The 144,179-nt window shown below is 43.9% G+C and overlaps 4 protein-coding genes across 5 annotated transcripts in view; 3 read left to right on the top strand and 1 right to left on the bottom strand.

The window, feature by feature from the left end:
• Window positions 1-3,153, bottom strand: part of rnft1 (ring finger protein, transmembrane 1) — a 3,882-nt gene extending 729 nt beyond the window's left edge. Inside the window, exons 1-9 of one of the 2 annotated variants that reach the window (XM_040180379.2) lie at window positions 2,882-3,153; window positions 1,931-2,379; window positions 1,771-1,847; window positions 1,592-1,692; window positions 1,196-1,349; window positions 952-1,110; window positions 799-864; window positions 616-717; window positions 1-230 (exon numbers count right to left, since the gene is read on the bottom strand). The exon at window positions 1-230 is cut by the window's left edge and continues 729 nt beyond it. In XM_040180379.2, the coding sequence (XP_040036313.1) occupies window positions 96-230; window positions 616-717; window positions 799-864; window positions 952-1,110; window positions 1,196-1,349; window positions 1,592-1,692; window positions 1,771-1,847; window positions 1,931-2,379; window positions 2,882-2,907 (1,269 nt within the window). In that variant the 5' untranslated portion in view covers window positions 2,908-3,153 and the 3' untranslated portion in view covers window positions 1-95. The remainder of the gene's footprint in view (window positions 231-615; window positions 718-798; window positions 865-951; window positions 1,111-1,195; window positions 1,350-1,591; window positions 1,693-1,770; window positions 1,848-1,930; window positions 2,380-2,881) is intronic. The other variant, XM_040180380.2, reaches the window with a different exon arrangement.
• Window positions 3,154-30,592: 27,439 nt separating this feature from the next.
• med13a (mediator complex subunit 13a) lies at window positions 30,593-93,713 on the top strand. The gene is made up of 30 exons (XM_040181330.2): window positions 30,593-31,257; window positions 38,016-38,250; window positions 46,956-47,124; window positions 63,131-63,276; window positions 67,520-67,720; window positions 67,824-68,018; window positions 68,142-68,304; window positions 69,500-69,610; window positions 72,007-72,762; window positions 74,148-74,364; window positions 77,193-77,223; window positions 78,235-78,356; window positions 78,666-78,756; window positions 80,136-80,344; window positions 80,698-80,894; window positions 83,278-84,200; window positions 84,518-84,685; window positions 85,156-85,379; window positions 85,640-85,829; window positions 86,105-86,531; window positions 86,675-86,906; window positions 87,034-87,225; window positions 88,043-88,266; window positions 88,928-89,070; window positions 89,184-89,342; window positions 90,495-90,683; window positions 91,139-91,266; window positions 91,485-91,649; window positions 92,257-92,357; window positions 92,630-93,713. The coding sequence occupies exons 1-30, from the start codon at window positions 31,192-31,194 to the stop codon at window positions 92,760-92,762; spliced, it is 6,507 nt and encodes a 2,168-aa protein (XP_040037264.1). The 5' UTR covers window positions 30,593-31,191; the 3' UTR covers window positions 92,763-93,713.
• A 1,259-nt stretch (window positions 93,714-94,972) lies between these two features.
• On the top strand, window positions 94,973-111,412 carry ints2 (integrator complex subunit 2). The gene is made up of 25 exons (XM_040182191.2): window positions 94,973-95,324; window positions 96,003-96,310; window positions 96,492-96,630; window positions 97,106-97,208; window positions 97,313-97,426; window positions 98,135-98,265; window positions 99,231-99,401; window positions 100,334-100,551; window positions 100,698-100,823; window positions 101,035-101,106; window positions 101,595-101,709; window positions 102,202-102,270; window positions 103,046-103,180; window positions 103,288-103,464; window positions 103,822-103,936; window positions 104,666-104,770; window positions 105,112-105,276; window positions 105,995-106,196; window positions 107,748-107,873; window positions 108,142-108,343; window positions 108,537-108,821; window positions 109,327-109,434; window positions 109,601-109,706; window positions 110,088-110,264; window positions 110,803-111,412. Exons 2-25 carry the CDS (start codon window positions 96,018-96,020, stop codon window positions 110,982-110,984), a joined length of 3,636 nt encoding a protein of 1,211 aa, XP_040038125.1. The 5' UTR covers window positions 94,973-95,324; window positions 96,003-96,017; the 3' UTR covers window positions 110,985-111,412.
• A 19,556-nt stretch (window positions 111,413-130,968) lies between these two features.
• On the top strand, window positions 130,969-132,804 carry LOC120822351 (zona pellucida sperm-binding protein 3). The gene is made up of 10 exons (XM_040181950.2): window positions 130,969-131,077; window positions 131,167-131,333; window positions 131,417-131,517; window positions 131,602-131,690; window positions 131,772-131,952; window positions 132,025-132,130; window positions 132,210-132,295; window positions 132,379-132,470; window positions 132,536-132,612; window positions 132,690-132,804. Exons 1-9 carry the CDS (start codon window positions 130,999-131,001, stop codon window positions 132,598-132,600), a joined length of 966 nt encoding a protein of 321 aa, XP_040037884.2. The 5' UTR covers window positions 130,969-130,998; the 3' UTR covers window positions 132,601-132,612; window positions 132,690-132,804.
• The last annotated feature ends 11,375 nt before the right edge of the window (window positions 132,805-144,179 follow it).

Here is a 144,179-nt window from a genome sequence, read left to right as displayed (position 1 = left end):
GCACATTACTTCAACTACTCAGTGGTTCTTGACGGCCACATGGAATCACATTAATTACCAGCTCATATGCCCTGCACCCAAAAGCCCTGTATCAATCAATAAATCTGCAGATGTGGAGATGTGGCTCCGTCCCTCCATTTGTAAACCTTCTCTGTGATCACGGTGCGGCAGAGAGGGCAGCTCTTCTCCCGGTTGAACCACAGAGCGATGCATTCGTCACAGAATATGTGCTGCACGGAAGAAAAAGAACACGTCAGCATGTCCTGCGCTGACCATACATGACTAGATCTATAAAAAGTGCTGCCCTTCAGTTCATCTGATTCAGGAAAATACGTTTTTATACTCACAGAAAAACATGGGTTATTTTTACGAAAAGTGTTTTTTTTTAAAAATTGCATTTTTGAAGAAAAAAAACAACGTATTAGATTTTCTCAAGTAAATCTGCGCCAACTCAATTAAGTTGACAAACTGCATGATTTGAGCAACTGCTGTGATAAAGTTTGATAACATAATTAAAGAGTTAAGGTCCCGGAGCATCTAAATACATTGATGCACACATGGGAGAGTAAACCTGTTGATTAGTTGATTAAAGGCGTGCAGCACGTTTGGTTTTACCTGGCAGAGCAGGGCCCGAGGCTCTTTGTACTCCCCCTGACAGATGGGACAGACGTCTCCAGCCTCGCTGCACTGGCCCCTGGTGGCTGCGGAGCCTGTATGCTGAGAGACAAAGAACACCTTTAAAACAGCCGCTTCCTGAATGGGACCAATTATCAAAACGATCTACGGTTTACCACTGACCTCGCCCTTAACCAGTATCCTCATGGTTTTCAGAAACAACGTCCACTGTCCGTAAAATCCTAACAGCTGAGAGAGAGAGAGATAAAGAGACAAAATGTTTAATTTTGCTTTTAAAAAGACAAAGATCTATTGCTCAGTTGATAGTAATGGCACCTTCAGTATGAGATAGAGCAAAGCCAGCAGGACCCCCAGTGTGAGTCCAGGGGTGCCGTCGGCCTCCTGGTATGTGACCAGGTAGCGGAACCAAAGTGGGAAAGGCGCCATGGCCTGGTGGGCCTGACCCAGCTCCTCGCTCAGCATCACCCACCGCCCCTGGGGGCATTCAAACACACAAAATAAGAGCTTCTTGCCCCGCCAACCTATACATAACATTAGTTATCAATCCTCCCACTCTCACCTGGGTCCTGTATGTCACCAGTGAGGATGGCAGCAGCAGGATAAGGCACTTGATCCCCATAGAGATAAACTTTATTATGAAGTTGGTGATGCCGACGGCCCAGAGAACCTCCCAGAAACCCAGCGGCTCAATGGTTGGGCTGAGGAAGATGAGGCTGGAAAGAGGTTGACATTCAGGTTAAATGGGACGTTTTAGCGTGGCGGGTACAGCAGGTTACTAAACTACGGTACGGGAGAACAAATGAGAGAGTGAAGTCACCCAGAGTATGTGTTCTGGCTGAACATTCAACATACTAATTGAGATTATATCCCAAGAACACCTAAGTGGTCACTGGAAACAACCAGACAGCCTTGTTGTTCCGGGGTAACTGATGTGAAGAGATGCATCAGCTCATACCAATGGTGAAGGGCCTCGTCGAGGAAGGTGTAGTAAAGCAGGAGGCTGGAAGAGACCAGGAACAGCAGCAGCCACGCACAGCGCAGCTTTGAGTGGCGGTCCTGAGGAGAAACAGGTGAATGCTTTAAGAGTCTAACTGTACATGGCCTAAGGGGTTTGTCATCCGGCTCTCATCTTACCTGAAGAAAGACCTGAGTTTGAATGTTTTTATTCACATATAGAAAAGTTGTGAAGAGGCCAACTCCGACTGCCAGACCTAGTAAGCAGGAAGAACAAAGTAAACAACGATGCCCTTTGTTTACAGTGACAGTCACGGGGTTTTGCTTCACTCTTACCCACCGAGAGCGTGTTGGAGGACGAGCTTAGCACACACGATGACCAGAAAAGGAAGACTCTTTTGAAGCCAGCGGAAGAGACAGCGCAGCTCAGACAAGGAGCCGCTGGGTTCTCCAGAGTCCAGATCGGAGTCAGGCGGGTCGAGCTCAGCCCCGGGATGCGGCCCCCGATGGTGTCCGTGTGGCTGAGAGTGGGAGTGGCTGTGGGAGGTGACTCTGGACCTCCTGGAGGATGCACATCCACTGGACTCCCCAGGCTTGCTGGTCATGGTTACCCGCACCTCGTTGCTCTCCGGCTCGTTGGCAGCAGCGGCAGCAGGGGTCGGTGTTCTGGGAAGTTGTGGTTGCAGAGTTGGGGATAAACCATTTCCTGTATGAGCGCCCCGCTCACTTGCATCGGGCTGCATAACAGCAGGAGAGTCCCTCAGTTTCAGTGCTCTGCTGGTATCACTCCTTTGACAAAAAAAGACGAGGCTTTAAAGTCTCAGTCGCAAGGTGTCCAGCATCAATCATCCGGGTTCACAAGTTGAACAATAGTTCCTAATGCAAGTTGTCGGTGAAACTACCCGATAGCATGTTTTTTTTCTTCTCAAAAGACTACGTTAAAATGTCTTTAACATGTGTCAACACCAAGGACACCTTGTGATTATAGAGATGTGTATTTTTAAAAGAGGGTTTAAAAGCTGTCATATCAAATAATGGCAACGGCATTTAGTGTAACAGTAAGAGTGACGACTATAAAGTTAACAACGTCATTCATCCAGAACATCTCGCGTGGACTATGAGCGATAGTATATTAATCTCAGCACTACTTTAAGACTGTTGAATTAGTCATTTTTGTGGAATAAACCCCAAAGTAGCGACAAGCAGACAACCGTCTCCTCGGAGGCGGACACGGCTGCCGTTAGCATTAGCAGCTAACAGACAGCCCGGCGGGGGAAACGCTCCGGCTCACCTGTCATTCTGCATCCGGAGTTTCATGGCAAGTATTCGGTCTCCATCTAACACAATCTCCACGTCGCCAAACTAAACACAAGCTAAAGTAAATCAAAAACAAAAACAAGCTGTAGCGTTTTAGGCTAAGCCATAAGCTGGTGGTTCAGACATCTTGACGTTGTTTACGACAGCGGACGTCGCAAACTTCTTCTGTAGATATTTACGACGCACCAGACGCAACGCCGCCACCTGGTGGAACATCTACACACCACAGCCTGAGTCACAACAACGCCACACGCTAGTGTGCACTACAGTTATACTGCTGCACATCCTAATCTCCTTTTTGATAATTATGATGTTGGATACAACGGTATTTTTGTAGATGTCTTGATAAGACTGTTTCATTGTGATGTATTTTCTTAATTAATAGACTGATCTATCACTGGTTCTTTTAATAATCCGTCTCTTTACCATTGAAATTATTCTAATGTTTTCCTTGTAGTGATTTGGAACAATCCTCTCTATATGCATCGCTGTCTTTATTGCAAAGATTTATTCTCAGTTTTCTTCTCTTGTGCGAGTGCATGTGCGCCTGTGTGATCATTTCCATCCAAATGCAGCACAAATTCTTTGTTTGCAGGAACGTGATGAATGAGCCGTATGAACGCAGCAAGTTGAAATATGTGTGTAAAAATATAAGTGTGTAAAGTGTGCAAAAGCCAATTTTTGGCTCAAGTTGTGAAAGAAATTAAGATCAACCCAATTGTTTACATTTATAAAACAATGAGGTGTATGAGCTTTATAAATCACACACCAACTATGTTTATGCAAATGTACTTATTACAATAATAAAACTTTGCAATAAAGAAGGCATATTGGCAATTCTTCTACAAGTGTGAGCGCAGGCACGACGGGACTTGATATGCTGGGAAAATACAAAAATACAGCCTGGCAACAAAGAAAGGACTGACAACGAAAAGCCTGACACTAATGAAGGATCAGGCTATAGGTGTGAACAGAACGAGTGTACACTGAAAACATTTGTAAAATACTGTGAACCCCGAACTGGAGGACTCACGTTTCACAACCTGACAGCGAGTTGAAACATGCTTCTAGTCTTTTTCTAATGCACCAATACAAAATGTGTAAACTTCTTTCAGTGATTCACACTTTTTGAAACATATTTTGATTGACTGAGTCAGCCGTTAGCGGCCAGGAGGCAGCGTAGACCCGTGGGGACTATTCTGTCTGTTAGTGGAATTGATAGAGCTGCACGGAAAACAATGTCTACTAAAGAAAGACAGACAATTTATGGTAAATAAATCCAAACACCATTGTTTAACATATACTCAAACATTTTACACTGGCACTGACATCAAAGCATAACATCCTTATTCTTTCCGCCATGACAAGCCTTTTCACTAGTTTCTAAAGTTTGAAAAAATGCTACGGGTTTTTTACCAAGAGAAGTTTAAGATGTTTGATACCATTGTCATTCCTGTTTAATACACACAGCTGGAGCGGAAGTCTTAAATCCAGTGAGAGGCAGCCCCGTTACTCAAGAAATAGTTCAGTACATGACCCACTGTAATACCACAAACCTCAGCTTTATTGTTGGTATGCAGATTTTTAACCTTTGATTTTTAACCTTTGTGTGTGTGGCTCTGTCAAGGGAGCCTGCCAGCGGGCTTGGTTACCATGGTAACGGACCAAGCGCTTGAGCTGCTCCTGTTTCAGGAAACCCACATTAGGTTTGACTAAGTTGTACCTTTCCCTAAACCTGCTTGGGGAAGTATAAGGGGATGTGAATTCTCTTTCTACAGTCGGGCAGAGCGAGCTAACAAAGTTGTGGAGTGAACATGTTGTCAGTCTTCCTATGGGGCCTCTCGGCCCCTGGCAGCCATCTGCTTTTTCATGCAACAGCTATGGCTGCCTGCCCACTTCTGCTCCTCTGCAGCTTAATGCAGCTGATATGATCTCCCACAATATATCAGAAGAATCAAAGCAGAGGAGGGAAACTACTATTGAATATTCCACATTCTCCTCTGTGACAGATTATTCAGTGACTGTTACCGTTGACTTACGTCCCCTCCAGTTCATCTACCAGCATGATTGAAGTAATGCACCTTTTAATAACTTAGGTGGTGTCAGGGAAAGATATCATTATGTCGTCTCACCCAAACAGTTACCGTTACCCATCCTCCCTGTGACAGTAAAAATACTCCATTACTAGTAAGAGTTCTGCATTCATGTTGTATTTGAGTTGTACAGAAGTACAGAATTAAAAGTGTTACAAACAAAATAAAAAGGAAGTATTCTGCAGAAAAGGGCATAATATTTTACAGTATAAGTTGTGATACAGCAAGTTTGCTTCTACTACAGTATATACTGGTTTAATCTTTGACGAATGCATTATATTTGATCAATCTAAATTCAAGAACGTTTCGAAATCATCGCTTTCCAATAAATGTAGTGCTGTCAAAGCGTAATATATATGAAGTAGCATTAATGGTAAAAACATTTTTTTTTACAGTAATTATAACTAGTTATTTTACGTAGCTTTCCATCTCTAGGATTGGTGCTGTATACCAATAATATATAATAATATATTGAATAATATACTGAATTACAGAACACAACCATGAATGCATTCTTTGTAATATTAGCGTAATTTATGACCGATTAAGCTTCTGACGTTTAGGAATTCAGCAACAGTAGCTGACAAATTAAACTCAATGCCACGCTTCCAAAGCTTAAGACATTTAAATTCAAATGGTCTTTCGATCTTAAAAAGGGAACATTGCATAAATTGATAAAATGTAACATTTTTCATTTATTTTAATGAGAATCTTTTTGGCTCTGGTACCATGACCTGTTCCTGTGAAGGAGGTTTATCTTTCTGTGGTGTCGGCATTGGCATTGCCCACACGTTCTATGAGCCTGAAGTCGGCAATAGTGGTGAAAGGAGGCTGATGTACTAAGACTCTGAGAGCTGTTGCCCAGCTCTAAACCCGCGCCTTGCAATTGTGTTATTGCTCTATGGAATTGTCAGCGTAGTTGTACTGGCACAGTCACGGCATCGCAGCCGAGTTCGTGGAGGGAGGTTAACTTGACACATAAATAGCTATCTGCCAAGATGAAGGGAGCTCGCCTGTGAGCAGATGAGGAGAGCAGTGACCTGACATTGCTTCTGACAGACTGCGTACTTCCCCTGTCATCTTTCTCCCTTCCTTTCTCTGTACACGGCGCCAGCTGCTGCTTCCTCTGATGTCTTAATAAGGCTGCCGAGCTTCAATGGTAGTGCTGTCCTGTCTTGAATACAATATCTTTGCACGTGTGTGTGTGCATGTATACACAGCAAAGTAATGTCTACTATAGGAAACAGGAAACGGATTAGAAATCTAATATTACGTAAAAGTTTTGTTTTTTATGCATTAATGCTTATTTTACTGTGTACATACAGTACATGATGCACAGCAGATTTCATAAGAAATGATTGAGGGTTATTAGACAGGTTATTTTTTGGCATCTACTTCATTACTGCCTCTCTAATTACTGGAGCTTGCAGAGCATAGACGCAGGTGTATTGACGTACAAATTTGACAGTTATGTTTTCATAATGCGTCTTTTGACAAACACGCAAAATGAAAAAAGTGCACCACCGTAATGAGCCTGTGGGGTGATATTATTATTTCATTGATTATTGTTTATGGGAGAATGAAACTACTTTCATAATTTTCATCCACTTTTAGGTCTGTGAAAAGGCACAAATTACTACCTTGAGCTGTTGTCTCAAAGTTCTTCCATTTTTAAAAGATAATAAACGAGTACAACTCACACATCAAAACATTTGAAGAATATTTTGAAAATAAAAAGAGTTGAAAATAGGTTTTGTTGATATCCGAACAGTGTTGCATGCCAGGGGAGAGTAATGTTAGAACTATGATTCTGATCTTTAATCTTTATCCCAGTCCACACACGTTGGTCTGTCTAGTCTACTCTGTGTCAGTTTCAATAGGTTAAAACTGGGGTTTATCAGTTCATGTTTATCTTATCTTATCTTTATCTTATCCTCTCGAAGTGTGTTTATAAAGACGGTAATATCTATGAACAGATCCTGGATTCCTTAGACCAATATAAAACCAACACAGATTTCTTAAATGCAAAAACAGAAATTGTGACCATCTGCATTGCCTTAAATACACCAAATGCAAAAAAATATATCATATCAGGTATTGTTATTAATGTTCCAATGTTTAATATTTCCATTTCCATTCCAACGTTTTCATATTTTGATGTTTCCCTTCTAACATCCCAACACAAGTCCAGCATCAAACGACCAACGTCACACATTGCAATTGCCACTGTTAATCAAAACAAACGTCACATCCTTATTCTCACGACGATTAAAGTGTTTTAAGTCTATGTCTAAATAAGTCTAAAAACCTCTAAATCAATGAAGACATTGTCATACAATTGCACTGGCCTGCGGGCCTCCGGGCCTCCGGGCTCATATTCATGTAACAACAATAACATTTGTACAGCACCATTTATACGTACAACACAGTCTGATGTGCTTCACATCAATTGTTTAACTCCGTTATACTCACAAATTGTTGAAGGCTTTTGCATTCTGTGCCTCTGTGTTGGGACTTCGTGGCGTACCTTTGGACATCATCTCAGACAATTTATCCCACAATCCTGGAAGGCTTTCTGTGAGGGCCTCTGTGAGTCAGACCTCAGGTGGAGACCTGGAGGCAGCGCTCCGTTGCTTCCCTGCTGGGAATCCCCAACGTCCTGGATTGAAAACGAGCGCCGATCGAGTCCTGCCCCTGGAATGGCCCCGTTTCATTTGTTCCTTGGGTTACGTACCACATCTAATCTGTTTCCTGCTCACGAGGAAGAAGTCGCCTCGAAGGGTTGTTAAATTAGTCAAACTTCCATTAAGTCAATGTCCCCACAGTGTTGCTTGACAGGAGATTACGGTTGGTAGTAAACGGCTTTAGAGATAGCGTGAGGGAAGCTAGGGGACGACTGGAACCAGGTTCACCCCTATTTTAAGTCCAACCTCCGACAAAAATGGTTTAACCATATTTACATCAAATTGATGTTTTGTTGCTGTAGTCTATATGAAATTCCCTTTGCAAAGATATGGTTTTCTGGCAAACGAAAAGTAGCATAAGAAGAGAAGAGTGGCTCGTACTCTTTGTGGCTGAAATTCATTTCCACACAGAGCAAAGATTTGAAATGTACTTTGGATCACAGGAGAGCCGATTCCAACAAACAGTACAAGCAGTTTTGTAAATTTTGTTTTTAGAGTTGAAAACAAAGTGCTTTCAACACAACTCAACCCATTTAAAACAGACATTCATGAAAGTGAACTGAGAAGGATTTCATTTTAATTGTACAGTGGAATCAATTCAGTCAAGACCACCCCTGAGTTACAGCCGTGAATATTTATCACCATGTGGTGGGCCTCTGTTATTACTCACCTAAAGGGATTTTTATTGCATCCCATAAGACATAAAAGCCAGTCTCCTTCTGTGCAGTGGCATCAGATATTACCTATGGCCTTCAACTTCTGAACTGTACAGCATCAAAGACACCGATGGACAGATTTTCCTTTCTCTGATTCTTGAAGCCAACTGTAATTTACTGAATATCCAGTGGGTGGTGCTGTCTGATAAGTTATGAGAGGACGATCAAAGGATCACTCTGCACTGTATCACTACACAGCTACCTTTGCTACCAAACACGTATTTTTGAGGCTGCAAACTAATACTTCAATATAGTTGAGCTGCTTAATGCTCATACTGTGATGTATTGTGCATGTGGGATATAAACACAGATGTTTCTTCTTATAATTGTCTGTCCTTAATTGGCCATCCCTAATCAACTGAATTTGCTGGTTTAGCAAGGAAATGAAGCGCATAACTCCATATTATCTCCAGATAGATGGGGGAGAGCAGATGAAATGTGGCACTGTGCGCTCTGCACATCCCGGGGGCCACCAAGGTGAAAACAATCGTTCCCCGGTGACCTCTGTGTACCTCTGCATATCTGGAGCGTGCCCTACCGCCTCTTCAGGCCCCGGAGCCACTCACACCAGCTTGTTATAACGCCACTGGTGCACACTTGTCATCCCTTTCCCTTTCATTTTATTAGATGGTTGTCGCCACAGCTGCCACACGAGACAAAAAAACTGCCTTATCGGCCACGACGCGGTCTCTCAATTGTCAACCTGATCGATGTGTGCAGCCTGCATCTAGGACACTGCATTAGCTTTGCGGGCTCTTAGCCGCTCACCATGGATACACATCGCTGCTCACATCTTGTTGCTGTTGTGGTGTTATTGTTTTGTAACGTGGCTCTGACTGGGTAAAACATGGTGCTCGTTTAAATGTGTTAGTGATGCTTGTGTCATGATATCACGACCAGAGACGCTAAGGAAGATCCACTTACAAACGATCCACCACTTGTTTCTAAAGTATATATATGTATATATGATATCGAGTTGCTAAAATATATATTTTTTGTTGTAGTCTGATTTGGGTGTCTATGTGATGTCAGAGGGATCTTTTTTCTTTTCTATTAAGGGAAACTCCCTTTCCACTATTCTTCTGACATCCACCCATTGCTGTCAGAGTTAAGAAAACTGGTTAAAAGCGTTTGCGTTCTTTTAAGAGGCACCGTGATGTGTTGTATTGATGGCATGTAATGTCTCAGCAGAGGTCCTGCTCTTCCACCACCCTCCCCTACTAGCCGGAGGCCAAAATCCTGGGCTGCCATGCCAGTCCTAATAAATCCTCAGCCGAGAGTGGCGGCGGCAGCAGCAGGACTGCATTCTTCAGGAGGCAGCACTTCCCCTAATCTGCCCCGGAGAGATGGAGCAACAGTTGGCCTGGCTTGTGGGGAGGGGAAGGGAGAGGAAAAGGGGGTCAATGCCGTCTGTTGGTCTCTGTGTCAAGCACAAGACGCCACACAGTGACCAGCAGAAAGCTTTACCCTATCGGCCACTCGCTTGGTTTTTCTCCACACTGTTGGACACAATGATCCCCTCCGGTGTACATGTGTAGGAAAAAAGAAAAGCATGAAAAGAAAGGGGGAAGCTCGTTGGCACTGAACTAGGAAATGCCTTGCAGATGTGTGCGGTAATGTTGCCACTTGCGTCAGCCAGGAGATTTTTGTTGGCCCTAAGCAGAACATAATTCTACATCGTAAACCTGTTGAAGGGTTTCATAAACAAGAAGGAATAGCTGAAACTCTTTTTTTCCCCTGCATCCCATTAGGTGAGTGAAGGTGATTAACAGACTGATTGTGTGGAAGACCCTGGTCAATAGGCACGGTTTTGTCCACTTATATAGCTGACACAGCCTGTGTGGTCTTTATAGAGGTGATCAGGCCCCAATGACCGAATTCCTCTCCGCTGGTCTCTAGTTTCAATTGATTGCTTTAATTTGGCCCATAATGAGTGTGATGCCTCTTGACTGCAATTAGTGTGTGTGTGTGTATACTTGTGGGCTGTTTAATTACTGCAGTGGATGGATGCTGTGTGGCCGAGCAGGAGCCTGCAGGATCCACAACTGTGATTTGCATCTACTGACACCTGAACCCAAAGTGTGTCACGGCCAGAACTGAACTTAATGCCTTCCTGTCTAAGGAAAGTTGTCAGATTTATTTTTACCCTACTGCCATAAATCCAAGGGTTTAACCTGGTGAGCTGAACTCCGATAAACTGCTATCTGAAGCTTTTAAAAGTACGGTAGATGGGGGAAATAGTTCCACATAGGTTCAACGCACTGTATCAAGAAATTTGACCTCGGTAGAATTCCAATGACTTGGAATATGTTTATCAAAATGAAGAGGAAGACCTGAAGGTGCGTCCTGCTGCTTCAGTTGGCTCGGCTACAAACCACACACTGTATGTCGGGGGTTCAAATTCACCACATGTTTCAGAACATGTTTCCCAAGAACTGGTCTTAACTACAAGTTTTTCTATTTGTAATGGAGTACTTTCCATGGTTGCTGTGCTACTTCCACCCCAACTTGAAAGTACTACTAAGAATACTTTTCCCAACACTTTAATGGATGTATTTTTCCTCCCCTGTCCATGCCCATGACACAACAAGTCACAATGAATACCATTATTGCATACGGATGTCCACATAAAGATACTGTTAATCTGTTAATCTGATCTGTTAATGCAACTGTGTGCTCACTCTGGAGTGCATTTGACAAAACAGAATGGAACTAATAGACACCAACAGTAATATAATCGTGAAACCTGCACGCATCATCCAGATGGTTAGCTACCAAAGGAGCTCATGTCCTCAGCATAATAAAAACAAAATTCACCCCCAGACACCCTCCCTCTGTCTCTCATTTGTCTCTCCATGGCTCTGTCTTTTTTTAATGAAAACATGCTTGCTCATCAGCAGAGGAGGCCGGGCGTCTCCTCTTGCTGGGCGATAGCAGCAGCTCCCTTGGGGCCTGGTGGTGGCGGCGGTGGTGGTGGTGGTGGGCTCGGCTCGGCGTGTCCCGACACTGTCGGTCTGTGGTGAATGCAAATGAGGCTGCGCTCTCTCTGATATAGTCTCTGCGTATAGCCAAGCACTAACTCTATCTCCTACTATCACGCTCTCTCCCTCGCTGTCTCTCGTCCTATCTATCTCAAGGTCCCGAGGGTGCACACACCCTCCTCCACCTTTGTTTAAATCATGATGATACGGTGCGCTGTGCTCTTAGCTGTCACACACGAACACAGCCAAAATGGTGGCTTTATTGGTAGGCATACAGACTATATTACAGATTTTGATCATGCAGAACACAAATTGTAGTACGCTTCCCAAAAACAGGCTTTCAAATATAGTAATATGTAAAAAAAAAAGTAATGCACAATACCTTGTTTTTATCATTGAATCCCAGGCAGCAGGGCAATTGGTCCCAGGTCCAGGGTGCAGCATAATAGCGTAAAATAGCGTAATGGAACCATTACCTGGACTGTGTGCTTGATTAGATATGAATGCTAATAAGCAGAAAGACCTCTTAAGCATGCGTCTGCCGTCTTAGCATACAGAAAATATGCTCAACTTTGCATGGTTGTTTATGTCTCATCAATAATCTCCTATCTCCAGTAGGCCTAACCTCCACCTCAAATGTAATTATGCTTCTGCTGTTTCATGCTAATTTGAAGTGTAAAGCAGACTTCTTGATGATGTTGTGTGTTTGATCGCTCTGAAGCTCATCCACCAGTTGGACAGATACCATTTGTTTTTCTCAGTCATTAAGCAGATAATCTTATATTGATTGCCAAGAGCTAATTACAATAGCCGGAGCTTTTCTGCGCAGTAGAGAATAAAACCGTCAAACAGGTGATGCTGAAGAGCTTTTAGTGGAGCCGCCCTGCTGTTCCATTATCCACGTTCTCTTTATGATCCGCAGGAATGTGACATGATTCCTGCCTTCAATTAGATTGTTTCCAGAAGAGAAGGAGACCATGCAGGTTTTTTTTTATTACTGCCTTGATTGTCCTTGTTTCCTAATGTATTTCAGTGCTAGGGGAAACTGAAATGCGAATTGTACAATAGCAGTGGTGTCAACCTTTTAAGGTCGGTATGGATTCTACATGACACAAGAAAAGCAGATTGCTGATGAAAGACCAAGTTTTCCCTCCAAGCTTCTGGTTATTGAAACTGTACATTATATGTATCAAGAAGTCGTGGTACTGTATATTTTAAATCTTCGCTGATTATGTGTCACACCAAAGTTCAACAGATAAGTGACAATAAAAAGAGATAATGAACGTCTATATGCTTTAATGCAGAGAACCTTGTGAAATAAGCCCTCAGTTTGAAGCAAAACATCCTTTACGCTTCTCAAGAAGTTGAGTCAGCTCTAAAGTCGGATCCTGACCTTTTGCAGAAGGCGTTCCTCTGCACCGTTCTCACAGGCTGGCAGAATGACAGTAGCGGTGACCTCCAGTCATACCTGCAGCTGCTCCTAATGGAATATTGTCGCTGCAAATGAAACCTGAGGAAAAGGAAGCTGTAACGACCAGCCCCGGTACATTCAACTGAGTGAAAGTCAGAACATTTGAATTACTATTGAGTCGGTTCTTTCAAGGCGTCAAAAGCGTTACAAGTTCTTATTTTAAATATTTTTACTGTTGAAGTAGGATAATGCCTTTTGATCTTGGTAAAATTATCATAACACAAATCAAATGTTATCAGCTATCCTCTTCATAAGGTTTTTGACTATTTGACATGAATCGATTATTTTTACAGTGTAAAAACAGATGCTGTCAGCAGTCATGATAAGACATTCACCTTAGGGTAAGTCTTTCCTACTGTACCCACTAAAGACAGTTGCTTCCCGCCTGTCTCCATGTCCCCCTCCTTTACATTTTCTATGTGTATGTCATCCATCTATCCCCCCGCTTCAATCCCTCTGTGTCTATACTACCATAATTGCTGTCATTGCCCTTGGCCTCAGCTCTGGTGGCAGATATCTCTGAGATAACGGCTTACTCTATCTTTCTTCCTCGCTCCTCAGGGACAAACAAAGACTGATGTTCCTGGCCCTGGAAAACACAGGCTTGCAGGATGGTAAACATTCCTGTTAGTGTGGCTTACCTCTGTAACAGATAAGGGCTACTTATGGTATATAAATAGTAAGAAGAATCACATTAACCAGAATTGGTTTGGAATGCATCCTATTATCCAAAGCTTAAGGATAAAACGTCCATGCAGGTGTATTGGTAAAGCAACGCAGCTTTATACAGCAGCGCGGCACTGCTGCACAAATCGTCAGAAGTTTAGTGTTTGCAAATGAGCCTACACAGCAAAAAATGAGCAAATTAGAGTGTGTGTGTAGGTGTGGGTTTGTATGTTTGTGCGTGCACGCGTGCTTCTGTGAACTTGCATTTATTTTTGCACCTGTGTTGTGTATGTGTGATTGACTTGTCTCGGCCCGGCTGTGTTTGTGTAAGCTGAATTCTGTTGCCTCTGAGACTTGGACCTTCCAGCGGCTCCAGCTGCAGGCTTTAACCCAAATGGACGGTGGCCTGTATGGCCCACCACATCAAACACACACATGCATGTATGCATGCATCTTTTACACATGGAAGGCTGAAATGCTCCCTCCCGTTTGAATGTGATGGATACCATTTCTAATGGCTGGAACTATATATCCTAGATTTATTTCAGCATAGTGCATGAGATTTCTAACACCACATAGCCCTATATGCTGCTATCCCTTTGCGTTCCTGCACTACCCGCTCAAGTAGATGTGACATGCATAGACCTCATTACCACATAATTGCTGGGTGCACCAGCAAGGATGTCTATTTTCTCATAAGAGCCCTTAATGCTAAACAATGGGCCCAGTGTTTCTTCCGTGGAGGTGTTTAATGGCATGAGAGTTAGTGAAAAAGAGAGTGGGCTGGAGCAAGTGATGTCTCCCTTGTTCCCCTTTTCCTATGCCTGCCTCCCTCTCTTTCAGCTGGTTAATATGCATTTCATTAGGCTGCCCGGTGTGGGGTAGGCATGGACTTTTGGGCCGTCTCCTTCACTCGCAACGTGACTTCTTTCAGAGTCGGACGTAGTGACTCTCCAAGATGGCAGCAGGTTTGCAACTTTTCACGTTGCATCCAGCCACCGGGAAAGCTGTAGATAATTCACCCTCCCCTCACTCCCCTGTCTCGAACTGAGATGGATGCAGATGAGCTTTTCCATACCTCTCCGTGTGTGTGTGTGTGTGTGTGTAACTATGTACGTGCATGAGCGTGTGTAGGAGGCGGTGTGCCTTAAGCAAGAAATGGATTGGTCTGTGTCCTCAGACTTGGCCCGGTGAGGCAGGAGGAGAGTATAATCTGATTTAAAGCATGTCAAGGATTGTGAATAATTTCCTCATTACCCCCACCCCTCCCGTCATTTTCAGGGCATATTTAATTTAACAAGGCGAGGGCTTGTGTGTGTGTATGTTTGTGGGTGTATGTGTGTGTGTTTGTGCATGTCTCTTTGTGTGTATGTTACGTTTACGCTGAAGCCTGTCTCCTATCTTCCCGCTCGAGGAGGAAAGAATTACTCCTTGGATACTCTCTCTTTCCGTCTCTCACGTAGCCCCTCTCGCTCTCTCTCTCTCTCTCTCTTCGACCCCCTGAGAGCTACAGCTGTCACAGTGTCACTTTTCCCATCCATAATTGAGGAGTGCGCACTGCACAAAGCCCATGAAACCATGTCAACCACTTCCAGTTGCTCCTGTTAAATAATCAGGCAGAACCAACAGTACCAGGGGGGAATCTGCCCGTGCAGCTGCCTGTATCACTGGCTTGTGCAATCAGTCCTCAACTTCCCCTCTCTTCTGTCTCCACCAGCCGACAACACATCTGCCCTGACAAAACTTCACTTGGCCCAGTTGCTGGAGTTATCCAGTCAGAGTTTGGACAGAGTGTCATGATGAACACCAGCTTTGTGAGGTCGTTGGGAACAGTGGGAGCAGTGGCCACGAGAGTCCAAGGTAACCCACTGACACACTCTCAATGAAGCTAGAATGTTGTACCATCTTAGTTGGGTAACATTTGCTAATTACAACTACACACAAAGTACAGCTGGTGCTTACTGACATTAGTTTTGGCAGAATAGGATGAACAATGATATTTTGAACTGCTGCTTTTGTGACATGAAAGCTTTTATAAATCATCCTCCAGGGAATGTCCATATGTTCTGTAGGGAAACCAATCAAACAGTTGTCAAGATATTGAGATGAAAAACAAATAAAGAAAGACGAACATTTGGGGAACATAAATGTGCACAGAAAAAGGTCTACAGTAGTTTACCAGAAATGTTCCTGCTAGTCTTGAAGCCATGAATCTCTCGACAAAAAGTGGTGCCAATCCATGTATTGTACAAAACTAGTCAATGGTTTGGACACACCTCATTCAATTCAATAAGAAGTTGTGGCAAACATTTTCCCTGGCACTGTAAGTGGAGATATGTTTTTGTATAAGAGAAAACTTTGACCAAATGGCTCTAGCGGAGTGTCTGATAATTACCAGGTTCATCTTCCAGGTACCTCAAATACCTGTAGCTCAATTCATCGAGATTTTTCAATCTGAACCAAAGCCACAGCCTGGAACTACATGCTGGCGCTAGAGGAGAATTCAGGACAATGACCAAAGTGTCCTTAGCCTTTGGTGACCCTGAACTTCCATACAGAATTTATTGTCGGTCCTAATATCTGTATCTCATCCAGTCTGGACCAAAGTGGCGCACCAAACGACTTACAAAAAGACCGTGGCATCCTTTAGTCCATGAAGCTAACTTGTTTGAATAAAAGCAAGGGATGCTTACTGTGCACATTAATTGTGTTCACTGTTGCAGCACCAACAACGCCAAGTGTAAGAGGAAATACATTGTTTTTTGCTTCAGACACTAAAGGTTTTTGTCATATTTCAAATAAAGTCTGGGATAATTAGATCTCTATTAGCTATGTGAATAATGAGCCACAAGGTATTCTGTGTCTGTTCTTATGTCCTTCACTCCTGCCCCTCTTCTTTGTCTCCCCCGCTCCCCACGTGGCTAAGATGTGTTGCCTTGCAGCATGACATGAAAGCAAACATCCAAGCACTTCAAAAGCCGAGAGCTTACATTTAGAAAATAAATGTTGCTGCCAAGCTAGAAATTGAATGATACATTAGCCTGTGTACAGAAATTGTCTAATGAGTGTCTATGCTGTGTGATAACCAGAGCTGTCTGGAAAGACTCTCAGAGTATAGTGAGGTGTATTAATGAAAGATGGGTAATTATTACTGTTTAGTGAACAGCAATAATGGTAACCACCCTCTCTACGAACTTTTGACAAGCACGCGGCTCTCTCTAGGGAGCATGGATTTCTTCTTCTATGGTGATTGTCTACTACAGCAGGGCTCAGTTGGACGGTTGGACAATTGAATCGCATTATATTGTAGTGTTACTTTGTCCATTGACCATGCAAACCCACCTGGAAGCCTCAGTGATTACAGTTGGTCGGTGAGCAGCTCTGCTGTGGATCAAGTGCTTTCCCTAATGCACCTGTATTCATTAAAGGGAACATGGTTATTGACCAAGCCATGTTTTTCCAATGCAGCCAGTAACCTGCCGGCTGTACAAACCTCCTGCTGCTGCTGCTGCTTCTTTTGCTCCTCTCTCCAGTGAGGAACAGCTTTAATAACTCCACTATTTCATATACTTGACATCTCTTCTTTTCCAGTGCAGCAAACACCTCCATGATCTACTCTTTGTGTAACCTGAATGATGGGCCTCTCTTCCAAATCCCTGCTTTGCTGTTATTTGCATTGACACATACAGTGACCGGCAAAGGTCAATGGCTTTCACCATGGAGGGAAAGAAGAGAAGCTCTGGGTCATAACATCTGCATATCTCTCAAGAGAGAGTGAATCGGTGAATCGCTTCCGTGGATTTATTGACTAGCACAAGTATCTAAATGGGGAGTCATAACTGTGTGTCGACCGAGGATTTCAAGCAGGCTATATTATGTTAATGTGGCGTCTGATGGAAGAAAAGAAAAGACTGTGGAGTAGTATTTGTGCTCTCCTGCCACTCAGATTCTGCATCTCATGAAAGCAGTCAGCTTCAAGGTTTTTCGCTCTGTGTGCTCTACCAGAGCTATTCATAGCTTTGATTGCCCCTGAGCAGAGCTTTGTCTGTGTGAGTGACTTACCAGACTGTCTGCGGAATTGCTGTGCTTGTGTGAATTTCTTTCATTTGTGTGTTAGAGATTTTTTAATAATTCATTCATTTTTAGTCATTCTTTTTAAGAAACGGGAGTGATGCTTGTTCAACTCTGCAATAACAAGAGTTGGTTTCCTAACAAGTGGAGTGAATCTGCACGCAAGCAAGGCCTCGCCGGAGCGGTGGAACTCTGACCTGAGAGTGCTACTCCACCTTTCCAATGCAGACCTCAGGACTGCCGGCCCTCTTTAGGAACGACTGAAAGGCAGCCGCTGTCTCCAAGCTTGCCAATTCACATTGCTGACTGAAGTGGAGTAAATTGATTGCAAAGATTACATTTTCTCTTGAGGGAAAGAGCTGACTCTCAGGGAGACAGTATTGCGTTATACAGTTTGTCTGTTAATACATGTTTGTGTGTAACATACAAACAATGTGAACAAAAGGAGCAACTTTCGGGGAGTCAAACATAGAGGAGCAGGAGTTCGCGTTGCTTCACAGCCAAGTGTGAGGCGGGCTGCTTCTGCGCGCCAGTGTGGGATAGATGCAAAATGGAGGGGGGTGTTGAGGGGATTCCTCTCACATTGTTTGTGTGCGTGTGTGTGTTTAGCTGATCAGTGTGTATATCGGGAGGCTACTGATATGTGTTATTTAGAGGTTAAGTTCTATATTCTGACAAGCACTGCAAAGGCCGTGCACAACATGATGACAATCTGTTTGTTCATTCCGTGGGGAAAATATCTGACTATAACAATTGCTCCCTCCTCTCTCCTCATGTATTGCCCTCAGGTAAACATTCCTCATCATAACAAGGTAGTTTAGAAGGATTATTTTGCCCCACGCAGTGATGCTTCCTGGCTGAAATGTTTGTAAGGATCATCCTTAATGACTTCCCAGTGTCCCTAATGGCCCACCAGTCAGCGAGTCCTTGACTCTGTCGGCTGCTTAGCTGCCTGGAGAACACAAGGACAATATGATTCTCGTGGTGTGTGTGAGAGATGTGTTTGAGAGAGAGTGAGAGATGTTCATGCTTAGTGTACGTGTGTGTCTTTTAATCCCTCTCTGCCTGTCTTTGTATGTCTGCAGGCAGTGCAGAAAAGCCCATCCTGCGGCTCAGCACAGCACAGCACCGGCCCCGAACTTTGCTCTTCAGACATCTTGTGCGTTTCTTGTGAGCAATCAGGTAATTGATCATAGAGACAGGTAATTATTTCTATGTCAAGCTCGTGGCAAATGAAAAGTTCGGCAAAAAGCAGCCATCTCATCCAACATAGCCTGGAGTAAGAGGACAAGGGAAGAGTAAAAATGGGGCTCTGGGTGGATGGACAGCAAAACAAAAAGGCCTCAAACCAGAAGTACTAGAGAGGATTGCAGATGTTTATATTCCTCAATCTCCGTGTGCACAGATGAAAGGTATATGTGTGATTTTGTGTTTAAATATGTAAATAGGAAAAGGTAGGTACATATGTACATGTAATATTAAGATGTAAAAAAAGAATATTGGTTTACCAAATATTTACAGAATGTGCATAAAGTGCAATATATATGTATATATACATACTCAGAGCAGACCGTTTAAAAATGGGCAGCAGGCCTTAGTCGGCTCATGAGCTGCACCCTCAGCTTTTGATGTTTGAACAGAAGCCTGAAACGGTGACCGCAGCAATCCAGTGATTCAAATATTTCAATGGTCATGTTCCGTGTTTCACTTGGCCCTGTCTGCACTCTGGGGGCTGTAAAAGGTGAGCTACTGTTGGCGTGACAAAGTGCTTGCAGGCAGAATTTTTCCTCCTCCTGCATACATGTGATCTGGATTGCTTGCTTCATTGGTGTCATTTAGGTTTGTTCTGGAGCAGTGAGTAAACCAATCTTCTTACGTACACCCCTGTCTGCAGTTTGCCTTGATTTATGAACAGGGAATAACCCAGGCGAACTTGAGGCTCATTCGTCACCTGTCATTAAGATGTACTGGTAAGGTGTTTTCCTGTTACAAATAGCCACCCTGAGCCCCCATAGTGGTGCTGCTGCTGCTTCTGGGGCCGTGTTGTGGAGAGCAGTGGAGGGAGAAGAAGAGAAGAAAGCAGCCTTGCTGCCTCTGCAGATGTGTGTAGCACACACAGAAAGGACGGCTGCAGTATGCATCGACGTCAACACTAGAAGATCGTACGCACAAGTTGCTCCAGGATAATGCTAGATGTGTGCTGAATTGAAATGCTAAGTTGTAGCATGAAGCTCTGAGGCCGCGGGAGACCAATAAGGGGTTGAAATGCAATTAAATAAATAAAAGCATGCTGCAAATCAAATTTTGTTGAGATGTATGCCTTTTGAGAGACTGACTGGCAAGGCCTAGTTGTAAAACACAGTGAAGAGCACAACTTCTTTCCCCCTTTTGTTTCAGTGTATAGTGAAGGAGAAATAGAATGATAAATGGGATGGGACATTAGTCCCTGAGAGTTGACATGCAGTAGGTGGGGGGGGGGTTAAACAGGCTGAATGGATGAGGTTGAGAGAGGCACAGTTGCATATTTGTCATTACATTTTTATTTACTTTCACAGAAATCCCCTCCTCCCACACACTCTGAACTAACCTTCAGAAGAGACCGAAACGCAAGGTGAAAGAGAAAGGGAGTGACTGGAGCGTCTGCTCGACAGTGATGAACAAAGTGGGAAAGGTTAAAAAAAGCGTAAGTCCCAGTTCATTTAGCTTCAATCAAAATAGATTGTGTCACATATTAAGAAAGAAAATACTAACTGACCTTAAATACGATTTGGAGCAACCAAATGCACCTTCACGTCTTCGAGAGTTTTGTTTCCAATAAAAGTGGAAGCTACTGTTCCAGAAGTGAAATAACTGGAGCATGTGTGACAGCAAAGATTACACATAGCTACCCAGCTAATTTTCATTAATATCTGAGCCTAATTATAGCATTCAGAGTTGTAGGCTTAACAGTCAGACTATTTCCACAGAGGCTGCCAGCCTATGTTCATTTACCTGTTCACAGCACGGAGGTGCTACAATGACTCGTAACAGAGGCATTTAAACTTCAAGTGGCTTTTAAAGACATAATGATGTGTTAAAGTCCAATTTTGCATTAATATTCAACAGTCATGCACAGAGGATTACATCATAGAAGATGCACAGAAATGAATTTCTCCACCAGCACTAGCCTCTGTAACCCAGACAAACTACAAATATGTGGCACTCTTGCGAGTAATAGTAACACTAAAAAACCCTGTCTCTTCTCCACTCTCCAACCTGATGAAGGAAAATTCTGGCATATGTTAAAGGAAACTGGATTTTTACCAAAAAACTATTTTAATATTAGACAAAGATAACCAGAGTAAATACAAAATGTATTTTTTAAATAATGTAATATACTATACTATGATATATGTAATAACAAACTGGGTCGGTTGTCCCGCCCAAACAAGTGCAGCAAAGCCATTGGTAGAAATGAGTCAGAAGTCAATCAATTCCAATTTGTTTGTGTTAACAGGCAACATACCTGAAACACCTGAGTGGGGGATTTCAAACAAATATTTACCGTTTATCCGACTTTCAGTATTTGCCCTCCAGCACCCGGATGTTTTCTTCTGCTCTTCGCTCTCCTGATGTAGAGCGGAGAGCATAATGTTGACACTTGCAGAGGGGAGCTCAGTGCAGATGTACGTCATCAGTGGCTCAAAAGGACAACAGCAACCAGATCAAAGTTGAAATAATATAAACTGCACTTCTGCCTAGTTGGGCGCTCCATAGGAACACAACGGTACAATCAGTGCAGAGCGGTTTCATTGCTTGTGTGTGGACTCTTTAGACCTGCGGGTCCTTTTTCTGTTAAAGGTTAGTGGGAAGCAAGGAGGCTCTACCGCTGTTTCGCTCATTACTGTTAAAGGACTTTTCACTGCTGATCTTGTCAACAGAGGTTTGATAATGCCAGTGAGCAAGGATTTAACAAATTCTGTGAAGGGTTCATCTTGAGTGCACCAAGGGCTCTACCACTCTGAGCTGGAGCACATCATGATGAGGACAGGTAGCGGGCATCCGGTCAGCCTCCTGCTGTGACCGACGGTTGGAGAAACATGGAAATGACGTTCACAGGCTCACGCTCAAGACCTGCTTCATCCAATACGTTGGTCTGGTTACTGTTAAGTGCCTAAATCAGCTGTTTTTATTGCTTTCTCCTTACCAAACGTGGTACATTACCTATATATTTACAGTACATGTTATTTTTGATAGGCCTTAAGGATTTTCACTAATGTTTTATTAAATGCCATATTATTGGTGACTATATTTGTGTTAGTGTGGCCTATTTTTTACCATCAGGATTATATTGTACACAGCACGTGTGGACTGTTTCAGGGATTGTGGTGAAATTTTCACCTATGGCGCTACAACAACTGAAGAATTGAAATGGCAGTAACTCAGACGTTTTAAGTCTGGCTAACGTCTGGTACACACAGTTCTACCTCGTACAAAAGGTTCACAGACGGGATGTAAAAATCCTTCTGCCAGACATGTAAATACAGTGTATATTTCAATTTAGTTTTTTTTGCTGTAGTCTCTAAAAGCCTTGTAATAGAGGTCTCTACTCCGACCACATGGATCAGTAAAAAACCTACAAGAAAATATTTCTTTAAAATGTCTGTCCACTTTTCATATTGTTGGAAACAAATGAGTCAGAGAAAGGCCAGAGTTAAATATGTGTGTGGGCAGTGGGTTGAGGTGCCAGGAGTACGATAAAATGTTTTAATATGTCCTAAAAACCACATCGACACAGAGCCTCTGACGGACGCACAGACTGCCGGGCAGATGTTTATCTCTAATCAATATGAACACAAAGAGCAAAGTCTTATCATCTGTAGTCCATTACAGCATGGCTATGCTATATATTGTCGACGTAACCCGTTATGTGTGTGTGTGTGTGTGTGTGTTTGGGGGGGGTTAAAACCTGCAGTGGAGGACTGACTGTGCAGCTTTGAGCTCTTTGGTGGCAGTGGTCCGATCAAAGCTGTCGTGATATGATGGTGAAGGGATCTCAGACAACTGTGCCCCTCCCAGGTAAGTGGTACCATGAAAGCACTCCAACATGTGAGGGCATACCCCATTTGCAAACCAAATGCCCCCGGCCAAAACGGTCTCTTCCAGTGGAGGATATTAAAGAACCCTTTTGACACCTAACTTAAAGAGTGTTCCTGGTTCCTGTCTGCATTTTGATTTTTGACTATTAAAGTCTTTTTGTTTTTGAAAAACTGACACTGTTAACATGCTGCAATTTCAACGGCTGGAAGTTTGCATGATCAAGAATGACCATATGATCAATTACTGATCATTTCCGTTAAAGAAGCGGAATTAAAGAATGTGGAACATTACAACAGAAGTGTGGGCTCGTGCAGGAAAAAGCTGATCACACCCATTACAGCATGCCAACCATATTGCCACTCAGAACAAGACACAGATGCAGGCATGCATAATGCATGAGTGTTGAGCAAGTGTTCGTATTGCGATGCCAGTGCGCTATGTTGAGAGTATTTATGGCATATTGCAGCACGAGTAAAGGCTCAAATACATATGTACATACACACACACATTTGCACATTTGTCAAACACAATGGCTGCAGACACACACACACACTGAGCAAACTAGTGTCAGCAGGCAGTACTGACGGATGTCTTTCTGGCAGCTTATAACCCTTATCAAAGCACCTGCTTGGCTTGCACCGAGACAGTAATGACACATGTTATTGAACGCATTAATAGAAATGTACACTGTAGTCTTCCCCATGACTGTCAGTTCTGTTTCCTGTTAATAATGGGAAGTCATTACAATGCTGTTCTTTACATCCAGAATAGATTTAGACTATTGCATCTATTGATCACTGAGCTAAGGAGGATACTGTATCTCTACTGCTATTCTCAGGCCTTGACTGCTGCGCTTGGTAAACTTATTGACCAGTCAGTAGCATGTTGAAATAATCCCCGCACAGGATTGACATCCCATAAGATGTTGACAAGTGTGCTGTGCTGGACCCTTGGTTGTGTGTTTGTTTTTGCTGCAAATGCATGGATGGATGGAACTCTTGTGCATTTTAATGAAAGTTAAATTCTGCCTTAAATAGTCAAAAAGTCCTTCACCTCAGTGAAAAATTAAAACGACAAATTTGATTAAAACAAGAATGCTTCTTTTGTTTTTGTATGTATGTACTCACATTTTTAAGTTAATTCCCAAGCTACAATCCTTGAAAACCTTAATGGTTCAATGGTGGCTGTTTACTCAAAATGTAATCTCTAGTAATGGTCATTAAGAATAGATTTACTATATGTACCAAAATCTAAGAATAGTCATGGATTAAATTCATTTTGAGTTGATATATATTTAAAGGTCCGTGATACGAGATTGGGAGCATTTCTGTTGTCTATCAACTGCTGTCAACATGGAGACGGCGGCTTGCAGCTAACAGCGCTAACATTGCAATCTACAGCAACAGTGCTGACAGAGCTATCGGTGTTTCGGTCACTGGAGGTTGGCTGATGGGCCTCCGTGATGCCGCTACAAGCTGTGACCACCGTATGAGCAGAGTGCGGAGTGGCGGCTGTAAACCACAAACAAACACTAAAAGCGAGTGTTACGACCTGGTTATATAAACAAAACACGGAGATTACAACATACACACGCACGCACACACACGAACACACGCAGAGGGAGAGTGACTTCAGTCCCTGCTCAGCGAGAGATTACTCCTCTATATCTTTACACAGAAAATGGTCCCATATAATACTCATTTAAGCACCTAACACAGTTTGTGAAATAAGCAATACAGTCACAAGACAAGAACTTAAATTTGACAATTATTAGGGCTTCTTAATTCGCATGAAATATGTACCTGATTACTAATCACACTCTTAACTTAATGCAATGCATTGAGTGGATTCAAACCCACGTGTCTCACAACCTGTGAGTTGACTTGAGTTGGGTTGTCAAACATGGAGCGCCACATTTATGAGCTGGACCTGATGAGTTGAGTGACTTAAACAAGGGCTCATTGCATCTCTCATCTGTTGTTCATTTCAAATGGAGGTCTGGTGACAGCCATCAATCACAGTGCTACTTTAATTTACACATTTGTCGCATTTTTTTCCCCCAGCACGATCATCTGACGTAATGGGCTTAAAGCAGGGAGCTAAGGGGCGAGGTTCCTGATGTGTTACTTATGAGGCAAGGAAATCCTATCGCGAGGACTGGAGGCCTACCGGGTGCTGAACGGGCCTCGTAACAATCAGCTGAGGGGGAGACGAGAACACTGGAGCCTCCTCTATCCCGCACACAGCCTCCAATTAAACAATTAGGGTCCGAGGCTGCTCTAAATGGAAACATCATCACCCCCTCGGCCACTCTACCCCGACGCCACTCAGCGTGCCCTTGAGTTGAACTCTTAACATCCCCATTGCTCGTCTCAATGCCCCCTCCTCCTCCTTCTCCTCCTCCTCCTCCTCCCTGTGTGTGCTCTTCTCTCCGTCCCTCCCTCTGCTTCTCTTTCTGGTCTAATTGCATCGGTCCATACGGATGGTGGGAAACCTGGCTGTGTTCCCCTGTGGCTGCGGTGTCCTTTATTGTGGCACGAGCTGCTGTAATCCGACTGGAAAGGATTCAGGATTGCACCACACCAATATCTTAGTATCTCTCGCATGTGTGCTTTTAGATTTAGAAAAACTAGTTACAAAGGTAGAAACAATTTACACAAATGCTCATGTTCTAGAAAATGAGAACCGAAGCGCAGTGTTAATGCCACCCCCTTGAATGGCTCCCGTTCCTTTGGTGTCACTGTGAAGAAAATGACAAAGCATCCTGTCACAGAGGAATGCCGGGCATGTTGCAGCCAGTCGCCCAGGTCAGCCTCCTGACAGCAGGCCAGTTTTATGGTTCTGCTGGCTGCTGCGTTTGATGGTGTGGTTGTGACAATGATCTCATTCTCTCCCTTTTCCCCGCCTGGTCTCCGAGAACGCTACGCTGAACCTTCCCAAGCGGCTGGTAGTAAAGAGGTGGGGGCGCACATTTCATTAGCTTTCGATTTATATTGAATGTATTAATCTCATGCTGTTTCTATAAGGTGGGAGGCAGCTCAAGACAAAGGGGGGGGGGGTATCTTCAGTATAGATACCTTCTTCCTCCATCTGCCTGCAATGTGTGCGCAAAAGTATATGAAAAAGAGATGGGTGGGGAGGGAAGCATGGAAGGGGAGGGGAGGAAAGGAACCAAGGAGGCGGGAAGGGAGAGGGAAAATAACTAACAACAAGGGCTCGTGAAAAGACCGCAGAGGAGAAAAAAAGTGTGTCAGATCATTTACCAGCGGGGATGCACGACTTTGTCTCTTTAAAGGCAGCAGCCCTGCAGGAAGGCTCTTGTCTAGTCAGCACTGCAACAAAGGCACTGCTATAGCTTTATTTACACGCCTGGAATGTTCCTGTGCGCACAGCGGCAGAAGCCAAACGACTAACCCTCAGCTCCATAAAGGGAGGGAACATGGCGCTAACCTCGGCCAAACTTCACCCCCGATTGAGAGGCAAAGAATTGTTCCAACAACTGAGCTGACAAGCAGGTCACACTATTTAATCAGAGAAGTGACTCAACAAAGACCAGCTCTCTGAATGTGACTTGTGTTGTGGCTCGGTGGTCCTGTTACAGAGCCGGCTGGAGGCATTTCAGCAGGTGTCAGCTCAGAGAGAACTGAAGTTTACACATGCCTTGCAAGGACGGTTAACAAGCGGGCGGACATTATTTGTTCAATGCCTTGTTGACTCGCAGAACTGCCAAGAGATTAGTAATTTATTTCTCTTTGTTTGAGCGCTCCAGGTTCACAATCTGCTCGGCCTGACCCCTCGCTTAGCGAGCCTTGACACACTCCACCCGGCTGCTCAGATAGAGGCTGAGGGCATGGAGCCAGCCCCTCTGCATCCCCAGCACCCCCCTGCAGCCCTCTCAGGCTAATGACGAGGGCTGCTCCCGCTCTCTCATACGGAGAACTCCCAACGCGCCACGTCTGAGATTACATTCATTCAGTTAGAAAATGGTTTCTAAACCGGGTTCCTTGATGGGTTTACAATCAAGTCAAGAGGAGCTAAGTTTGTGAGAAATAACTGCATCTTTAAAAGTGGTTGGAAACTCCAAAATAGAGATAAGTTGAATTCCGCTATTGGGGCTTCTACGAGTTCTACTGTTTCCTGTGCATTCTGAAATTTATGTGAGCTAAAATAAAAACTATTTATGCCAAACACAATGCAGTGCCAATACATATTTCTAATAGCAAAAAAGGGATTCCTTGATAACTTCACAAATATCCCATGCTCCGTTCCTGCTCACTAAAACATAAAGTATACAATTTTCAATAGCACTGGAATTGAGCCCAACTGTGTTTCCCTCACTTCACAGGTCAAGTTTTATTTCCCTGGCCCGGCCTATTAACCAACTGCGTCATTATGTTGTATGTAAAAGTACAAGCTAGATTTACTCTCCTCTGACCATGTGACCCTTCTTCAGCAGACTCGGGATTAGTGCTTTTATTTTGAATTAAAAAGGATATTTCACTGAAAAAAAACAGTATATTTGCAAAGGGGTTAATTGCCACCTAGAGAATATGATACTGGATACTGAATTTAATGTGTTTTTATATTTCATATCACCCTGGTTCCTAAAAACATCATCATTATAATTCAATCTCAACCTTGGCTCTCAAGATGTTTTTCTTCCGCACGTTCATAACTTTGCGGTCAGGGCTGAGAGACATTATTTGAGTAAATTAACGGGGTAAAAAAAGCTTGTTGTTATTATTTTTAAATGCTCTTGTCAATTTTGCATATTAGTTCGGTGTATGCTCAATAAGCAGTGTCTATCTCATATGTCTGTGTGAGAGAGAAGGAGAGGGCAAAGCAGAGAGCACATAAATCTGTGTGCTTCAATATGGGGGTTGGGAGGAGGGTTGCTTTATTTGAACATGGCACGCTTGTTGACCCTCTTCATAACTATCCCTCGTCTGCAGAGGCAGAGAATGGGATTGAACCACTTAGCCTCTGTAAACACAAGTTACACTGTTGAACTATGGACCTCGGAGTCGCGCTCTTAGCTGCTGGATGCCTGGCTGTGTCTGCCAGTGAAAGGAAAAATCTCTTGTTGGGGTGGTCAATTGTATTGATTTGCAGAAAGCTTTTAAAATGGGTCGCGTGCCTCTTGAGATCTCTCAGTAGCGGTGCTGTTTGCCTTTTGTGTAAGGTCATTGGTCTTACACAGCTATAGATGAACATAAAAACAAATGAGCTTCGAACTGCATTCTTACTTGGAGTATTTGAGCAGGTTGAAACAGCACAGTCTTGTTTTTCATAATCTTGTATCTGATCTGATCTAATCGCAGACACACATTAAAGTCTGCCCATGTTCCTCTTTTGGCTGAATCTCAGATTTTGTATTCCCTCTTTATCATGCAGGATTTACTCATGCAACTGTGGGACGGGGCTCTCTGGCAAATCTCCTATAAATCTCTCTTATAACCGAGTGGCAGGGACCACTCCAAACTATCTTAAACTTTAATTCCATCAATAATCTTGACTACATTTGGGATTGAATGTATACACAACAGAATGTATTCGTGGGACTAAGATAAGAGAGAGGCGGAGTTAAGTGAGAGAAAACCATCAGCAGATATGATAGCAATCTGGGATCCACATTAGGATATGCTCATCGGCCGTGCTATTACAGATTGTTCTGTTAAACAATCTTATACAGATGGTATCATACCACAATTGTTTTGTTTATTTTGTCTATCAAGGAGAGTGGTGATAGAGCGTGGGAAGCACCAAATGTGAGATCATCATTCATTCCTATGGGTAGATTTAAAGTTGAGAAAGCTGCTTTATCCTTTGGGATGAGATGAAAGACACGAAGCTCATGCCGAGGGCCCTCAGACACACAACACAGTACAAGCACAAAACTCCTGTCATACATTGTGTTGGTGATTAGTGCATGAGATAGCATATCTATACAGAATCATAGAATTTTGATCAGGAATGTTCACTGTGTTATTGTGTGTTAGCAACTGACTACAGCTTTGGAGGCGTGTTGGACTGTATGTTGGCATGAAATACTGTAGCTGAGGACAATGTTGAATTAAATTGTCCACAGTAAATTCTGTTTTCTGCACCCCGGAACCGTCTGTCATCATCACCTTTACGGCCCAGTTTTCCCAGCTCTCACTTTCAGTTTTACAAACAGGAAATGCCACTGATGATTTAAGGTTATTATATAATTCCGGGCATGAAAGAAAATAACTGTTACAGATTGTTGCATGTAGCTTTGATTTTTTGGAACACTGACATATATTGCTTTTGCCTCACTGAAACACATTCCAAGGCAGCGATGACTTAAACGTTTATGATAACAGAGACATTTTGGAACACTGGAATTACATAACAAAAGGTATTACTTATAGAAACTACTTCATAAAAGTTGTGCTGTAAGGCAGAGAGATTATGCACTGGCGTACTAAGGGATAACACAATGAATTAAAAAGAGACTACCTTGACTAAAGACAGCTTACCTTGTACTATAATTAGGAGGTTTTGCACAATGATGAGACATGGACTTGTTAATAACTCATTAAACCTGGAGCGCTCACACTAGGAATTGGAGGAAGTAATATTCTGGCAGAGTGTGCTCCAGGGTAAAACATTGAAGGAAAGGTCTATTGGCTGAATTTAGTTCAAATTCCTGCGTTGCTCAAATAAATAAAACAGAATATTAAAACCAAAACAAAATGGATAGTGATTGGAGAATTTTGTAGGTGCAACATAATGTAATAATATTGCATCCACAGAGATTTTTTTTTTTTGGAAAATGTATATAACTGTCAGCTCCAATAGCACTGTAACAATTATTTGCATGTAAAGTCCACAGAGAAAAACTAATCCCAGTGGTACGATAAATTCAGCGGGACACAGAGCCTCTTAAATCAGTTACCCTTAAGGTCAATGCTGATCATACGCAAATAGAATGTGTTTTCATTTGGCCTATTCTGTCTTACTGCTGCTGTAATTGAGGCAATTGTGGTTCTGCCCAAATACAGCTTGGTGGTTGTATGAGATCAGTGGTGCAGTTCTCAATTACATGGGGTTTGGTAATATTTTGGAAAAATGACGCGCATAACTCAGCTCATTTCAGAAAAAAATAAATGGTGAGTTTAATAATATGTAACTGTCAGGTTGTAGTCAGAAGTTGTTTGGAAGGAGGTGCTGGCTACAGCCAAAACCTTTGCAGAAATTTGAAGACAACCATCCATGCTGCTAAAGGGTCCATGACAGTGGGAATAAAAAATGAATAGATATTTTTGTCAGAGCTTGGATACATTTTTGCTGTGAATAACGGTTGCTTTTTTTCTTCAGGTAAATAAGGATTCATGCCAATATTTCAGACCGACGCAAGCCAGTCGGTGGGATTAGGATCCACGGAATGTATTTGATCGAAATTAAACATAACAAAAGGCGCATCGATGTCTTATGGCTGCACATTTCAATTACAAGTGCAACATCACATACGCTAGGTGGTGCACTATGTTAGTGAGGAAGTTTATGTAGTTTGATCATCGGTAACAAAATCTGTTGCTCAGTAGCGCCACTTGCGCTGGCCTCGCGGCAATACCTATCAGTCTTGTGTTATTACAGCCCTCATGACCACGACAGTGTTAAGGCCGTCGTACCAAAACACGGAACCTGCTCTTCGGACTTTCAAAACAAAACAATCACCGTTGTTTGCGCATAGCAGCGACTTTCTATCACACAAAGTGGTGAAATAAAATGAAAAATGGTATTTAGTAATTCCACATATTTAACAAATCCAGGTTTTCCACAATAATTATTACAGCATTAGTCACAATATTACATTACAAATAATGCCATACCTTTACTTTTCCGGAAATGTTGGCTATTTTGTGACGTGTGTGTGTCTGTCGTCAGTCAGCTTGACGAAGCTTTGACCACGAACGAGCCAATAGGCTGTGGAAGGCAGAGTTGTCCCTGTGGCCGCCATTAAAGAAAGGAATCCATGAATTCAAATGGAAACCAACAGGAACCGAGGCAGAAATTATGACCGAAATTATTGCCTAAATAAAGACCGATGTCACATTTCAAGAGTTTTTTCCGGGATGTATTTGTTTTTTAGACTCATTTTTGCGATGGAGGAGTAAGACAGGACGTCTTTATTTTTTTAAGCAGAGACCGTTTTAGGGCTAAGGGGGAGGGGGGCGGGGGGGAAGTTGCTTCTTTGCTCTCCTTTTCTTTTTGTTTTATGAACATTTTCCGCTGCCTTTAATTAGCTTTTACTGTGTGCTTTTGAGATGTCGCCGTGAAGCCCACACAGTCTCTTTTACGCGCTTTTAGCTCAGGCGGCGGGGGGGGAACTGCAATCGGAAAGGTTGTTGAATTAACTATCCTCCAGCCAAATGTTCCAAAAAATATTTCTCGTTGATTTCGACTGAACATCTCCGAAGACACAACATTCGCCGATTTGTTCTCTATTTCCTGGGAAGTGAAATGATGGAGAGTTGGATCTCGCACTGAAGAAGGATGAGTTCTTGTTATGTACCAAACGGGGCCAGCTTGGAGGATTGCCATTCCAATCTATTCTGTCTGGTAAGAGATTTAAAACTAAAGGAAAGCAGCCATTTTTAACTAGCTGAACGGGGGCTAAGCTAACGTTAGCCACACGGGCATCAGTTGATAGGAGCTTAGCTAGGCTTACGGCCCTGTCGATCTGACATCATTTCAGGGCAACAAGGCATCCCAGTTCGCTCCTGTTAACACTTTGTCACTTAAACTGCTCGTAACGGCCTGTCTGTCCCCGTCTTCTCTTCCTGCTTCATTTCCACTGTTTCGGTTTGTAAAAACCCAAACATCCCGGGTGAACGCCACCGGGCTTGTTGAGCTTAGTTTACTAACATTTCTCCGGATAAAAACATCAACATGTCGCGTGTCACGGAAATAAACGCTTTGCATCTCGCTGCCAAAAGCACGACTCTGTGTCTCGGCCAGTTGGTTGTTGGAGCACTTTCTCCCTCTTGCCTCGACACCGTGTTTATTGTTAACTTTCCTTCTCGTTCTCATTACGTCTCCACTGTGTTTTGAATCAGGTGGTGACCCTTACAACTTCATCTTGCAGCGGGAAGTTCTGTCGCTGACAATAAGAGAAACGCCGAGCACCAATTTAGCAGGGAAATTCTGTGTTGTTGTTGTTATTTTTGGCGCAACCCTGTCAACTCCTAGAGGGACAAATGTCCATGCCTAAGTCCGCACACCGTGTCGATGAAAGCACGCCCCGCACGCTTTGCCCAGAAACATCTGTGTTGTTGTTGTTGTTGTTGCAACCACCGTGCAACAACATCTTTTGAGGCAACGGCATTGGTTCGCAAACGTTAATGATTTATGTAATATCTCATCATATCTGCACGTCAGTTTGGGCTCAATCTCCTTGGACTTTATTTGCTGTAACACGTCCCCCCCTCCCCCCCCCAGGCCGATGATATAATCCCTGGCATGCATTCCGGGGCATTGCAAACATCTGGGTAACTATTTATTTAAGATACGCTGTGTGCGACTCTTTAGATGGCGATGGGGTCTCACTCGCTTGTCATCATATGTTGACACTAACCTTACCACTGGAGAGATAAGTAGTGCAGTGAGCATCCACTGTGTGGTCCACAGCCCCCCCCCCCCCCCCCCCCCCAGCAGCATGTGGATAGGTGTTGTTTGTGTGCACAGCTCTTGTTCTGGCTCTACAGCCGAGAACATGGCTGGAATGCGTTTGTTGTGGCAGTTAATACGCTTGTTAGGCGGCTTAACCACACGTTGACTTGTAAGTTCGCTAAGGAGAGTACAGTAAATGCATACCTGCTCCAGCTCCTGTGGACATCCTGCTTCTGAGATAGGAGATGTGTTCTGTCAAAGGCTAAAATGTCACCCACGTTCAAGATTGAATGACACAATACCACTTTAGAGGTACGGCGCAAGAAGCGAAAGACCACAAAGTACATTGATTTGATTTCACGTGTGTGCAAAGAAACAAGTTGTTAATAGTCAAGTGAGCAGGGAGAGTACAAAAGCAGTAATCAGTAATGTTGACATAGAATGGAGTACAATAACAACACAGTGGAATACTACTCCACTCATGCCATAAATTGGCCCCCCGGCCACCGAACAGGTAACATTTTATTGCAGAAAAATCCCCCCCTCTCCCAATACTACTTAGTCGGGTCTATTGTGTGTGCTGAAGTTGTAATTACAATGTTTACGACAGCACTTGAAGGCAGCGTTGGCCACAGTGGACAGCAGAGGTGGAGGCTGGTAGTTGTGGGTCTCTGCCTTCCTAGCTGACATTTTCCTGCACACTGAGACTAAGCATAACACCACTGCTGTTATGACTCACTCACTGAACAGACTCCACTCTGTGGTTTTATGGCGAAAGAATGCAAATACATTGTGGGACTTTTCTCCCTTTTCGTTTTCAGTGGATAGTCTTCTCTCGAGTGTGATCTTACTTGTTGCATTTTTATTTTATTTTTGTATTTCAAGTTATGTGAATTAACTTTCTGTGGGAATTACAGTTTAGTCTGTTACGGATTGATTGTGGATTTATGGAGCTGACATTTGTGGTTTGAGCTTCCATGTATTTTAGCCCCTTAGCTTCTCAGATTAAAAAGCACTCGGCAACAACGATCTGTTTGGCGATTGCATTGTATGTGGCATTCCTTATATTAAGAAGACCTCAGTTCACATTTAAATAGGACCCTCTTCAACCCAAACCAAACACCCACACTCGTTTAGTTTAATGTTTGCTCAGTGTCATGGTTGAAAGGGAGGAAGAGGGTACTTGGTAGGAGAGGAGCATCTGCACCATGATTTGAGGCGCTTCACCTGTTGCTTGTGTCATATAGTGAATGGCAGGAAGGCAGCTGTCTGAACACGGCGCTCCCTACTGAGAGCCAGAACCATAAGTGGCCAGAGAGAAGGTGAGCAGCTGTCAAAATCAGGGGTCGTAACCCCCCCCTGCCCCCTCCCTCCCTCTTAAGTTTGTGCAACGTCCAAGGAAGGAGCACTCCCAACCTGTATCCAGCGTTTTTAAACCCGAGATTCACTCCCAATGCAGCAGTGTTGTTTTTGGATTTTTGAATATGAAAGATACAACTTCTGAGCAGTTGCTGACATATGGAAATATTTGCTAAGATGCGGGCAAGTGGCAAAACTTAGAGTTTCCTCGATGGGAATCATGTGTTTGAGGATCACTTGTGCACAAAGCCTGGAGCTTGGACGTTATCCGCGGCACCCTCTCTTCTTGCACAAAGGCTGCCACTCATTTATGTGAAAAGGACAAACCAAACAACTGCTGGAGGCACATTTATCCTTGATGGAGGAGTCTGGCTTGTGGAGACTGTTGATGAGAAGTGGAGTACCGACAGGTCTGGTTGTTGAGAGAGAGGCTCTGCAGGCTGAGGAATATCTCAGGGTAGAATTTCTTTAATTTCTTGTCTGTTTTATCCACAATCACTGGACAGGCGGACAAAGCTGCCAGCAGTGACTTTCTCCACCATAACTCTTTATGACTTTTTGGAAGGCTATGAGAATGCAGTTTAACGGCAGTTTAATTCATTGAGAAAAAAACTTGCCATATAAGCCAGAGAGGTGGCGCGTTTATGAAGAGGTCTCTTGAAAGACATCTAAATGTGTATTTAAAGGCTTTAACAGCTTTGTTTTGTCTCAAACCCAGAAAGCGATGCAGCACAAACCTTCACAAATCATCTGTGGCTCCAGTTAATGTGCAAACACAACAATAAATGTTTAGTCGCTTAACGAGGGCCGTTTGGTTTCATTCTGTTTGTGGAATCATGGATTACATAGACACATTGTCAGTCGTCCTCCTTAGTTACATCCGCTGTGAATCAGCAGTGCAAATACTTGGCTTATTTCCTGTGTAAACCGGTAGAGAGACCTGTTTTATTGGAAGAGATTCCAGTTGAATTAATAACAGCAATTAATTATAAACTCATCAAGCTTTAGAGATGTTTCCGAGTACTCTCCGTACCCTCAGACATGCGGTCATACTGTATACTGTATACGTGGCGACACTACCAACTGACCAAAACCACACAAACGTCCGTGTTGTCACTTTTGAACTTCACAGCGTTTCAGTTTCTCACCACATCCACACAGTATTGAGCCAAGCATCTCACTGGGATTGTGAGGCAAAACTCGATGGCCTTTTTTTAGCTCTCGAGCATCCTAGCAGCGCAGAAGAGAAAAGCGCGCTCTGAAGGTCAGTGAGCACTTTTCAGCTCCACACTGCAGCTGAGCAACATCATGTATCGCATAAATTGTCCATGCATTGTAGCAAGCGTTTGCAGCGCCGCGTTTTTTTCTACACTGAAATCCAGTATTATTGCAGACATTTCAACACTGAAGCCTCTAAAAAGAAAACTTGATTGAACTGTTTCTTAGACATTTCCTTTGTGCACCCCTCAGTAATCGTTATTTCAGAGAAATTATGATAAGCAGTTGAAGTAGATGTGATGATTTTAGTAATGATAATCTCGTTATCTAATTTAGATTTCAATTCAGACACAAAGCTTTTTACAGGACGTTCAATAAGTCATTAACTTTTTAAGTTTTCCTTTTGACAGTAATGCACTTCTATAACACATTTGCTGTAGTGAAGTTTAGAATTGTGCCACATATTCTAAAGAAAATATTCATAATATATACAACTGCCTACCTGGCACATTCCGATGGTGGCAGAAACGGTCTCAAATAAGGTGATGAACAGAACTGAGTTTTAAGAAAATTGTCTCGTTTATGCTCTTCTCGGTCCCGCAGACTGTGGCATTCTACCCGCACATCAGCGGCGGCAGCATTAATCAATATTCCAGCTGCGACTTACTGAAACCGCTAAATATCAGAAAGGAGGCCGGTCAAAGTGTCCACAGGATGTGGTCAGTGGATACGGGTACACAGCGTTCCTCAACAACATGCTCGTGTTCTCTGCATGCCATTTTGAAACTACTAAACCGTCTCTAGTTCACTTGTACATAGAGTAGGTTGTGTGTCACTGTCTTTTCCCTCTATCCTTGCTTCTAAATAACACACTCAGTTGACTGCTGTTGTCATCAGTTGGGCTAATGTTGATTTGACTGACTCTAGTAATTGTTTCACACCAGATTGTAACTGCTTAATTACTGTACTGAAATTGTATTCGGTCTGAGATAAATTATGATGATACAACAGGAAAGAACAGGCAGTTGGAAGCGACTTAAAAGTTGGTGCAAATACATAGTAATGTCAAAGAGGGATCCCAAAATGATTTACATGGAGAGGCGCGTAGTAAAATCTGCAGCCATGTACATGATGCCACAGCCCTCACCTTTTGGAGGATGGTAAGATGATTGGGGGGGGGGGGGGTGTTCACATCTGCACTGTTCACGGTCTGTTCTCACAGTTAACCGCCATCCCCAGCCTCGCTTTGTGCACAGATGTTGCCTTGCAGTGCAGGTGTACTTTACTGCTTCTCACACCTCACACGCCAGCAGGAAGGAACAGCCTAACTGCTGCAGCTCCGTCTTTGCACACAGGCCGAGCCTGTCCTCGGTGTGTGAAGCAGCTCTTCCATTCCTCAGCGAGTGTTAATCAGAGTTTAGGATGGTTTTCACACGCATCTGTCCAAATGCTGCGTTTCAAAGGCAATTTGCGGTTGGCCAATTGTAACAGCTTCAGTAACTTTGCTATGTTGATCTATAAAGCAGAGTTCTTCTGCTCGCGGGAGCCGTGGCGGCAGTGCCTACAAGTACCAGGATGCTTTGCTCTGACCTTCTGACACCCAAAAGGTTCCCGCCGAGGCCCTAATGCACGGCTAATGTAGCCTCGACCTCTGCCTCTCTTGGGCCATATTCCCTTGTTTAAATAAATGTGGGCGAATATGAGGAGGCGATCGCCAATCCACGCTGGGATAGCCGCCTGTAGTTCCTCCTCGCATGGCAATACGTCACTGCCTCAAATGAAGGTGCTGCATGCCGGAAGAACTACCGCTTTTCCGGGTTAATGTAAATAGCCCTGAGGAATTGCTTTGATCAAATCCGTTTCAACATGTATTAGAAGTTATGATGACTCCTCGAGCTTTTACATGCTTGCTCTTGAATTATTCCATTGAGTTCGTAGGTAAGCTGACTTGCCTGTAGACTGCGCCGTGGTGCCACTTGGAAATGTCCAGAAGTCACAAAGTCAAAACTATTCTAGCATTACGTGTGGTTGCGTGTGCATGCATACTACATTTTGTTTGCTTACCAGCCTGTTGTTGTTGTTGTTGTGATGCAGCTGACTCCACACAGTGCTCTGTTTTGACAGTGGCCAGCCTGCCCCCCCCAAACCCACACAACCACCGTCACAACTAACACCACAAATCTCCCTGCTTATCCGTAGCCAGCCGAAACACCACCGCATTGCCACAACCACGGGTAATCACTTGTTCAGGCTCAGCGCCTCTGCACTCGAGTTAAGATATCCCCCTGAATTGTAATGGATTAATTGGTTGAATATACAGAGGGCGAGTTTGCCAACTCAGCCTGAACGGGATGGGACTTAACGGCATGAAAATGAACAGCCCATGTCCGCGCAGCTTACGTGAAAGGTCTACAGAGATAGATGGAGGACCAAGATTGCCAGCGGAAGTCGGGAAGTTTGCTCACGGCATTGTGTGCGTGTGTTTCTACACGTAGCAGTTGTCTGTCGGTGTTTGGATGATTAGCAGTGCTAGCCAGCAGTGAAGCGTAATGTTCCTGCTTTAACACTTAATAACCCCCACCAGTGATTTACCGCCAATGAGGCTTTTTTTTCAGAGTGTATTGTTCTCGCTCTAAAAGCCAGACAGCGTTTATAGAAAGGCAAAGCACCCCACCAGCACTCACCAATAATGAGGATTAAGGTGGAGAGACCACATTTACCAGCATCAGTTCTTTGCTATTTGTGTTAGTTGTATGTGGTGACATTGAAAGCACCCGAGGCACAAGTACATACAGTCTTTGCACAAACAAACATCCCAATTTGGAGGGCAATGTCTCTTCTCTTTTTTTCTTCTTTTTTTTTTACAGCAACAAACAATGGAGCAGTGTTTTTGTCATTTTACTTTATCCTTCAGTCTTTCCCTCCCGCTCTGTTCTTCTCCCCCTAGTTTTGACATCCCAGATGTCTTATTGTCAGAAGTAGTCTGTGGGCGAACTGCCCCATAAAGGAAGATTAATTCCTCCTCTTTGCGCTTGCCTCGGCGCACGTTTCCCCAGAGGTGCTGAGTGGATCCTGAAGCAGCGACTAACGGTCTTTCTCTCCCCTCTCTCTCCCCCTCCCCCGCCTTGCAGGCTGACTTAACAGGGATCAAATGGAAGAGGTTTGTGTGGCAGGGTCCCACCTCTGCGCCCATCCTCTTCCCAGTGACCGAGGAGGACCCCATCCTATGCAGCTTCAGCCGTTGCCTGAAGGCCGACGTGCTAAGCGTATGGCGGCGCAGTCAGCGGCCGGGGCGGAGGGAGCTTTGGCTGTTCTGGTGGGGGGACGACCCCAACTTCGCCGACCTCATCCACCACGAGCTTGCAGGTGGGGGACTCTTTGCGTATACACATTGAGGGCATGTCATTTGGTAAGGAAAGATGCATCTCTTAGTAAGCTGTGCAGTTACGTTGGTTCTAAGTTGCCAAGTGGGGGTCAGAGGCCGGAGGTAAGGATTCAGGGACTGACTTCAAGGGAACAGGGAGAGCTAGACACAGAGGTGGTTCTCCTGGTGAAGGAGTAGCTCATTTGGCCCGCCAAGAAAGCTTGTGCAGTTGTTTTGACAAAGCGGAGGATTAAAAGAGAGCGAGAGAGGACTGCTCTTCTCTATTTGACTTTCTGCTCTGGCAAGAAAGGAAAAATCCATCAATACAAAAATCAACTCCCCTACAGTTGCATCTTTTGTCAGATCTATTCAAGGTTATAAAGCTAAAAGAATGATGGCTGTAAAATATAAGAAAAGAAGATGGAAAGTGGAGGACTTTTGTGAGAGAAGCACTTGAACATCGATCTCCCCGTCAAGATTCCTTATTGGTCATACAATGAAAAGATACAGATTTTGCTGCTTGATTGTCAGGTAGGCACAGGGGAGGCACCTTGTACCCCAGAAGGGAAGTGTTCAAACCTGTGAAATTTGATAACCCCCTACCAATACCCACACAGTCCTCTGACTGATGAGCTACCCAGCCAGCCAGCCAGGCAGGCAGTGCAATCACCTGTAGGGTGACTCGCTCACACTGCCTCATCATTTGTGTTCCAGTTTGTTAGCATACACCCTGTGTTTTACTCTGACCATGTAGAACAGCCAGCATGCATACAGCCATCTAGAAATGTGGCAAAATGCCCCCCCCCCCCCCCCCGACACTTTCTTCTCTTCCCCTCCTCAGTAACAGTCCTGTTTAATGGTGGAAGATGGGAAAGGGCTATCTTGCCATGTAAATTGAACTTTGGAGTCTGAGCTGAGCACAGCCTGCCTCCCACAGCCTGAATGTGACCCCCCCCCACCCCAACCGCTTGAAGTGGACTCCAAATGGGAACCGAAGGCTAAGATCGCCTGCTCATTCAGCCCTAACGGGTCCGGGTGATTACCTGAAGCATCTGGCTCAGGCCCGCTAATAGAGTGTGCTACATTTCAAGCTGGAGAGGGTGGTATGGAGAATCTATATTTGGACATTGCGGGGAGTCCCTGCTGTGTTCTTAGGCTGGCTTTGGGGAGATTAAACATGATATTGTTTGCATGTCAGGAGATAGAAATTGAATATTGACTAGAAAACCGTGGCTGCATTTTTCCTTCTGGCTAATTTTTAAACAACATCGTGAATCATGTTTTGGCAGGTCTTGATGTGGTGCGCTTTGAATTTCTATTAAAACACCACATTCAGAGCACATCTGTTCTTCTCGAGAGTGACGTGGACAGTCACAGATACGTGCAACCCCGGCCCCTGATGAGGCTTCTCACATTCCCCACTCCCCAGGTTTTGTCCAGTGTTGTGCAGCCTGACTCGACGGCGTCTCTGTGCGAATGATTCCCAGATGAGCGGTGTTCTCCTTGTTTCCTGTTTTGGAAGCTGCGGCTCCCTTCTCTCTAGTGCAAGGCATCTAATTCCTACTTCTTCCGCCTTTACCCCCTCCTGTAGCAGCTGTGTAGCTTTGTCGGTCTTTTTCTCCTCAAACCTCTGCCCTGCAGCCGCTGATCAAGACTGTCCTGGACGGCGTGCCCGGAGACCTGTGTGTGTGTGCGTGCGTGTGGCTGGAGTTCAATCAGTCAGTTCATTGCATTTGTATACCAGCGAGTGTTTTCCATGCAGACAATGACGCTCCACTGAAATGTCAACGCACACTGTATTTTCCACTAGTTCAATGTCTTTCTTTTTTTCTTGTCTTTTGTCCGAGTCTAGCTGCGGATAAAAACCGCTTTTTCCTTTTGCATTTTCAGCCTCTTTTTAGTCTTACGGCAATGTTGGCAGTAAACATGGAAATCCGCTCTTTTCTTTTCATTTCGACAAGCCGAAATGACGCTTACTCACCCCCCCCCCCCCCTCCCCCACCCCCTTCCACCCTCATTAGATTAGCGGCCTGTGAAAGTCTTTTAATTTTGAGCAAGTGCCATTTCTGTATACCAGCGTGCCAGTAATCCCTTCTCTCCAGGGAGATGAGGGGAGAAGGAGTGAGCTGCAGAGATGAGCGTAGCGAAGGGCGGAAAAACTTGAGGGATCTTTTAATGTCTGACGCTTAATCACTATTGAAGGGAGGGTGAGGGTAACCACCAAGCGCCCCCCCTCTCCCCCGCGATTCACTGTGGCACAACACGCCTTGCTCGCGCTAACACGTGAGTAAAACCAATTCTAATCTTCCCCTGGCCATGCACGGAAATGATTCCCAACAAGTGAGCTGCTGAATTGCTTGCCCACCAACGCCCCCCCCTCCGCTTTCCCCTCCCACCGGTTGAGGACAGGCACGGATTCTCATGCAAATGCAACGTTCTCTTCGTCAGCTCCCCTCATGAGGAATGGGGGTCTGTCTGTGAGGCTTTTTGCTCTATCGTACATTTCTTACTCGTCTGACCTGGTCTCTGCCCCCCCCTCCCCCATAGCTTCACTTCCCGTACGAGTCCCACTGAGACCAGCGCCGCTGATGTTCTGGTACCATGTTTTCACTCTTGGCTCTTTCCTAGTTCACTCTTCACTCCGCAGCATGTGAATGAAGAGTGATGGGCTGCATGTTGCAGCCTTTGTTTACCTTTCTAATGAAGTGTAAGGGGAAAGACTCTCACAACACAGAGCTAAGAGATTTTGGCCAATGTCTGTTTTGGTGTTGTCAGTGAAACATCTCTCCATGCATATAGCGCTCCCCGAGCAGCGAGGCAGGGCTTATTAGTTGCTTACGGGAAGGTTGAGAGGAAGAGACGGTCATCTGCTGTCCAGCCCAGGTTATCAGAAAGCCATCTCCACCGCGGTCCCTAGAGCTCACACATCCATTCATCTTCGGGTTGGATCTCTAGAGGACGACTGACAGAGGGCTGGTGGGGGGATGGAAGTAGAGGACTGCATTTTAATTGTCTGTCTCCTCCACCAGTTGATGAGCACTTTGTTTAGGGTTCACCGAGTGATGGAGGGAGGATAAGCCTAATTAAACAGCCCTCTGTGAGCTTGTTTTGCACAAAGATCTTCTGACAATTGTTTTGGATTTTTAACGGGTGTGCAAAATCTTTTTTTTCCTAGCTTTGACGAATTCATAAGTTTTTCTTTTCACTTCTTGTTTTAGCGCTCCCCTCGGTGGCAAAAGAAAAACAACCCTGCAATGCATCTCAGGGCAGAGTATCCAGTTCCAAAGCGCATATTTCAGTAGTCTGCTAGGGATCCGTCGGCTGAAGGTTTCGCTGCTTTTACAACCGCCAGACTATTCTTTTTCCCTGTCTGCTGTGAGGAGCTGACTACTTGAGCCGCTCTCAATATTGGGCGACTGATACGGACACGCCTCTCCGTCATCATGCTCGCGTTAACGTGAAACACGAGCGGCCCTAAAATGAACACGCACGAATCACAACTGGTTCATAAGAACAATGTTGTTTTTGACAAAGCAGCCGGCTGAACTCAAATTAGTAGTCGGCGGCTTGGCCATCAGCCTGTGCTTATGGAAGGACCTCTGGTCGTTCCCGGATCTTTCATCAAGGGAGTCTGTGGTGAAAAAGAAAGAGATCTGTTTCCTGCTCTTCACGCAATTATCTGCTTATTGCTGCCTTCTCATAGCCAATACAGGAGGCCAGATGAAACGGCACCAAAAAGCATTTAGAAACAGATCCTCCTGGCGTGCGAGTGTTTCGTTTTTTTTTGTTCATACAAAATTATTTGTGCTTGTGTTTGCTGCTGATCTTTTAGACACTCAAGTATGAATCCTTGTTAAACAGCTATGACTTTGACACCACCAGTTGTATTCAAATTCCATACATAAAATATGTACAAATATTTTGTGCTATTCCTTTGCTTGTCTTCATAACCCCGTCAGTAATCATATCTGCTTTGCCCCCCCCCCCTCCTTGTCTATATTGATAACATGCCTGTAGATCGCGGTAATCTTTATGACTGACACATGATGTTGACCGTGTGAAAATGTGTGCTCATATTTGTACAGCAAAATGTCATGGCATCAGTTATGCGGTTGTCTGACTCTGCAAGAGCATGTCTGCTCTCTTGGATAGTGTCAGAAGTGATGACACACCAAAGTGAGTGTGATACAGATTTAGTCCCACAGTGATGTTAGGCCCACTGTCCCACTGCAGCCCAGCGGAGGTCCCCAACGAAGGCCCGCAGGCAACGATTCAGAGAGGAGAAAAGCCACTCACGCTTTAGAATTCCCAGATGTTATTGACTTGGACAGCCCGATAGAGTCAATGGGAATTTTGAAAGCGTCGTGCTTTTGACTGTCTGTGCTGGGAAATCCTGGCTATGGCTTAAACGAATTACAAACCAACTTAAAATACGTCTAAGGGGGGAGTCACTGCTTTTGGCAAAGACATGTTTTTTTTCCTATAGTTCTCCTCTGAGACACATTGTTATTTTCTACACTATCAGTAATACATAAAGTTAGACCTCTTCAACTTCAAAGAAGGTTCCAGACTTGACTGTGCGACACAGAGAGCGACAAACTGATAAACCCGGGGCGACCCTGAGGGGGGAAAAAGTACAGGAGGCCAATGGCTTTCGTGCTTGGGGATCAATTTTCCAGGGCTAATCTCCTTCCTGTGAACCACCCTCCGCTTTCCTCTCTTCCTCCAGCTCCATCTCCTTCCCCCACTCGCTCTGATAGATCTCCATTGACCGGCACAGTGCAGGGACTCTGCCATGCCTGCAGCTCTGGCCCATGGGTGCAGTCTCCCTCTCCTCTCTCGCTATCCGTCTCTCTTTTTCCTCTCTTGCTTGAGAAATATTCATTAATTAGTAATGGAGCTTTTACAGAGTGCTTCTCTCTCTCTCGTTTCTCTTTCTTTGCAGATAAGGAGAAAGTGTAGGAGAGGCGAAAACCTTCTGGCCAGGCTTGGTAGAATCCCCTGAGCTCAGTCGACCACAAGGCATTAATCTTGCTGTTTAATGACCGACTGCTGCTCTAATTGCTTATACACCAGACAAGCAACAAGGGTGGGGGGGGGGGTCACGTGTTTTTTTCCGTCGCTTATTACAAAATTCTATAACATTGTTAGTTTATTTGGACCCTAGAAACAAACACCCATATGCCATTTTGTGATGTCAAGGTGTGTTGTGTTTTTCTGTGGGGTGCGGGGTGTGTGAATGCCGAGCACTGATTGGATCTGGATGTCAGAGGAAAGGTGTTGTGCTCTTTCGTGTCTCAATGACTTCCCTTGCTGCAGGTAGACGTGAGTCTTTGTAACAAAAGGGCAGCTCCTCCAGGCCGGCGGCACGGGAGGCAGCGACATGAAAGTGTCCCAGCCATCAGCCGAGCTCATAAATCTTTGTCCAAATGAGGCCACTCATCTTAACGCCCCCCCACACCGCATCCCACATTTAGACTCTTTTGTCATCAAATTAAAAAAATGCCATACACATAGTTATCCGGATATGAAATTACTTAAATCTGGCTCAAACGATTTATTCAATGAATCAAGAAAGTCGGTTAAGAAGAGACTTTTCAATGGAGAATTTGGTGCTGTTGTGTTTATTGGATAGTTCAGTTCAGCGCTACTCATTTGTATTTTAAGGACTGGCATCTGATGACTCACAACTGTACAAATTACAACCCCCTCTTTTCATGGCAATCTGCTGATTTATCTTTAATCTTTTGGTGCTTCACTTGCTTTTCCATTCATTCATAAGAAGCTGATGTTTTTCATGTTTGTTTATTTATTATTTATTATTATTTATATTTATTATTTATTTTTAAATTCGGAGTAAGAAGTTGACCGTAACACCAATCCGGTCTGTCCCGAAGCAGGGATTCTTGCCTGCCCAGGATGTTTTGTTTGGGAAGTTGCATCACCAATCATGTTTCCATTGGTCTCGCATAGACGTGGACTGCAGCGCTAAGTTTGTCTCCGTCTGTCTGCAGAGGAGAGTGTTTCAGCAGGACTGCTTGATGTACGAGAGGTTGTTAGGAGCACTTGATGTAAACCAGACGCCTGTTTGAGAGCTTCTTGAGGGAGAGACGGAGGAGGAGGAGGAGGAGGAGGAGGGGAGGGCGGGGGCGGGGCAGGTGTGGTCTTGGCGGAGGAAAGCCATGGAACTTGATGTGGAAGTAGGCGTTGAGAGATTTCTAGGAAAGCCATCATCCAGCGTGCACTGACGCGGGAGTGACGGTTTAATTGTAAAAGGCAAACCGGGTCGATGTCTCTGTTACTATAGATATGAGCCCTGTTGCGTTTGTCATTTTCTTTTGTCTTAACGTGATCGGTTACACTGATTTGTCTCTTCAGCCGGCAGTTTGACTTAAATCCTAGTTTGTCTTATTTTTTTTCTCCCCGTCCTTCCTCTTAATCATCTGTCAGCGCCTCAGTGGTGGTCCTGCTTTCCTTTCTTGTTGACTTCTTGCCCTCTTGCTCTCAGGATGGCCAGACCAGCAGTAACTCAAAGCATTTTTGGGGAGGGGAAAAAACGTGCTTGATTGCGTGCCTACTCTATCACATCTCCATTTACTAGAAGGGATACTGACGCTGATACACATTTATTCTGCAGTTGCTGCAAGGAATTGTTGGGGAATTGCTGTTTTCCTTCCTTCTTCCTGCCTCTGCCCGTTTTTCTATGTTCCTGATCTTATCCCACAATGCATGCATGCATGCATGTGTGTGTGTGTGTGTGTGTGTGTGTGCATATTTTGTGTGTGTACATCTGTCTTTGTGCGTGCACCTGAGGAATTAGTTTGTTGCTCTCGATATTATCAGGCATGCAGCCCTGTTTACTTGGCTGCTAGCCTGAGGTTGCTTTCCCTTTTAGTTGCATGTATTGCTTCGAAGGCTAGTGTAACACCCACAGTTGCATCCATGTCGCATTAGTGTCTTGTCGGCTCAAACTCAGGAAAACACAAGAGCTCTCAGCATCTCCTCAAACCCGCGTCTCAGAACCTGCAAGGCTGGCACGGGGTTCACAGTATCTCTTTTGATTAAGGGAAGAAATCAATGCAGTTTCCGCTCACGATCGCCACGCAGTCATCCAAATTCTAATACCTTTTTATACCTTCCTTTTGCGTTACGACGGCAAGCCAACAACTCTTAATAATTGAATAGGTTTCGATTGACCTGCTTCTGGGCTGGCTCGGCCCTCCCCGGTGCCTGCCAAGCCGACACGATGGGTGGGTCACACTCACACACCCGGTATTTATTTAGTCTGTGCTCCGACAGAGACGGCGCACTCGGGGAGATGTTTGCCGAGCTTAAGTGCTGCGGGATGCGAGCAGTGGCCGTTAATGACATTAACATTAGCAGCGTTCAGGCCAGCGCAAAATGTGATTCGGAAAGCAAGTGGGATATGGGTTTGTTTATCCAGAGGAGCGCGGTACGGGTCCGGTGTGCATGGCGTCACGGTCCGGTTCGCATGGACCAGATAATTAGAATCCTGTGAGCCTAACGCAGTCTGGTTACACTCTTAGCTCTTTGCAGGTGTGAAACAGAAACCCGGGAGTTGACAGTGTCACACACTTTCTGTCTGTTGGCTCGACCCCCCCCCCCTAGTTTTCACTTCTCTTATGAGCATGGCGAGTCACAACGCTTGTGTAGAAAAGCATCTCCATGTCCATTTCCACATATCTGTTTTTGGGCTTTTGGAGAATGCAGATTTTGACAGCAAAAATAGAAATATAAAATGTACTGTGTACATTCTCTTGTACTGCAAAACAAAAACGGTGCACTGCTGAACTGTGAAATATTACGCTCGTACCCCAGTGCTCAAACTCTGTGCGTGCAGGGGCAACCCCCTGAAAGCAAGCAGCGGCCTGTTTCCTCCCCTTTGCATTTGCATCGCCCGAGTACACCCGAGTACTGTTTTTTGTGATACCATTCCCAGATGTCACTCCAGATGTGGCTTATTGATTTGCATTCCAGGAAATATGCATTTTCTGTAGCGAGGTGTCCAGTGTTAACCAGCAGCTGGTTGAAATTGGCTTGTCATTCTAATGGGATTGCCAGAGGGTGGACATGTCACAACTCTCCTTCACTGATTTGTCCCGCAGGTGAAAGCACAAAACCCTATTTGGCGATACCTGTGTCCTTGATTGGTAACATAATCGCTCACAGCTACGGCTCATGAATTCAGTGAGTGTGCTTAGTCAGTGACATTGTCGCAGTGAAACTGTGCTCAGACGCAGTCGCTATGTAAAGATAGAGTAGCTGTTAGCCAGAGTAGCTGTTTATTTTTAACTCACAAGTCAGTTAATATATTTTTCTCAATGTAAACAAGGCATGGCTGAGTGATAAAATAACATATTTTGGGGATAAAGGGTAATATGGCAATATGTTTGATACGACAGTTGGTGCTTCCATACATCTTGTAAACATTGGTTCTCCCTATTTACTGACTGCCATCTGATGTGTGAGGCTGCTTTGTGCTGCGCCTCTACCACAGCCAGCAGCATCATGCTCCATTATCGCTGATTCAGTGCAGTTTTTGTGCTCTCAAGAATGACGTTGTTGGCCCTGGAGAGTTCTTACAGGTGTGTGAAAATAGCACCAAAACTCTTAAAAGCTTCCACTCCCCTCACATTTTTATGTCTCTCTCTCTCTCTCTGGCTCTCCTCCCTCTCTTCTTGTCCAGCCGAGGACGACGGGCTGTGGGAGAACGGACTTTCCTACGAGTGTCGCACACTGCTGTTCAAAGCCATCCACAACCTGCTGGAGCGCTGCCTCATGAATCGCAGCTTCGTTCGCATCGGCAAGTGGTTCGTCAAGCCGTACGAGAAGGATGAGAAGCCCATCAACAAAAGGTACGTGCTCCACGTTGTCCCTCCATGGCCGTGCTTTGCCATTTGGGAATGGGTGTTCTTCTCTGTCTGTTATGTCTCGTGTGATGTGGTGTCGCTGAGCAGCGTGCCAACACACGCAGGGCTCACCAACTTTATGTGGAGGCTATTGAACTCACGCTTCCCGGCTCAGGGGTTCTGTTCCATCTCCCCACACTTGATAGAGATATGTGTGTTCGGGAAGGAATGCACTGGACATAGGTAGATATTAAACGGCTTAAGAGTTCCTGATCCGATAGTTTCTGCCCTGATCTTAATCCAGGTATTCTATGATTGGATGAGTCCAATGTCTTTATTTGATCCCGTTAAGCTGCACAGTGCAAACAAAATAATCCAGAATAACAACGTCGCTGTTGTTGAAAAGGTTGTAGTGGAGAAGAGGTCTTCTGTTGCTCCAATTAATTTAATAATTAGTTTGTTTCATCTATTTACTGTAGTGTAAGGATGGAGAGTGAGTCTGTAGCCATAACCATAGAAAATCGTGATTTAAGAGGTCCCGGGTTGATTACACAATATTTATCAAAAAAGTATTAACATATCAGTATTTAGTTTTTTTTTTATCAATAGCATAACAGTTCTATTTTTGAGTGAAATGTTAAAATGTTAAACTGGTGCATTTGACACAGCTGCTCTACAGTAGTTCTCAATCTCCAAAATATTATAAATTATTTTTTTTTTTATTGATAATTAAAAAACATAGCTTTAGAGGTGGAGCGCAGATCTTGGTCTAATACCCAAAGCAGACTGCTGTCTGCTGGGTTTGTATTTTGGGGGCCTTCACTTAGTTGCAGGTCGCTTTGTATCTTGTTTTTGAGTGAAGAGCAATTGGACACTTCTCCTGTACCCAAGGCAAGCAAACGCAGACCTGTGCAACATTACTGATGTACCATTAAAAAAAAAAAAGCTCAGGACTTCCCAGCATTGTGCACTACGTTACAGCGGCGATATGAGGTGCTTATGTGCCAGCACTCTCTGTCTCCTGTCCTTCCTCTCTATGCACGACTGACACTTCCTCTGGGCTATCAGCTGAGCTGGATTTTTCCCTTGGTGCCTGGGTTTATTGATAAGAGATGGAAACGCGGGGTAGTGGGCAGAGAATGACCGTGGCAGTTATTAACCTCCTACAGCAGGGTGTTAAATGTCTCCACATTTAACACCCTGCTATTGTTTGGCGGCTCAAACAAGGTTTTCCTTTGGTTTTGAACAAATGGAATAGCGGTGTGAGATGGGACATATACTGTGCTTGTAGCACCTGCAGGGTTGTGTCTTATGAAGAAGCTTCTAGATTGTGAGGATCTAGAATGACAGGCGGGTCTGAATAGCTCTTCTCTCCCAGCTCTAGTGTGTGTGTGGGGGTGTTATTGTGTTTAGAGTTGTAGCCAGATTTGTCAGTCAGGTGACCGCGGGGGCCTTTCAGCAACTTTGTTCTGTGTGAGTGCATGTAAACACATGTGTGTTTGTTTGCAGGGTAGAAATAGCCAGAAGTCTGCGGTCCACTTGTCTTTACCATCGCCCCGATGAGAGGTGGCAGATCAGAGTTGTTAATGCAGACTCTTTGTAAACAATGACTCTCACCCATCCGGTGGAAGTGTGATAGATTTCCACTTAACTGGCAGGATGATATACAAACACTGTAACAAAATAATACTGAAGAGCTAGCTGCTAATTCATGGCGTATTTTGCCTCTTTAAGCAGTCCACTGATCACAGTGAACAAAACAATGGTTGTTTCCTCTGCACCGGAATTCACAGGCCACTCTGTCAGTCTCTCTCTCTCTCTCTCTCTCTCCTTCTCTCCCCCTCTCTCTCCCTCCGTCCTTCCCGTCGTCCCCCCTGTTGTTACAGAGCAGACTGAGCAGGTTATAAATAGTGGTGCAACCACCCTGAATCTTAGTTGTCGTCAGGGATGTTTTTCTTCTCCCTTTGGTGTGTTGCGCTGTGCTTCAGCCACGCTGGGATTTCAACAAACAAAGCACCACAGAACTGTGACGGAAATTTAAAAGGGCTCTTTTACATTTTTTTTTCTTTTTTTCTAAATGCCCCCAATGTGCCCAGACCAGCTGGTCTGGCAGTAAAGCATTTCCTGTAGTGTTATTAAAGTTTGGCAGTGGTATTTGTAATTAAGTAATCACTCTTCACCCCTCACTGTCTGTATCCAGAGCTTCTCTTCCCTTCTCATGCATTTTGTCAAAATAAAGATGCTAAAGTTTGCTCATTGTTCGCCCCTTAGGGAGACTTTAATGTCAGTGCTCACAACACGCACTAGTCTCAAAGACTTGCTGATTCCACAGGGAATGCAGTAGAGCATTTCCAAGGAATTGCAACTCGTATTGTCCAGTGAAAACTACTTAACTGTAGATCCATTCACTCCTGTTATTCTTGGATCCATTTCCATCCCCCTTGAACACAGAAACACACGTTAATCAGATTAGTTAACGGTGTTTGCTATCCCGTCATCCGTCTCCTCGAAGCACCGCGTTCACCTTTCATTGAGAAGATCAGGCAACGTTTAGAATTGCCTCTTTGTCTCCGTCACAAATGGACGAAGAGCGAGGAAAATCGAGAGCCTTTAAACGCAAATGTGACCTTGAAATTCTTACACAATTAAATCTTGCAGGGTTTCTTTCAAGAGTCTTGATTGATTGATCTTGATTGTATCCAATGAAATATTTCCTGGTCATGGACAGTTGCCTCGACAAAACAAGACATTTAACGACATCGCCGTGGGCTCCAAAACATTTCGACCTTACCAGTTTTCTGGACCTAACAATATAACAGTAACTTAAATAAGAGCAATCAGATCAATCAAAGTAATCATTATTTGCCCCCCCCCCCCCCCCCCCCCCTAATTGTTTCCAGTTCTTCATGAATGCACCATTGTGCACATGTAACCCGGGCTGCTCGAATCACATGTGCTTCACAGTACACTGGCTACCTCTCTGGCAGTGCGACATCCTCTCATCTCTGCAGCATCCGTAGTCTCCAATTGGTGGAGGCTGTGGCCAGCTGACCGTGTTCATAACATAGCCTGATGTGTGTGGTTAGCAGCAGGCAGCAAGCTGAATTAACAGAGTCTTTGAGATCGATTACCTCTATTGGTGCCTCCAATAGCTCTTATCTCCAGTTCTGGTTATAAGGAACCTGGAATATTTCTGCAGAGACTCAGATTTTTGAGGCCGAGCGTTAGAAGAGATCAATGCACATAGATTGGTTGCAGCCTTTTCTTTTTGGTGTGAACTTCAAATGTGGCAGTGTGTGTGTTGACTAGAGCTGACAGTAATTCTCTTTGTCTGGAGTACAGGCGGCTCCAAGTCGTGCAGCGTGGTTGTTTCTGTGTGAACCTCGTGCTGCTAGGTAGACAGGCTTCAGGAAACGTGGGGAGCGGGAGAGAACAAGGGAGGGAGGCAGGGAACGAGCAAGCCAGAGCTCCTCTTGGTTGTCATGGCAGCAGGGAAATGCACCATGGGATTGTGTGTTTCCAAGGTGAAGTTGGATGCCCACGCTCTATTGGTCAACTTAAGGCAGACAAAGGCGTTAACTTCCTCCTAATTGGCTGCGTACTCTAAAGTCTGAGCAGTGTTGAATCCAACCCTCTTTTTGATCTCTCAATTCGATCAGGACGAAAGGGAAAACGCTTCCTTTTTATCTGCTTGATATGCGCTCTGTTTTAAAAGACACGGAAGTGGTCCCGCTGCGCTGACATCAAGAGAGTTGGATTACTCCTCCACTGTACTTGAATATGCGGAGCTGGCTGTGCATTTAGTCGTTTCTGTCTGACGGGGCTCGTTTCATAATAGCGTGGTTTGTTCATGATGCTTTCAGTGTGCAGTGGCTCACATTACAAGAGCGACCTATAATGCACAATAACCAAATATGCCTGCATAAACGGATGTGGCTGTCTGGGCCGTGCGTTGTGTCGCTGAGCACATTCTATTGTTTTGGCCCGATAGTGGGAGGCGAGTGTGTGTGTGAGTCCTGGTGCACTGGCCGGCTGAAGCAGACAGCAGCACTCTGCTAAGTAGGACAGTGCAGGATAAAGGGCCACTGCCTCCAGTCTGGGGCTAAAGCGCTAAATTTATCCCCTCCCTGCTCCCAGCACAACACAAACGCACAGGGAGACCGCCACACAAACACGCTCGTCAACAACCGGCGGGCCAGCCGGTCCACGCGGAGGGCAGTCGAGGAGCTGGCACACAAGCTTTTTTGTTGGAGTTGTTGGCATGCAGCACAAGAAATGCAGCAACACAAAGCTGCATCTCTAACATGTGGTGTGCAAGCACGCAGATTGATACGGCCTAATTAGATGCACAGGACCACTCCCCCCCCCCCCATTGTTCTTTATACTCCATCAGTCTCTTGAGCAGCAGGGAGACTGGGCTGTGGGCCCATGTGACCCAGCACTCTGGATATATGATGTTGCTGTAGAGATCCTGTCCAGAAGATAAATATGGCTCTTATCAGTGTTTTGTATCATTGGTGTGGGTCAGTTTCTTAATTGCTGCCCAATTATGATATTAGGGTTTGATCTAAAGCAGCGTCTTTTGCATCACTGAACTTACCAAGACCTTCCAATTACCCGGCGGATGTACTTACTTTAACCTTATGCCCCCATTTGAACTAACCCATATTATTTATTTTTGACTGCATTCGTTAAAAAAAGATATTATCCTTTTTATATAACTGAACTGAAATATTTGGTTTTAGAGCAGGAAATAAATGGATTTCCTTGCAATGGTGAGTGACAGCGGCGCATGAAGCTCTGTGTATTTAGACCTCATGCCTTTTGTTGGCACACAGGGGCAAGGACAGTGATACACACCGAATAAAGAGATGCGCCGGCATTAGATCACACGCAGCGGACCTAGAGATGGTCACTGCTGATGGCATTTCATTTAAATTTTGTATTTGATTAAGTCTGTTATTTAACTCGAGCTATTTAGTTCAGGTCAAGAAGAGAGGGGACTCAACTGGGGTGGGGATGAAATCCCAGTTAGCTGGCTTGTCAAGCTTGATAACGAGTAAAACACAGCAGCAGAAAAGCTATCGGAGGCACGTTACGTTCCTCACTTCAAAACGGGACAACGTGGTGCTCCCGGTTCATGTCATGTTGATTTTGCATATTTTGCATTGACACACTTTTTTAGTTCATTTATTCTGAAATGCTCCCACACCTTGGACGACTCGAGTCGTACAGACGTCTCTGCCAGCGCCATGTGATTCACAACAACTGCCGCTGCTCTTTCCTCTACCTCGGCTCTTTTTAAAAATGACTGTTTCCTCACCAAGTTGACCCCTGACCTGAGAGTAGGGGTAGAGTGAATTCTGAAGACGTCGTCATAGTTACTCCGTCAGGCGTCCCTTCCTCTCCCCTTCCTCTCTGTCCTTTTCCAAGTAACTGGGATTGATGTGGTACGGTCTAATCCAGAGATTCAGACAGATGGCCACATTTAATGATAATCCCTCATGTGGTGTTTGACCTTTCACCTCATTGCTGTACACTACAAGGTGACTGCATTGTATTAACAGATTTACGGGATCCCTACCACAGCGACTGGTAAACCGTGAATGGCGATCTTTTAAGACAACACCGCACAGCCGTTGGCCAAAAGCACTAACAATGCTCCCTCTGAGCTCGATTGATTTTTACCGTAAGATTAATTGTGTTTTATAAAAGTTGACCGAGATTGATTCCATTTTTTTTTTTTAATTTGAAGTAGTATCTAAAAAGTGACTATCATGTAGTGTCAGTGCAGTGATCCAAAATGCATCTCAGCATGCAGCCCGTTGAAACCCATCTTTGTGGCCTTCAAGTCAAGCTCATCGCACACATGTTTTCCAGCTTCATTAATGGCACCTGTTGTTGTTCTGCTGAATGTGCTGTTTGGTTCTAAATCTGTGGCGGTCAAACACTCATTTCTATACTGCGTCATGCTCAGCGTGACTTCAGTGCGATTACTGTAGCACATGTTATCAAAGTAACATCGAGGGAGCACGAACAACATCCTGTTCGTCACCCAAGACGCCGTATTCAACAACTGAAATTGAGCTTTAGATATGGTGGGTTAAAACAATTCATTCACAACAAAAATCATTTTTGTTTCTGCTTACCTTGAACTGTTAAGCTGATGTTGAAGTCTAATGTTGCTACACACATTCTCCCCCTCTGGTCTTTCTTTTGACTTTCTGCAGGTTAATTAATTTGTTCAGTAAAAACACAGACATTATGTCGCCCTATTAACCGTTTCTCGTTTCTCTGGGATCCAGTTTGGAAAACTCCCAAATATAGTCATGGCATTTAGTTACACTTCTGTGTCACAGCTGGTGGTCCATATTTAAATCAAAGTAACTACGCCATAACAAAAGCGTTTCAGCTCATTTAAAAGAAGAGGGGCAAAAGTAGGCCTGTCTTTGTGGTTTAACTGCAGAAGCCCAGCTTTAATGCGGACGAGGCTCGCTAATTAGTCGCGGCTGTGGGTAATGAACCTTTTATTATTACAACTGCAAATTTAATACCACTACGGGCACGATGACCTGACGGGACCACGTCTGAGAAAGAGTTTAAAATGCCATCTCTGTCACAGGCTCCTGAAGCCTACAATAAAAATGGTTATTCACTGTTTATTGTTTTATTGGATGCTACACAGTGAAAGATTGTGTGTGTGTGTGTGTGTGTGTGTGTGTGTGTGTGTGTGTGTGTGTGTGTGTGTGTGTGTGTGTGTGTGTGTGTGTGTGTGTGTGTGTGTGTGTGTGTGTGTGTGTGTGTGTGTGTGTGTGTGTGTGTGTGTGTGTGTGTGTCGTACATACATACATACCGGATCTCTACTCTTTCCATGCACTCGTCGTTCAATCTCTTTCGATTTCACTCTCCATCGTTAATCTGATGTTTATAAAGAGATTCACCCTTTCTCCGTTTGTGGTGGAGGGAAATCGATTCTAAGTAATAGAGCTCAGTGTGCGTAAGTGAATGTGCTGGCCTTAAGAGTTTGGGTTTAGTCTTCAGTCTCCTGTGTGAGTCGCGTGCTGGAGCCGTGGCGGGCGGGTGGGGGGGCGCCGCCGCCGCGTGCTCGTGTTACTTCAGAGGCAGACAGTGTTGTTGTTTACTCAGGTGGTCGGAGAGAAAATGTTTTCAACCTGGACATCGAATTCAATGCTGTTTACCACCTTCGTTCTCTCGTTTGCTCTTCTGTAGCTCCGTGCTTGATTTATTTGTCACACATTATTTGTCCACCACATCGGAGGGTGCCTTTTTTTCTTTTTTCTTTCCTGATTTTTAATCAAGTGGCAAATGAACCACGGCCCGTTTCGCCATCTAAGCAATAACAGTAACTCCATAATTCCACTGCTTCCTTGCTCCTTCCAAGAAATCATTTGGTAACTAACACTGGTTTCTGTTTGCGCGTTTTACCTCCATAACAAGTTCACGTGCACTGGCTGATTGTTGTTGTTTTTCCAGAAACATTGATCATTTTGTGCCACAAGCGGAGCTCTCGTCAGTTATCAAGCCGTGTCACTGCAGCGGCGCAGAACCACAAAAACATGTTTTCTTGTAAAACAAAATCACAGATATTCATGTGCACGACAGGCCAGATGTGATTTTCTGTGTCCAGAAAGGGAAAGCGGTCATAGATGGAGGGGGGGACTCCTCCCAGCAGCAGTCGGGACACTTGTTGTTGTTGTGCTGAGGAAGTGTACACCAGCATAACGGAAGCCCAGTTATTAAAGCGCCGCCGGCCAAGCCCAACAAACCCATGTGGAATGTTACAGCTGTGCAACTTCCTTCATGTTTTTGCCGTCTCCGTCTTCATATCGTTCACACACTGTCCTTTTGGCTGTCAATTGCCCTTTTATTCAACTTAAATTGAGTTTCCTATTCTCTGTGGAGCCCTGTGTGTGTGTGTGTGTGTGTGTGTGTGTGTGTGTGTGTGTGTGTGTGTGTGTGTGTGTGTGTGTGTGTGTGTGTGTGTGTGTGTGTGTGTGTGTGTGTGTGTGTGCGTGTGTGCGTGTGCGCGTGTGTCTGTCTGTCTGTCTGTGAGCATGCGTTTATCTGATAACTTAAAACAAGTTATCAAGCAATGAAATACTGCCTCAATGCCTTTAAGTGATCATGGCATGTTCATTTGATAAGAATGTCAGAAAGTAAAAATAATTCACTGCGAAGCAACAGCACAAAAACAACAGTATTGTATTTGATGACCAAGAACACAACCTGTTTTAGAACTGTGCCACAAAAAGTATCAAAATGCCACTCTAGTTGGCTATTTCCTGGCAGTAGAATTGAGTGTGAATGGATTTATAGCATATAATGAATTGGAACTTGTACCTGTAGTTTTACTTGGACAGGAGCTTTTACCCCATCCTGCACTCATAGGCCAATTATTGCACATCCTCTCTGCTCGTATTTTATTATCTAATTGACACTTTATTTGAATGTTTATTCCTGTTTTTCGTTTACGTCTCTATTTATGTCTCTTTTTGTTGTTGGCACCGTCCAAGAAACATTCCCCATTTGTGCAGTATACTAGGCAATGAATGCCTCCTATTCTGATTCTGATTGCAACAACAATCAAGGAATTTATCTGCTGTGCGAGCCTTATAACACATAGAAGAAAATCACATGAAGTTGATCTGTTTGTTCTATTCAGAAAGAACAATCCTTTCCCTTTCAAACATTGTAGTTTTAAAAAGAATACAAAGAGTAGTTATTTAAAGAAAATTAACAATCTTAATAGAAAGTTATTGACTTGTAATTGTAATTTCAAGGGCTTTTATGATTGATAAATAATTATGTTGGTATTTTTTCAATAAAAATGAATGAGATGAGATGGTCAACTTCCTGTTCCTCTGTGATAATTCGACACCATCTGACTGCAATGCAATAAAATATATAATAGATAAGATAATTATCTAATAATGTCAGAGGGCACAAAAACCTTTCTATATAGCGTCTACGCTGGTAACTGTTGGATAAATAGTTTTTGAGCGTCATAATCCCATCTGCATCCAGAAAGTATTCACACACTTTTTCCAAATTTTTGTGTCGAAATTGGAGAAAATTTCGACACACAACACCCCATAATGACAAAGTGAAAAAAAAGCCCAGAGATGTCCAATCGGGTTTAAGTCAAGGCTCTGGCCGGGTCGCTCCTGAGGTCCAGAGCTCTCTGGAGCATGTTTTCATCGAGGATGTCTCTGTACATTTTTCCCTTAATCCTGACTAGTCTCCCAATTCCTCCCGCTGAAAAACATCCCCACAGGATGATGCTGCCACCACCATGCTTCACTGTAGGGACGGTGTTGGCTAGGTGATCAGCCGTGCCTGGTTTCCTCCAGACATGAAGAGTTTCTTTTTTCATCAGACCAGAGGATTTAGTTTCTCATGGTCTGAGAGTCATTTAGGTGCCTTTTAGGGAGGTATTGTATAATATTATATCATTTTTTATTTATTTTTTGCTCCACCTGGATAAGTGAAAGAATACAAAATCCTCAATTGCATCCAGATACTTTATATTTGTGGCAAACAAGCTGACCATATTGCCCTGTGGAATCTACAGTACAAAATAAAAAAATTCTGTCCGTGAATGAGCATCCACATACAGATCACCATCAGATACGTGTGCTCATTCGACACTGATGGAGGCCGTCAGTCCCACGCTTCTCCGTTCGTCCCTTCCATGCTGCCGTGCAGAGACCGCTGGCCTCTGGCTCCTCATTTCCATGGCACGCCAGCCGAAGGAAAATGTTTCTCACCTGCCCTCCTTTTGTATGTGGGCCGTGCTCCAAACCCTGACTGGATTATTTTATTGTCCCTTTACCGAGCAAAAGGCCATCGGCCATTTGCGTCGGGGAGGTGGAGCAGGGACTGGCCTCCAATAAGAGTCGTGCGTACGCGCGCCGCGTGTGGCCTGAGATCAGCAGCAGAGCAGAGCGGAGAGCAGCCCGGTCTATTTGCCAGTTAATAGCTGGAAGAGCAGCGCAGCTGAGGAGGGAGTGGGCGGAAATGTGGATACGCAGAGAGAAAAGATGATTAAAAGATCTTCTTTTTTTTTTCTTTTCAAGACTCCAGCGGAAACCTTCCATCCTTTTTTATTTCTTTTCTCAACATGACAGAGGCGGCGTTAACGGGGGATGCCTCACCTCTCATTAATGAACAGCATTCTGTCAGGTGTCTAGTTCATTTGAAGGCTCTTTTGGTACACTATCATCTTTAATAGAGCAAACAAACGGGCTGAAAAAATACTGATTTGTTTGAAGAGGGATTTCTGCGTCCGTCCTTTGGCTCACGCACAGCGTGCGGCTGACAGGTGGTATTGTAATCACACACATGCACAGTTGCCTGTGGTACTCAACATTAGAGCTGTCACAATAAATACTTTTTGTTGTGTAATTGTAATAGATAATATTATTGTAATTTTCCGATCATTTCTGAATACATTATGACAATATAATCAGGGGTGCACATAAGCAGGTACGCATGCGTGACGAAAATCAACAATGCGTAATGCCACTTGTCTTACTTCGCGCCTTTGCGGACTTGACCGATCATCTTATTAAATCTTACACATGTTGCTTGTCAATTACTGTCAGAGATGTCCAAAAAGCAACAGACGTTAAGCAGCTTCTTTGGCGTTTCGCCACCTACAAAGAAACGCCAACTGGAGCCAGAGCCGAAGAAAATACTTTTTTGGGAAAAGTGGCTCCAAGATGGGCCGTGGCTTGAAGCGTACGATGAGCGCACTGAAATGTGGTGCAGGATTTGCCGCTCACATCCACATCTGGCGGACAAAACCGGTGCGTTTTATAAAGGCTCAAAGAATTTCAACCATCCTTTATTTGACAAACAAATAAAGAAAAGCTCAAGGAGCACGTGAATGTGGCGCAAGCCATTGCTAATAAACAAGCTAGCCGAGAAGAAATGTCCAGTTACCCACTTGGCAGAGGGCGAGACAAGCTGAATGAAGAACAGCGGCAAGCTCTGTTCAATATTTTCCTCCTCGCCTTCCATAAAGCTAAACACGCACGTCCCAGGTCTTCCTATTCTCAGGCTGTTCCTTTACTGAAGTGGCTCGGAGTAAATGTCGGAGGTGCATATCGCGCACGGATCATGCAGAGCATTGCGCACACCATCAGCGGGGAGTTGCGAGCCAAGTTGCAGTCTGTTGGGGGGCTATTTTGGGGGCTGCTTTTTGATGGATCTGAGGACATCACAAAAACTGAGCAGGAAATCGTTTACGTTGTGTCTGTGTCCAACAACGGAGAGTTTACCTCGGACTTTCTTGGACTGATTGAACTGGGTGCTGAGCGAACCGTGCAGGCCATAACAGACGGACTTGTGAGACTTTTCCAGGACACCGGCTTGGATGATTGGACAACTAAGTTAGCTGCTGTGTGCACAGACGGGGCGGCTGTCAACGTCGGTATGTACAACGGTGATGTACCAAAACTCCGGCAACTTGCTGCAGTTGGAGACTCCGTTGTGCACATTCTGCGCACAGCACACACACTTGAGAATTGCGCAAAATCAGCTCATCGCAACGTTCCTTAGTGTGAGACATTTCATCGCTCCGTGGTCAAGCTGCTGCAGTTTTATTTACAGAAAGGTGGAGCAAAAAAAACTGCTGCACTGAAGATGCTGTGTGAAGAAAATGGGATCTCCTTTGTGAAACTGGGTAAGTTTCATAATATCAGATGGTCTGCGTGGAGGCATGAAACACTATTAAAAATATCAAGACTATTGCCAGCCATTAAAATGCAAGTGGCTATGAGTGATGACAGTGACTTGCAGCACATCTGCACAGAGTTTGAAATCAGATATGACTCCCTCAAGTCATGTGGTCGTTTCTTAGTATTTGATTCTTCAACATGGCCTAAGGAAATGCAAGACCTCTATAGTTTTGGAAACACAACAGTTTGCAGCATTCTCAAGAAATATGAGGCCATCTTGCAACTTGACAAAGACACCACTGTGACAGAATGGATGCGCTTAAAGCAGGCAGGAAAACGCCTGGGAGCCTCTTCTGTGTATGACTTGGTCCAAATAGTAAATAGAAGTAACCCAGAAGCTTACTCCAACATCAACAAGGTGGTTAAGCTGTCTCTTACACTGCGTTTAAGCAGTGCAGCTTGTGAGAGCGGATTCTCACATCTCAACATAATAAAAAACAAGTACAGAGCTCGTCTGTCACATGCTCGTCTCTCCGCCCTGATGCACATTCACCTGTCAAAGCAGACCACAGACAGTCATTTGACCCAAAGCAAGCTGTTAACCTGTGGATAAGGACAGCTAATCGGAGAATCAACCAAGGACAGGGATGTGCATCCGCAGTATCTTCATCATCTACCATGCAGGAAGCTGAAGCAGAGGACAGTGGGGGCGACACTGAGGACAGTGAGGAAGACTGCACTTATTAAGACCACGCTACATATGGAGTGAGTACCAAACACCATCTCCCGGTACTCACCGAACTCACTGAAAAAGTTATGTGCACCCTGGAATATAATAGCATCATAATGCAAATACGCTCTTTCAAAAAACAAAGAACATTTTATACGTGAGAATATTTAGACATTGAATTGGAATGTTAAAAATACATCCTAAATAAATAAATAAATCAAAGAAATAATGAGTGCAAGGGATGCGGGGGCGAAGCAGGACGGCGGTCCGGGGACTTTGCCCTCCGCATGACCCTCCCAGCCAAACAGGCAGACCCGTGGTCCAGAGGAACAGGTTGACTGGCTGGTTGTGATGGTTGTGTTTCAAGTGAGATTCTAAGTTAGTTGTTGCCTCTTTTTGGCAACATACCTGCTCGTTCATGTCTATTCATTTCTATCGCTTTCGATGAAGAAAGCTGACAAGAGGACAGAGACAGCGCGATCGATCGAAGTTTTGGTGACATTGATTTTTAGGTAAAAATTAATATAATATATTGCAGCACCAAAAATTATCATTTTCAAATCATAATTTCGTGGCAATTGAATCTGGAGTTGAACAGCTACGGAAGGTCACAGGATTGACTGCGTGCATTTTAAGGGAATAGTTGAGTACGTCACCGGGCCTGGCAGACACTGACTGAGCGCCGTGCTTCACATTCACCGGGTCCTGGGCTCTAACCGACAGTCTGCCCGCCCAGGGCGGCTTGATCCCAGAGGCCACAATGAAGTCTATTATAACTGTCTCCGGTTGCTGGATTACCCCAAATTGGGGTGTGAGCGGACTTCAGCCCGGAGCAGACTGGGTGGAGCCACAGCCGTAGGACCTAGCTGTGTTAGCTTAGCCTTAGTCTCAGCTCCCACCTTCACTCCGCCATCACGGGTCCTCTGCTACCATCATTCTTAACGCTCTGCTTTCTTGCCTGATATGTCTCATTATCTGCAGACAACTTATCTTCAGTTGTTCCTTTTAAAGATTTGATGTGTTTTGCATAGCAATTAAGCGCATTGCCTAATCATAAACGAATGATGCTGTTTTCTGGAGGTTACAGAAGTAGATATGACCTGCTCACCTGATCTCAGCTAGCACAAACACAAACACACACACAGCACACTTTCCCACCATTTTGACCAGCTGTTGTGTGCGCATGTTGTGTTATTGTGCATTAATGTGGCCCGACAGCGCCTGTGTCACATGTCCGGTCAGGGCGGTTGACGCTGCTGTGCACGGACAGTGTGACTCATCGGACAGGCGTGCGCTGCAGCTTTGTCCCAGCTCCCCTAAAGCCCGCTGCCTTTGTGTGTCTCTGAGCGACGCGGCGGTGAGGACACGTATCATGCGCTGCTGTTTTTGTAGATTGTAGATTGTTTTGCTGCTTACTCGGCCAAGTGCTCGCCAAGCACCTGTTGACTTTTGAACCAGCCGGTCACTCTGCAACCTGGTGGTGTCCAGCTGTCCAGTCGGTCAATAGTGAATAAATATCACAGCTTATAATGAGACCGGCAGCCTGGATTATCGCCAGTGTTCCGCCTGACCTTATGTTATTTCAGTTATGTAATAGAAAGATGTGTGTTATGGTGGACCTGTAAGGTGATTTGTTCATATAGAACAAGTAGTCCTGGACTCAGCATCCTGATCACTTGGCATGTAATGCCAACAGCTTGCATGTTTGATAATCCTCCCTACAAATCAGCTGACCCCAACAGTATTGTACCAGATTTAAAACAATTCTTAACTAATTGTGTACAGAGCGCTCTGTGTGTGTGTGTAAGAGAGTCTTGTTGTACTACTGCCTGCTGAGCCACAGATGGCAGCCCTCCACCTCGAGCTTCCAAGTGACCTGCAAACGCAGATGTGTGTGAATGTGTAGCGTCGGCTTTGCTCCACGTGCAGGAGGAGGGCGGTCGACTGCGGATCTGTTGATGCCTGCATAATAACACTCTTCTCTGCTGTTGTCCAACGTGCCACTTGCCCCCCGTTTCATTTCTCCTCTGCTCCTCCCCGTACATAGAAACAACCCGGCGACCGTCAGCTTATACATTTTTGCATTGCCAAAGTAGATATTGCCTGATAGGATGAACAGTGAGTTTTAATTACTCCAATGCCCTACCCTCAGCGCAAAACAGACAAGCCTTCAAATCAAGTATTGTGGTCTGGCTAATGTCTAGTCAGGTCCAACTCTTGGGGGACCCTTCACGACTTGATTCTTCATTAACTGAATGGACTCACTCAAATATTCGAGGCAGCTGTGATTCCTCATGCAGTGCTAATGCCGTCCAAATCGACAAAGGTGGTCTTTTTAGTTTCTAGTTCCCACTCTGCAGCCCTTTTATGTGCAGTGCTGAAGCCTCATAATTCATTATTTCCTCATATCTGCAAAAATGGCTGAATGGGGGGCTGCTTACTGACAAGTCCTACAGGATGAGGACTGTAGATTTGTCTGCCATGACATGGATTGCAGTCGCGATAGCACAGGAATGCTGAGTGGCTCGTGTAAACAGGAGGAATGAATACTAATGACCAGCAGAGCTTTTTTAGTGCACATATGAGCATGTATTTATAATGCATGAAAACTCTTAATACCTGAATACGTGCCTATCTAATCCTCCCTCTCGCCGTGACTCACCCTCATTGGCCTACTTGCTTCCACCTGTCTTCAATATCATGCAGTCCTGGTTGTTCACCAATTAGCACCACGTCATTTTCACCAAAAAAAAAACAACAAGCGAGGAGTGGAAAGAGGAATGTGAAGCTCTGGGAGGCTTTGGGCATCGTTCCTCTACGTAGGTGGTATTATCTCTGAAGTGTGCCTGGCTCTCCCACTCCTGCTCCTTCTCTTTTAATCCTTTGCACAGTAGGTGTGCCAAAGAGACAAGACTGATATTTGCTTAAGCAAATCCTCCGAAGAGTCGACCCTTTTTGATCCACTTCCAAAATTCCAGCGTTCACTTTCACTCGATCGCCCGCCACTTGCGCTGTCTCTCTTGCGCCCTGCCTTTGTGTCTCTAAACTCAAATTTCCCCGCCGTGTGTGACATTTATTAAGAGGATTACTGTTAAACATAGCGCTAGAAGGATGCTCCATTTAATCATGGTCTGCAGCGGTATCACAATATAGACTTCTCCAGCCATCACCACCATTTGACACGGCCTCACAAGGCATCTTTGTATCACCAGAGAGTCTCACGTCGCACACATTATCTTCTTTTCTCCCTTGTGTTTATCTCTGATTTAATCTCTGCGATCAACATTCTCCGTTTGTGTCGAAACCGAGAGAGAGATAAAGAAGTCGGGCCGTTACATCATATTTCCAGTGTCAGTGTTTCCCCAAGCATTATACAGGGGTGGCCGCAGCACACAACACCTCCACTAGAGCATGGGGAACTAGACTGATCTGCTCCTGTTTCCCCGCGGCAGTCACTTCTCCACCTCACACTCTTTTGGAGTCAATCAAATCACTGCACACGTAGTAGTTCTTTTTAATGGTACACATAAGTAGCGCATCAGAAAGGACTCATTGCTGTTCTCTCTCTTCATCCTCACAGTGAGCACTTATCGTGTGCCTTCACATTCTTCTTGCACGGGGAGAGCAACGTGTGCACGAGTGTGGAGATCAACCAGCACCAGCCCGTGTACCATCTGACCGAGGAGCACCTCACTCTGGCCCAGCAATCATCCAGTCCCTTCCAAGGTATGTTTTTATATTCGTTTTCTCTTGAGTACAATGCCACTACTTTGTTAGCAGCTAAGAATCCAGCGGGACAAGTCCAAACGCACCGATGGAGCTACAACAATTACAGCAAACATAACGTTCCTTCAGGAATTATTAGTTTTCCTTAAGAAAACGATATGAAAGCTTGTCGCTGGGACACATCATACGCACGGGTTTCCTGAAAGGCTGATCAGCAGCTCAGTGGCTGGATAAACACCTAGACAGTGTTGTGCTATAATTTGTCACTTTGGTTTGACCATCGAGCGGCGCGCCACAGTTATGGCGAGACACAACATTAGCCTCCAAGTATGCGTGTGACAGATGAATAAATAGTGTTTTTTGTGGGAGGGAATAAATACTGCTACCCTGTGTTGCTTTTTGTTCTCTCTCTAGTTCTGTGATTTAACACAACCTCAGAATGCCTCATTCTAAAACAAAAGGCCGTAATCCGCTGAAGCTGCCTCTGACATTTGCATGCTTGTACACGAGAGCGTGCATTCAAATTGTAGCCTAATTCTTTCCATCTTTTTTTTGTTGTGATGTCAGCTAAAATGTAGGATTATCTGAGGACCCAGACTGCTAATATGACTTTTCATGGTGGCCCCACTGCAACTTTTGAAAAATCAACTTCTATGGCTTCGTCTAGCAAAAAACAAGTTAATCAGACAGAGTCAGAAGGTACTCAACTTCCAAGAAGCCAATTTGACCATAAAAAGGAAACCTAAAGATGTTTTTGTATGCACATTACTGCTTACTGCGATTAATCTAAGAAATAGCATCTTCTGAAACACAAGTTAATCCTCAGAATTCAAGGATCCAAATAACATAGCACTTTTATTTAGCTAAGCCCACTGCCTGTTGGGCCACGGAGATAAGGTGGGAAATACCAGAGTAGATAACAGAATTATGCTTCCAGAAGCATTTATCTTTTAAAATATTATCTTGTTAACGTAAAATGCTGCTTCTGTTTTATGAATATTGGTTAACTGTGTGTGTGTGTGTGTGTGTGTGTGTGTGTGTGTGTGTGTGTGTGTGTGTGTGTGTGTGTGTGTGTGTGTGTGTGCGCGCGCGCGCGCGCTGTTGCCAAGATAACGTATACACAATCTTCAGTCAGTCTTTCATTACAGATTGGCCTGCAGCCAAAAAAGCAAAGCGTCTGTAGTCCCTTTAAATTATAGTGAAGTGTAGCTATAACAATATGTGGCGCTAATGATGTTCAATCATTGGCTTAAAATGCATTACCCCACCTTAAGCCGAACACTATATAATCCCAAAAGCATTGTTTGTTTTCATTTCCCCTCACTCAAACAAAATTAATGTCATAAACATTTACTTTGTGAAAGGAAGGAAGGAAGTAGGTAGCTCTCTGAGCAACACAACTACAATACAAATAAAAGTATGATTGTATTTGGAACAAAGTAAGGTTTGAATATCTCGCTCATGCATTATTTGTCTGTATATTGCTTATTTCCCCGGCCCTTCCCTCTCCAGTACCTGTCATATCAATGGACGACAGGCCGTGGACTTAAAGGAGTAATTTGCCCACATAATAACCATTTAGTAGTCGGGCCAACGAGTTGAGGGGGAGCCTCTCATCGGTCAGAACCATTCCATACATTCTTGCTCATTTCCTTACTCTGATGACTTGCACTGAGCGGAGTCAGGTTGCTTTTGAATAAAATTAAATGTGTCCGTTAGAAAGCAAGGATCGCTCATTAGCACTACCAAGTTTTCCGTTGCGCGGTGACCCGACGTGATGGTTATTAAATGGCAGCCGATCTACCGGCACTGGCTTGGCGATTGGCCTATTGGGACCCCTGCTCCAGATAATACACACTTTGTAAACCCATGAGATTTTGCATTAGTCAGACGATGATTTTACTATCAAAATGTCTTCATTTGCTGCTTCCGAACATTGGTGATACACAAGTCAAAGGTGTCCCTGTTTACCCGCTTATTTTCAGTCAAATACACGTGATCCTTACACAACTCCCGTGGGTAATAACAGTGATGTCTTCCTCCACTCACTACAGTAATTCCCATATAGCCCACCCATTAACTGTGTAGAGCTCTCCTGAAGGGAGGTGATAATGTCCCGTCTAGTTAAAGGCCAGTGCCTCGGGTAAAAAGACAACGATTATTGGAGCTTAGCCTATGGATTGCTGTAAGGATGGTCAAGGGGTTCCCGGTCATTTAGGAGGATCATATTGCTTGCTGGCCACCAACTAGAAGATATGTACTCATTGCTCATTTTATTGGTCAATGAATGTCCTTTTCCCTTTTGAAAAATTGGCATGTCAAGTTTGTCCGCACAGACACACACGTCTCCTCTTAGTCCAACATGAGATAATATAGCTTCACTAGAATAGCATGAGAATCTTGATATAAAAATGGTAACATGGTATAAATTCTACTGTAATGGGACACGAGTAAAACCATAAGGCACCCCTGGGGGGGTCCTGCACCTCCACCCCGCCCCTATGTTGAGCGTGAAGCAGACATGCGTCTCTGCAGTCATTTTGTCATTGAGTATGACGAGTGTCAATACACAGGTGTGTGTTTTCACCGCCGCAGTGCATCTCCTCCTGGCTAACCAAGCATGGCGCTGAGGAGGGGCTGGGTTCCATCCCCCTTCATCCAGCCAGACCCCCCCCTCCTCTTCTCCTCATCTCTGCCAAGCTTGGTTTACTGCGCGGCAGAGCGCTTCGAGCAGGCAGAGCTCTCCAGGATGTGACCTCATAAAAGGGCGCAGAGTGAATGTAATGAACTCTCAGCCCATTACACTGATCTGAGCACATTTGACGTCTCTTCAGGGAGCCAGAGAGGCTCGGAGAGAGTATGGTGTGGTGGGAATGTGACGGGGGGGAGAAACGGTGAAACATTTGCATAATTCTGCTGAATTTGATCTCTCTTCCACAACTAGCCTCAAGTGTGTGTGTGTGTGTGTGTGTGTGTGTGTGTGTGTGTGTGTGTGTGTGTGTGTGTGTGTGCGTGGAAAGAAGTTGGGTTGAAATTAATTAAGGTTAATATGACCGACCATGGCTGGATGCTGTTTTGTTCTTCCCGCTGCAGGTTCATATTTGCTGATGTATTATAAAGATATTTGTTTTTTGCAAGTGTTGTCAGATTTGGTAGGTGTAAATCTCATTCTCCTTTTACGACCATTTACTCATGTTGGTACAGAGGCAGGATCAATACCAGGGGACAGAGGCCGTCTAGTTATGACACAGTAGAAAAGCAGCACGGAGAAGGATCTTAACTAATGTCCACTCACGCCTGCGTGCGCATCTGAGAAGGATATGCATGCGCATTATGTATGTAGCTTATGGTTCTATCTGCCCTCTCTGATGGATGTGTGTCTGTTGTGTCCGCAGGCAGACTGATGGGCTCTCTGTGCGCTCCCGTATGTGTGTGCAGTCAAGTGTGTTTGCAGAGGAGCGGCCCTTTTTATAAGCCTCTGTTTATGGGCTCTGAGAGGCCACCGCTTGCCAATAATTGGCGTCTGGATTGCTCTCTAAGCATTTGGCGAGTCAGACGGGACCGGCTCGGTCCAACGAGGCTCTGGAAAGGTCACTGCTGATTTGCCCGGAGATGAAAGCATATGTGGATAAAAAGAAGGGAAGGATGATTAAGATAATTAGATTGTTGCAATAGTGAAAATGGAAAGAATAATGACATATGCATAGTAAGAAGGTATGAATTGAAGGCCAGAAGGAAAGGGCATGAGGTAGTAATGATGGGAAAGGAATTTCGACATGATAGGAGGATAAAGATAAAGAAAAGGAAGAAAAGAGGTAAATGCAAAATGGCAAAAGCAAACCGCTAGACATTAAGGTTTTGAAGAGGAAACAATGGAAGGGATGGAAGAAGACAGAATGAGGACTGTGGAATGAAAGGTTCAAAAGGTGAACAAATGTTGGAGGATTTATAAAAAGAAGCGTTTTAAGGATGTAGAAAATATATAATACTGGAAGGAGACGTGGGAGGAATGATTAATGAAAGTAAGAAGAAAGGATATGCAGGCTGTGAAGGACATCGTTCGTACCAGCCATCCCAGATCCCAAATTTAGGGGTCAGAATCTTTGTTTACCTCTCACCTTAGACCCTCAATTCGGATCAAGAACGATCTTATATGATTTTATATGAGTGATGAGGGATTGAGGTCAGTGAGTTTAAGCTGTCCTCATGCTGACTAATGTTGTCCCCCGCTCACTGTACCTAGTGATCCTGAGTCCTTTTGGCCTGAACGGGACACTGACTGGCCAGTCGTTCAAGATGTCAGACCCGCCCACCAAGAAGCTGATTGAGGAGTGGAACCAGTTCTATCCCATCAGCCCGAGCGCCAAAGATGGTGTGTCGGAAGACAAAGCAGAGGACATGGATTGGGAGGATGACTGTCTGGCCTCTGTGGAGGTCCTCGTAGGTCAGTTTTTTGCAATACGATTGCAACATTGTTTAAATGTATAGGTACCTGCTTTGATTCTGAGTGCTTTGGTTGTGTGAACATGTCTCCTCTGCTTGGGCAGGTGGTGTGCGGATGCTGTACCCAGCCTGCCTTGTGCTGGTGCCCCAGTCAGACATCCCTGTTGTGGCCCCTGTGGGGTCCTCCCACTGCACTGCCGTATACTCGGGTGGCCACCAAGTGCCTGCTTCCCAGCGAGAGCCCGCCATGTCTTTGGTGACCCTCACCCCTCCCACATCGCCTGAGGAGGCACATACAGGTAATGGTGTGACCACAGCATACATGCATAATGCCTATAAAGAGCGAGAGATGCTTTTGATTGGATCAATCGTGAAGAAACTCTACCGAATGTCTGTTTCACCCTGCTCTCCCCTTCCCCCAGTGGACTCTCACTTGGCCCAGAAGTGGGTTAAGATGCCTTCATCGTCTGATGCGTTCACTGTGGATACAACAAGTCACCATGGGGGCAAGATTCCACGGCGGCAAGCCAGTCAGGTGGTGGAGCGCGTCTGGCAAGAGTGCAATATCGACCGAGCCCAAAACAAGTAAGTCGGTCTGTTTTTTCTGGGGAAAGTGGCGCGGTTTGATCAGCAATGCTACATAGAAAGCTGTAACCAAAGGATTGTCTTTGTGTTTTGATTGGGGCTGCGGTAGGATTGGGCGGTATATCGATTCAACCGGTATATCAGATTTCCTCACGGAATTACTTTTTGACATACCATCATACCGGTGTGTAGCCTCAACAACTGATGGTGCTGTTCAGCAGGCAGCAGAATTTTTTCAAGAGCTACTTACGTCATGGTTATAACATTTTATAACAATAACCCACAACTAATGCTCCTTAACGGGATAAAATGCCACGACACAACAGCTTTTGACACATAAAGAATTTGTAACACTGGGACATTTATAAAATAACCCCGGCCCACTATCACAACAACAAGAAACTCTGTCGCTAACGTAACATGAAAACGCATAAAAGAGAGATGCAGGAGGAACAACCAGAGATGCACCAACACAACTAATGCCGAAGAGAGGAGCTGTGTCTCTTTGGAGGGTTTTTGGTTTTGAACCCAACCCAACCCAACCCAGGTGCCATGCCTGGTAAATTAAATGGAAATAAACACTGAAGTGCGTGTTTTGAATTTCAGTGAAGTGGTCAATACTTCAACATTCCCTGAATTTAGTTATTATTTTGTCATTCACTATCCCATTTGCCTGCCAACCATTTTGGTGTAATTTCCCCGTACTTGACACACATTAATGCAGTTAAGTAGTGTGTGTATGTGTATATATCTATATATATTTAACTTTTACATGGTTTTCTATTATATCCATCATTCATGTATCAACTAGCCAAAATACCAACATACAAATGAATAATAGTCTCTAGTAATTAAAGTAAGGATTAGCTCTCTGTTTTGTCCGTTGTATTATTCACCATCAGTGAATCTGACACATTGGGAGCAACCTGGGGTCCGTTGCCTCTTGACCAAGCACAGAGTGTCGGCTGGAGTTAGCCGCTGGGCTTGTCAGCCAAAAATATTGTTGCTGCAAGCAGAGCGACAAAATCCGCCGTACCACAAACCACCATATACAAAAGGGACACAAGATGGGGTATTTCTTTTCGTCACAATTTACGTTTATTTGTGTTTATGCACAAGACTAAAGAGCTGCCCTACTCGCAGACGAAATTATCCATTTGTAGAAATGTGTTTCAAAGTTGTTTTTCTTCCTCAGGCGAAAGTTCTCGGCCGCAACCAACGGTACCTGCGAGGAAGAGCGGGCTGAGAAAGCGGGAGCCTGGGACTTTGTGAAGCATTCACAGAGGTCATACTGCAACTGTTCCAGGTCAGTCACTCACCTTGTGGATATTATACAGCATATGCACGTATTGCGCTCACGTGTGCTCATTGACATTTCAAAGAGGTTAAACAGAGTCTGTGGAGCTTTGAACACAGAAGGCTGTAGCCAGCAAAAATATATGCACATCTAGACTGACAAGCATATTATTCTTCAATTCGTCACTGTTTTGTCTAAGTGACAGCCTTGCTGGGTTGAAACCTCTTCCGTGGCGGTGTGTTGCTGTAAGTCAGACACTTGTCTTCCTCCCCTGATGGAGTAATTTGCGGGGTAACAAATAGCCTGAACTCAGACGGAGCACTCGAGGGACGTAGTTGAGCGTAAAGAGGAGCGTGCATGTTGCTGAAAAATGTATTGTATGTAATGTAATGTATGTATGTAGTATTGTTGTTTTCCATGTTCGTCACATTTTGGTTTAATAACTTTCTTTGAGGCCTTTTTAGTTAGTTAGTTATGTTTAATTGTTAATGTTATTTTAAAACCAAAACTATACACATTTGATCATCTTGGAGGAAGAATTTCACCTGGTGGAACATGTTGAACTAGCGACTCTTCCTGCTGTCCTCGTGCACTTTGCTCTCAACTCTCCATCATTTGACGGCTGGGTTTGAAGTGCCAACAATGTCCCCACATTTAGCCAGGAAGTTTTCCAACTACGTCCTTTTAGAGACACAGTGGTGTACAAAGACATAGACACAGACAAAGGTACGTTAAACTACGTTAAAATATTTTGTCGCATCTATGAGCGAGTGCTATCAAAACAGATCTTTGTGTATTTTGATTGGTTGAAAGTGTGGGCATACTTCCATATGGGAATCCTTTCGCACTAGTTACGTCACTGATGAGGGAGAGGAGAGCCGCTTGGGCCGCAGACAAGTGCAGAGTGGACTGGGCCAGTCAGCTGGAGCATGCTAATTTGTTGGAAGTCGACCAGCACTTTGGCGACAAAGATATGGGAAGCTGTGTGCATTGCCAGTTTTATTAACTTTGTTTTGTAGATGGAACCCTTTCTGTGTCTGCTTATCTTAACATCTAATTGTCAGCACACGCTAGTAACCGGGCTATCAAAGAGACAAAGCCTCCTTATCAACAACCTAATGTCTGACCGCAGCAGTGGCCTGAGACTCTGAAGGAACACGGATGTCGACCAGGCCATAGACAGCGGTAGTGTGTGAGAGGAGGTGAGCCAGCTGGCTCGGTGTGTTGTCTGGTCTCCGGGTGTCCACAGGGGAACCAACAGATACTGAAGGCCACGTGAAGACTTGCTATTGTGTATTCAAGTGTAAGATCAGCCTCATTTTGACTCGCCAAATACACAGTAGAGCCAAGAATGAGTTATATATTTTCTTTCGTTAGCAATTGGTTGTTTGCTTTATTGATTTTCTTTTTGGATGTTTACTAAAAGGATATTGAAAGGTGTTGTAGACGTTCTCCCTCTCGCGTTATTGGTGTTTTTATCAAATTGATTGGAGGTGAATGAGTGGAGCTGTCACGTTCTAGGTGAGAGGATTGAGTTACTTTCTCGAAGAAGCAGATATGAGGGTTTAGAGCAGAGGTCACTAACTGGCAGATCCATTGCATTCGAGTTAGGCCATCCTATGTGATACCACCTGACCAATAAAGTCTTTGCATTCGAGGCAGGAGAATACAATCTTAACAGTGCACAGATTAGAGAGTTAGCGGCAAATTACAAATAAAAAGACTTTAGGAGGAAAAAGACGATAGAGACTGAGAAAGCGAGAGAAAGGGACAGATGAGAGAAAGTGGACAGTGAAAGTAGAGCATTCATCCTGAATGGACTTATTTGTGTTCATACTTCCCACTGGAGCACTAAACCAGTGTGTCCCATATGCTTAGAAACCATAGCACTTATTGATAAGTGCAGATGTGAAACGCTATCATGGGGCCCAATGAGCAACTCTACGTCTAAATGGGAAACAGAAAAGGGGAAATTCAAGCCTTTTTTCCCTCTATTTTATTTGTCTCAATTAAAGCACTTTTTTTGCATTTGAACAAAACTTTCACAGCCGCACTTCATTTAGTTATTGAGAGAACATTATTTACATTTGCAGAACTTGTATGTTCAGTTCTTTGTTACGTGATAATATGTATTTGCAGAGTTTTCGAATCGTACTGAATTCATTTGATTCGTCAGTTGTGTATTGATTACATGCAGATATTGATACAACTATTCCTCTCTACCATGTGTGAAAGTGCCTATTACACACCCTGTTATAATCATAGGGAAAAAAATGTATATCTACATATACTAAGATAGATTTCACTGGTACTGTACATATAATATAAATATCTCTGCTGTTTTTCAAAGTGCCACCGGTGTCTCAAAGTCTCGCCCTTCTTTCTGATTCTCTTCTTCTCTGCAGATACAAATCAGTGAAGCAGAGAACAGCGAGCACCCCAGGCCAAACTCCGTCAGTGGGACAGACCTGCCAGACGCCCACCAAGCACAAAGCAGGGGGAGAGAAGCCAGAGAAAGGTGACAAGCTGCAGAAAAGACCGCAGACACCTTTCCATCATCGCAGTCTGACCAGTGATGACGTGTCAATGGAGGCCGAGGCATCAGCTGGCCAAAGGTTAGCCATGACGGGCCAGGACGGAGGAAGATTCCCCAGTATACGCTCCACGGATGTGTCCAGCATCCAAAAAGCCTCCCAGCTCCACAGTGGGGGCATCAGCGCTGGGCCGTCGGAACAGGCCAATTCTCCCCAGCCCCCGCCACTTAGCCCCCACCCCTGCGAGCGTGGCGAGGAGTCGGTGGAGGGCATGAAGAACCCTTCAACCCCAAACAGCCAACACTTTTACCAGCTGCCCCCGGAGCCCTGCCTGGTCGGGGTGAAGGGGGGCAGCGAGGGACACGGAGGGCCAGAGGGCCTGAATCAGCACTTCCACTCCCATCACCCCCACTCCCACCCTGGGGCTTCAACTTACTCCGACCCCCCGGAGCCCACTGTGTATGTGAGCGCAGCGGTCAACTTGGAGGAGGACGGCACCCACTCACCATGGCGGTTATTCAACCTACCGCGCAGGAAAGAAGCCGAGCTGCCCACGCCATTGCTGCCATGGGACAAGCTAAGGGACGAGCCCTTGTCATCACAGGACAACCTGGTGTCAGTCACAGAGTGAGTGACACCTGCAGAGTTTTATATCACAAGTTTTCCCTCGGTCACGTACATAAACACACACACACACACACACACACACACACACACACACACACACAAAGGCTTCAAACCATTCACAGGTAGGCTTCCGAACCCTCTATTTCCCACCCTTGCCCCTATTAACACATTGGTGAACTTTAAATAGTCAATATATATATATATATATATTTTGTATAGTATTCATGCAAAACCTTCTTTTTCTCATTCTCTTAATTTCATATTCCTCCACCTGTCTGCTTCTGAATGTTCAATTTAGCATTCAGCTGGATACGGCGTGTTAATCTTTTACTACGTGCCCTTTTGACATCATGCACTAGCTTGTGTGATTCCCTCACACACACCAACACACGTGCACAGAAGTACTATGGTAGGGTCAGATGAAGATATACCTGCTATTGAAAACCAGTTAAAGGTTAAATGAATACTGTTAGCTGGCATTGAGTATCAGTCTGCACCAAGAACAATTTGCTAGGGGGCGGCGGCGAGAGGGGGAATTATTGGCGGGATTATTCAATTCCAACGGGACAACCGCATGGAATGGCTATTCTAGTCATCTGTAATCCCACCGCCCTCCCACCCCCCCACCACCCCCGAACCACAGCTCTGAATGGCGGCTAATCTCTGGCTATGGCCACTGCGCAGCATCACCTCATATTGGAGCTGCAGAGGTATGACAAGAAGACAGAGGTGCAGGGAAATAGAAGCCCCCCCCTCGCACCCTCATCCCTCTCTTTCCTGTTGCATATAAGTAGACCCCAGTCACACGAGAGACTCCCATGAGCCATGTCAGAGTAACGAGTGACAGACAGTACGAGCACTCTGTGCCGCAGTCACCACGTCTCCATAAATCTGCTAGAAATGTAATTGTCTGACAACAAACATGATGCATCAAGTTCTGCTGCCTGACACCTGTCATGATTGTTTTCATCCGCTGCCATTTCTGTTTCTGCAGATAAACATGGTAGCAGCTACGACAAATGATAGCCGGCATGAGGCCAAACCAGAACCGCTTAGGAAATGTTCCTGTACACAAATTTAAAAGAGACTAATTTTAGTTGTTGTTTTCTACTGCGAGACAATTCATCAATTTTCCATTTACAATTCTTCATCGTAATATTTGCAAACTGGTCAGACTGACATCTCACAATAAGTGATGCACCCATTGAAATGATCTTTCCATGAATTGCAATAGATTTTTCTGTATACATATATGAAGATCTCTATTTGGTGTATAACATATGAATAATTTTCTGTTTTTATTTACAAGAATGTAAAGGCATATGTAATAAATCTCACCTACCAACCGATGATTTCTCACACCTCAGTGTTCCCTTTCTCCCCAGGGTGATGTCCACGTCTAAATGGCCCCTTAAGGTGTCTGAAGAACGTGTCCAGATGTATCGAGCCAGGAGGAACCAGTTCCTATCCGCTGCCATAACAGACGGGGATCATGAGCCAGAGGTGGACCCCTACGCCTTCGAGGAAGGAGATGTCAAGTTCACATTCTCCAACAAGAAGGATAAGGCGGGCGGGGAGCGGGAGCCCGGCAAGAAACACAAGGTAAGCCCAGCAGAGGGGGGAGGAATGTTTCTGTCACTCGTCAAAGCTGCGCAGTATGCAATGGATGTGTTGTACCTCCTTGTTAAAATGATCCCACGTCATTGTTGTTGCACTGGACAAGAGATATTATGTTTTCTGACATGTATAACTACAACTACATGAAACAGATTTTGCCACTCGCTCCCATACAAGCAAACCACTGTATCTTGTTTAACTGCATCTCTTACAACACAGACAGGCCCACACCAACATTTGAACGAATCAGATCCACATATTTGAAATGTTTTTCCGATGCTTTTATCTGGAAACCTTTTGGGGAATATTGTTTTCATTTTAACAGCTCAAATGAGGACTAAACTTACCAACATGTCACCTGGTATTCTGGGCTTTTTGCTTTAGGCTCTGCAACTCAACAACAATTTACGGTAAAAAGGTCATGCTTATGACCAGAAACACCCAACAAAATTCAAGCATCAATTCAACTGAGCTGCATCAACAAGCAGTGTGGCAGGTATTGTGGTGGGATATTAATGCAGCTCTGCTACGGCTTGGAATGCTCATAGTTCCTGTCATGAACTTTACCTTTTCTATTCAACACACTGCCAAGTTGTTATTGTGACTAGATGATCTGAGAAGTCACGTTGAACTCCGCTTTGCCAACAAATCAGCCTTTCACAGTGCCTGTTGTTTGCTTTGAACCAGCTTGCAGCCACACAGTTGGATTTGATAAAAAAAAGAAGACTGTGTTAAGTTAAGCCTTGCTGAAAGGGCACATGTAGAGGAACCACTTCATTCACAGCTTCCTCACTCGCTGCACACGCTAGAAAGGAAAGAACAGGGCTGATTTGAAAGATCAGTGAGCAGGCGAGGGTAGAGAATGGTCAAATCAGCGTTCTCTGCGATACTGCTATTAACATAACAGTACCTCCGCTTTCACTGTACAGGAAGCTATCGCTGGATCTCCATTGTTAGCGGAGCCCTGAGGAACACCAAGTAGTTTGTCTGTCCAATTTCCTTTTAAGTTACTTGTTTCCTCTTTGAGCTCCCTCCTTCTTCCTCCTTCCCACCGTGTTCCTCTGCCTCGGGGGCTGTTGGCTCCAGCTCCAGATGAGGACCACTTGTTTGCCTCGTAAGGCCCCCCAAGCGCTGCAAGGGAGACTTGATGTGTGTATTTTCATTGCTCTGCTGCATGCTTGCAGCAAGCTTCACAGAGCCGGGAGTCTAACCATGGCAGGAAAACCAGGCTTGCTGAACCATTCCGCTTAAAAGGCACAGTCAAATATTTCCCTTCTCCTCTGTCCCCCCGGTCTTTGCTGGAATGTAAGGGTGAAGACAGCTCACAGTGGAAGGGGGGGAGAGTCCCTGATGAGCAGTCTGTGCAGCTGAGCCGGTCCATTGTCTGCTTTGTGGGAATGGGTGTGTTTACCCACCACATGCGCTTGCGATTTCTCACTAACTTTGTACCTAAGATAATTAACTTCCTGCCTGGCTTGTATAGAATACAAACCTGGAGCATCAAGAGAATTTCCTCTTGATGAATTTAGTATATCATGGTAAAAGTTGAATTACTCCATACTACTTTGCCCCTTTTTATGAGTGTGTGTGTGTACAGCTTGACAAGCAGCTGCCTATGACTATTAAACCACTTACTGTTTACCACTCGACCACAGAAACCTAGTGTGAACCGTACGTGAGCATCCCCAGCCATCAGGCGACAAAGTCCTCAGACTGGAGAGTGATTGACTCAGCTGCTGCGGGCCATGTGACACACGTTCTGTGCTGGAGCATCATTATATGGCACTGCAGACAAGTGGTACACCCATGTCACAGCCTGCTGAATGATGAAGTGGAAGATAAGTGCTGAAAAAAACAAATAAGCCTCAGAGAAATGGAGTTAGTGAGATGGAGGGAACGGGTGATGGGAGGCCTTCATGCAGCCACTGAGTTTAAACAAGCTTTTACAGAATGTAAAGGCTCCATGCACACTTCCCCTCCCAATGCCAGGATATTCATAAGGGGTTGAAGCATCATTACCGCCTATAGACTGTGATCTTGGCGCAGACGTTGTGCGCTACTGTGGGTTCTTCCTTTAAGGGAGAGAGATTAAAGACTGCGTGGCTCAGAGAAAAGCCGTGGAGCGTGATGAAATCAATGACAGGGACATAACATTCCTGATCCCCAGCTAGAACTGCTCAGCTCACAGTGTTCGTACAACTAGTCATAAGTCAGCACATAAACACCCCCCACACACACACACAGAAAAACATCCCTCGCAGATATTGATGTCTGGATGGATTCCTTGGATCATGATTTGACTCTGATCCACACTGGAAACCACATTTGCCAAGCGGAGGCAAGTTGTCCTTTGTCTCTGTTCTGTTTCCGTCCAATTTCTATTTTTTAATTATGGCTCACTTTTATATTATTCATATATGTGCCTTGATGGGAGCTAAGGAACCCCCTTTTTAAAGGTGGGCTGCCGACTGTTTTTGCCTTTTCTGTTTTGTAAATAATGGAGACCCCAGTTGGGGTCCAGTTGAATCTATTCGTCTAGTTGTTAATCAGTTATGGTCTCAAAGGATTTTTCACACTTGCATCATAACGCTGTATTGGAGCCGACTTTACTCGGCAACAGATCATCATTAAGCGCACAAAAAGGCTTCCTTGACATTGAACAGGTGTCGTATTATTATAGACAATGTGTCTATGTAGAGCACAGATTATGGGCATTGTTGGTTGAAATATTCCCGGTGTGATGGATCCATCTGGAGTAACTTTTTTTTTTCTCACTTTTTTTGTAACCTTCCTGCCTTTTTTTTCCCTCACAGGGCGAAGATGGAGGAGCTGGTACATCAGATGGTAAGCAACCTGGCTCAGTAAATGTTTTACCTGAGGTTTAAAAAAACTGTAAAATTCTGTTTATTTAGGTTTAAAATAGTTTGCTGTCAGAAGACAAATGTCATTAATAAAACTTTTATATTTTGTCAATACCGCCACATTTTTGCATGCCAGGAAACAATACTGATGGAGCCATTCATCTCCCTCAATGTCCTTTTAATCTGAATCGGTGTTCCACTCTTGGAAAGTGTAACTGAGACTTGATCATAAATGAAGCACAACGGTGCATTTGAGACCTAAATATTTAGTTGAGTTTTTCTCTGGGCCCTCGGGAGGCTCCTCAGAGAGATTGAAGAGGTTTAGAGTGTGATTAGTCAGTTCATTATGTGCTAATCTGATATTGCCATATCCCGTTCCAACAGTGTTAACCTTATACTAACCTTCCGAATTGTGATGTTTGAAGAAGAGCTTTGCTAAAGCTACAGGTTGCTTATTGATATTCTAGCTTGTTATAATCTGCATTATTGTTCACTTGTCCCTGAAACCAGAAGCTGTTCATAAGGACACTCTACACACACGTTGGTGCTAAGCCTTCAGTTTCTTTTACCAATTACTGGGGATTTCTTCTTTCCTTTTGTAACTGTTATGAGATATACTGCCACCCTCAGAAGGGTGAGACCATGGTCCTCGTTGCATCTCAGTGTTCATTCAGACTGACACGCTTTCAAGTCACCCTTTCAGTCTGTCAATCCATACTGCATTCATGCACTTAATAATAAGCCATTTTAAAAATATATTGATATTTTCATTAATTAAAAAGATATGTCATGCCACAAACATTTAAATAAATGTATTGAAAATATCCAACTTTCTAAATTGATGGAATAGAGACCGATAAATTAGTGAGTAAATGAGCCCAAAACAATATTGGCTCAAAACCACCCTTTCACTAGCTTCTCAAGCCTCCAAAGTCTACTTGTGGACATTGATATTTAAGTGTTGACCGACCAGCGTTTGTGTTTCTTTATGCAGATGCTCAGCGGGCGGCCGCTCACAACCGCATGGCTTCCACCAGCCTGATCCACGAGACAGACCTGGTGGTGTCCATCAACGACCTGGACAACCTCTTCAATTCGGACGAGGATGAATCGGCGGTTAGTAAAGACATTTGCTTACTGTGCAGTGTGTGTGTGTGTGTGTGTGTGTGTACACACACACGTCCTTGCTGGCATGCATGTGCCGGAGCGGTGTCTTCACTCTGCCCATCACCGGCTGACAATTCTCACTACCCACTTACCGGTTGCTCTAAGACGTTTTCATGTGTGATACTGACTTGGAGGGCCCACAGGTGTGACAAACTTGACAGGGATGAATTTGGAGCAAGGTTATTAACTGACACTCTGAGTCACCAAACTGGTGCTAAAATCCTTCATTTTAAAATTGTTTTTTTCTGTTGTCCACAGCCTGGTTCCCGGCGACCGGTGAATGGAACGGATGAGAGATTTGCCGGCAAGGAACCGAAGCCATCTACTTTGGACCCTGTATCCTGCATCAGTATGTATCTCTACATCTGTGCCTACTGATGTCTCTCCCTCCCTCTTCTCTGAACATGGATGTGCCGTTTCTCCTCAAAGTACAACGATCGATTCAGCTCAAATGCTAATCTAGAATCAGATTGGTCATAGCCTGTTAGCCCCTTGAAAATTATGAATGGTACAACGGGATTTCGGCAGAAGCCACTTCAGTTTAAAGCTTAGTATTCCCTCTGCTCACAATCACAGCAAAGTGCATCATATCCTTTAATCCACTGTATAAAATTGAGTCCTCTACTACATCTGATGCTCACCCTTGAGCTGGACACCTAGTGGTGGAGAAAATGGCTGTAATTAACTCCACAGTGCATCGGTGTCTCCCTTTACCTGTTGTCTGCTTTGTCACCATGTTGTGAGCTTTCTATGTTAACACCACAGTCTCAATGTTCCACCCTATTCGTTGACACAACCAAACTAGACCTTATTGCTTTTTATTTCAGTTAGTTATTTATCCTGAGGTTTGAGCTTTGGGACACAAATGTATCGCTAAAGTGAATATCATTTTTATATTTTACTGTGAAGCAAATTGGTCTCAGGTCAACCATTTTGCTTTAGTTTAATGAGCAGCTGCTGTACAGTCCTAGTCTCTGCCCAGTGATCATGAATTATGTTTGTTAGCCCCCTGAGCGCATCTCGCAATTCTAAAAGGGGTTTGCGAGTTTGAGGCCTTCGCTGTTCCACACAAACCCTGTGGTCGTATGTACATAGATTCTACCATTAAAGCTGTTCTTCTAGTGCAGAGTAGAAGGATCTTGTCAAAATAAAAACAATATTAAGAGAAGGCGCTCCTGCTTCTACCCAGCTTTGAACTTTACTTAAATCGCTCTGCTGGGGCCTGTAAATATTCTTGCTAATAAATAAAGAATACAAAAAAACATGCCAGGGTAACTGACAAACTATGTAAACACATCGTCAGTCGTGGGCGAGGATGCCTGTCACAGGTAAAGTTTGTCTAATAATTAGTAAACCCGTTTTTAGTATTTATATGGTTGCTGCCTATAGCAACAGCTGCTTGTCAAATGTTGTTACAAAACACAATCACATACATCAGCCTGCTTCTCTACTGAAGCCATACTAGCAGTTTACATTAATTCATCCATATTGTTATTTTAAGAATTAGTTTGCGGCACATTACATGTCATTACACTTTTATCCAAAGCGACTTGCAATAAGCACAAAGTGCTGTTTGTAGCTATAATATCTTCTGGCATATAACGGAAACCGACATATATGATGTGTACCTCATAATCAGCAAATTTAGGTGTGCATTTGAAACATCTTCTGCACAATTAAATGATCCAGGTCATATTGTGATGGACCCTTTTTCTTTTCTCCCACCAGGCTCAGCAGATCTGCACCAGATGTTTCCCACGCCTCCCTCCCTAGAACAGCACATCATGGGGTACTCACCCATGAACATGTTTAGCAAGGAATACAGCATGGAGGCCAACACGGGCATGACAATGCTAGACGGCACCTCATCTCTGGGAGGCCACTTCAAGATTGAGGTGGAGGAGAGCTTCTGCAGTCCCAAGCCATGTGAGATCAAGGTGGGTCTAGACCGTGACAAAGAACAATTGACTCCAATAGGTCGTATTTAGTGCACCAAAACCATTGATGCCAAATGCAAGGAGTCATTGATGGATAGGTCTTTAGTTTGAAGAAGCCGAGTGTCCCCATTGTCAGAGGCTGCTCTTCAAATTACGACTACAGGGTTCAATCCAGCTGTCAACAAGTATCTACCCAGCTGAAGTTTCCATGAGCAGCACATTAAACCCTTCCAGCAGTTATTGAGAAGAAGCTGCCACATATGTTGTGTTTAGGGGAATATAAGTTATGGAAACAAAAACAGACCAGACATTTCTCTGCCTTACCCAAGTCTTATTTTCTTTCCATCCTGTAGGACTATTCATTTGTATACAAGCCGGAGCTGTGCCAGCCATTCGTAGGCTGCTCCATGTTTGCCCCACTGAAGGCGCTACCCAGCCAGTGTCTCCCGCCGGTCAAAATACCAGAGGATTGCATTTACCGACCAAGCTGGACCATGGGCAGGGAGATGCTCAACCCCGTGCCAGTCATGACCTTCCTCAACAAGGACTGGTATGCTGCCCGCACCCCTGTTACCTGACGTTTGAAATGACAGGCTGTTCAGCATCTTGTTATCATGTTATCATGCAACGGAGATCTTTCATCAGGGTCTTGTCCTGTTATGTATATGTGAAATATCTAAAATTCTCTGCAGTGGTCCAGATAATATTTACTTCTAAAGTATATTAAAGTAGCACATCCTGTGTCCTGGTTGGGCTATGTTTCAGATTGAGCAAATGATTATAAATACAGAGATGCCAAATATCTCGTAAAATAATTTCATTCGACTTGCAAAATAGTATTTACTCAACGATACTGAAATCACCATATTTTTGAAGGACCCGTTTTTCAAGAGTTTTGTTGAGAGCTGGAGGCGGCAGATTGAGGACACCCGCCCCTTCATTCTCTATCTCGGAAAACCCCCAGGCTTAATAAGAGTATCAACACCACTGTACCGTGCAACAAGTGAAATAGTCCACTTAAATTGCAGCTTCACAGAAGCACATCAAGCGACTCCAGTGAAAATGATGCTGATACTCGTTTACTGGCCTTGTTTCTGTGTGATTTCTCTTTTCAAAGATTCCTCATCCTTTTATCCCGATGATCTGGGTACTGAGGCATCCTAATTTAGTCTTTAGTCTTAGGCAGGAGAAAAGCCAAGGCAGTGCTGTGCTTGCTGGTGCTGGATTTCGTTTTGTGTGCACAGAAGCATACACTCCTACTCTGCTGCCTTTCTGTCCACACACCCTCTGGTCGATCCCCGGACAACCCCTCAGCAGGCTGCTCAATTTCCCACGCATGGCTGCTTATGGCTGCCTCAGGCGGAAATGAGTGTAAAATGACGTCTTGGTTGAAGATGAGGATTATCAGTGGAGTGGTGGGGCTCCATGCTACCTCACTGCTTATGGCAGCTTGAAGTTGTTCTAACATTTATATTCAAAGATTATTTATGATCATTATGCAATGCATGGACAATGTGACCTTAAAATAAAAGATTCAACGTCAAGAAAACACTGTCTTATCAACTTGGACTATTATTCAGCAACGAGTATAATTGACATTAAACAGGGTCTGCCTCCTCTTGTAAATTGACTGTATTTGTATCCGTGCTCTCACTCACCCACAGTCGCACTTGTCCTCCTGGAGACTCGCTCAGCAGTCCTTGTCCTGCTCATCAAGTGTAGCATGCACATTTCCCCGCTGTGGGACTGACAAGGATTATCTTCTTTGATTTTAATCTGGAACTCAAGGATGAGCCATTTCTCTGTAAAGACGTGTGCACATCAGTCACCGACCTCCAGTTGCTGGTGAGCGTGATTGTTCCTGTAACCGGACATTTGCCAGGCAAGGGCTGGGTATTGAAGTAGCTTTCACCGTGGCTCTCCTTCCTCTCGCTGGCGCTTTCAGTCGGGTTTCCTCTGGATGAGGGATCAGCCGACGGCAGTGGATTGTCTCGTGGTTCTTTTTCCACTCACTAGTCCGATCTCTACGTCTCTACGCTTACTTCTCCATTGTTGGCAGGGGACTTCTGTCATAGTCCTTCACTAGTGACAACCAGTAGACCAAAGATGCCACATCAGTCGTTGTGCAGCTGTTACCGTATTATACGTGTGTATTTAATTTAACCGACCCGTCTCAAACGCTCACCAGTGATCTTTATCTAATCTTGCTATCATTACTGCTTTTAAAAATGTCATCTTTGCTCTGTGTGTTTGGCTGAATTGGGACTACAAGCCATTGGAATATGGGCAATTGTTTTGACTGGTGAGAATAGCCAGACGTGCTCCTTGTGCAGGCGGGAAAAAGGTCTCTGCACTTGACTGAGCTTGACAAAAAGGTCGGTAAAGATCTCATAACATTGTGCTGCTTTAATGGCTGCGTCCCGTGTTGGCTGTGGCCTGCCTGCAGAAGAGAGCCTTGTGCTGGGACTTCCTCTAATGGGTCTGAGCCAGGAGTTGTTCCCCACCTACAGCTAGGGACATAATGTGCTCTCTCGCTCTCTCTCTCGTTGTCTCATGTGTTAGTCACGTATGCGGTCTCAGCTCACTCTGCATTGATTTTCTGGTGAAAGTTGTCGTGCCCGACTGCCCTATTACTCAAACCCTCCTCACAAATGCTGTGGGACAGTTGGATGTTGGGAAACAAGTTCCATGCCACAATCAAATGTACCAGAGGTTAAATCAGCAGTACTGATTTACTCTCTTTTTTGTGTGTTGATATTTGAAGCTGTAATGAGAACAGTTATACTTGTTCATTATCAAACAGGAGTTTGTTCGCACATTGTCCACATGGCTTTGTTGGCTATCCCTATTCAAACCTTTAAATGTCCCACTGTCAGATATACTCTAGTGGCTTTTGGTTTCTAATTGATGTCCTTTCGTCTATCTGCCCTCAGTAACATCCCCAGTGTGGGCAGCACCATGGACCAGGACTACAACCAGACCTACACCCCTCAGACCCACACGCCTTTCATATCCAACAGTGCCCCTCCAAGTAACAGTGGCGCTGGCATCCTGCCTTCACCTGCAACCCCACGTTTCTCTGCCCCCACCCCACGCACGCCACGCACCCCACGCACGCCCCGGGGCCCCTCCAGCGTCCAGGGCTCGCTCAAATATGAGAACTCCGACCTGTACTCGCCAGCGTCCACCCCCTCCACGTGCCGACCGCTGAACTCGGTAGAGCCGGCCACCGTGCCCTCCATCCCCGAGGCCCATAGCCTCTACGTCACCCTCATCCTCTCCGAGTCGGTCATGAACCTCTTCAAGGACTGCAACTTCGACAGCTGCTGCATCTGCGTGTGCAACATGAACATAAAAGGAGCCGATGTGGGCGTGTACTTGAGTGACCCCGTCGGCGAGGCTCAGGACCCCTGCAGCTGCGGCTTCAGCGCCATGGTCAATCGGCGTTACGGCAACGGCTCGGGCCTCTTCCTGGAGGATGAGCTGGATATCATCGGCCGCGGCTCTGACGTCAGCAGAGAGGCAGAGAAGCGCTTTGAGGCCCTGCGGCTCTCCTCGCTGGAAAGAACTGGAGTAGGGAGGGGTGACCGTGTCCCAGATGAGGTTATTCTCCTCCTACAGGACCAGTGCACCAACCCCTTTTCACCCATTTCAATCTTGGAGCATGACATAGTGTCACGGGGGCCAAGTGGGGCCCCTGTGCCGCCCTGTGTGAGGGTGGAGGAGAGGGACTACCACAGCGACTGTTACATGGCCCTGGAGCACGGCAGGCAGTTCATGGACAACATGTCGGGCGGCAAGGTGGACGAGTCGCTGGTCAAGAGCACCTGCCTGCACCACTGGGGCAAGCAAAACGGTGAGAGAGTTTTCATGCATCGCAAAAATGACTGAGTTGCACTCCAGATAATGTGGAAAGATACCATCTGCTACTAAGAATGAAAATAATAATGATAAAAACAATTAAGAAACTACATGTATTCTTGATACAGCCTGATATTCAACTAAATCAATCTTTGTTTTATATGCTCTGATTTGTAATGCTTGTAAACATTGATATATAATAATGAAGTATTTTTACTTGATGATCAGTTGAGAAACACGGAGGCTTTAGTAGTCTTGTGAATGATCTTGTCATTATTCATGAGCTTTCTCCTTTACTTCTCGGCTGTCCAGCGGTGGACGTGACTGCGCTGTGCTCTCAGGATGTACTGCGGGTGCTGATGTCCCTCCAGCCCATACTCCAGGATGCAATCCAGAAGAAGAGGACAGTAAGATCGTGGGGCGTTCAGGGTCCCCTAACCTGGCAGCAGTTCCACAAGATGGCTGGACGGGGCTCTTACGGTAAAGCTGGGGACCAACTGGGAAGCTTTTTCCACCAATGCACGGTTCTGACTAATGCTTTGCCAACATCCAGTTTATCTGCATTAAAGTCAGTGGATTGTTTTCCACCAGATATGCAATTGAACTATCAGACTATACTTGCCATGAATAATATTTCTAAAGAAAGTATGGGAGTTGATAAGAGCAGTTGGTGTTTTTCTGTGTAACATTTGGAATGCGTGTGTGTTGGGTAGAACATTTTTAGATTTTTTAGATTTAGGTCAATAATCACTCTGGTCGCTCCGCTTCGGTGCTGAAGTCAGCTTTGTTAGCATTCTAAAGCATAGTGGATAGGGAAAAGTGGAGGGAGAGTGGCTGAAACCTCGCCTGTGAACAGCACTTGCTCAGTTTTTTTCTGTTTCTCTCTACCTCCTTCCGCCCTTTTTGTTTATCCCTGTCTTTGGCGTCCACCTTTCATCTCACCCCCACAGGCACAGACGAGTCCCCAGAGCCGCTGCCCATCCCTACCTTCCTGGTGGGTTATGAGTATGACTTTGTGGTGCTGTCGCCGTTTGGTCTTCCCTACTGGGAGAAGCTGTTGCTGGATCCCTTCGGCTCCCAGCGGGACATCGGGTACCTGGTTGTTTGTCCTGACAACGAGGCCTTGCTCAGCGGCGCAAAGGGCTTCTTCCGAGACCTCACCGCCGTTTACGAGGTACGGACTTTGAGGAAGGTGGCGAACGCTATCCAAATGTTGTGTTGCTGTACCTCTCCCCGTAGCAGGTTTGCCAGTTAATTATTAATTGGTCAGATCATTCGTGATCAGATCACTGTCTTGTGAAAACATGGCAAATAGCCTAATCAATGAAAATGCACTGCGGATACTTTGCTTAGTAACTAACTATTGTCTTATAAGATTAGATTCATGCACCAGTTCACACACTTGTGTTCTTTTCCACTTGTGTTTTTCTGCAGTCATGTCGACTGGGCCAGCACCGACCCATTTCCAAAGGCTACCCCGACGGCATTGTCCTCGTCGGCGGCAATGGGGCCAACAACCTGGTGGATCAGCCAGTCAGCGACTGGTTCCTCAAGGCTGCTAGTAGCAACAGCGAGGCCTTCACTAAGCTCAAACTCTATGCACAAGTGTGCCGACACAACCTCGGTACGTATAATTTGTAGCCTGTAGTGTTGCTGTTATCTCTTTTTTTTTATCCAAAATGGTTCTTTGTGCTGAATTTCCACCTTTGACGCCACTTGGTTTATTCAAAAAAATAAAAAGGCTAGCTGGAGTGGTGTGTGTGTCTGAAAGAGAGCTTGAAGTGAGTGGCAGAAGGATAAGTGGAAATGCAGTATGGAGTAAAGGCAGTATGTTTTAATTCTTTCAATTGGTGATTGATGTTATTAATGGAAGTCCAATGCTGTGCTTTCTCCCTTTAGCCCCATACCTCGCATCACAGCCTTTGGACAGCTCCCTCCTCACACAGCCCAGTCTCCCACCATCGTCCAGCCAGTCACCATCCACACAACTGTCTAGCTCCACCTCCAGCTCTGTCGGCCAGCAAGGCTCGGTGAACGCTGCAGGCTCCTCTGTTCACAACAGCAACAACAACACCACCAGCAGCAACAACACTGGGTCCGGGAATGGAACCGCGTCATCAAACAGTCTGGTGACATCCTTGGGCCAGCCTTGCAGCGGGACACCGTCTGCCAAACCCAGCTCTTTTCCCCCCTTTGGGAGCACCCAGAGCCAAGGAGGTGGCCCACAGAGTGGACAGCTTGGGCAGCAGGCTGGCACCCTGAATACTGGCACCTCAGGGGAGAACTCCAGCAGCCAGTCCCAGGGGCCCACTGAGCCTCCGGAAAGGTACTGCAGAACAGACAGGCCTGCACACCTTACAATTCTAAAAAGAAAATGAGAATGTATTTGTGATCTATGAGGTGGGGAACTGGGGTGTTGGTGAGGTACTTTTAATAATACAGTGTGTGATCTTCCTGTGCTTTCCTCAGTACTTTGGAACGAGATAAGATAGGCATGCCCACGGATGGGGAGTCCCACGCCATCACGTATCCTCCCGCCATAGTTGTTTACATTGTGGACCCCTTCAGCTACGACGAGGCCGACGGGGGCCCAGGGCCAGTGCCGGCCCACTCCAGTGTGTGGACGCTGGGGTTGCTACGCTGCTACCTTGAGATGCTTCAATTCCTGCCCCCACACATCCGCAATTCTATTTCTGTACAGGTAAGCAAGGAGAGCCAGGAGAGCCACACTTACATTGCTGATAATATTTCAAAAAATGCATTGCACAAATAGAAGTGTTGTGTGAGCAAGTGTCTCTTGTCCAACAACTTGTCTTTTTCCTCCTCAGATTGTCCCGTGCCAGTACCTGCTTCAGCCGGTACGAGGGGAAGACCGTCATATCTACGCCCAGCACCTCAAGTCTCTCGCCTTCTCTGTCTTCGCTCAGTGCAGACGGCCGCTGCCCACCTCCACCAACGTCAAGTCACTGACGGGCTTCGGCCCCGGCCTGGCCATCGACACGGCACTGAAGAGCCCGGAGGTAAATGCGACACGTAGTCACATTTTGGCAGTGGCACTCTTAATTGTTTTGAAATAAGGCATCCGTAAAGCAGGCAGAAGGGTAGTGCTGGTGTGCTGTTGCTGATCAGTAGCATGCTGGCGTTGTACTCTGGCGAGTAAACTGAGGATGACACCGTGGCCCGAGCAGTTTTTCAGTTACTTTCAGATTGTGTGCCAATAATAAACCTGACCTCATATGACCCAGCCTTTTGCCCCGGCTGTGTTCAGCTTACTGCTGAAAAGAGAGAAGGCAATGAGATACTGTTTTGAGTGCTAACCACCCTGATAGTTTTTTTCCTCTGGAACAGGACTAAAGGAACTTGTAAGCCCTCTGCTACGACCGTTTTTCTTTCCATTATCTGCTTGGCTAGCTCCATGAGACTTCCATAATGGGATCTTCACTCCAGGTTTAGACAAAGAGCCACTTTAGATCAGGACCTTATTCAGTGGACTTCCTTCCTTCCAGCCAGCACTACCCTTTCCCTTTGACACACTGGCAAACCTTGAGCTTTCTGGCTGGGAGGACTGGGATATTGATGGCTCAATTTCAGTCAAAGGACATTTTTACTTGTAAAGATACCAGGAAAGTCAATTGTTTTGGTCAGCTTGGCTGTAACAAGCAGATAGGATAGGATTGAAAGAGAGGATGTCCTGTTCCTGTTTTTTACATGCATGACAGTCCTGCAGCCTGTCATGCATGTAAAAAAAGTAAAGCATCCGGAGCATGTCCACTTTTACCTGCATTTGTTTAGTACGACGTGATCCTTTATCTTGACATCTTCCCTCCCAATCCGCAGCGGCCGGAATGTCTGCGTCTGTATACACCCCCGTTCATTCTCGCACCAGTAAAGGACAAGCAGACGGAGCTCGGGGAGACATTTGGGGAGGCGTCGCAGAAATACAACGTGCTGTTTGTTGGATACTGTTTGTCTCACGACCAACGCTGGATCCTGGCTACATGCACTGACCTGTATGGGGAACTCCTGGAGACTTGCATCATCAACATCGATGTTCCCAACAGGTAAAACTATCACCATCCACCTGTCATATTTAAACCTTCCAGTCTAAGCCCCCAATTATGTATAAACTGATAGACCTATGTGATACATTTAGTTTGATTGTGTACTTGCATTACCCTAAAGGTTTACAGCTATTTTTAACCCAATCTCATGTAACAAAGTGTCAGCTGACAGAAAACAAGTGTTTTTGTTTTTAGTGCAGTTGATCGGTGGAAATAGGTTTACTAATCCGGTTGTTCTTTGTCCTCGTAGCCTGTAGCACTCACACCAGTGCTTTTTGAAAGCGACTTGCCACCATCCTCCACATTTATTCCACAACAGATGTGTGTGACCTTACAAAAGGTGCATGGTAGCTGTCACCAACACTTAGATTGTCTTCTTGTCATCAAAACTCAGATTTCTTTTTTTTGCATCACTTCATGCCAGCTGTCAAACAGGTTAAACTCATGTGTAAATTGATCTTGAGAGGCTAAGCACACGTGTCAGTCAGGGATGTTCTCCCTCACCTGTCTCAAGAGCTTGTGCTCACAAAATGTTAAACCAGTTCTTGTGACTATCAGCTAAAACATTGTTTGTCCACTTGACTCCCTGCCTTGGCTGTCTATTAATGTCTGTTCTACATACTTTGAAAAGTGCTTTTGACATGTGATGCATGTCCTGCAGGGCGCGCAGGAAAAAGGGCTCTGTTCGGCGGCTTGGCCTGCAGAAGCTGTGGGATTGGTGCTTGGGGCTGGTACAGATGACGTCAGTGCCCTGGAGGGTGGTGATTGGCCGACTGGGCAGAATAGGACACGGAGAGTTAAAAGGTAAGGAGGAGTTAAGTGTTGCTAAAGTAATGTTTCATGACATAGAACAACAACAACATTCAGGGGAGTCACATGTTCATGCCCCCTGGTGCTCTCCTCCCTTGATGTTGCAGACTGGAGTATTCTGCTGAGCAGGAGGAACCTCCAGTCACTGAGTCGCCGGCTGAAGGAAATGTGTCGAATGTGTGGCATCTCCGCCTCAGATACTCCCAGCATCCTTAGCGTTTGCTTGGTTGCCATGGAGCCCCAGGGATCATTTATCATCATGCCAGGTGCAGTGTGTGTGTGTGTGTGTGTGTGTGCACAAATTACAAAGATTATCAGAATACTTACTATCTGTATTAACATGCACTTCTCATTTGAGTTGCATTACTCCACCAAGAGAGGTGTCTTCATGTATGTGTGTATGTGTGCGTTGGTGTTTGGGTGTGAGTGTGGGGCATGATGGATGGCAGCAGCATATCACAACGCTCCTTGTCCAGAGCAGATTGATAGCAGGGGCGATCATGTACCTCTTGCTCATAAAGCACAACCTCTCAGCTGCCCTTTGATGGAGAGCCAGATCAATGGATTTATTTTGGGAAACAAGTAGGGGATTGTCAGTTCATCATACCAGGATTGTGTTGAGCGATGCTTGGCTGAGGACATCTCCTTTCTGAAAAGCTTTTCTGAAAAAGATCAGCAAGCCCGTATTACCCTCAAATGACTACGACAAGTCAATCATTGTAACGCACAACATAAACGTAACATTTATTGGCTTTAGATATAACGCCTGGTTCCGTTATGATTAAGATTTGTGAATTTCAAGAATATGACTTTAAAATTGTGTGTTGTCATTGAAAATTACATTATTTTGATCAAATTTGCAAAATTGTTATTTGGTGCTTGGTTGAAGATTGCATTTGTATTTCGAAGGAGTTGTACATCTAAATCTAAATGCTCCCAATCTTTGGGTCATGCAACTTTTAACATACTCATTAGTGTGTTTTAAAGAAATTGAATCAGTTCAAACCAGTAAATGGGCAGAATGTAAATATTCCCCACACTTTTGAATGCTTCATCTAATTGTGTTTGCCCAATACTTGTTTAAGTATTAAGTATAAACTTGTTTAATGCACATTGCATGCCGTAGTATCACTTATCTAAGGGAACTAAATAAATCCCAAGGGCTCACAAACCTAGTCGTTGTGGTTATTACAACAGATTCTATACACATGGGTAAATGGTAATATTTTATTAATTCCTCTGGTAGCAGATATTATATTGATATTACTTTCAGTTCTATGACGCTCAGCACTGACCAGTTTAAGGATCTGACCCGTCGTAGGTTAAAGACTTTTCGACAAGAGTTCTTATTTTGTTGCGGCCTTCTTGGCCACACTGTTTATTAACCTGCCGCTCTCTCCTTCCTCCTCTTCCATTAGACTCTGTGTCGACAGGCTCTGTGTTTGGCCGCAGCACCACCTTGAACATGCAGACGTCCCAGCTGAACACCCCACAGGACACCTCCTGCACCCACATCTTGGTCTTCCCCACGTCCGCCTTTGTCCAAGTGGCTAGCTCCAATTACACCAACATCGACCCAAACATCGACATTCTAAATGGCACCAGCGGTCAGTAGGGCTGCTTCCTCATTTTTAACTTTGTGTAGCTCAGTCTCTTTGCAGGACTCGGGAAGCCTCGGATGTTGAAGGGGAATGTCCTGCGTTTGCCGATATAATCTGTACATTTTCCCGCCAAATCCTTTCCGGTTTACTTTTCTAGTCTATTGTGAATCTGTTTTGAAGTAGTGTATGCCTCAACACTTACTGCATTTCGAGTACTCTTCGAGCGTTTTAAACTTTTCTCTTTAGTGCAAATGTATGTATTGACAGTAATATTAAGCATGGTAACTCACATACCATATTCAGTAAATAGCAGAATGTCCAAATATTTTCTTTAATCTATGCAATGTGTATTGGCACAAATAGATGTTTTTGACACACAGACAGGAGGAAGGAGGCGTTTGGTTAACACGTGGAGTCACGTAGAATGTGTACGTTTGAAAATAATCGCTTCTTGTCCTCAGACGGGATTTTTGACCTGCTGGACCAGGAGAACGAGTTGGTGGACCCAGACATAATCAACATCTCCCCCAACACTTCACCAGTACACTCCCCTGGCTCTCATTACCACCACGGCGGTGATGGCAGTAAGGTGGGTCAACCTGTACATGCACACAGGCCACGGCAAACTCCTTATGCTTGTGTGTTACAATATTGGAAGTAGCCTTGGTGCAGCACCGCATGTCTCCTGTTTCTCTGTATCTTGTAAAATGAGTCAGAATGTTGCAGGATTGGACAGTGTGGCCAAAGACATGCAGTACATATTACACATGGACACAATGCTAACCACGACTTTCACCCTTGTTGCAGGGCCAGAGTACTGACCGTATGGAGTCTCATGAAGAGGTCCCGAACCTCCTGCAGCAGCCCTTAGCACTCGGCTACTTTGTCTCCACGGCGAAAGCCGGCCCACTACCTGACTGGTTCTGGTCAGCCTGTCCGCAGGCACAGAACCAGTGTCCACTCTTCCTCAAGGTAGCCGGATGCGGCCCTCTCACACCTTTTTTTAGTGGGCTTCTTTTAGTTTATCCGTTTTACACATTTTTTATATAAATTAAACTAACAACAATTTTATGGAGATATTAAGGAAAATACCGGACAATAAAAAAAAACAACTGTGGGGATTTCATTCCTTTTACAGAACCGTTACACGTTTTTTTAATCTGGGAAATATGCTTTCTTGCTGAGTGTTGGATTCAAAGATCAATAACACATGTTTGTTAAATAGCTTCACCTAGGATCTGTTTAGTGAAGCAGCCAGCTTGGCTCAGTCCAATATTAACAAAATGCTTCTGTCAGCATTTCTAAAAGCTTGCTTATTATTTGTATAAAACAGTAGTAGTAGTGAGAGCGAGAACCCAGGAAACCATTTCCCCATTACACCCCAACAGGTGTTGAATACCAGAGGACACAAGAGGTGTTTGATTTGCACGGATTCTTTCCTTCCAGAATGAGCTATATACTCACTGTTGCTATCACAGGAGGACAAGACATGTCATTATTTAAATGACATGTAATCACAGTTAATAACGTTGTTTTAATGCCATTGACACACCTTGTTTCTCTTCGCTCCCTCTCTCAGGCCTCTTTGCACCTCCATGTGTCTTCAGTGCAATCAGATGAACTACTGCACAGCAAACACTCCCATCCCCTCGACTCCAATCAGACCTCAGATGTACTCAGGTAAACCACACTGGAACACACAAATTACTACTAACAACCCGCTGACTGGTTTTTCAAAAGGGGTTTTGTGTTTTAATATTTGATTCAGACGGAAGTTGTTGTTATTTTATACTAATCGGCAATATTCATGAACATTGAAATGGCCTTGATGTATTATTATGTATTGCTTCACCAATCATCAAAAACTGTAGGTGTATTTTATTAATTCATCTTTTCAAACCCAGTGTGTCACGCTATAAATAACTCTGCATTTCTAATGTATATCTGCACAGATATGTGCTGGAGCAGTACAACGCCCTCTCCTGGCTGACGTGTGACCCGGCTACACAGGACCGACGATCATGTCTACCCATTCACTTTGTGGTGCTCAACCAGATGTACAACTTCATCATGAACATGTTGTAGCTAACAGCCTGTTACTGGTGGGGATGAAGCATTTCAAAGAGGAGGAAAGCAAAGACTCCAGAGGGAGGTTTCATCAAGACTGAAGAAAAACGGCAAGAACCGTACGGGCGTACGGAGCTTGGCCATGCACCAAGACGGGATCAGACGGCCGGTACTGGTTGAGACAGTCCAGTCCGTGTGAATCAAAGACATGCACTTAGAGACAAGGGAATAAAGATGCAAATGAATGAACGTGAGAGAATGACAGATTGGTTGTCATGGTATGTAGCATGGCAGCACATTCAATGGCCAGTGTGTATTGGAGAGACAAGTTTATTTGTAAAGTTATTGAAAGAAAAGGGACATATTTGATCGTGGAAAAAATGGATCTTTGGTTTTAAGACCCCAAATTCCTTTTTATTCCTTTGGATGAAATAGTATCCAACTAAAATGCCTGCATCTATCTTATTTATTGTAAGTTTTTAAATGTATAATTTGTCTTATTTCTTAACCTCTTTTATATATAAAAAATGGAGAAGGTTTATATCACCTTCCTGCTTTAAAGCAATTTGTCTAAGATATATATAATCGTCTTAATTAAAAAAAACAACCAAGAAAAAAAATCCCATAAAAATTATAAAGTACCCGTAGGTTGCTTTTAGAGTATTATTTTTTGTAATGGAGACAGAATATTTGTATTGTCACAATGTACAGAAGAATGAGAGTGGAGAATTATGTTCCATGCCTTTGAGCTTGGACAACTTACAGCAAAGCTGTAGCTACAGAGGATTTGTACAGCAATGAACTTCACTGTGTTCAAATAAAGAGGTACATTGTTGTATATAGTATTTTATACCACACATTTAGACACAAAAACCAAACGGCAATATATATTATAAATATTATATATGGATGCCATGCCAGCAGTTGGTGGTGTGGCTTCTGTTTTAGGAATAAAGTGCGTCAACTTATTTCCCTGTGCTTGTGTTTATTGCTTTGGGGGGGGCGATGAGTAATTGGACAAGGACCGATCGTGGAATGAAAGAAATTTTGGCATTGGTTGGAGGTAGCGAACCTTAGGTCTAACATTTTTAGAGAGAATATGAGAGAACGGGATAACATGCAGTGTCCTTTTCAGCGCATTCCTTCACCATTCTGATCGGCTGAAGTTTTGATCCTTTCGCACCACTTCTTATTGGTTATTGATACATTCAGACAGTCCCATTTAACTTCAGTGTAGAAATAAATGTGTGGTGTTATTAACCTTTAACCAGCTATGGGTGGCTTCCCATTGTATATCCCTTGTTTGCATTGAAGAGCATTTACTGTCTTCTCTACTGCAGAGGTTAAGCTGTGATTTGATTAGTGAAAAATCTATTTACCTTCATCATTTTTGGCTTGAGTTATTTGACCATCAAAACGTATGTGGTTTTTTGAGTGTAGAAAATACATTCAATATTAAATAAAACCCTACAAATTTGAGTCCGGTGCCATGTTTTCTTTGATGATGAGAAATCATGGTCAAGTTTGCAGTAATCCTTTCCTACTATGTAGTTGGTCTGCAAGCGTGTTAGCACTCTCACTTTTGTATTCATAAGCAGGAGAGGCAGCAGAATATACTTGCATATTAAACAGAGTTGGATATCCTACGTGTAAATTGCTGAATAGCCCTGAGGTTGTGTTGTAGCAGCTGGCAATTCTTTTTTGAGAATTTGCTGCAATTTGCTGTGCTCAGAGTGTCCTTTAGATACACAGCGGTCCTGCTCTGCTTTTCTGTCATCCCTCAGCAGCTGCTGTCAATGTGCCTTTGGCTATTTAGTGAAATTTACCCCAATATCTCAGTGACCGGGAGGGTAAAACTATGTAATAGAGAAATGTAATTAGTCACAGAGAGGTAATTGTCTGGACTCGTATATCACTGTAAAACAAATTCCTGCCACATCATATTAAAATATATGATTAAGATAAGGTCGTTTAATACAACCCATTCTCAGTTACCGTCGAATGATGTCATATTAATATCTGCACGTCAGCCAGGTGTAGATATCAAACCTGTCAGCCACTTGCAGCGCAAACACACAAGACGCGTAACGTTATTTCCATTGTCATTAATTAATCTTCAATTGTCACCACTACGAGGTCAGTTCGTATTATTCAAAGACCACTTTTTGTTCTCATGAAATAAGTTTTCTCTATCTGTCGTTTGACGTGTTCATATTGTCCAGCCCACGGGGATCGCAGTCGGGCAGCACCGGGTCGTTGCAGCATTACTGCCTCCAGTCAGCGCTGTCATTCAGCGCCCAGAAGACCGGTTCCCTCACTGTCACACTGACGCAGTAATCATTGTAGCTACAGACGAGATCAAGCGGATATGCGGAAACCATAATAGACGGGGCATTGCAAATACAAAGACAATCCCCATAACACCCACCGGAGCAGCTAGGACGAGCTTCTCTTATCAGTCACCGGCGTTGGATCCCCCACATCATTAGAGGCTAACGGTACACAACAGAGCCCGAGGACCGAAGGCCTCGATGGTGAAACTTAGTTTTTTAAAGTCTAAGTATAATCCTGAGAACTGAGGTAAGCTGATCGCTGAGGTATTATCGTATGTACGTTTAATGTTTACAGCGCAGAGAAGCACCAGCCAGCACACGCGAGTATTATTGAAGTTAGCCTAGCCTAGCTGTTAGCTGGCTAGTAGCATGCGCTGCTCAGAAAGCAGTTGAGTGTTAGCTGCTGCCAGTTTGCTATTAGCTTAATCGTCGAAGTTCGCTGTTGCTTGCATTAAAAATACACATTGAACGCGTGGAAGTTCCACTAATGAATCGACATAATGCTTTGTCAAATTGTACGCAAGTTACTGTGTTCGCGGTATATGAAGTTAACATTGACACTAACGTTAGTTAGCCGCGACAGTCCGCTTTCCCTATGTTCAACGTTATAATGATATTACCAACTTTTAAATGTAGTAGCAACTGACTAACCTCTAGGAACATTAACTAACTATATATTACGTAAGATTCGGGTATTTACTAATGTTAGTAAAGAGATGAAAACATCTCATCCATACAAAGAACTAAACTCAGCTTCTTCTGTCAGATGAACTCTTGTTGTGTAGAGTTTATGTAACGTTGGTGTTTGCTAAACAACAGTGCTTGTAACTGGAGATGCTTACACTTCAAGACAATCAACTTCATTTGCATCACATGGCATCAGATGCCGCACTTTAAATTGACCGCTTCGCCTGTTCCTTCAAAGTTAAGCGTCATCGTCATGGCAGAAAGTGCGGGGCTGCAGTTTGTCAGCTGCTTCGCTTTTGAGGCCATGCAGAAGGTGGATGTGGGGCGGCTCGCTGCCCTGAGTGACCCGGAGCTGCGGCTGCTGCTTCCCTGCCTGGTGAGGATGGCTCTGTGTGCCCCAGCTGATCAGAGCCAGTCATGGGCACAAGACAAGAAGCTCATCCTCCGCCTGCTCTCCGGGGTGGAAGCTGTCAACTCCATTGTGGCGCTGTTGTCTGTGGACTTCCATGCCTTGGAGCAGGACGCACGGAAGGAGCAGCAGCTCAGGTATGTCTGACGCACACCTGCTTATATGAGTCTTACTACAGTCTGCTGCTGCTGCTGCTGCTGCTGCTGATGATGAACGATTCAGTGCCTCTGTTGTTCATCACACTCATGCACCTTTGTCCATAAGACAAAGTCAGTACGGCTCTACAATTATACTCAATCTGTTGTCTTTTCCCGCCAGGCATAAGGCAGGTGGCTCAAATGGAGAAAGCATCCTGGTGTCACAGCTACAGCACGGCCTGACCCTGGAGTTTGAACACAGTGATCCCCTGAGGAGACTCCGTCTAACCCTAAGTGAACTGCTGGCTATCATGAACAAGGTACTGTAAGAGCTGTCCCAACGTGATTCCGCTGATCAAAAGAAGTGGAAAGCGTGAGCCCTGATGACGTGTTACCCAGACGGCCCATCTGAGGTGTTGCTTTTTGCATAATATAGAGAGATGTGGAAGAGATACTTTCCATGCTTGGATATAGAGAAGAACAGTTGTCTAATTATAATGAAATCAAAGCCACGATGATTTAGTTCAAAGTACTGAATGATTGAAAATACCCTGCTTGTTGTACTCAATGGGTCTTTGATGAAAAGAAGAAGATTGCACGGCTTATTTTCCTTGTTCATCAAAGCTCAAGTTTGCATCTAAAATGATTCCCAAATTTCTGGCAGCTGCTCTCACACTGACTAATTACACGTTTCTTTGTACTGCATTTGCCCTTCAACACTTGCTTCTTCACCTGAAAGGATGAGTTGGAATGGCCAATGCAAACCATGTCTCCCATTCTCTTGTTATTTTCCAGGTGGTTGACTCAAATGGAGAGTTTTTCTTAAAGTCTTCTGAACTATTCGAAAGCCCTGTGTACTTGGACGAGGTTGCTGATGTCCTCTGCATTTTACAAGCAGGTACTAATTCTGTGTATTACAAAAAAACCGAAACCCATCTCAGTAATTTTGTCTCCTGCAGTTGACAAATGGATGGCTTTAATCCGTGTTTTCATTTTTCTTAGAGCTGCCTTCCCTGCTCCCCATTGTGGACGTGGCAGAGGCTTTGCTGCATGTACGCAATGGATACTGGTTTCTGTGTCTGTTGGTTGCCAACGTCCCTGATAGCTTCAATGAAGGTACAGTAATCGCTCGCACAACGCTGCACATGCTGTCTGCAGACGATGTAAAGTCGAGTGCCTCTTTAATAGTCCGTACAAGCTTCATATGGTTAGTGAGTGAACTTGCTGGGGCAGAAATCCGTCTTTATTTGACATCACCTAAGAAGATTTCTATGATTGCTTCATTATAGTTATGGACGGATCACTAATGAGTTTCCATCTCTTGCTTTCTTTTCCTGTGTAACTGTTTCAACTCTAATTTTTGGCATGCCAGTGGTCCGGAGGTGTATGTATCTGTTTGATGGAAGGACATTGTTGTATTGCTCTAGCATCTAGTTTGCTGTGTGTACGCGCTTGGAGAGATACGTTATAAGAAAACGCCCTCCGTCCATTGCGTTTCTAATAGCAGTCAACATCCTTTTGGCTCGGCCACAGGAAAACACTGTTTTACTGAATTGATTTGATCTCAGGGTGAGGTGTGAGAAATGTCTCTGTCCAGAAGTATGATGGTTTTACATGTTGAACAAGAGCTGGTTACCAGACTTAACGTAATGATTGTGCAGTATCTCCTTTTACTTTCTGAAAAAACACCCCGTAATGATGTTGGTTTTTGGGCACATGGCCTGTGGCTGTGCGTCAAAATGTAAAAGTCCAGGAAACTCAATGTCTTTTTAAGCGGTGCTTCATGCTGCTGGTTTATTTTAATATATATGTCTATCTTTGCAGTTTGCAGAGGTTTAATTAAGAACGGCGAGCGTCAGGATGAGGAGAGTGTGGGTGGTCGACGCAGGACTGAAGCCCTCAGGCAGTTGTGTCAGATGAACCCGTCACAGGCCCTCAACATCAGAGCCATGGTGGTCAGTTACATTATTGATATAATCACAAATTTAACCCGGACTTTATCTGTAACCTCTAGAAGAGTTTCTTCTGCTATTCTGTTTTCTAGCATTATTGAGGAATGCGTAAACTAAAAGTAATAAAAGCTTTAGCATCGCGTCACGCATGATATGTTTCCTTTGACAGTGTTTGTATTCCAAGATGATTGTTTAGAAGTTTTTTTCAATTATAATACAACACAACAAACATTTTAGCCTTCATGGTATTATAACGAGCATTTGTTCCAGTTTAATGACATTTCATCTGCTAGACATGTAATTGATTTATCAACAAATTATAAGCACATTGATTGCGATGGATTCGGTTCAGCTAGAGGAATTCTATTCTCCGGTTATTACACACAAACACTCGGTTTGATCTTTGCCCCTCGCTGATAGAACTTGTGATGCACTTCTCCCTCGAGGGATACTATCAAAGTGTGTCTTCTTGCTCCCCCCTCTGCTTCTTAAGGAGGTTACAGCACAAGTCAGTCGGGGAACAAGGCCCCTGGATGTAGTAAAAGTCCATTGCCTTTCTGGAGAACACATCAGCAGGACTCGTACGCTCCCCAACAGCTGTCCTGAGACCGGTTTAAAGAGCAGACGACATGCAGGAACAAGTCACAAAGGACGCTAACAATAGATCTGTTTTAGAGCTACAGGGATTTGTCAATCAACATCAAATTAATCAGCAGCTATATTGATAGTTAATTCATTCATTTATACTTCATATTCAAATATTCATGTCTTTGCATTATTCATCTTTATTCTTTGTAGCATTTTCTTGTTTTAGTAACTGAGTGGGTTGTAGAACAAAACACAAACCACCAATTTTCAGTGTGGAGCGTCCGTTTTTTTCCGAAGGAACATATGTCGTCATAATAATAATTTACTAAGAAACAATTCAGCTGATGTACTGTGTTGTTGTTGGTTCTTTGCATTCCCAGGGAGAGGAGTGTCACCTGCCTGGTCTGGGCGTGGCTCTGACTCTGGACTACAGACCAGATAAAGCGGACGAGGCCGTCAGTCCTCTAGTCTCTTATGTCAGTGGTCTACTACTTGGTACCAATAGCAAAGTTCGCACCTGGTTCAGCATGTTCATTCGCAACGGACAACAGGTGAGGGGAGAGGATTTGTTCTGCCCAAGTTCACACTCAAGTTTGTATAAGTAGACACAGAAGAAGACTAGTAAGCTAATATAGAGAATATTCCAAGGAAATTGATGTTGTATTAAAGGTGCACGTTACCCGAGTCTGCTAGATGTAGTGGGGTAAATTTTAACTACGTTGTGATTTGACTTTTCAGTTAGGAGTAATGTTCTGTGTATAGAGTAGTGTGAGAAACATCAACATTATGCTTTTAATGTGTACAGTTGTGGTCAAAAGGCTGTCTTGAGTTTCCAATAATTCGTATAACTGTGTAACACGCACTTCTTTGTCACAAAACAGAAGATTTGTGAATTTTGGCTCTTTTATGGGTCTTCTGAAAATGTGTCCAAATCTGCTGGGTCAAAAATCTACATTCAGCAACTTGAATTATTCATTTTGGCGATACAGAAAGTTGGGTCTATCCAATCTGCTTTGTGGCATGGCTTCTTAACTTACGAGTATGATTGACTCCAGGTGGTGACCCCTCTGAGCCCATTTAAATAGTGCTTGTTTAATACACTCAATGTGTGCCAAACATATAGGTATCGCTTTCTCTACCTTCATTGGCATAATGTATTATCTGGCCCATTGCAGGACTTTCCTTTTCACCTCCCATTTTTTTTTCTTCGCAATTTTCTTATCTTGAATTAAATAGTGCTATTGTTATGCTCAGGTTTAGATTATCACCAAAGGCATAAATCTGTTTTCTGGGAAAAAAAGAGATACCTTTCACTGAAAATCATTGTTTCTCTTATGTTTTTGTATATTAGACAATAAGACTGTCCCTCAGCTCAGTTGAAAATGGGGAAATGTATTGAAACGTTCTGTTCCAATATTCAGCTTGCATCCAAGTTCGGGGTCGTCTTAGGACCTCACTGATGTCATTTTCTTTCTGCTGGCAGCGAAAGAGGGAAAGCAGTTCGGTTCTGTGGCAGATGCGCAGACAGCTGCTGCTGGAGCTCGTCGCCATCCTGCCGCGCTCACGCAGCACCCACGTGCCCAATGACGGCAACATGGAGGAGGTCAGCTCGGGGTACTCTGGGCTCAGAGAGGAACACGTGGTGAAGGCCAGCGCGCTCCTCCGACTCTACTGCGCCCTCATGGGCATCGCCGTCCTCAGGTAGGTCAAAGAGAAGGCAGCAGCTCCCTGTGATTCTCAATCTGTGATTCTGAAAAGATGTTTTTATTTATTTCATATTCAGTGTTTGTTTTTTAAAGATGATGTAAAAAATGTTTCAAAGATTGCTAAATATGATCCCTCTACAGACCCACAGATGAAGAGGCAGAGCAGCTCTTGCAGCTGATGACCAGCCGACCCCCGGCCACGCCCGCTGGCGTCCGCTTTGTCTCTTTGTCCTTCTGCAAGTTGCTGGCCTTCCCAACACTGGTCAGGTACAGAAAGTGTGACTATTTTTTATTCAGCAAACACAAGAAGGCGTTGGGTTAATAAACAGTGGTCTTGATTTTTGACGATTTTTTAAGTGTGAGATGTATTATTACATTACATTACATGTCATTTAGCTGACGCTTTTATCCAAAGCGACGTACAATAAGTGCATTCAACCATATTATCTCTCCTTCTCTCTTTTCTCTGTGTGTCCAGCACCCCTGAGCAGGAACAGCTGATGGTCATGTGGCTCAGCTGGATGATCAAAGAGGAGGAATACTTTGAGAGGTAAGGAGAATCCCTCCCCAATTTGTCTGAACAAGAAGAATTATTGACATTACTGTGTGTAGAAACTAGGGTTCTTAGTTTGTACATTATTATTCATTTTGTACATGCATCTAAACCGTTAACACCGGCATTGAATGAATTTTCCCTCTCAAATAGCAGTGTCTTCATTATTTAGTAATTGATTGGAAAGTGCCCCTGTTTTTTTCCTGCAGTTTCCCTTTTTAGAAACACAGATATATAAAGTCTCCCAACTAGAGAACCTGTAACTAAATTATAAAACCCACCTGGTAAATGCTGAAAATCTCTAAAACAAAAATGTAAAAACAGTTGTGCTTAGATCATGACTTGATTCCTGATGACTTGTTCATTTTAATGAATAATCAGTGACTTCTATTGTTCGCTGTTGATCTGCTGTGATACGTAGGACTAACAACAAGTCAAAGTTTCTTTTTTCCCCACTTGCATTATGTGTGTCCTCCTCCTTACAGTGCTGCAGGCGTATCCGCTTCTTTTGGAGAGATGCTATTACTGGTTGCCATGTATTTCCATAGCAACCAGCTCAGCTCCATTATTGAGTTGGTGTGCTCTACTTTGGGGATGAAGGTAAGGTGGGAGGAAGGCGGTGATCAATAAATCGTTGTGGCTGACCAGCTTCTGGCCCACTGCAGCAGTGAAGCATAGAAAGACCTCATCACTGATGAAACACACACACGCAGGATACACATTGCTTCCAAATCAGCCTCTGCCCCATGGCCAAAATACTGTTTTATTATTTATTAAGTGCACTATTGTTTCCTGCCTGTGTGCTAAATAGTTTTTCCTGTCTCAGTGTATCTTCCACTAAGATGTGTAATGTAATTGGATTTAGAGCCTGTTTATCCCCCGCCCCCCAGGGCAATCCTCTACAGTCGATGGTTCGCCTGCCATGTAGAGTTTTTATCATGAAATGTGAAAGGAGGGTATTACAAAATGCCAGCATTATTGCCAGCAGATTGTTTTCACTCACAGTAAGCCTTCCATTGTTGATGGTGTGTGTGTGTGTGTGTGTGTGAGGGGATGTTTATTTTTTTTGTGCCAATATTCAACTTTCTATAGATTGCCATCAAGCCCAGCTCTCTTAGCAAGATGAAGACTATCTTCACACAAGAAATCTTCACAGAACAGGTACATCATTTATCACTCCTAAATCTGTATGTGCATCTTGTCTGGTAATTGCATTGTTCAATTATTTATTTGTAGGTTTGTGTTTGATTTCATCGTAGAAATTAGATTTGAATTTGAATTGTCTGTTTTAAAATGAGAAAAAATAACTAAACTTGATAACTAAAATGATCCTAAGAAAATTGTTTTACAGATTTAAAAAAACTTACTGATTTAAGTAAGAAAGTTTGACATATAATCTTGCCGAAACCAAAAATGTTCAATTGCTCTTACTATCACACACAGAAAGTGGAGAATACAGGAAGTTCAGACTTTGGAAATGCATCACCAGAAAAGAAAATATCTTTGGGCTTCGGGCTTTGGTTCTGTTATTCTGAGCTATTCTCAATGATTTTCCCTACTGAGAGCTACTGTTAACTCCGAGATATATATAACTTAAACTTAAATAAACAATCTTCTTCTAAAGGTGCCCGTAAATCACTTTCACGTACTTTATTTACTTAACAACAGTTTTGGGTAACGGTATAGATACCTCATTAATTAAAGGTCTCACTGCGTATAATCATCGTATGGTGCATATGATGCAGTAAGTTATGTTTGGTGACGGCAATTAGAGATGAAAATTGTTCATTAATCATACCCCGACAGAAGATCAGAAGAAGGTTGTTATGGACGCGAGAAGAGAGAAATGACATTCAAAGTTGTGCACATCCTCACTGAAGCGTGATCTTGAACCATTGCTTTTTGAATAACTTGTTTCTCTATTTCTGGTGTTCAGGTCGTTACAGCACATGCGGTTAGGGTGGCAGTGACCAACAGCTTAAGTGCCAACATCACAGGATTCCTCCCAATTCACTGTATCTACCAGCTGCTCCGGAGCCGGGCTTTCACCAAGCACAAAGTGTCCATCAAGGTAGGAGGTTTGCACTCTATGTCTCAGTGACCGGTAGATGTCTATTTCTTTTGTTTATTTTAAAAACAAACTTTGCCATCCGGCGCTGACCTTGTGTGCCTCTTCAGGATTGGATCTATCGGCAGCTCTGTGAGACGACCACCCCCATCCACACCCAACTGTTTCCCCTAATCGATGCCTATATCAACTCCATCCTCACTCCAGCATCCAAGGCCAACCCAGAGGCCACCAACCAGCCCATCACTGAGCAGGAGATCCTCAATGTCTTCCAGAGCTCTGCTGGGGTGGGTCTGCCTCAGGGAATCACAGAATCTACTAAACCTAAAGCTGCGCCATGCCTTTAATTGCATGCATGTTTTTTTCAGTTGTGGCTTTTCTTCTTACTTATAATGCTATTTTGATGATATCTGATCATCTGTGTCTATTAAAAGGGAGCGTTTTCTAAACCACAATTACTAGTCTGTTACCTCTATTTAGTGGCTCTCTACAGAATGTTGCCTTTGTTGCTCCAAACCTTCCAGGATTTATACTGCGTATGAATAGATTTGACTGTATCCATTATTCATTCACTGATGATGCAGATTCCTGCTCTGCTTCCCATCCTTGACCTGTATTTCTGCTTCTCTTTTTTTATTGGTTAGCAAGGGGAAGGAAGTCGAGGAGGACGTCAACACTACTCCATTACCACCCAACTCCTCATCCTCTACTACATCCTGTCTTATGAGGAGAACCTGTTGGCGAGCACCAAACAACTGGGTATGTAGAAGACAAGAACCCTCCCATTTACCACCTCTGTGCTGTCAACTCACTTCTTTTCCAACATTTCTTATGTTCTCCTCTTCTGCCAGTCAAAAGTGAATCAATTGTCCTCTTTTCCACCAAAGGAGGTGTTGTATGGGAGACAGAGGGGAAACTTGTCTGGCAGTGAGAGGAGAAAGGCAGCGTTTGTCCTCTGTTGAGTTGTAGGAGATGCTGGATGTGCAGTCATTCATCCTTTTTTCTCTTGGCACTGAATGTTGGCTGGTTGATAGAGAATAAATGGAGGGCTGACAAAGAGCCAAGTACAATGGCTGCAGGAACTGCGCTAACTAGGAGGACAGCTGTAGGTTAGATTGAGCATTAGCGGTTAGCCTAGTCAGTGTTTATTCTCTCCCATGACCATGACGAGCTCTCCTCTTGCCCTTCATTAGGCCAGATTTATGTGAGAGTTTATGCCCATCTCTCTTTAATTGCTGTGTTTACCCAAGTGCTCCTGCAGCTTTCAAAGAAGGAGTAATGAAACCCATCAGCAGTGGTAATGAACCCACGTCAATGAAAAATCACCTCCGCTCCTCCTAACGCATCGGTGGCTCTGGTGTCCTTACACTTTGAAATAAAACACTTATTCTCCGCCTTCCTTTTTTCTTGCTTTTATGTTATCACTCTCGCTATTTCCTGTCTTAAAGTTTCCTCGCGTCACTAAAGTTTTCCTCTTATTTTTTTAAGCCCTGATGCAGAGGAAGCCAAAGTCCTACTCCGCAGCATTGATGGACCAGATCCCCATCAAGTACTTGGTTACACAGGCCCAGGGACTGCAGCAGGAGCTCGGGGGTGAGACACTTGAATCCGCATTTTATTTTAGAATCATGGTATGTGGTATTAAATACTTGGCAGCCCACCAGTTACAAACAGATATTGCTGCAATAACTCATACTTTACATACCACAGTAAATTCCACCAGACAACTGTCCGGTTTATGTTTATCTACATTACAATTGCAATGTTTTGTGAAAACGTTGCTCTCTGGTTCAATATTTGAAACAAATGAGATGCTTTTTATCTTTTAGGAAAAAAATCAAGAAACAAAAGTTAAAAAGGAAAAGTAAAATATACAAAAATACTGTGTGTAATAGACTGACAAAGAGCTCGTCTTTCTCTTTCCCTGTTCCCAGGTCTGCACTCGTCCCTGCTGAAGCTGCTGGCCACCAACTACCCTCATCTATGTCTGGTGGAGGACTGGGTCTGTGAGGAGGAGGTGACTGGTACCCTGCCGCTGCTGAGGAGGATGATGCTCCCCAGCAACACCTGCAGATACACTCAGAGCCAGCTCCATCAAGGTGAGGAGGAGGAGATTAGGAGATGAAAGAAATGAGGTCAATGCTGGCACTTCTGTTTTATTCAAGTATCTGACAATAATCAGGTTTTCACCTTGTTTTTCATGTTTTTACTGCTAAAAATCTGAAAAATAAAAACTACGAAAAGTCTTTCAAGAATCAGCATAAAGTAAATATTAACAAATACATTCTTGGATTGTAGATTCAAATCAAACACAAACCAAGTTTGTTGAGATTGAAAAAAGGTAAAAGGAAATTCTGAGAGTAAAGACTGTCAAAGAGCAGTGATAGTAACCGAAGAGCGAGGGTTGTGTTGGTGAGGAAGTGGTGTCAGAGCGTAACAGAGACACGTAGCATTGTGTAATGTATTTACAGATCAAAGCCATTATCAAGCTGAGATCTTGTCTCAATGGTTAATCCTTCAAGGTTTAGAGGATTATGCTGTAATTGGCTTTTCTTTGAGCAATTCTTGACATAATGCAAATGTGTGACAGATTACCTGCATAATGCTGTGAAACTGGTTATCTATCAATTTGTAAAACGATTTTGCAAATACATTTTCTTTTCTTATACAACTAAGCACAACTGTGTAATCACACTTTATTCATGAATTATGGTTAATTTCATTCTCGCCACCATTAAGACTGAAAAACGTATTCTCACTATATTAAGGCACATTTGGTTCAAATTTGAAAACTAATTCAGCTGTCTCTCCACCCAGCTTTCCAGAAGCTGCCATCCAGCAGTCCCAGGCTGATGCGGATCCTGGAACATTTAACGCTGCTTTCTCCTGGAGACCTCATCTCTTATTCGGAGGCCCTCACAGCCAGCATGGCTCTGCTGCTGGAGCCTGCTGTGCCCCGCCGAATACTGCAGACACTCAACAAGCTCTGGATGGGCCTCAACACTGTGATGCCCCGCAGGTACGTGCTGTGGACACGATTCAATGTTGTGACAAAGGATTTCCACGGAATGTGACGGGAATAATGCGTTGTGGTAATTGGAAATTACATTCGGCGAGTGGGTGAGTGGGGAGCACGGCCGTCCTCCAAGAGGGTTGGCGGTTCGATCCCAGGCCCAGCTAACCCGCATGTCGATGTGTCCGTGGGCAAGACACTTAACCCAGCATTGCTCCTGTAGCTGCGACTACAGTGTGTGACTGTTAGTTACTGATGTGCAGGTGTCACTGTGTATGGTTCTCCTGTCATCAGTGTGTGAATGGGGGAATGATGTCATGTAGTGTTAAAGCGCTTTGAGTGGTCGGAAGACTATTGTTTACCTTAAATTTCACATAATTAGGTGTGTGTGTATATATATGTATGTATGTATGTATGTATGTATGTATGTGTGTGTGTGTGTGTGTGTGTATATATATATATATATATATATATATATTATATCCACCTAGTTTTTTTTTTGCTGTGAGGCGCAAATTGCATTCGCCCTCGCATTAATGTCATCTCTTGAGAATTGGGGCTCAAAATCTCTTTCCTTCACTAATTAGCATTTAAGATATTTTGCCAGACATGATGAGAAAAGCCTACAAATATTCAATCCAAATGAAGTGTTATTTTTGCCTGCTGGTTATATTTATAATTGTATGTATTTTAAGGTAAAAGTTGCTGTCAGACGTCTCAGACCTGTGGAACAACAGTTGTTGCCCTTAACCCCGGGCTTCTTGCTCACCGATTATTGTGTGAATAGATCAGAGGTATCGAGCCAAACAACTCTGTCAGCCTCTCTGGACAGGAATGGGTGACCCTCACTCCGCCCCGGGGCCTTCAGGAGCACAGTTACTAAAGCTCTGAGCAGACATCCTATCGACCTAAAAGTGTTCTTTAAGCAGAAGAGCTCAGGGCAGGAAATCTGAGGGGAGACTCTCTGTGAAGGAGATGTAAGGGATTGTTGCCCCTCTACGCTTCCTTTTCTTACTCCCTCTTGTAGTATTGAATGGTGCACAGGGCTGGCTCTGATTTATCCAGCAGGAAGGGAGCAGTGTCAAATTTCACACCAATCCACTGACTGATGCCAGTGCGCAAGCCGCCGAAAGGCTTGGCCCTCGCTCCAAAAGCCCCCTGCTGCTCAGGGTTTAGCCTGGGTGTGAATTCAGAGACTGAAGGTAAAGGTGCAAAAGGTTAATTTGTGAGTAACTTAATTAAACCCGTACTGAAGTGAGTCTCGTATTTTCTTTGCATCGAAATAGCTTTCTTCCCAAGTACATTAAATCAGTTGTTTATGATTGAGCATCTGAATAAGTACAATATATTGAACCAGCAATTTACTGTTGTCCTTTAAAAATGACAATGTCCGTTTATGAGCTGTCAGTTGTTTTGGGTTTTTTTTTAGACCCAAGAAATGTTAGACATCTCAATTTGGAATGGAATTCTTTGTTCCTTATCAAGTTCTTTATTCCCAGCGCTGGACAAAAGGAAAAACAAACAAGTGAAAAGTTGAGACTGATGTCTGTGTTGCAGGCTGTGGGTGATGACCGTAAACGCTCTACAACCTTCGGCTAAGCTGCTCGGGCAGCAGCAATACACTCAAAACGACCTGATGGTGGACCCGCTCATTGTGCTGCGCTGTGATCAACGCGTGTACAGGTAACTTCTGGACGTAGTCTATATGCACACATTCACACATGGAGGCATACACAGACTGCTCACACCTTTCTTGTTGTGTTCTGGCAGCACTTACTCGGTTAGTTTTGGGCTGCATGTGTACAATCCGCTCAAATAATGCTTGTAGTTGCATGTCAGTATATCTTTAGATTTTTCAATCGTCTACCAGGATAAAAAAACAATTAAAACGGAGTGTCTTTATTGTTTCATTAAAAGAAAACCTTTTAATTATTATTATTATTTCTTGTAGGTGTCCTCCTCTGATGGACATTGTGCTTCACATGCTGAACGGCTACTTGCTGGCCTCCAAAGCCTACCTACACTGCCACCTGAAGGAGACGGCTGACTTTGATCGGCAAAGCCAGACGGTCTCAAACTTGGGGGTACCCGGACAGCCAGAAACACCCGAGGTCACCAGGGAGGAGCTGAAGAACGCTCTTCTATCTGCACAGGTATTTCCAGTAACGACTGAAGCTCAAATGCACTTTCTCTGTCGAACATGCCCAGGCTTTCCTTTTTTTTATGATTTGATGCTGTGGGGTTTTTGGTGAAGCACGGTGCGGAAATAGTATGCCATGAATTTGTATGCAAGAGATGACCTCTCTCATCTAACCGGGGTCACTGGCCGTTCCTTTTTGACCTCAGGACAGCGCAGCAGTCCAGATTCTCCTGGAGGTATGTCTGCCAACGTCCAAAGAGCAGCTGCAGCTGGGGGCCGGCACACAGAGCCTACTGAGTAGCATTAGGGCCCCTTTGCCAGGGAAATCAAAAAAGGGCAGCCTGGGGCCTCGAGCCAGAGGGGGTGTGGAAGACGCCGAGCCAGAGGGAGGACTGCTCAGTGACTTGAGGGAGGTGCAATGTCTCATCTGTTGTCTGCTGCATCAGATGTTCATTGCCGACCCTAACATTGCCAAGTTGGTCCACTTTCAGGTAATACAATGTGAAGGCGATGGAGTAGACCGTACTTTTTATCTTTTTCATTTCACTATGACAGTGGGAGGGCTGGAAGAAAAAACAAAACATAAAAGAGCAAGCTCTTGTAAAAAAGATGTATCCTACAAATTCCCTTTTGTGTTGTTTCTGGTCGTTGAGTGCCATGTTACTGAAAATACCTTTGAGTCATGTTGACCCCATTAGTCATCACATTCTGCCGTGGCATTAGTGGTAAGTGACTGCAGCACTGTCAAAAGTTGCAGACCGCCATATGGTGGGCTTCATCAATCCAATCCCCCTCTGTCATTCTAATCCACCCACCAATCCACACTGCCAAGCAGAATCTGCTGTGTGCATTTGGACACACGAGTTTCACATTAAAAGTACTTGTGGGCTTAAATCACTAGTTGATTGAATTTATTGTGTATTCCTTTTTTCCTCCATCCGTCACTTTTGGATTCATATTTCCTGCTTTCTCGTCTTCTGTGCCTTTCTCTGTCAGGGTTACCCTCAAGCTCTGCTGCCTCTGACTGTGGCAGGCATCCCCTCCATCCATATCTGTCTGGATTTCATCCCAGAGCTGCTGGCGCAGCCCCAGCTGGAGAAGCAGGTGAGCCCTCCCCTCCCTTCCCTTCCGCTCTTTTTCCTGGCTTTAAATCCAGAGCCTTTTATGACACATACATATATATATTTTTATAATAACCCTGTTTACATATTTGTGCCATGAATATGTGGTGAAAAAAAAGTAGGTGTTCTGACCCGATGTGTCCACGCAGATCTTTGCAATCCAGTTGCTGTCGTACTTGTGCACGCAGTACGCCCTACCCAAGTCTCTGAGTGTGGCCAGGTTGGCCATCAGTGTCATGGGCACCCTCCTCACAGGTCAGTGGACTGAACGGTTCCTTATCTTTATGTCCCGTACGTTTACACTTTTGGTTGTGACTACCAGTACTCATGATTACTGATTACTCATCATACTTGTTATTTTCTCTGCTTTATGTCTCTGTCATTGAGGCATAAAGCAGAGGTAGACGAGCTGTACACCCTGTACTCACAATGCAGCCTGTTCACATTATATCAGCTGTTGCGATACATTACGTCTTGAGAATTTGATCCCTATATTTGGCTGCCACCATCTGGCCTTTGGCTGTTAGTGCAGCATTTTCTTCTCCGTCTCATAAGTGCACACTGCACCAGCCTACTTGCCGCTGCATTCGCCGTTTACGAAGTTCTTTTGTGTTCTGTGCATTCTGTTTTTTTTAGTGCTGACTCGTGCCAAGCGTTTCTCATTCTTCATGCCCATCCTGCCGTGCCTGGTGCCCTTCTGCCAGGCCTTCCCGCCGCTCTATGATGACGTTGCAGGTCTGCTTGTGCAAGTGGGCCAGGTTTGTGCCTCCGATGTTGCCACCAAAGCCAGGGACATTGACCCTCTTATTGCACGTAAGTATAGTTAGTGACTTGGGTGGCTTTTCTTCAGCATAAAATGGGTAACGATAAATTTTATTTTGACTACCAGTGTAAAAAACACCGTATGCAGACATTAAGCCTATGAAGACGGCTTCTCCTAACACCGATTCAGTAGTTGCTGTCCTGGAGGCATTATGTTGACACAAATGTTGCCATGTTGGTCAGCCTTTTCTGTACTTAGCTGGGACCTTTAGCGACACATGGGGTTAAACCAAATAAAATTTGAACATTTATTCAGAAGTTCTATGTTCTTACAAAACCGTGCAAAGAATTAAGTGACATTGTGCGTGTGCCTTGATTTTTATTTATTTTTTTACACTTATTTTGCAACGTCTACCAATGAAAAATATTTGAATACATATGTAACTACTATGAACTTCAAAATAATTTGTCGTGCACATCAGTCTCAACCTCAAATGTAATAAGGGCATATGACAAAGTATAGTACGAAAGATTCTGGACAATGTTTTAGTCTTGCTACAATAATACGTTTGTCATGTTCATGCCTCAGGCCTGCAGTATCTGAAGGAGAAGCCTCAGGGGGCTGCAGCTCCTGGAGGAGACTTCTCGAAGCTGACTTTACCCCAGAGGATAGCAGAGGAGCATGGTGGGGCCGACCCGGATGTCCAGCTCTGCTACTGTGTAGAGGCCACATTTATGGACATCATTAGCTCCACCCTTCATGGACTATAGATGCACATATTCCAGAGGAAGAAGAGGGGACCTTAAACCAACTGAAAGACATTTGTATTCCTGAGACAGATCTTTTCAACACACATCCATTCATCTTCAAGACATGGACCGATGTCCCCTTTGTCGTTGGCTGTCAGACGTTTTATATCTATGTTCAGACTGGACCCATTCTCTATCATTTGTGAAATGGTCGGGAATGGATTTTTCTGTAAATAAATCATCGTTATCAATTTAGAATGTGTGTTCATGTGCTCAGCCAGTTTGTAGAAATTTAAATGGGTCCCTTTTATTGACCTTTTTAAAGGCATATTTTTCTAAGCTGTGACCTTTCCTCAGCAACTGAACAATGGAAAATCATTGGAGGCGCTTTTGTACTGTATTTGTTTGTAATAAAACAAGAGAACGCCTTTCATTGATGAGGCTTGAGATTTGGGGCAAAGCGATTATTTTTTTAGGTCATGAATGCATGTGTCATCTCAATCTTGTCTGGTGTCCAGATGTTTAGTATTTCTTCTCAAACGTGTCTTGGTCTTGTGGGTTTCCCGACACAGACACCCCGTACTTTGACCACTTGTTTTTAGCCTTTATATTCTCAGCTCTTCTAATGATTTTAATTACAATTATATGCAGTGATAACTCGTCTTTTTGTTTAATGTACTTAATGTTAATTAGTACCACCTGTTCTTTGCCTGTTATGTCAAGTCCGGGTTTGTAGAACTCCTCCGATTACAATTAACACAATGTCAGTGCTCTGAATATTCTTTTAATTTATTCCATCATATGCTAAATATAATAACAGTACCAGTACATTGCTGAGTTCTTGTTCTGCTGAGGTTAGTGAAGATATCAGGCAAAGTAGATTAGTGTAGTTAGAGAAAGGCACATTGATTTTCCAATATATTTCTTAGCATGTAGTTATAAAAGCAGTTTCAAAAGACTTCTCCCCTTCTAGTGGGTGGCTGTATGTCCTTGATTAGAGAATCTGATATTCTTATTACCAGGTTCTGTTCGTCTAGGTGAATGATAGTCTTTGCTGAATATTCTATCACTATAACAATATCATTTGGAGCAGTAGAATTTGTCCAGAAGTAAAGCCACACAAGAAAATGTAGATTTACATGTACATCCATATTTTGGAGTATTCTCCTCTTGTGATTTCCTAATGCTGCACTTAGTACAATTAGTAGATTTTCCTGAGTGGTTCATTATGTTGTTCAGGCTCGGGCCTCTTTACTGTGGTCAGTTTTTTGCCTTAGTATGAACTATACTTTGTCGGTATTGCCTCCACCCACTGGTTTGGCTCATTGCCGTATTTAGGAGGGATGAATAATCTCTGGATGGAGCTAGAATAGCTGCACATTTTCCACACACAACACAATTATTGCATAAGAGCATACACCAAATTAGACATCCTTGGGTATCTCACTGCACACAGCGTTCTGTAGTACACATATAACATTGCCCTGAATGTATTGTATGCATGTGGTCAATACTATCCTAAAGTGTTTTCAATAACCAGGGATCAATAACTAACAGTCAGTTTCCAATGATATACAGCGTTACTATAACTGACAGTTATACAGCCTCAGGTAACTGCCTTCCTTTCTTTTATAACGGTCATACTTAGTACCCCACAAATGAATCCCTATTATCAAAACAGTGCCCCTGTCGTTGCATCCTAATCGACATATTTAGGTAATTCACCAGAGGGCAGTCTTGCCACACCAAAACTACAGCACCACCCTGTCAGACTAAACCCAATAACTAAATATACCTTCAAGAGTCACAAGGGAAGAACCTGAGCACATTATGGTCAAAATATAAAACAACCACTGTTATAGAAGTTGTAGTTCAAGATGTCCTATGAGTGACAGTGATGATAAAGAGTAAGATGTAACATTTTATTTTTCACATTCACATTCATGGTAGTTCCCCGCCTGCATGCACAGTGATTCACACAGACTGATCTTGCACATAAAAAGATATTACCAAGGAATGCCATAAATAATTACACCGGAAAAATTACATTTTAATATTCTACAGAGGTAATATTATAGGCCATGCAATTGGTAGATAGTATGTATTATGTTTGGTATAATTTGGATATATATAAACGTGTGATTGACCACAAACCTGAGTTCCTCCTCTCTGTCTCTTTCTCTGTTGTGGAGGCATTTATGAAGCACTCTGCGCTAGTTTGTTGTGGTGCTTCAGTTTCCCAAAGCTGTAAGAGATGCCTGAAGCAAATCAGGATGAGATCACAGAGCAGTTTTGTTTTCACCGCTGAGCCGTCTTCCGAAGCCCTGCACCCTGAAGACAACCCTTTGCAAACTGCACGAAAGGGGGTAGGAGGAGAAGGAGGAAGTAAGAGAGATGAATTTATTCTCTGCTCAGTATGAAGGCAGAACGAGGGAGAAACATGCTGAGCTTGCTGTGTGATGGCGACAAGCGTTCGCTACTTAGGACAGACCTGCTGATGACATTCATTGTGTAATTAGACATGAGCTCTCGTGCTGCAGTCCATTAGCGTAGTTGATTTCATGCCAACATATCAAACAGACTGAGCTAACTGAGTTGTGGATGTGGGGCAGAACGGAGAGCTGCTCCAATAATCCATAGAATGCAAACAACACATCTATCTATAGACATAGACACATCCTGCAAGTTTTACACAAAAGCGTGGCATCCAGTCGGACACATGACACACTAATTAGGAACTAGCTGTGAGTTCTGGTTGATTCAGTATGTGTGGAAATCAGTTTTTAAACAAGAAGTGAATAGATTCCTAGACAGCAAGGGGGCCTTTTATTCCACTAGTTGTAGTGAAATAAATATCACATTTCAGATTACTGGGAACGGCTATTTTCTTATACAACATCACACAGTCTGATTAGAGTTCCAATCACAGATACACCTCTGAGGTGGAAGTGAAGACGACAAAGGCATTGTCCTGTTTGTGTGTGTGTGTTTAAATGTGTTTAAATATTCTAGCGGGATACAAAATATGTCTGTTGTGTTCCACAAGGATCACTTAATATCTGTTGTTCATTTTAAAAACTGAATTGTGTTTTTTGGTAAACACACAGGCCACCAGACGTCTTATCCAGAATTCTCTAGACTCGTGGTGATGATTAGGATTCAGCCTGTGAGCGGGTGCACTGTGCACAGAGTCTTAGGACTTAAAGCTGAATTTCTTACTTTAGGCGTAATCTTTTGCTCTTCCCGGCTTTGTACTCAAGCCAAGAAGGTGTAAACACTAACCCTATTGAAGGAACTGCCTCTGCCTCTTTAGAGGTTTCCCCATGGGCACCAGAGCAAAGCACTTAAATTGTGTTCTCGATGCATTTGGCTAGACATACACTACCTCCAGCTTTTTTAATTTGAATCACGCTCCAGGTCTATTTTCCTCTGTTTACTTGCCAGTATTAAAACACTCTTGACTCTCGAGAGGCACCAGAAAATCCCACTTCAGCTTGTTACGAGAGTCATTGAGGTTAGCAAAGCATTTTTTCCTGTTGTCCTCAGTGGCTCTTCAGGTATAATGCGGTAAAACACCCACATACTGCTGGGCCCACTGCTAAGCCGTCCACAAGGCCAGTGTTTGTCTCTCTAGTGCTCTCTGGGTATTTTCTTTTCAAACCTGCACTTTGAATTTGGAAGAAAGGTCCCTCGTACAGCAGGATATCTTTTATGATACTCAGAGAAAAGCACCAGATGTGTAACATCCCCCCTCCTGTGATGCTTTGTCTGGATGTGTATTTAGGGCCTTTTTCCACAGACATTCAAAATAATATTAATAATTAAAAAAACTGCATTTATTGCGCAATAAAATAATTGTAGACGTTAATTTATTAATCCTAAAAGGTAATAGCGCGTTAACTCAGCCCTGATATCTATGCTTAAAGGCAATAAAACCTGAACAGAAAGTTGGTTTGGTTCTTACAGGGATCATTGTCAATGTCTACTGACTGTTTAACTACCAACTACATAACCAAGTTAATGAATATTGGTTCTGCTCAGATGAGGTGTTTTTCTCTTTGTCTACATTCCTTGTTTTGCCTGATCAGAGAACAAGGGGAGACAATTAGATGGGTTCTCTCAGATCTTCCCTCCGCCCCGACTTCTTCGGCTGGTAGTCGCTGACAGAATTGATTACATGCAGCAGGAGCACTTTGTCAGGCGCAGATGCACTTTTCACAGTGTGTCACTAGAAACAAAGGGACGGCATTAAAGCTTTTGTAACACCCTCCAAAACTTTTGATTTTCCCCTCGGTTGAGCAGAAAACGCCAGGAAGACTGCGATCTCAAATTAATTGGCAGCGTGTCAGCGGCATATTTACATTTTGTTCTTTTAAAGATGCAATTAATTACCAGAGATGAAGGAATCTGCAGAGAGATGATATGCGTAGCGCTGGTTGCCCGCCCCCCTGCAGACTGTCTCCTGCTCCAAGGGAGGGTAGGCAGGCTTGCCAATTAAACGCAGACTAAAAAAGACCCAAAGCTGCCATGTTTCGGCAGGTAAAAACGCCCAAATTTAAAGTGCTTGGCAGGAGATGTAACAGACAGAAGGTAGGATGTGGTTTGCAAATGTTTGTGCTTCAAGCTACACTAGGAAGATGTAACAAAATGGCCCCTTTCAAGAGTTTTGTAACTCAGGGAAACTCTGGCAAATTGGGTGCAGATAAGGCATAAACTGTGTGCCGTGCGTTGAGTTAAGGGCCCCAATTTGTTCAGCTTTAAAAAAAAATAAAATGAGCTTTTCTTCAATGTAAAACTAACAGCACTCAACCAGGGAAATGTGATTTAAGTCTGTCTGGCATTCATCATCAAGGGAGCAGTTCCATCGATATGCCACAGTCTTCCCTGTCTAGACTCTTGGGTTATTTATATCTGTGGAGTTAATGAAACACAGAAAACATTCAGGCAAGGAAGTGAGGCAATGGAGCATCTCTGTCTGGTAAAATGTGTCCTTGTTGATGTTGTTGATTCTTTTCTCTCAAGCATCTCCACCTGTTAAATGTGGCTGCACGTTTTCTCTCCCCCCATGGGACGTCCCTAATAAGCCACGCGCCCGTGTCTCCAGCCACCGGCCTCTGAGAGACAGGCGCCACAACGAGGGCTCGGCTGGCTCTGTTTCTTAATGCACAAACAACACAAAGTAACGCTGTGGGAAAAAAAAATACCTTGAGGCAAATGAAGCATTTTTGTCCCACGCCAGTGACCACAAACGCAGCAACAGAGTCTGCTGCAGTTTCTTTAAAAGCAACATATGCTTTTGTACTGGATATACATTAGTCATAAGAGTAAGGCAGAAAAGAGGGTAGTCGGGGGGGGAGGCAATTTAAGTTTTGCAATAACATCTCAAATGCCCCACATTTCCACTCTGGCAGTGAGTACGGGAAAGTTTGAGAAGAAAGAAAGTTTGATGTAGGAACATAAAAAGGAATAATGCTAGATACCTCGGGACCTTGCTCGCTTCGCAAATTCCCGTGAAGACCAAAGAGAGCCCTTTTAAAGAGCTTGTATAATTGATTCCACCCAGAGGTATCCCAAGGCAATCACCTACCCCACCAAAAGCCAGCACTAAAGCCCTGTGTAAAGAGAGCCTGTTTTTGTGCCGTGCTATTGCTCTTTTCTTTTTTCCTTTTTTGGAGCTTACATCTGCGAGTGTGAATAACTGCGCAGCGAGGCAAAGCTGAATAAACATTGTCTGAATAGGTGATTGATGGATCAATTTGGGTCCCTTGTTTCCTAGCGATGGTGGCGGCATTCACATTGATTATATTGGCTGTGATCGCCGGCCAAAATACAGTCCTTGAAATGAGTGTGTCTGTTGGAAGACGTCCAGCGCTGCTTCAGCCAAACAGATGGCTCCCAATGCTGCAGTCATATCCATATTAATGGCGTGATTACAATGCATTACAATCAAGAGATCTTGTCATTAGCGTTGTGATTTAAAAAGCAATTTTGGTTTTGATTATCCTATAAGATATGTGAGTGTTTGTGTGTGTTGCTTTGCCCATAGGCCCGTGGAGATGGTGGTGAGGTCTGTGTTTAGCTTCCTGACAGACTGACACTTAATAAGCTTCATCTACATAACGATGAGAGGCAGCAGCATCAAAGGACCAGCAGGGAATAGGAAAATGCTCATCAGTGCGTTGTTGTTGGTGAGGACGTTCAGGTATGTGAGTTTGTGTGTTTCTTCGCTTCAGGCCATCCATTGTTGAAGAATTGCCAAAATAACAGTTCACCGCGCGTAAAACCCTGGACACTTAAAAGAAGATTCACAGATCTGCTCTGAGTGAATTTCAACTACTGGACATATTTTTTGCTGTGCTTCGTCAAGCCCTCATATTTAAAGAGATATTGCAATCAGCGAAGCCCATTATTTTAAATACCTGTAAAACAGCTTGAGCTGTACTTTGAGTTGATATTCCTAAAGAAGAAATGTTAGTGTGTGAACACACTAGACTACGTTAGCATACTAAACACAACACGTCTGTAAGCTGTGGTTCTATAATTAGGGCGGGGCAATTCCTCAATTAGTGAGAATGGGAAACATCATCCAGCGCTATTTTTCTTTGATATTTTCTGTGCTCAAGCGTGAGAAAGCGGCCATATCTAACGGTATAGACTGTCTGCGAATAGTTTCAGTTGTTTTGCGTGCCTAACGGATGCAAAAATACATCACCAGTGATTGGTGTTTACCCCTTTGTACAGTGATGAAATCAACTCAAGATTTTAGATTAATCGTTAAATGAATCTACTAATCTGCAAAGAATCTACTAATCAACCTGATGTGCTGAATAATCTCACCCGATGAATAAGGGCTAAAGGGACAAAAACAAAGGCCACAAGTGGAGTTAAGTGAATGTAAGACATTGTATTGCTCTTTTAAAGCGTGTGCTGTTTTAAGACCTCGTAAAGGGCAACACCGTCTTCTCTTCCGATGAAGAGAAACAGAAGCGTAGCAGTGTGAAAATGGGATCCCATCTTCTACCGCCCCTCTGTTATTCCCTCAGGTGTGAAATCCTTTCCTGCACGTTCCGGGGAACCGAGCGCGCGTGCTCGGCTGTGAAATTGTATCTTTTCTGCTCCCTCCACCCCGTCCCACCAGCTCCTTTCCCCTTTCCTCGGACCCGATGGCCAAATGCCTTTTTCTTTGGATTTGATAAGCCAGAAAAGCGAGGCTTCCCATTGTGAGGTGAAGCGGTCCTGCTCCACCCCGTTACGGTCACGCGGCTGCCTCTGTGTTCTGCAGCTACAGATGAAGGGATCAGAAACCACCTCGACACTGCAGAACAGCGGCAGCCGCTGCTGCGGCGGGTGGAGGTGGCGAACTTCTCACATCACCAGACGACTGTGCTAATCTCGTCTCGTGAGAGCACTCGGAGGAAATGAATCAAACACAGAGCTGAACAGCTCCATTTGGGGACATTTCAGTTGAGATGTCATGAAAGCATGGCGAAGGGTGCCATCTGTTAACGCCACAAGGTGGTTTGAGCAAACTTTAAAATGGAGTCTGAGACGTTTAGTATAGTCATGCAGAATGAGGCCTGCTTGCCTGATCCTACATAGTGGCATCTCCCAAGCGATGCCCTATTTCCCCCCACCGCCCTGCAGAGAACAGATAGCTCCTCCACACCTTTCAGCACTGCCAGGGGGGCAAGACCGCAGCACGTAGCCTGGAGTATTATGGCTCATTACTCACATGGCTCCTCTTCAGGTGCAGAGGGACTTCATTTGCTTTATATTACAGTTGCCATACAGAAGAATGTGTCACAAGGTCAAGTTAAGATTTCAGTCCATGTTGATTTTGGTGAACCCTGTGGTCAATGGTGATAACAGCAAGTGTGATTTAAAACTTCTGGGCGCAGATTGTGGAGCAAGCTTCAAAATTTCACTGCAGCCAAACGATTTAGAATTTCTAAAAAAAGTCAACGATGAGCCTTCGCAGGGCGTTTATCTATTCATACATGCACCCATAGGGTGGGGCGACTGTGGGTGAGTGGGGAGCACGGTCGTCCTCCAATCAGAGGGTTGTCGGTTAACGCACAAGACACTTAACCCAACATTGCTCCTGTAGCTGCGACTACAGTGTGTGAATGTTAGTTACTGATGGCAGGTGTCACTGTGTATGGTTCTCCTGTCATCAGTGTATGAATGGGTGTGAATGGGGGAATGATGTCATGTAGTGTTAAAGCGCTTTGAGTGGTCAGGAGACTAGAAAAGCGCTCTTCAAGTACAGTCCATTTACCATTACCATACATTTAATTTATACTCGTACATGGAGATATAATCCAATGCAACCATACACTAAATACATGTATGCATACATTAAATAATCAAATACACATTAAGACAAAATCAAACAGCAAGTCAAAAGAGCATCAGTGATCCACCTTTTGTTCCATTTAGTTCTGTATCGTGCTGCCTGACCGCTCAAGGTGGGACTGCTGCTTTCAATTTGTGCTGCACTGAACGTGACATCAGAGGTCAGCTAAAACACACAAACACTAAACATTGAACAGACACAGCTGTGAATTCAGCTTTTTCAGTGGGAATAGTTCACAAGCACTAAAAGTGAGGTTCAAAGTCAAGCACAGATCATTATTATGGCTTCTGTGATTTAGCACCTGCAATGATTTTCAAAGTGTGAGCGTAGCCCACTGCTTCGTCTTTGTTGTGTGATTTACTTGCTCTGCAGCACAAAGTGTTGGTGAGACATACGGCCTGCTATAAATCCCTTTCCCATGAAAATATTTCTGAGGGTCGGTCCTGCAAGTGAAACATAATATTCTCACCTTTTAAAAAACGAGGTAATAACCCCAGCAAGTGCATTTTTATGTGACAATAGGAGCAGTAGTACGTCATTGCGTACAGGCTCCACTTAAATCCTCCAAATGCCCGTAAAAAGAGAGTTACATCAAATAGTCGATGTTAAAAGAAAGATGAAAGAAATATTAACTGGTCCAAATACATAGTATTTAAGCCCCTACTAGGTATTACTAGTATGCGGTACATTGTACATGCTGCATACTGTGTTCGTCAGCAGTATGTAGAGTCAAACAGCATAACATCTAGAGGACTGGACAAAAACAAACTACTTTAACCCCAAAATACAATTTATTCAACTTTTTGAGGCATATGTGTTTATTTTAGGCCTTTACAATGATTCATGTGTTTTGTCCACTGTGATCACATACTGTGCCGTTGGAGAGCTTTGCATCGTGGGAGAGAGTAGGTGAGGTCGTGCCATGTGTGCTGGAGGTTTCTTTCAAATCGGTTTGACATACATTTCACACATTTTCCTTTCGACTGTCGTGTCCTGCATTCTACATTTTGGCTACATCAGTGTGTACTAATGTATACCGTGTCAGACGCAGTCGTAGCATTGTTGAAACAAGGCATTGGATAAATTCACGTATTCTGATATAGCGGCGCACCTCTGCTTAAAGCTAAACCTTTGGAAGCCGTTCAACAGGCAAAGCTGTCTCCAAACCCTGACTAACAAAATAGTAAATCCCCTCCTGCAGCCCTCAGTGGAGAGAGACTGACTGCAGAATAATTTCACGGGACTATGGGGAGAGCCAGAGAAAAGACAAAGCCCTCCAATATGATCTCTGAGGACCCGCAGCAATCCACTGTTCTCCTCCCGCCATCGCCATTACTGACACTATTGATTACGGCCCTGGGAGTGATGATAGCATTCGGCTCACCCCCTCCGGCGGAAGCCGCAATCACGCCGCCGTGTTTCCCAAATGATGGAGCGTCTCGGAAATGAAAGAGGAGGTGAGGGCTGGAGAGAGAGAGATAAGGGTGATTGAGAGCAATGGGAGGGGGAGGGATTGGAGGCTGGCGTGTTGGGATGGGAGGGGGTATTAATACGCCTCGGTTAGTTTTCATAGCAGCTGAGGAATGTAGTGTTCCTGTCGGCCGTATTGAAACACGGGGGCAGGGTGTCAGAGTTATGTCAGCGACGCCGGGGCCTCTGTGGATACATGGAAATGGCGTAATTGGCTCTTTGGCTGTTTGAATTGGTAACAAGGGAGCCTGACATTTTCAAATGGTCCTGATTGCGTAGAGCTCAGGACATCCAGGCAGCCGAGGTCCTTACGCTATCGGTTGCATTTAAATGAAACGCTTTTGCATGGTGAGAGAATTAGAAAAAAGGATATATCATCTGGAACGTCTACATAAAAAGGGAGGTTTTCCTCACTGTTGGGACACTCTGCACGTCACACATCAGGGGGCTCCTTGATTTAATTAGCACAGGGCAGCAATTAGCTGCACGAGTAAATCAGATGGTGCTTTATAACATACCACCAAGCTGATAGACCTAGTATGACTGACTTTTCCGTCTACCCAAGGGAAGACAGTCAAAGGGATTACAAGTAGACTTTGCTTCTTCAAACTTCTGTATCTCTGTTTTCGTCTTTGACCTGCAAAAAAAACTTCAGGTCAACCACAGGGTTAATAAAAGAGCCTCTCGGGTAAATAGTGTGGCAGGCACAAGCTATTCATACTTAGGCCACGTTTTGTTCAGCAAGATGATCTTCACTAATAGTACAATGACCAGAAGTACTATAATAATAATATTACACTGCAATCGTATGAGGGTAAGGATATGTAACAAAGCTGTCTAGACAAACTAGTCAGTGGAATTACATTTTGTCTCATTTAGCCGCTTGTTTGCACTAAGACAAGAAAAATCCCCCAAGAAGAGTATTAACCGATGTCGTTTATGTTTTAGAACTAATCCTAAAATGTCTTAAGCTTGGGTTAACCGCAGACCACATTTCAGTCATCCAATCAAAAGCCCATTTAAAAACCGCCAAACAGAAGGGCAGCGATGCCGACTCATTTCAGCACTCTGTTCCGCTTTGAAGTCGCTGCAGTCTAGTATTGTGCCTGTGTATACTTCTGTACTGTAATATGTGTTATGTCTGTGGACCCTTTCTCACCTGACATTGTTAAAACGCTCCTAAAATTAATTAATTAATTAATTAGTGAGCGATAGGTTGCCACGGCACGGGACTTGACTGTCTGTCCAGATGAGATTTGAGTGACTGATCAGTGTGTTGTCAAGCTTTGGAGACACACACGCACACAGACACACACACATTTAGTGTAACTGTGTTTTCTCTTAAAAATCACTGATTTCTACACCTGACTGAGCTGCCAGCACCCTAAAGGAGTGTGTGTGTGTGTGTGTGTGTGTGTGTGTGTGTGTGTGTGTGTTACTGATTGAATTCAGGGACCTTGCCACAATCAGACGGCGTTCACTGTCTTGTAACCTTGCGGTTCGTTTATCGTTATGAATCAGACGAGCGAGTAATTACTATTTTGACACAGATGCCGTGGCTCCGACTTTCTCTGATTCTCTTCAGCCACGCTCATTTTGTTCATATTTTCATACCTCAAGGACTTTATGTTGGACGAGGAATAACAAAATGTGACCTTTATGAACATCTATTTGCGTTTTTGTCTCCTGTGATGTGCTGTGACAGCAGCGCTTTAAATCAGATCATGTATTATTATGGAGCGGCGTTCAGCATGATGGGTTACTCAGGTAAGGCAAAGTTAAGCAATGTTCCTCTGCATGTTGTCAATGTGCTCAAGGAGCCCGGAAGAATTGCGCATTCATTAATATATGAATGACCTTAATTAGGTACGTAAGGTGCATAATTATGCACGTACATACAAGGACTTGGACCCCTGTTTTTTGTAGCGCTCAATTTACTTCTACAGACACTGACACACTGCTAACAACAAGAATAAACGTTCAACTACTTTGCCCAAATTGAAAAAAAGGTTAAAAAAATGAAGTTACAAACTACTATAGAAAACTATAGAAACTATAGAAAAATAGTTTGTTTTTAAACATGAGGTAAGTGGATGTGACAGCTGACTTGTGTTTGACAATGTACACATTAAAAAGAGTGCGTTATTCCATTAAGTATTAAGTATACAATTTTTGATGTGTAGGTAAACTGAGAGCTTATGCAACTGATGTTAACTGTTGATCAGGACGACGGTGTCTGGGAAGAAATATAATGCATAAAATACGCACAGGGGTATACTACAATTAGTAGAATTTATACTCTCGGAACCATGAATATCCAAGGAAATTTTGATAGAAATCTGGCCCTTTGTTTTCAAGAAAACTCTCAAAGATGGCATATGCCTTTAGTTAGACATCCTCAAAGCCAGCCGGACCCATCAAAGGACTAGATGAAAGGCTGACCCAGAGAGCTCAGCCAGCTCTCCAATCCAAACACTGACATATGCTGCACCAACGCAAAGGAAACACCAAGCCGCTCTGTTTTATATGTGCATTTTCATTCACACCTGTCCCACTGAGCCGACCGATCTGCTGTGGGTTTCCAGATGTTCTGCTTTGCATCTGCGCAGCACTCTAATGAGGACCAGTACAGATCCTCCACATGTCAATACGTCAGTGATGGAGTGAGATAATGAAGTGGTTTCTGTCCCACTACCTGAGAGAGTTCAGCATCAGGTATGTGTTTGTTTTCTAGATAACTGATATGTTTGAATAATTTTAGTTTTGCATAGTCAGGCTCGACAGATTTCTTTTTGCTCAATGTTTTCCCTCAAACCCAATTCAGCTGTCCTCCAATATAATCAACAGAATACGTCCTTTAAGAGTTTGTGGACGATTTCAAGGCTCAGTGTTAATGCTATGACGGGCTGATGGGAAATTTGGACGTGGTCTCTGTGACCTCACCCCTAGGTTTATGGACAGCCGCTTTGAGGCTTGAATGTTGTCAAAGTGGCAGTGACACAGATTGCCTTTAAAATGGGCAAAGAAGTGGGTCATCAGTGGAGCTGCAGACAGAAAGCAGCAAGCGACCTGAGACACCACCCACCTTTGAGCCTTTAGGGATTTTCAAATGGGTGAACTATACAGTAGATACCAAAACAGTTCTTGCATCTTTATTTCTGTGGCATGGTTGGACACTTTACCGAGGGGGTCAGTGAAGATTGACTTGCTTTTGTAGCTAGTCTGGAGGGTCTGATTTCGAAATTGCTCATTTTGGTAGTGCGATGTTAGTGCGATGTTGGCTTTATTTTTCAGCACCAGAGGATGCCACTTCTTGAGTGTCGTTAAAGTGGCTCTGTTTGTTTGTTTCTTTTAATTAAAAGCCATCAGCAGACATGATTCTAGCATTGAAACGTTCCTGGTGGCTATAAGTGAGACTAGTGGAACAGTATGAATACTGCCTCTCGGAGTCATGGGGCCAGCCATTGTACAATAGTTTAGTCACTGACAACAGTCATTTCTCTATTGGCTGTAAATGGTTGAATGGTTGGTTTGACCACTGGTCAAAAATACACATAGAGACACTCTTAGACTTTCTCCTAGTCCTCACTGTTAAGAGGTGAGTTAAGAGAGGTTACAAAACGGTTTAAGATATTTCCAGAACCTTGAAATCTAAAGTTGTAATGGCCAAATGAGCACCAGTCGGGTTGTAAAAAGTGATGTGATTTCTCGGATAATACACATTAATATGAATGATGGTTGGTCAGTGCCATTAAATGTCCATCTGACAGGAGAAGGTGGGAGGAAATGAAAGACGTGAGGAGATTAGATGAAGTGAAAAATGGGCCGTTTTGAGCGATACTGTTTCCATGTAAAGAAGTGGATTGACAGAGATGGATTTCCCACAGTTCCCTGCTGTCCAATATATCACAAGGGGAGTGCTTTGTCCTTCACTGTAGACCGGTATAAACTACCTCAAAGACTTTAGCAATGTCACGCAACTCACATTGGAAGCCATTAAAAAAATACATTCAGCTAATTCATGTAGGTCAACTTTTACTGATTTATTGCATTTTTCTCATATCCTGCTTCTGATTCTTAAAAAGCGGTTGTCCTTCATTCGTTTCAGCTGAATCTTAAACTGCTTTGCGGGAAGAGTCTGTTATCCATTTTCTCCCCAAAACCCATACGAGGACCCATTTGTTTCCTAGTAAGCTTTTGATTTGACATTTTTTCTCTGGAGGCTGTGTAAGTCATCTGGCACAGGGATTATATTTGTGTGGCATCAAACGGTTCTTGTGGTGCAAACAGCAGTGTGCTATTAACAATGTGTTTCTCAAATTCTTGGAATTTCGCAAACATAACCAGCCTGCGTTCATCTTTTTTCTTCATTGGTTAAATTCTGTTGTTTGGTTGCAAGGCGTAATGCTCTCAAATTTTCCTTTTTTTATTTTTTTTTAAAAGCGACTCCACGTATCCTCAAATACCCAGTAACTTTTCTACCAAAGTAATCTCATTAAAACCCGACGCAGCAGCTGCCGTCTTCCACCCAGCCGAGTCCGACTGTCCTCCAGGCAGATAAAGATGAAGGATGCTAGATCGCAGCAGCTGAACACACCCAGGCAAAGGAAGTTGAGACAACAGACAAGGCCCGGATAATCACATCTGTGGCTACTTCTATTTACTTAACTATCCATCTTTGATAGCAGAACGGCATCATTGTTTTGACCACAAGGAGTGGAAAAGCTTCTCTATCAAACACAACTGTGGCTCTCTAAACACAACCAATTAGGATGAAGGATGACTCGCGCCACAGGTACGCGTCCCCCGAGAGACGGGAACATACAACTCGAATAACAACACAACGAAAGACAAAGATCAATATCAGAGAGCAAAATATTTTTCGTCCTGGGAATGTGGGTGCTGAGTGCCTCCCCCTGGTCGATTGTTCTTTATCGCGCCTGACACTCTGTTCTATTTGAGGAGATTTGTTGCACGGGCTTTTGATGCATAATGGATGGGGGCCGACTCGGAGCGGTGCCTTGTGGGAAGATGGAGGAGAGCTGGTGAGGGCGTGCCGCTGATGCTGATCACTTCTCATTGAACCCAGGCGCCCTTGGGATCAGCTTTATGAAGCGCTTAGCATGCAGAAGCACCGTACTGTGTCACGCCTCATGCTATCACCTAAATGAGTTAAACGCAGTATATCTTCACTTACTGTACGTCCAACGAAGAGCCCCTTCCTCTGATTTACAATTCAGCAACGCGCTATTAATGCTTCTAACTTCACTGTCTTCCCGGGAGAGTGAAAGTCTCCTTGAAGAAATAAACCAAGCTGTAAACAACGTCAAGATGAGCTCCAGGAAACCAAAGGAGGGCTCGCTTAGATTGTTCTGCAAATCTGTAAAAAAACTCATTACTGAGTACTACTGAGCATTACTGGGGAGAAATCTGTTTAATGAGCACTGTTTACCCTGAGGACAGAGCAGCAGAGCGACAGAAGAATCTGTATTGTTTTAGTGATTTAGTGATGGGGTTATTCGTGTATAGCCTCACAGGCTTTTCATCATCACCCTCCACTATTGTTTCTATTCTAAACTAATAATGTCAGATCTGTAGCAGTATTACCAGCGTGACTTTTCGATCCCTCCAGTTGTTTCCTTTCTCATTTCTTTATCTTGCTCCCGTCCACTTCAATCTCCCCACACACGGGTGTCCCTGTCAGAGCTGCCTTAGCCCCCGCGAACACGCGTTAAGGCCCGGCTCTCGTGAAGGAAGAAGTTATGTTCGGTGATGACAAGAATTGATTTCCAATTTCCTTCACAATGACTGCATCATTTCCAGCGACTCAGGCAATTTGGCCAACATTGCTGAGGTTGCCGGGCTGTAGATCAGGGTGACAGCTGTCCTCACCTTAGGGCCCTGCTTACTACCAGCAGAGCGAGATTGTCTTTTCACTGATGCAGACGCCGTCGTAAATAGTTACTGTTCTTCAGAGAATTCAAGATTTCAAACCTTTTAGTGGGCTGATGTGTTTTTGTCTTTCTCTGGTTGTTGATGTTTTGTTCAGATTTTACACAAAGTTGTCTTTGGCTTCTTAAATAGATATCTTGCTGAGATTCTGATGGTTTTATTTTTCGTTTGACATTTATTTGTATATCTGACAAGGCATGCAAGCGGTAGTCACTTCAAAGGATTATTGAGAGGAAAGAAGCTGGTAAACCAGCCTGCCAGGGTCTACTGATGGAATAAATGCCTGCAGACAAGTAAAAGGATTCAGTTCATCGCTGCTGGTAACATTGTTACCTTACCGGGAAAAATGATCTGATGTGGATTTGGTAATATGTCAAGATTCCAGAGAAGATAATCCATCATTGTTATTTATGGATCATACAAACTCATCCCACAGGAGATTAAGGAATATACTATCTAAATAATCAGACCATTTTACAGATCCTTCAGACACAGATATTTTCAGATAAACTATAGTGTGGATTTATTTGTTGTGGATTTAAAATGATGACAAAGACAACAAACTCTTATTCACAGAGTAATTTTATCAGGTATGTCTTACCAATTGATTACATAAGGTGAAAAGCTGCCCTGACAGGAACATTGATTGGCAAGTGACTTACAATTGCTTCATATCCAAAGGCTCTTCTCGATGATTTATCCAGTTAATATCTACTGAACCAGGATGTTGTGTCTGTCGGTTATGAGTTTTGTTCGTTCTAATGTTTGTCATTGTTAAAGTGTTGATTCGGTGTGTTTCTTTTGGGCATCTCCAGTGCGGCTGCAGGTGTGTGTGTGTGTGTATTTGGTGATTGTTTGATTGGATGGAAGTGTTGGAGGCAATGAAACACTCTTTAACATCCGCCTCCAGCTGACAGCCCTCCACCAGCCTCCACTTTTGCTTGCAAATGTCAAACAGTCTGGAGAAGAAAGCATCCACTGCAGGGGCTTTCTTTTTGTGTTTTGTATTGGTTACAACTAGAAAAAAATACATCCAAAAACTTTTACCAGATGGTTTGCTACAAGCCACCAATCCTTCACAAGAAAGGCCACATAGATTAGCACAGAGGCCTTCAGAAAGCCATCGTTCAATTCAACCCGCACATGTTAAATTAGGTGTCTATAAGGTAATAATGGGTCCTATTAGACATGGTGTGAGAGCTTTATCATAGTGCCGGTGTCGAGGTATAAGTGGGAGGCCCTTTGTCAGCCGTAATGCATTGCTCAGAGCAGTGGTAATCAGAGAGCACTTTGTCCTTGTGACAAATAGAGGGTTAGTACAGAGTTGTTCACCACTGAAGGGCTTTGTATGGCAGTATGGAATTAGGCTCCAGTGACAGCATATACGCCTGTATGCCTGTGAGGGTTGCTGGTTTTGATTATTCAAAATTGCGCAACGACACAAGAATGTAGTGCAGCATATCAGAGTTGCTTCTCCCAGATGAAGAAAATCAAACTTATTTTGAATTCAAGATATGATAAAGTAACAATGTCCAGTTAAGTTTGTAAGCCTGCAGTCATGAAACATGTTTTCTTCTTCCTTTATATTCATGTATCACTATGGACTTGCTTTATAGTGATGAAAGATTAATTCATCTTCATTTCAAGCAAGCTCAAAGATCTCCACTTTTGTGCAGTTTTATCTCAAGTGTCTATAAGCTCTTTTCAATGTTTCGATTATTACCACAAACCTGGTCTTCAACGTCTCCTCAGATCTCTTGTTCTCCTAAAATCCTTTAGCCAAACAGTGCCTTTAGTTTTGTACATTTAAATGCTTCAGATGGAATTATAATGAAATGAGAGAGATTAAGTTCATTCCCTGATGACTCACAAAAAGAATGTGGTATAATTAAACTAATCCCAAGATGGCTGTAGTGCTTTTGTAGGAAAATTCATTACCTCTTATTCAACTGGCAACGGGTTTACAAGTCATTTTAGTGGAAATTACGGAGATGCTTATAATACCCAAGATATTTTAGTATTGAGGGAGGTGTTTTTATTTTCCTTTATAGTAATACAGTGGTTTAACACATGGAGAGAAAATACATATTTCATATTGTAGGTCAGAGCCTCGATTAATAGAACAGACCAAATAGATTTCTTCTCCTGTATGGAACCAAATCCAGGCCAAAAGTTTTGATCATTTGAAAAATGAACGTGAACATGAAAGTTTGAGTCTTGGTCTTGAACAGTAAAAAATACAACCATTTATTCAAAATAAAATAAGTGGACAAAAAGGGTTGAATATAGTTTTATAGACTTTTTTTGGGAATAAAATATATTTTTTCATTCTTCACTTGTATATTCTCTCCACTGTCATCCATTTAATATCCCAAAAAGCAAAAAAAAAAAATCTATAATAATATGGACTAATGAGTTATCTAATCTAATCCGAAGCTAATGTGATCAATGTAGGAAGCAGTGTCTCGGATGAATGAGGAGCGCCTGGGTGCTTTCTGGTGGTCCGGCCTGTGATTGCAACGAGGGAGAAGAGAAGAGAAAAATCAATACTTGAATTCATCTCCCAAACCGCGGGAATGTATTAGCGATGTTAAACACATTCCACCTAAGGCAGCAAATGAACGCTTTCCAGAAACATAAAATGAGTCATCTTTTAAACCTTCTGTTGGAAGTGTGTCTCCCCCGGCTGTTAAACGCTGCCAAAACCGTCATTAGGCAGCGTCTCATTTGTCATCGAATGGCCGTGTCAATGGCACTGATTCAGCAATGCAAGACGTCTCAAAGGCCCTCAGCTCATGGGAAAGCACCAAAGGGTCTCATTATTTTCGAGTTAGGTGTGAGTTGTCCTTAACTGTGCATCCCCCCCCGGTAACACACACACAGGCCGCCGCCGCCGCCGAGTCACCTACAGTAGTAATAGTAACCTTTTGCTCGTGCATGTGTCCTTTGCCCTCGTGCACGCGCAAGTAAGCGTGTACAGGAAGTGGCCGTAACCCCGCCATTTTGTGGGCATGCCCGGAAAAGTTTTTAACGAGGGAAACATCTTGCGACTTAGCACAGGGATACCTACCCAAGTATTTCCCTCCCCTGACGGTGCCGGCACCCCGATGTGCCAACCCCAGGAAAAATAGGGGTCTTAAGGCGACATCTGTCACTCATTTAGCAGACAAACAATGAGCTCCAAATGCCCTGATGATGATGATGAGCCAATGTGGTTTGACCAGGCCACATAGGTGCCCCCCCAAGCCCCTGGGGGAAAAAACAAAATCCTTAGGTGGTCAAACAGTGAGCTGATGTTTTAACCAACGGCTGAACCCCCTGAGGGGGTATGGTTTCCCTATAGATACCGCCAAGGTTCACTTCTCCTCACATTTAAGACATTTCCATTGAGAGCCTGATGTACTACAGTGGGGGAGCAATGGACCAGATATATGGTAAGTACTTATTTCATTGACAAATGTACATGTTTTAGTAAAAGAGGCTATTCATTAAAGGTTCTTAACTCTATACATACAGGTATAAATTAAACCCATTCAAGATTGTACTAGGTGGTGTGATACATATTTGTTTCATATATATTTTAATAGGTATTTACATTCGCCGCAAATACCTTTTAGAAATAGATGACAGCAAGGAGCCTATGTATGTAAGACTTGAAGAACTGCAAAAAGAGATTGCTGCGCTTAGCTGTCTACCACCATCGGCTACGTGCACCAACCAGGGAGCTGGCTCAGGTCGGGAAAATGGTAGTATGATATAACATTTAATATTTTTTATTTGACGAATCATTCATGGTGATTTTTTTTCTTCTTGAAAGTACTGCAGACCCCTCGGAAAAAACAAGCTGAAAAAGGGCAACTAGTGTGATATCAACTATTTTATGTATTTTTATCTGATTGTATTTGTTAAACCTTTTTTATTTATTTTCATTTTTTTTAAATAATAGATCTCTACACCCTTCCGGGAAAAAAAAGAGTACAGATGGTTGACCAGCCTGAGAGACCCTTGTTGTTTCAGGTTGTTTGGTTACGTTGCACTATGAAACATTTTAAGATCGTTTTATGCATAAAGAGAAGATCTTTCCACAAAACCTGCTCACGTGCAGCTGATCAAGCTTCATCTAAGTGAAACCCATCTGTGTAACTAGCTGCAATCGGTCCAATGGCCTTTGCACCTGAGACTGTTGACACACACCAGGTGAAAGAGGTTTTCTTGATCAAGGTGACAAGGAATAAAAACCCTCACAGTCCCAGGAGCATGTATCCAGTCATGATGGCTTTCTTTTGGCAACGAGCAGTGGTTTTGAGCTTGTCTGCTGCCATGTTAATCTATGCAGGTAATGATGTAACACAATGGTGCATGAAGGTATGTGATTTGATTCCTTAGAAAGAATGAGTTTGAGTTCCTTGTTTTTCCCCTTTCCAGACATGAAGCTGGACTGCAGGCCCGACTCTGTGACGGTGGTGTGGACGGAGGGCCGATCCCAGGCTGATCTCTCGCTCTTCCGTCTGGGAAGCTGCTTCCCCACCAGCTTCTCTGCCACCCAGGCTGTTTTTAGAGTGGATTTCAATGACTGTAACTTCAGGAGACTTGTGCGTAGAACCTTCTTTTAATATAACCTTTCAAACCATGAGTCTGTTTCTTGCAGGTTCATTGATATTCGTCTCTCTCTAAGGTAACTGGTGATAACTTGATGTACAGCAATGACCTGACCTACGGTTCTTCTGACTCTCCATCTCTGTCCTTCACTCATCCTGTTGTCTGTGCATTTGCAAGGTGGGTGTTTATTCTACAACATCGACTATTTAGTCAAATAGCAGCAGTTGCTTTTATTGGGTTTCTTTTTTTTTTTTGTTGCAGACCTAAAGACTGGTACCCCATGATTTATGACCCTATGTTCAATACACATGGTGTGGGACATCTAGTGTTCCACATTGCCCTCATGAATGGTGGGTTTAAAGTAAGCCCTTACTGTATATGGTGTCTCTCAAGGTGATGTGGAACATAATGACTCTTCTTTACTGCTGTAGATGACTTCTCAGGCCCTGCTGAGTCCACTACCTTCGCTCTGGGCTCCTTTATCCCGATCATGGCCAGCGTGTCACAGAAAACCCATCAGCCCTTGCTTCTGCTTCTCGAGGAATGCGTAGCGGCAACCACACCAGAGCTGCAGCCTAAAAGCCTTGTATACCCGATAATCGCCAATAAGGGGTAATCGTGTTTCACCCGATCATTCTTTTATGTTGTCAAGAACTTTAATGTGAAACCTCACTTTATTTCCAGATGTCTTGTGGACAGCAGTGTGTCTGGTTCCAAATTTGAACCAAGGCAGAAGTCCTCAGAGCTCCAACTATCCCTTCAGACCTTTAGGTTTGGTCTTGGTCAAGAGGTAACTCTAAATTGGGCAGGTTTTATTGTTACAACTGGAAGCGAACTCTGCATCACAACCTCCGTCCTCTACAAAACAGGTGTTCATCCACTGTAAACTTGTGGCTTGGGATCCCAACGGTCTTGACCGCACCAAGAAGGCCTGCCACTATGTCAAAGAGCATGGGTAACAATGTCTTAACCATTCGAGAGTAGTCTGACTTCCATGATGGTAAATAATTGTCTGCCTCTTCTCAATCATGAACTCAGCTGGGAGCTGCTGGACAACTATGCATACAGCACTCTCTGTGACTGCTGTGACTCCGACTGCAAGTCCAGGAGGACCAGGAGTATAGAATCAGGTATTTGACTATGCTGCTTTAACTTGTCTAGTTTTGATGTGAACTTGACCGGTGTTTTCAAACAGGGACTCATGGAGTGGCACAAAAAGCAGTCCTTGGTCCACTTACCATTACTGATGAGACTTCTTGAATTTTTCTAAGGGTAACTTTTTATTTTTATTTTATTATGCTAAATGTTTATACTTTACTACAACCTAACCTTCTCTTCTCCTCCAACAGCTTTAAATTATGTCGCACCTTCAATTACAATTTTATTAGGTTGTTTCAAACTTCTAAAAGCTCGATGCCCATTGGACTTCAGATTGTAATGATTCATTAAAGATGTAAGCTCTCATATTAAGCTTGTGTAATTGTCTTTAATGGTGTCTAATTCAAGGCGGTTTTTGTAATCGTAGCTTGTTGTCCACTTGTTACTCTAATTAGCACTTGATACAACTGTCATAGAAATTTTCAAGACTAAGTCAAACTTGCCACATGATTATACGTGACCTGTAGGAGTTATTTGTGCCTGTCCTGGTAAAATAAGCACTGCGATGCCTTGATACACTACTGTGTCTCTACACTAAATTATCTTTGTTTCTTTGAAGCGACTATTCCTAATAAACGAGTGGGGGAAAAAAAAAATTTAAATGGCCATCCGGTCTTTACTTTCATATGCTTTAGCATGTCAACCCTATGCCCAGGGGATGTGAACAAAACTCTTATCTGGCTGATCTCTAGATAGATCAGGCAACAATGTCTTTGATTTGGCCAATACGAACACTTAAATTCTCCTGGTGTTCTCTGCTAATGTTGCCTAAAGCTGGGATGCTCGGTCGTTCGGCAAAGAACCAGCAGGTTGACATTAGGAAAATCAATCACGACAGGTCACATGCAAGCATGGCCGACTGTGGGCTTGATGGAAAACTATTTCACTCAAAAGCAAGATTATCATGGCTTGGTTGATAAGTAGCTTGTGAGGCAGCGTAGTGCGCATTTATGCTGTGCATGAAATTGATACAAGCACAAACCCTTGTGACCATCCTATACTTTGTTGTGGCAGTTTATTTTCCAAACTTGTATCACACTGATCAATAGGACTACGCATTGTGGTTTCTTTAATGTAATCAATTGTGTTAAGCAGCTCGGGGGTTCAGAACAGAAGTCCTGTTTAATGCAATTGGGTCATTTTCACCAGGCCTGTCGACCCTCAATAATAACCCTTTATGTAGAAATTCACAACTGATTTGTGACTGTTCTCAAATCTTTGAGGGGAAGGTATGTGGTTGCCACGGTGGCAGAGGATCGCTCTTCAGGGCGCCGAGCCAGAACCAACCAGCGCTGGTTTTAATATTAGTTTTGCATTGACGGCATACAGCGCTGTTGATCCGTTTGGTTACTGCGACTCCTCGTTTGCCCGATTAGCTCCTCCCGCCCACCAACCGGTCCTCTGAGGGGAAGGGGGAAAATGTGCAACCATTGGTCGTAGCTAGAAGCTAACAGCAAACTGCTTGCACATTTCACTCTTAATACAGCGATATCCTTAACATTTCTCTAGGAAACACCAGCCCCCCGAATCATATCAATAATACATGCTCCTAACCGTTGCAGTTTTTAACAAAGAGATGAATTTATTCCTGTTTTCTGTGACTGTAATACGTCCAGCAGCCATCTTGTTTGACTCAGACATTCTTTTTGCCTTTGAATCATGTTAGGGAGGTTAGGGGGGGGGGGGGGTTGCAAGTCAAACGTCACTGTCATTTTACACTATACACGTTTTGGCTTCTGAGCGGCTATGGGAGCGAACAGTCTGTTGGCACCTTGGGGGTCCGGCACCGTCAGGGGAGGGAAATACTTAGTAGTAGGGGTGTAACAATTCATCCACTGAATCGATTAATCGATTTATATTCCTGCGATCCAACTGAATCGATCTGAGCTCAGCAAATCGGCATTCTGGACGACATATCGATTAAAATGGTACATAATCGATTTGTATTGAAACTGCACATTGGATTTAAGTACAAGAACGGTATGGATGTGTTTGTTTTTTAGCACTTTAGACACGTTAAACGTTACTCTATTCAGTCTGCCTGTCCGTGACGTCATCAGTACGCAGCGGCAGCCGCACGAAACACGGAAGAACAAAACACAGCGTGGAGGAGACGACTGCGAGCGAGACATTTACAAACCAACTTATCGATCCAGTGTATGGAAACATTTCGGCTTTTGCAAACACGGAGGTGTTCTAAATAAGTCGGCCGCTGTTTGTAGAATATGTAGAAGCCAAATAAAAAAACATGGAAACACGACAAATCTTTTCCTCTGTGAGGGCAAAGAAGATAGTCTACACAGGGAAGGCCTCTGCTGTTTCGCAAAGAATCCTGGAGCGGCAACCACCATGGATGAGTCCAGAATGAGGTTGATCGCGGCGACAAATAACACATCTATATACATGTTGAAACCCCTACTACAGTGATGTGTTTCCTGTCAAAACTAACGCCCATCACATAAAACACATCCTAAAATGACGACTCTCCAATCAAAAGAACGCATGCCATCGTCAAAATGGCGTATTTTCGCTTAAACAGTGCACGCCCCCGCCAAATCACGCCCCAGTTACTATTACTCCTACCTACACACACTAAAACTGCAGTCTAGACCGCATTCAAGGTACCATACAGAGAGCAGTCTCTAGCCGAGCTCCTGCAGCAACATAATGTGATATTTATATGGTCCTAAACAGTGACATCGCTCACTCGGTGCAGGCAGGCACTCCTAGCAGGGTGATTCACGCACTTTTTAGCTGAGTCAAAGCTGTCTTGGCCACAGGGTGGTGATGTTTGACCATGGATAATCTCTGTGATTACATATTCTGCCTGTTTGCTCAGGTGTGTCATTGCTTTTTAGAGAGAGACGTTCTAGCTTGAGTGTTTAATGCTCTGCTAGATGTGTGAGTGGTCTGGCGACAGGACTTTTCCAGTTCAAAGTACTTGGCATTTTTGTGACATTTCAGCGGGTTGGACAAATTTGCGGTGTTACCTTTGCTAAAGTAATAAAGGGTATTTGGACTCTGCTCAGCGTCTTTGAGCCTAGTTCCACATAGCAGACTGCACACATTTTAGTGGTACTGGAACCAAGTTTTTGAAACTGGAGGTGAATATATGTATTTGTTCTTCGTCACCAACATGATGATACTTCTGTTAATCCTAAATGAGTGAACGAGTCCTAGCTCTTTAGCAGTGTTTTTGTTTCTGCTTTGTGTACCTGCAGTCCTTTAGAAACTGTGCTGTTATTTCATACTGGACCTATTAAAAGGTTCTTTGTCACAGGAACATTAGAAAATCGTACTTGCCATTTCTCTCCAGTCTCTCCACCAAGCCCTTCTCTCAGTGATGCTGTCACACTGCCAAACCCCACTTCTAACGCTTCAGCTGAGCAACACAACGCTACGCCCTGCAGCTCGCAGCTGCACCACTCCCAGGGAAGCACCGTGACTGGCTCTGGTTCCTTGTGTTGGTGACTGGTCTCCATGATCATAGGTCTCAGTGAAGCGTTAGCGTTTACTCACGCAAAGAGTGTTTCCTGAACCTTTACCAAACCAAGTGTCACTGATCTTTCCTAGGGTTCAGTACTAAGGGAATGTCAGTGCCGGCCAGATGTGTGCAATCAGCTCTGCAAAAAGGCTTCTCTACACATTCTTCTTCTCCCGACCTGGTCATTGTGCCATAACTTGGATCCCTTGTTAAAGTCGACCATTTAAAGCGCTGTCTTCATGATTAGACTGGATGTGACCCAGGGAAGCGGTATGATGCCTGTGATTGTATTTGATCCAATAGAGTATTATAATATTATCATAAACTACTGCTCACAGTTTCAAAGACAAAGATGGGAAAGAAGAGGGAGAAGAAATAATGAAATGAGAGTAGGAAGAACCTTAAATCAAGCTGACTTCATTTGTAGTAGATGAGATTGGATCCGTCTGCAAGGCCTGGTGTTCACAAAGTCCGTGTTCCGTCTCTGAGGTATGTTTACAGCGAGACGGATCAATACACATAATGCTATTGGGCTTCTGGCACTAGTTACAAATTCTACAAAAGCCACCGGTCCATTGGATCGATACGTCCTGTTTTCTTTCTTTTAGCCTCTTGTGTTGTGATGTTAGACGTGTTTTACTCAAAACCAAGATGGCAACTGATTGGAACACGTGTAGAGATTTAAAATAGTCCAGATTTGGAAACAAGTGCTTTATTGTGGTCTTCTCTTGGATGGGTTACTTTCCTTGGGTTACTTTCCTGTGGGCCCCCTCTTCTTCTACATGGATATCAAACACACAGTACTGCCTTTTACAGGATGCACTTTCTCCCTTTGTCTGCATTTATCCAGGAGGAGATGTTTGTTCAGCAAGAAAGCCTCACACGACTCCAGGCTGCCAGTCTTATGGGCAATCCCTTTGTTTATTTACAGTAAGTCCTCTGTTGCCTCAAAGTGATTGGGGAATGATTTATTGATGTTTCTAAAATGTTACAGACAACGTGCCAGCCCAGCAGGCAGCAAGGCAGAGGGGAAGCTGGGCAGGAATGAAGGGCTTTACAAGCTGAGGAGGTTTCTTCATCCTAATTAAAACCTCCAGTCTGTGTTCATTAAAGCAGATTTTCTTCCTTTAAGGGAAAACGCAGCTTCCTCCCTCCCGTGGTTTCTCATCTTCTCGGTTTCAGGCGCGCTGCATCAACAAGGTGTCACATAGGAAGATGTAGCAGCCGAGCAAGACCGGTGGCAAAGAGCAAGGATGTTGGCACAGTCAGTTATCAAACAAAGTCTTGTTGATTAGGCAGCAAACACGCCACCCTTTTGAGACATTATTTAGTTGAAGCCGGTCTTACTCTTACAAAGTAGGTAGCAAAGCAGTCACTTCAGTTTCTGTCTTACCTGAATAATTGATGACCAGTGAGATGTTTCTGGCATTGTTCCAAAAAGGAACTTTTTAAGCTCCACACTCGTGCTAACGTGGAGGATTGAGGCATTCTTCAAGAAGACATTTCACAATTTTGCAATTGCCTTATGATACATATGAATGGCATTGATGTCTTGACATAAACATTGTTGTTGAGTTTTTCGGCACGGCACGTAACATCACTTGTTACGTCACTTGTCACATCAAGTGAAGGCACTTCAATTAATAAAAAACTAATATATATGTAAGAGATAAATGTCACCAATTACTTTTACATCATCTTACATCTTCTACATATGAAATCACTCACTCACTCAACTAAAATATTAACAATGTAAACATTTAAACTACAACAGTCCCTTTGACCTAATCTCTATAATCCCATTTATGTGCCTAGTGACGGACAGCGCGGTTCACATCTGTCAATGGCTGTTCAGCTCAGTGCCTGTCATCATCTTCAGCCTAATCATTTCCCCCTGGCAGCTGATTGCTTTTTATTACAAGCATCACACCAGTAATCCAGTAGAAAGCCTCCACACGCACACGCACACGCACACCACACAGCCTATCAAAGAAAGATGTCTGACGTCTGACAGCTGTGTTCCACTCAGGATCACCCCACCGTGTTGAGCTTCTGCCAGAGGAAATGGAGAGAAAGCGGAAGGAAGGGAGGGTTCGGGTTTACAGCAGTGAAATTAATTTATTCCAGCGATTTGCCAGGCAAAGCGTCTTTTCGTTTTTTTAACCACATTGAATATAAACAAACACAATCACAGACAAATGAGTCCAAATGAGATGTGACGGTTCTATTGGTTTTCATTTATTAGCAGTGATCGCTTTCCACCAGCAGCACGCATCAGCATAAATAAAAGAAATCAGCAGCTCTATGAAAAGTGGATATTATTAATAGTGATGGCTGAAGCTGCTGTTGTGATGAGATTCATTAAAGCACTAATATACTCAGGATTTATGAAATGAATTGTATTTTTTACCTTTGTAGCACCTAGTCCAAACTAAAATTGACCTTTTCATGCCACACTCCGGGCACTGTCGTCACAGGCGGACTTAAACAGGAAACTATGAATTTTTGATTAATTATTTTGTTTCTACATAATGGCACACAGCGTGAAGTACGCATAATGGCAGGTTACAAGATTGTAATTTAAAGATCGTTTGCACTTAATGACCTAAAGACAGTTTTCTGGGAGCTTTACAACTCACAGTTCACAGTTTTTCACAGTATAAACACTGTTGAACTGAATAAGAACAATGGCAGGAAGAATCAATACATACAGATAGCTGCAGTATATTCAAATAATGAAACAGCTTGCATGACTGTATTGATGCAATGGCTTTGCAGGGGAAAACACATCAATAGGCTATAAAACAGAAAAGCATATCTTGTGGTATTACAATAAAAAGTGATTGAATGTTTTTCCTTCATCACAGTGATCCCAGATCTCTATTCACACGGCCTAGAACCGTGGAGCTACAAGGACACTCTGGGAAACAGGTCTTCTAGCTTCACTTCACCGTAGTGGAACTGATTTGATTACCTTTAGGCTTTTTTGTGCTAAATGTTGCTAACCAAGCGGCTAAAGATTTTTTGAGTGTATCTAACACTGGTGGATCTTCACCTTCGTCTCTCTCTTCTTACGCTGTGTTCTGCGTGCAACGGAGCGTAACGCCAGTACAGTGATGCTCTGCACGAAAAAAAGAAACATTACAGCACTTCAATAAATTCAGCCTGCTCTGGACAGCTGATCAGAGGGAGAGTGACCTGCCAGCATGGGACTGGGGGATGGTTTGTTTCACTTGACAGTAAATCTAGTCAAGACTAGACTAGTAAGAACTCACTTCCCTATAATCTGACTATATGCATTTGGGTTTACTGTGGATACTAAATGAAGACAGACAGGCAAAGGGGAAGAGGGCGAGGTGTGAATCATTAATTTCCCACTGAGATTACACTGCGCTGACAGCTTGCCGTTAATCATCTTTGCTGGCGTGGAGGAGCAGATTTAATGCAGCATTGTCATGGAGGGCTCTCACCTGTCTCCTATAAAACCAAAATCACCCACATCCCTCTGATCGATAATCCGGGCAGCTGCTGACGCCTGCTGGGACTCGTTCAATTACCTGCTGGCTGAAGCTGTCCATGCTGTTATGCACAGGGTTCAAAGGTTATAGGACCTGTGGGGACCTGCAGTGTAACATTGACACCGGTTTCTAGTGGTAACAAAACAGGGTGTTGACCTGGTTTTGGGAATAATGTGAAAGACGGTATTCTTAGCGCTGTGTTCACCTCTATAATCATACTACATTGGATCTACAACTCTACATTGGATCACAGGGTAAGAATTGACTCATGGATGGTGATATTTGTATCTGCATGCTTGTACTTGTACCATTTATTTTACTGATTTGAATTCTTTGCATGTTTTAATTATCTGTGTGAGCTTTCGAGTGGTTGATATAGTATTGCAGATGCGTTTTTATTTGTTGCCCACCATGTGTTTTTAACAAGGCGCTTTCTAATGGAGCATCTTATAATTGTCTGCAGGTGCCCCTTTAAGGAGCCTAGTGTGGTACGAAGCCATTCGGCAGTTGGAGCAGCCCGGAGTGGAGGTGGATAAGTGGATTTTATGCCAAAGTATTGTGAATCGTTGTTTTAGAAATGCCGTTTTGGCTTTTAAATTGGTGAGCGACTTCCTTGTCCTCGTGGCGGGAATCCGCACGTTACCTTTGCCTGTGCTGGCCTGTGGCGCGCACACGCCACCTCACCGAAGAACCCTTGGGTTAAAATAAGACACAACAAATGAACCGCAGACTTAAAAAGGTCCTCTAGTTATCCAAAGTAATTGTCTTTTATCTGCACAGCTTTGTTTGACAATGTGTTTAATTTGGCAGATTAGGGAAATTTGCATTTTAGACGTGAAAACCAAAACAAGCGACAGAACAACGGTTTAAGAGCCTTAATTAGGCGTGTGAAGTTGCTCCATAATTGCTGTAGCTTTGTCGTTACAGTAAAGAGTGTTTTTGCGCCTGTGTGTGTGTCTCTCTATGTGTATATGCGCACATCTGTTCAGGCTGCACACATTCTCATTGATTTTGGTATAATTGAAGAGGTTAAACTCTGATTGACATTCTCTGCAAATTTAGGAAGGAAAACCTTTTCTGAGTTTAAACATGACATTTTGTTGTAAATTATTTAGTGGTTCCTTTTAATTTGCTCAACAAGAAACGTTCAGATTTGACAAGGTCATAGTAAGTCATTCAGAGCAGGATTACTTTGAAAATATCATCAAAACACCATTGAATTCATGAGTTCATGAATAAGGACAATTTCTGTGTGTTAAACAGCATCATTTAAGCTGACTTGTGCTGCACAGTGAACTTATTTCCTAGTTATTGTTTTTAATTGGATATTTATGATATTGTTGAACACTACGTGTGCCGCAACAACCTTCATACATTAATATTAACGTATTAACATTAATATGCATGCTTTCAGATCCAAGCGGAGGCCGGCTTGACCGTGCTCGTTCCAACAACGGCTCACATGACAGCAACACTTTACAGGGCTGCCGATGTGCCGTCTCACTTGTCTTTGCAGTGTATCATTTCTGAATCTATTTATCCTGTGGGACTTAATGCACCTGTGTTTTGGGAAAGTAAACAAAGCGTCTATTGAGCCTGAGTCTAAATGGCCGCTCTGATCATCTGTACCTGCTGCGTGTAGGCATGAGAATTACATGAAAAGCTCAAATGATCTCCTGATACAAGCCGCACAGCAGGGAGCAAGGGAGCTTTCCAAAGCCAATGAAGATCATCCTGACTATACCATGGGTGTTATTCCTTACATGCACACTATTTAAATCGGTCTCTTATGCATCACACAATTTACAAGGACAAATAGTTAGAAGTGAATTCATCTTGTTGCAGTTTTGTAAGGAGAAGTTTCATGTTCCTTTAGAATGGGGGATAAAAGTGCCTCTGTAGATCTCCGGAGCAGCTGTGGTTGTCTAACGTACCAGTGACTACAGTCCCAAACCTCAAACCTCCCGGAGCGTGTTGGGACTGTCAGTGGAAGCTGTGCATGTTGCTGCGCAGACATAGAAGCTGCTGAATGCTGTTCATTTGGTTTGCTTATGATTACCTGTTTCGAGCCCTTCACAGTTGTTGATTTATGAGCCTGTAGCCAAAGCCTTAAAACCCATTACATGTTCTGATTGTGTCAATCTAATGCGTTAATTGAGTGCTATCCCTCCGCCACTTTTCATCAGTGAAGAGCCCATGCAGCTGAACTGATTTGGATATAATTTGCACTGCGAGAGCAATCACCAGAGACAAACATTTTCCCTCTCATTAAAGAGCACATTAAAGATTATCTCTAGTTGCCACGGTGACTCAATCTAATATGATTTGCTCAAAGTGTGCATAGAACGATTTTCCTCTGTGATCCAGAGAGACGCGCCTCCTCTTCCTTCTGCAATAAGTGAATATAAAGAGATCTCTTTGATCTTGACTCATTGTTCTCAATAAACCCGACTGGATTTAAATCACCGGTCGACTATTTTAAGTACAAAGCTGTGGTCATGCTGAACAAGGGAAAAGGAAGGCTCACTTTTGTTTCTCACACTGTCCTGTCACAATGACATTTCCTAGATGATAGTGGACGCTGCACTTATTAGTGTGTGTCATTGAATTTAACACCCGACCACATAAAAAATGGGGCTTGTGGTTATTGTGGGAACGTAACAGCCATCGTTATATGCAGCGATATAAACTGATACATTTTGTAGTGTGTTTGAGACTGATTGCAATTTATGACCGACACCTGACTCATGGTTTTAGAATGTTTTCATGAATCCTGCACTTTGCAGGATTGTCTACAGTCATTTAACTGACTTTACGTTTTGAAGATGAAAACATTGTAAAATCAACATTTTTCTGTAATTGTTTTGATAAAATGTGTTTGTACCAGACGGGTTGGAAGGATCTTTATTTGGGATTATGTCTGATACTTTTTCCCCACAGTTGAGCTGCAGTCTCCATGTCCTTGCCTAGTCTACATTCTCTGATGCCATCCGAGCCCTGTGTTTTGCAATCTGTATGCTATAGTGAATCATTTAAGATCTTGTTTGAGAATATAAATGTACCCACATATGTTGCCTTGTACTATTTATTAGAGTGCAGGTGTAAGTCACCTTCTGAATTAGTTTTCCTGTTTCTGTAATGGCCTTTCTGTGTCACTGAGTGGAGTCCCTATCAGTGTTGTAATCAGCTCTACATTTATTACAAACAGACTTTCCCCTCTGTGTTTATTGCCTGTTTGGAAAGGTCTTCTCCTATTTTTCATGAATAACCTTTACAAAAAAGCCAGCAAACATGTCATGAGAAAGGTTAGCGGGATCTGTATGACATTACAGTTCTTCACGGCCTTTTTGTGCTCGTATCTTCCATCCAATAATACACCCATCTACTCTTCTCCTACACAGGTGACTCTTCAGAGTAGTCCTCTCCTCCCTCACTCTCACCATGGCACGTTGTTGGCATCTCTATTGATTTTATTTTGCTGACTTAAATGAGATCTACTAGCAGAGGGTCCCTCACAGAGTGTGTCAAAGGTCTGAACGGTGCGGATTTTAGCTTGTCAGGGGATGTAGACTGAAAGCCACATAAAGCCTTCGTCATAAGATGGTATGGATCCCTGCAGCAGGTGTCATACAAGGAAGATGGATGCCATGGTTCTTTGCTGAGAAAAACACAGATGAGAGGCTGGGCTTCAATATCTGCGCCGACGGTCTGGACTTTCTCACTTGGGGGCAGTGTTGCACCACCTGTCCCGCTTTGCTGCTCCATTCCCATCATGGCCCCCCCGCCACCCCATCCTGCTGCTGTGTTCTTCATCCGACTTTACATCAGAGGCTTGCTGAAAACACTATCCGTTCTAGGTCTCCTCATTTCTAATTCCTATGTTGACTATGATAAAATACAATAACATAAAAGACAACCTGAAGACACAGCGCTCAAGAAGAAAGAGATGCTGAACCCTGCTCTTCCTATGCATACATAAGTATCCAGTTCCCATAGAAGATCTCACCTGGATTGTAACCAAGCGAACGCATGAACTAACATATGGATACAAATTGTTTACTTTATGATAAAACAATATTAATTTATGATATCTTTTATAGAAATGAGGAATCATCACCATCAGTTAAAGTATCACGAGTTTTCATAATGTACTTCTGCTCATTCAGCTGAAACTACCTTCTTTGTCAGTACACATAAATGATTGCTCGTGAGAAATAATATAACATCGAAAAAACGACCTACCTACCGTAGCTTTAAGATCCATCAAATCTCAAACTGTTGAGTTGGATGAGAATTAAAAGTATTGTTTAAGCCTGATAACAACACGACCCGTTCTAAATTAGTGCCCTGCTGCGAAGGCGTCTATGAACGCAGAAGACTCTAAAATGTATTACTTATACATTATAATAATTTAACTCAAAGCTAGCTCACCCATCTATAGCAGAAACGGCGTCTACAGGTGGGAGAAACAGAGTGCGATCTGGTTCTGTGTATCACAGCGGGCTGCTTCTCTCCTTGGCTCGCAGTACGCACTGATTTGTGAGCTGCACTGTTCCCCGGGCAGTCGTTTGCTCGCGATTTCTTTCCCTGCTTACTCGCCCCCAGCATGGCAGAAGTTATCCGAGGACAACCACAGTAACACGACGCCACCGGCCGGGTTGATGTTTGTCTCATTAAAC

Source organism: Gasterosteus aculeatus, chromosome 7, assembly GCF_964276395.1.
Source record: "Gasterosteus aculeatus chromosome 7, fGasAcu3.hap1.1, whole genome shotgun sequence".
In the NCBI taxonomy this organism is placed as follows: Eukaryota; Metazoa; Chordata; class Actinopteri; order Perciformes; family Gasterosteidae; genus Gasterosteus; species Gasterosteus aculeatus.
This window is presented reverse-complemented; position numbering and strand designations above follow the sequence as displayed.

Bases quoted from the DNA above. Each gene is read 5' to 3' on its own strand.
- med13a (XM_040181330.2), top strand. From the start codon at position 31,192: ATGAGTTCTTGTTATGTACCAAACGGGGCCAGCTTGGAGGATTGCCAT. The intron at 68,019-68,141 runs GTAATGGTGTGA...CCCTTCCCCCAG, and splicing joins GCCTGAGGAGGCACATACAG to TGGACTCTCACTTGGCCCAG. The intron at 91,267-91,484 runs GTGGGTCAACCT...CCCTTGTTGCAG, and splicing joins ACGGCGGTGATGGCAGTAAG to GGCCAGAGTACTGACCGTAT.
- ints2 (XM_040182191.2), top strand. From the start codon at position 96,018: ATGGCAGAAAGTGCGGGGCTGCAGTTTGTCAGCTGCTTCGCTTTTGAG. The intron at 96,631-97,105 runs GTACTGTAAGAG...GTTATTTTCCAG, and splicing joins TGCTGGCTATCATGAACAAG to GTGGTTGACTCAAATGGAGA. The intron at 102,271-103,045 runs GTACATCATTTA...TCTGGTGTTCAG, and splicing joins AAGAAATCTTCACAGAACAG to GTCGTTACAGCACATGCGGT.
- LOC120822351 (XM_040181950.2), top strand. From the start codon at position 130,999: ATGTATCCAGTCATGATGGCTTTCTTTTGGCAACGAGCAGTGGTTTTG. The intron at 132,131-132,209 runs GTAACTCTAAAT...TCTACAAAACAG, and splicing joins GGTTTGGTCTTGGTCAAGAG to GTGTTCATCCACTGTAAACT. The intron at 132,471-132,535 runs GTATTTGACTAT...GTTTTCAAACAG, and splicing joins GACCAGGAGTATAGAATCAG to GGACTCATGGAGTGGCACAA.